This window comes from Lepidochelys olivacea (genome assembly GCF_965140295.1).
Source record: "Lepidochelys olivacea isolate rLepOli2 genome assembly, chromosome: 15".
Classification (NCBI taxonomy): domain Eukaryota; kingdom Metazoa; phylum Chordata; order Testudines; family Cheloniidae; genus Lepidochelys; species Lepidochelys olivacea.
In genome coordinates, this window is record NC_140425.1 from 31731123 (window position 1) to 31872389 (window position 141267).

General features: G+C 52.4%; 1 protein-coding gene across 5 annotated transcripts; it reads left to right on the plus strand.

Moving 5' to 3' along the window:
• Positions 1-14785: 14785 nt before the first annotated feature.
• Positions 14786-119374, plus strand: FAM222A (family with sequence similarity 222 member A). 5 transcript variants are annotated; one of them, XM_084649249.1, is made up of 5 exons: positions 14786-15126; positions 36290-36398; positions 37176-37391; positions 66282-66413; positions 116263-119374. In XM_084649249.1, exons 4-5 carry the CDS (start codon positions 66332-66334, stop codon positions 117504-117506), a joined length of 1326 nt encoding a protein of 441 aa, XP_084505375.1. In that variant the 5' UTR covers positions 14786-15126; positions 36290-36398; positions 37176-37391; positions 66282-66331; the 3' UTR covers positions 117507-119374. The 5 variants fall into 5 exon arrangements, with proteins under 5 accessions (XP_084505375.1, XP_084505374.1, XP_084505376.1 ...); XM_084649248.1 differs by lacking the exon at positions 37176-37391; XM_084649250.1 differs by lacking the exons at positions 36290-36398; positions 37176-37391.
• The last annotated feature ends 21893 nt before the right edge of the window (positions 119375-141267 follow it).

The following is a 141267-nucleotide window of genomic DNA, read 5'->3' on the forward strand; positions in this document are numbered from 1 at the left end:
TTATTAATTTTTTAAATTAAAAACACTGAGCAGAAAATGAAGCTCCTCACAGAAGAGGATGACAACCCAGGGATCTGGTCCGGTCTTCTCCAACTCCCATTGAGCTGAGTGCCTGGGGAGGTTAAGACATTGGTCTGGGACTCAGGGAATCTGGGTTCAATTTCCTGCTCTGCCACAGACTTGCATTGTGACCTTAGGCCAGTCACTTAGTCTCTCTGTGCCTCAGTTTCCCATCTGTAACATGGAGATAATAATCCTCCCTGTGTGGTGTCTGTTTAGAGTGTAAACTCTTTGGGGTGGGAAGTGCCTTATACTATGTGTCTGTGCAGCTCCCGGTGCACTGGGATCCCCGTCTCTGCTGCGGCCTGGAGGTACTGCTGAAATACAAATCAGTAATAATGGCTGGCTTGAAAAGGGGATGGAAATGTATTACAGCCTAAAGGCAAAATACGAATCACAGTCTAGAATGGCCCAGTCCATCCTCATGGCCTGGACCATTCTCCACTCTTGGGGCCCATGTGGGATTGTTCCCGAAGGCCTGCTCTCTACTGCCTTGGCCAAAGCAGTTTTAATGGTTCCCAACCATTCCCCTTGGAAGGCTAGTCCATCGAACTCCAGTGGGAGCTAGGCACCTAAATTCCTTTGAGGATCTGGGCCAGAGAGACTAAGTGACTTGCTCAAGCTCATCTAGGAAGTCTGTGGCAGAACAGAGAATTGAACTCAGGTCTCAAAAGGCCCGAGCTAGAGCCCTGACCATTAGCTTCCTGAAGCCCAACGAAGCATGTCCTGACTGTGCGGCCGTCTGTATGGGAGGCAACGAGAACCACGGCTCTGAAATGTTCTGATTTCTGGTGGTTTCCTCCGGCACCTTCTGTTGAGCTTTTGCAGACTGAATATTGCTGGGTTTCACCACACGGTCAAAATCCGCCGGAAGTGCCGCGCTGGGAGGAAAGAGTGGATGTGGGAGCTGCGCTGTCCCATCTCCAGGGGGTCTGTGGATTGTGTGTTCCACAGGTCTCTCGCTTTCAGCTCTCTAAAACCAGAGCCCTCTGCCACCTCGGTGGCTGCACGCATCCTGGGAGCTTGTAATTAATGCTCGGGGCCGTGCACAGCCTTTAAAGAGGCAGCACATGCAAAAAAAGTGGGTCTGAAACTTGCTGAAACAAGCAAATTACAACTATTTCCCTTTTCCAAATGTCAGCAGGTTTGGAGGGAAAAAAGCAAATAAGTTAAAGGTGAAAATCCCGTGGGACACACTCTCTTTCTCTCTCTCTCTCTCTCTCTCGCTCACACACCAATTCCGGGCCCAGATGCACAGAGCAACTCCCCAGTCAGGTTCCTCTCTGCACAGAGAGACCACCCACTAACCTACACTGCCAGCACATGCTAGCCCTGCTCCAGACAGACAGTTAAATTCAGTGTTGCCAAGTTTCGGGGGGGGGACTTAACTTCCTATCAACTGGAGGGGAAATTTTAAAAAAAATCCATGCAATGGACATTAGGAACCTTTTGCACCCATTTCTAACCCTGCAAACAGCGCCAGTCATCAATAAATTCTGCTGCCCAGAGATGTGTAGCTAGCTCAAATCCTGCCTGAACAAACACTCACCTAGATCTAGCTCTAAGCCTAACCTAGCGGACATTGTAGTGAACTGCAGACCCAGAAGGTTTAGATCTGGAGATGGGTGAACGTTGCAAGTTTTTTATCACTTTTAACCCAGATCCCTTTGTTCACAGCCCTTTTCGTGTTGGTTTCCGGAAGCAATTGGATTGGTGGGTTTGATTAGCACAAGCACTTAGAAAGGGGATGTTCAGCTTGCATGCCCCAATATTTGCAGCAGGTGAATTTTAAATTTGCTTCCCCTGAGCATTTTCACCAGCATTTCACTGATTACTGCCAGGGAGTAGGAGACACATACCCAATCGCAGCGATGTAACAAGCCACTGAGCAAAGGAAAGTCAAGCACTACTTCACGGATAGATTTGGAGTTCTGAACCTGAGAAAAATCTCAGCCTGTTTGCATGCACTCTGCGACAAGAACACGGAGGTGAAATTCACCAGAGAAAGGACACATGATTCACTGTCTGGTTGTATTTGGAAGCATTTGACTGTCAGGTGTGTTCTGCTCAAAGCTGAATGTATGGTTGGGAATGGCCACAAGTTGTTGCCATCTTGTTGGCATGGGATGCTGGAGCTTCTGGCAAAAATGCACAGTCCCAAACAGTGGGGGTTAAAATCAGCTCTAATTTATTAGCGATCAAAAGAAACAGAATGGGAAAAACCCCAACAAAAATCAAATGACAATCCATTGGCAGCATATTTGGTCTCCCAGCCAGGCCCTAGGTCCTTTCACTTCTTATAGGTCCTTCCGCTAGACTGAACTCCTAAAAGGCTGGCTTTCCCAGCATGCTCCACTCTTAAAGAGCACTCACTTCTGTGCCTAATGGGCATCCTAGTGAGAACAGGAAAATAATAGTTAATAAGAGGTTCTTCTGGCCAGCATTTCTGAAAGACAAGCAAAGGAGGAGTGTTTAAATACGTAACGATCCAGGGGGTAATAAGGCTAGATCTAACTCTCCACCGTCCTGTCCCTGATGAAGATTTTCACCCTAAGTCAGGAGGGAAAGATGTGCATTTCTAGTTCGCCGTATCACCACCCTGATGGCTGGCTGGTGACGTCCGCAAAATGAGTTTGGTGGATCTCAGTCCGTTTGCCACATCAGAAAGTGCCCATGCCACAAAAACTGCCATCCGCCTCAGTCTTAGATTTCCCCCTTGTTAGCAGTCTGAACAGAGGGGCAGAACCAGACTGGTCCTTGCAGACTGCCCTCTCCTCTCTAGCCTAGCTTGGGCTGGAGTATTTCTGGTGGGGGGCTCTGGGCGGGAGGGGACAGCGTGGCTGGAACTTGCGCGGCTACTACCCATGCCATGCCTATTCTTGGTCTAAAATAGAGGACTTCAGTCCTCAGGCCACGTTCCCAAGAACTGCACTTTGGTTGTATGCAAAAAAAGGACGAAATGTTGCAATCAGTGCCTGTCTCACCCAGGGACTAACCTCTCCTGGCTGCCTACCTGGGGCTGCTACTCGTCTCCATCCCCCAAGCCCCGTGGAGCTTTGTGTGCGTTATTGGCCTCTTTGTGGTACCACTGGCAGCATGGGAGGCTGCAAGCCCAGTCTTTGCATCCTCAGTTCCTTGCACCCATTGTGTTTCCTTCCAGTGGAACAGAATATTGCTCTGAGCACTCCTGGTACAGAGAGACCATATAATGGGCCTGTACAGGATATGAAATGTAGCCAAGTGAGATAAGACCAAATCATCTGTCATTCATCCTCCTATCTCCAGTGGCATCAGAGGCTCCGATGAACAGGCTTAGCAAATATATTACAGGGTTGTTTGTCTGTCCCCCCCGCCATGCTCTCCTCTCCTCTCGCAAGGATTTTGATCTAAGCTTTTTACAAATTAAAAAAGACGACACGGAAAGCTATGCAATTCAGCTTCTGCATGGGCAAAGAATGGGGAAACAGCAGCAAGGAAGGGTGCACAAAACATCCCCCCAGCTGGCTGCATAAAGATCAGATCTGAACAATGGGCCAGACCCACCCCTGGTGTAACTTCATTAGAGCCGATGAGAATTTGTCATAATAGAAGTAAGGGCCCAAATCTGTCCTTATGGATGTGCAACAAGGGTCTGACATGCACCGAGAGAGGAGTGGGAGGCCTTAGGCTGAGAGAGACCTCTTCCCATGCATGGAGCATGGCAGGCTGCCGGTGAGAGGCGACCATCGTCTGCACCCTCTTCTCTGAAGCAAGGTGGACAGGGCTGCTGGAAGTGCAGGCCCGACTGATGACACAGAGAGAGGAGAGGATGAGTGCTGGTGATTCCCTGAGACAGTGAAAACCAGGCCAGACAACGCTCTGCAGTATATTCTGCAGGGAGCAGCTGAGAGCTGTAGGGAAAGGGAACTAGATGACCAAGAGGTCGTGTCTGTCTTTAACTTCCATGACTCTCGGGGGAAATGTTACAGAATCAATGCTCAGCTGCAGCCTCTTCTGCACTGTAGCAATAGTTAAACTCAGCAGGATGGATGCGTGCAGCCGGGAGAGTGAAGTTTGCAGCATCGCTGTCATCTACACACATACACCCCTGATGAACGAGCTGCCTCAGGCTTGGACGAGCAGCCAGATATTCAGGTTCTTCTCCAATCTCTTTGGAGCTGCCAGGGGCTGAGACTCTCGGTGCTGCTTGGATTCAGTGCGGCTGGAGATGGCCTGAAGAGAAACACCTCTCTGGGGGCTTTTCAATAATTCCGAGATGGTTGCAGTCACAGATGAAAGCAGGAAGTTCCCAGGGCACGGAAGTCAATGATAAATAAAAACATAGTAACAGAACTTTTTCATACGCCTAAAATGTTCTGATGCGGTGTAAATCTTGGGGGGCTATTACAGGAGTGGGTGGGTGAGGTTCTGTGGCCTGCAGAGAGAAGGAGGCAGACCGTATGATCACGATGGTTCTTTCTGGCCTTAAACTCTGTGCGTCTACAGAAGTGCAGGTCAGTTCTTATTTCATCCAGACTGGTTCACCCATTTCTAACATGGGCATGACAGGCACATGCTCGATCTCACACACAAAACACTGACTTCCCCTAATCGCCATGCGCATGCTCACACACACACGCCATCTGTGAGCTGCTACGATATGCAAATAATGCAACGGACTTGTGTGAAAAGCCTGACTCATGCATCTCATTTGGCTGGCATAATATTTACTAGAAAACAACTGTGCAGCACTTGCTGCTGATTAAATTGGTGAGATCTGGGCTTTTCAGCTGTGTTTAGCCTGAAGTATCTTTGAATTTGCAGTCTGGATTGTCTTGGTAGCACCGTCCATATGCACAGAGCAGGAGTGAGGGGTTCAGAAAGATCCAAAGGTGCAAATGGCCCACACAGAATTTTTCCCTGGTTCTGTCTGATGTTTCAAAATGCGTGATTCCTCTGAAGGACAAAATAAAAGAGAAGAGACAATCTCTACCTGTCCAGCTGGGAGGCTTCTTGTTCCAACAAGTGCTGGTGACCTGGTCTGTGCTATTTTCAGCAGAGAACAAAGGTGGACTCAAGTCATAGAATCATAGAATATCAGGGTTGGAAGGGACCTCAGGAGGTCATCTAGTCCAACCCCCTGCTCAAAGCAGGACCAATCCTCAACTAAATCATCCCAGCCAGGGCTTTGTCAAGCCTGACCTTAAAAATATCTAAGGAAGGAGATTCCACCACCTCCCTAGGTAACGCGTTCCAGTGTTTCACCGCCCTCCTAGTGAAAAAGTTTTTCCTAATATCCAACCTAAACCTCCCCCACTGCAACTTGAGACCATTACTCCTCGTTCTGTCATCTGCTACCATTGAGAACAGTCTAGAGCCATCCTCTTTGGAACCCCCTTTCAGGTAGTTGAAAGCAGCGATCAAATCCCCCCTCATTCTTCTCTTCCGCAGACTAAACAATCCCAGTTCCCTCAGCCTCTCCTCATAAGTCATGTGTTCCAGTCCCCTCATCATTTTTGTTGCCCTCTGCTGGACTCTTTCCAATTTTTCCTCATCCTTCTTGTAGCATGGGGCCCAAAACTGGACACAGTACTCCAGATGAGGCCTCACCAGTGTCGAATAGAGGGGAACGATCACATCCCTCGATCTGCTGGCAATGCCCCTACTTATACATCCCAAAATGCCATTGGCCTTCTTGGCAACAAGGGCACGCTTTTGACTCATATCCAGCTTCTCGTCCACTGTCACCCCTAGGTCCTTTTCTGCAGAACTGCTGCCGAACCATTCAGTCCCTAGTCTGTAGCGGTGCATGGGATTCTTCCGTCCTAAGTGCAGGACTCTGGCACATCTTGTATTGCATTGAATTGCTAAGGGGAGGAAGTGTGGGCTGGCAGTTAAGAACGCAGGACTGGCTGCCAGGAGACATGGGCTTTTGTTTTCTGGGCTCGGCCACTGACTTGCTGTGTGACTATAGGCAAGTCACTAAACCCCTCTGTCCCTTGGGTCTGCCTCTGCTGTTGGTGGCTTTCCCCACTCCATCATACTCACTGTGCACATCCGCTGAATGCCAAATTCCACTCTTTGACCACGAACAACCACTTCCTGGGGAGCTCACTGCCAGCATGTGACTTCCATGACCATTGACGTCAGGCCAGAATGGGTCCCCTTGTGCCAGACAAAGGCCTTTCTTATAAAGCCCTGGACTGCTGGAAAGGGAAAGCTGGGATTATTTATGCTGGGCTTCAACCGTACCCAGAGATAATATGCCTCTCTAATGTACGCCTGTAATGTGGGCTGCCTTTGCCCCAGGACTTGACTGAAACAGAAATTTGTTTCAGCTGAATAACTCTTCAGAATCTATAAATAAACGGGGGGAAACATACAGAGCAGAGTCCTGCCCTCTTGAATGACTGAAGGGAATTGACCCCCAATTCTGTCCTTAGCCTGGCTGTTGGTCTCACAGCCTCCAAAGTCCTCCTCTCCTGTGTGGAGGGACAGCCAGACGTCGCTGCGCCATGGCAGTGAATAGCACACTGGGGAACGCGCCAGTCAACAGCAGGGACGGGAAAGCCACCGTGTGTAAAACGCAGCATGGGCCGCCATGCTGACCTCGAAATCCTGGCCCCATTGCCACCAGCTGGAGATTAACAAGAGTGGAGAAGCCCTTTGCCTTTGACACAGGCATGTATGTAGGCTTTTACCCACATCCATCCGTCAGCGCCCCCAGGCCTTGCTCTAGGCTCCACTTGCCAGGGCTCTGGGCGTCTGGGCCTCAGCCAGGACCAGGAGCAGAGTGACTGAAATGTCACACAGAGGAGCTGTTTTCATGCACCTCTGCCCCTTCCAAAGCCGGGGTGGGAACCCTCGCGGGAACGCCAGGAGCTCAGGTCGTCTGGGACGGCCTGTGCCTCCTGCCCACCCAAACAAAGGTTTCTGCAGACTCACTAGCGCAGGGTCACCTGGGTGTGCCGTCTTCCTGCTGCTGTATTATTGGCACAGCAGCACTTAGCCGGAAACCTGGGGAAAGGCACAGGGGAGAGGGGCAAGGGGAAGCCCCACAGCTACCTTGTCACGCAACTGCAAAGTGCTATGAGCATCCACCAATAACTACAGAGCTGCCGGTGCTGTTACAGAAGATTCACAGCGCCCAGAGGCCCCCGTCAGCATCGGATCTGGAATGGCTTGGGGCTTGTCCTCCTGCGATAATGCAGTTGTGTCAGCGATCAGTGTAGACAGGGAGTATCAGGGTTAACACTGTGTCAGCTGACCGAGGGTAAGCCCTCTTGGCATCCTGGGCCATGCCCGGCTCATAGGGTTAAGTTCAGCATGACTTGTCCCTGTCTACACGGACTGCAAAGTCATGTTTAACAGCTTGTTACTTAGCACGACTCCTCCAAGTCGTGTTCTAACACAACCCAATTTTCTAGTGAACACACAGCCTGTGAGGTAGAAGCAGACCCCGCCCCAAGGGCTTACCATCCACTCCATGGATCAGTCGTAACTTGGAGCCAGTGCTGGTGGCTACTATGGGAGGAAATACTTTTCTTTCAGTGACTGTAGCTGATACCTGGGGGTCAGGAGGTCCAGGTTCTGCCACCGACTCACTCTGTGGCCATAAATGAGTTACCTCCCTGCACCATGCCTCAGTTTCCCCCATGGGGTAACAGTACTGGCCTCCAACACAGGGTGTGATGGGCTTGGCTAACTAATCTGCAGCACGCTCTGAGATGAAGGGCAGAGGAGGAGCAGTATCTCTGCAGGGCCCTCAAGCTGGGGACTTCTGAGGCTTTCAAGAGAAGAATGGACCAAGCCTGACTCCTTGTTCCAATTACGTAGATCTGCAATGACCCCAGAGGGGTTACCCAGGGTTTCCTGTGGGGCTGATAAGAACTTAGCAACAGCAGCTTGTCTCTGGGTCAGTGTCTCTGTGATGCAGCAGCAGCAGCCGCAGAAGGGTCCCTGCTTCTCCTCCTCTCTTCACGCTCGATCGCTATGGTCATCTTGTTTCCTCGCCTAGCTCTCCGTTTGCTTTCGCAACAGATGTTGGTGTTTCTCCTCTAATGAGCATTTTAACACTGGAATCTCTCTCGCCCCCTCAACTGGCAAGCAAAAAGCTTGACATATACCATCAGCATCAAAGTCACATGCCAAAAAACCCCGAACCCCTTTGCCTTCTGTCAGCTGGCTGCTGCTGCTGGAGATCTGCTCCTCGTGGGTCTGGTAGTATCGGTGTTCTCTGGGGAGATGGGTGTTCTTGGAGTACTCAGGTTGCGCTGACTGGACGGACGTGAAGGCATTTGACTTTTGGGTGCAGTGTCCCCTGGAATATGCTTATTTTCACCTTGTGCCCGTTCTCCAGACAACTCTGAGGACTCAGGAGATCTGACACCGGACAGGAGCGCTCCCTCCACTACCAGGAGATTGTTTTAACCAATGAAGATGAAGGCCTCTCGGTTGTATCTTCACCTAAGCCCACCTCCAAAGACCATCCATCTCCAGCATGTCTCCTGCAGAAGCTGCCTTTGCAAGGGACTGGAAAGCTCTTTGCATGGAGATGTTTTACCTAGCGGATGGGTTGGAGAAGGAGTTCCATTCTAGGCGCAACAGGTCAGTGACAGAACCCTCCCGCTCATGGGTGAGCACTCGCACACCAAAGGGACCTCTCGCACGAGTCCCTGCTTGTAGCTCAGACAGGTTCCCCGGTCCAGCCCAGCACAGAGCTGCAGCATCACAATGAACATGGCTTCCCCCCTTCAGATGAAAGGTCCCACAGGGGGCAAGGGGACAGCTGAGAAAGGCAGCCTTCACATGCATATAAAAAGACTTTCATAAGTCAGGGCAGAGAAAGGGCCTCAAGATCCGTCCTGTTAATAATAAGGAGAAGGGAGACTGGATGGCTCAACGGGCTGGGAATAGGATACACAGCCTTCCATTTTTGGGTCAACAGGGTCAGTCAAGCCTGGACCATCCCAGGGGTTTTTGGTGTCTATGTGATGAGATGCTGGGCCTCAGCCCCAGTGCCCAGGGGGGCCAAGCGCCCACCACAATCAGCCCTTAGATTGGCAGAGAGGCCAAGGCCTGGATGGGCCATGGAAACTGGATTCCCCTGTCCCTGCTCCAGTGGGGTCCCTACGCATCAGGACAGAGCTCTGCAGGGAAGTTTGCCCAGCAGCCATCCGTGTCACTACTGTGTAGAGCATAACGAGAGGGCGTCACGCTCCAGGGCTATTCAAAGGGCACCCGCTGACAAGCACTACACACAGGAAGATGACAGATTTGCAATGGGACAGTGAGAGACTCCAGGCCCGATCCTGTGAGGAGCTGAGCACCTGCAAGGCCCATTGACTCCAAACCTTGCCGCCTGGGGCCTTCCAGCCTGTCCTGGTTTCCCCCGGGCTGGAAATGTCACAAGAGGAGCCATTCTCATGGTAGGTCACTAAAGCAAAGAGAGAAACTTTTTTAAGACCATTGATTGAACTTTCCCAGCCCTCTAGGATGGGCTGAGGGCATGGCAGGGTCTTATGTTCTCAGAACATTTTGCCCTTCACTATGGCACACACAGGTGTGTGCAAAATGGCTCTGTTTTCTGGGAAACTCCACAGGAAATGAGAGAGATCTCAAAAGGCTTTCCCCAGGGCCAGGGGTGCAACAAGGCAGGAGGGGGGCCAGGCACCCCCCTTGGCCCCTGCCCAGAAGATGGAGGAGCAGCCGGGGCAAATTTAAGTGAGTGCCATTGCCACCTGTCTCCCGGGGTCACAAGGCCACTCAAATACAGGGCAGCTGGGCAGGTACCCTGGGCCCCTCCTTAGCAAACTTCTGGTTGCACCCCGGCCTGGAGCTAGTGAAGCCTGCACTCCAGGAAATACCATAGCAAATCACACATGGTGTTACAAATCAATCTCTAATGCTACTCCTGCAGTTATCTCGAGGCCTCAACTGAGATCAGATCCCTGGGTGCTGGGCACTGCATAGACGCATAGTGAGCGGCAGTCCCTGCACCCTTCCATAGAAGAACCAACAAGCTAACTAGACAAGACAGATAAGGTGGGGAAAGAAGGATTACTATCGCTGCGAGGAACTGAGACCCAAAGAGATGCAGTGACTCACCCAAGGACTCTGTGGCAGAGCTGGAATTGACCCTGGATCTGTAGCCTCGTCTGGTGTTTTAGCCAAAGACTATCAATCCAACGTCTCTTGAGCCCCACTAGTGAGGTGCTGAGCCCTCCGCTCCCATTGACTTCTGTGGGAGCATAAAGTGCTCAGCACCTGGCAGGAGAAAACCCAGCCTTAGATCCCACAGCAGTGTAACGGGGTATTTACCAGCTTCACACGCAGCGCCTGTGAGGTTGACTTAGTGCCTGGAGGCACTTTGAGGCCCTCCAGCACGCAGAGCTGTAGCAGCACAAGGCATTATCGATAATAAATCGTCAGAGTAGAAGGTCTCTCTCCATTTCTTTAATGAAAGGATCAGTTTCTCACTGTGCCTGGCCTGCAGGAATCAGCAGCCCGGCTGGTAGCTCCTCATCTGTGACTACCGAAGACAATATTAATTAAAGAGAAGGAGATGGCTGATTGTGACGTGAAGGCACATTCTCTCCCAGCGGGTCCTTCAAGCTTTGTTTGGTGTCTATATTGCCAGTATGTGAGGATTTTGTACAGGGCAAGAAGCAGTGATCCCAAATATCGATGGTGGGACAAATCAATGCTATCTCCTTTTTCCATGCCTATGCGCTCATTGATTTTTGTTGTTGTTGTTACCTCTCTGTTTATGTAATGTCTGAACTTTGCACAACTGAACCATTTAATGTGCAGAAAAGAGCCCTGTTGCCATGAAAACGGACCTCCAAATGACAGCATGAATGCTGAGATATCCCTGTTTTATTGGACCGTACTGAATGTATTTTAACCTTGATAAGTCAATAACTTTTCATACAAAAGGAGCCAAAGCAGATAGGCTTTCAGAGGCTTGAATGCATTTAAACTGGAGAGTAATGGCCTGGTTTTAATCCCCTGGAAATCTCTCTCATTCCAGGGCCAGTCATTTTCAGAGCTGACTGACATTTTGGTCAAAGAATTACAGCACACATTTGTCACAATGAGCGATGAAAATGCTCAGCAGTTTGGATTTCCTGTGCCAGTCAAAAATAATTATATTAAATTTAAGGGATGTTGTCATCTTACATATTGCTGACCAGATTTTGCTCTCAGTTAAATCTAGAGTAACTCCCCTTCCCCAGTGGAATCAAGATCAGAATCTGACCACATGTGTTTAAAACCTTTGGGCTAGATTCCCAACTGGTATAAGGGGGTTTACGCCAGCAGGGGATCTGGCCCATACATTATTTGTGCTAAAGCTGAAGGACTTTTAAAAATCTTTATCTTTCACCATTGATGGAAGCTTTTTGCTTGTTTTTGCAATTTACTTAGCTTGAACATTGGAATTAAACTGGTCAGTTTCATTTAACATTTATAGTCAATTTCACTTTGTGGGTCTCATTCATTCCCAGGATAATGTGTGTGGGTTCCCAACATTGTTGGGAAATATTTATGTAAAAAAATAGTTCATTCATTTTTCTTTTTTAATCATGGAAACATTTCTATCCTGTAAAAGCATTTGTATTGCATATCTACATTTTAGGTTGAAACTGCTTGACAGACTAATACAGAGTTAAAATGTTCACCTGATTCAAAAGAGACTTCTTCCCCAGCAAACACACTGCAACGCTTCCAAGCGCCAATGAGTGACTCCAGGTAGTTAAGACATTTCTGTGGAAAAATGAGGTTTCCTTTTTTTGTACTGAATATAAAAAGCTCTTTCTATCTGACTTATTAATAGCCTTGATTAAATTATCTTTGAACAATCTATTTCCTATTCACAAACGTATAATAGTTTTTTTCTAATCTCTAGCCTAGACTACAACATAGAAAGGAGATAAATAAGCAATTGCAGATTTATAAAGTTGCACAAGAACCTAGTGAATATGCTAGCAAAAAGAAAGAAAGAAAGAAATGAAACAAATGAATAGTATGAATAGCCCTGCTCAAGATAATGTATTCAGTATAATGTATTTTCATAGGGAGGATAATATGTGTTATAATTACACAGAGAAATCACTCTCCTGAAAGCATATCTAGCTATTATTTTATTATAATTTCTCAACCTTAACGTTCCCTGGATGGGAACTAGTAAGAGGGAATCTCCAGGGGTTTGGAGATTTGGTTCCTTATAAAAATATGCCCAAAATTTCAGTACCTAAACTATCCTAACTCCCTGAAGTCTGCAAAGATGAATAGGGCTTCACTGAGAAAAAGGAGCTAGAAAGACTGAGAGGACAAGCCAAGGTATTTTGAAACTTCTGCTTCGTGTTCTGACCTATAACAGAAAACTCAGAGTTTCCGTGAAAACAAAAAATAATAGAAAAACTGAGAAAGTCACCTGAACTATTTAGCATCTCCATCAAGGTGCAGCATGAGTTTGGGTAACTGTCTGGGAGTGGGAAGATCTTACTGTATCTGGGTTTGTCTGCACCTGCTTAGAATGCCTTGAACTTATAAGGGATGTGCTAAATCCTCTGTCACTTATTGAAATCAATGACAGCTTGTCCACTGGCTTCAATGAGCCTTAGGATCAGGGCCTAAATCAAGACTGGATGTTTTTCTAAACGATACACTCTAGTTAGGCTGGATGCAGGAATTATTGGCAGAAATTCTTTCACACATGTTATGCATGATGATAAGAGTCCCTTTTGGTCTTAGGGTCTATTCAGTCTATGAAAACGCTGGCCACTTGAGGTGATTGTGCAGCTTCTCCGTGAAAATGTTGCTGGCAAACATCATGGAGCAATGAGTTGGCCCATTGTGAAATGATTAGCCCCATCAAGGCAGACAGCTGTCATTCATTTACTCCAGGCTCTTTGTGCCAGGTCTTTCTTGCTTCTAATATCTGGATTGTCTGTAAGATGAGAGCAGAAGATTTACAGCCTTAGTTCAGACCTTATGTGTTTTACCAGCAAGACGTCAGTGGCATGAAGTTGCATGGGAAAAAGTGTCAAGGGGAGACCCACGCAGATGAGACTATAACATCCTTCTGGGAAAATGGTTGGCTCTGGGGATTGGGAATGGGTTCTAGGGCCTTTTATCTCTATGTAATCAGTCTTACTTCACTGTGAAGAACTTTTTGAAACAATAATTACAGAGAAGAATTATAAAGCATCTAACTGGTCATGCTGTGATGGGGAAAACCAGCATGACATCTGTACAGGAAAATCATGCCTCTCCAATCTACTAGAGTTCTTTGGAATGTTAGCAAACTAGTGGATAATGGAGAGTCAATAGATATAATTTATGCAGACTGTCAAAAGCCTGTGAAGAAGTCCCTCACAAGAGTCTATTAAGGAAACTACGTCTCACCCCCTGACTATGTATTGTCATGGATTAGAAACTGGCTAAAGCACAGAAAACACAGAGTAGGAATAACTGGACAATGGGAGACTAAAGCTGATGGATGCTGGTTGGATGTGCTGCAGCCATCCCTGTGTTCCAGTTACAAAACCATCTGCTAGAATAGTATAGCAGCTGGCTTGCAACCCATTGAGCCTAAAGGATGTCCGGAATGGGACCCCCAAGATTCCTGGAGGAGCCCCACAAGTGATGCCTCAGCATCCCCTAAACGCCTTGCCCAGGAGCACCCCTCCCATAAATCCCCTTCCAGGTGATCCCCAGCGGGTCCCCCCTCAAGATCCCCCATGTGCCTCAGTGTCTCTCCCAGGAGCGTACCAACAGGGCCGTCCCACGGGACGCCCTGCCCAGCAGCCCCCGTCCCAGAGTGCTGTCAATACAATGGGCCCGGCCTGAAGGCAGGGGTTGCAGCCCCCCTGCGGACTACGACTCCCAGATTGCCCCGCGGCCCCCAGGCAGAGCCCGGGAGGGGGCTAATGGCGCGGTGCATGCCGGGGCCTGTAGTCCTGAAGGGGGCGGCCCGCGGCCTGGCGGCCTTTGAATTTTGCCGCGAAAAGAACGCGTGGCAGCAGCCCCGCCCCCGCAGGACGCTACAGGGCGTCACCCTGGTAACGGGCCGGGGAGGGGGCGGGGCCAGCCGCGTGCGGGTGCCGGGCCCCGGCTCCGCCGCTCAGTGTCGCCGGAGCCGCGCGCCGGGCAGGAGGGGGAGCCGCGAGCGGGGCCGCCGGGCCGGGGAGGGGGCGCAGCCGGGCCCGGAGCCGCCGCTGCAGCCGCCCGTGCGTGCGGGGCCCGCCCCGGTGCAGGCAGGAGCCGCCGGAGCAGGCTGGGCGAGCGGGGCCGGAGCTGGTGCATCCCCGCCGCCGCCCTCCTCCCTGCAGCCCGGGCGTCCCCGGGAAGGGCTGAGCGAGCCGGGGCTGCTCCCCTCCTCGGCGCCCGAGCGGGGCTGGAGCTGCCGCGACCCCTCCGGAGCGGGGGCGCGGGCCGGCGGCGCGTCCTCTCCGGCCTCGGCCGCCTGGCGATGAAGGGCTGACGGGGCGCGGAGGCGCCGGAGCTGCCGCTGCCTCCTGGCCGGCCGGTTTGCACCGAGGGCTGAAGGCACCGGGCGGAGCGGGCTGCGCAGAGGCGGGAGCCGCGCCGGATCCTCGGGCTCTCCCGGGCGGCACACAAAGAAACCCCCCTCCCTGCAGAGAGCGCGGGGACCCCCCCGGGACCAGCCGCCCCGCTGCTGCGGGGCCCCCAGGATGTAACCCCCCCGCCCCGCCCGCCGCCCGCCGCCGCCCTTCTTCTCTGCGCTGGAGGCTGCAGGCGAGGGGGGGACCCCGCTACACAACGCCCGTGCACCCGCCGGAGCCACTCGCCTCCGGCTCCCCCCTGCTCCAGCGCAGCCCGCGGTCCGCTGCCCCCGGAATAGCGACCTCCGCCCCGCCGCTGCCCCGGGATGGGCCTTTCGTAGCCGGCGTGACGCCCAGAGCCCGCCCGGGCCCCGGGCCAGGATTTGCCCTTTCCCCGGGCAGGATTTGGTCGCTGTTGTCAGGGATTTACCCCCCGCCCCCGCCGCCGGTTCATGGCCGCGGGGCTCGCTCCGGCCTGCAGCGTCCTGGAGAGGCGGCGCCCGGCGCAGCGCGGATGGTGAGTAGCCGGCTGGGCGGCGGGGGAAGGCGGCTCCCGCCGGGCTGTCTGCCCGCGGGCCGGGCGGGGATCCGCGCCCCTGCCCCGGTCGCCTCCGCCCGGCATCTCGCTCCTCTCGCCGTGCCCTGCCCCGGGCGCCAGGCGGAGCCGGGCCGGGCTGGCTCGGCGTCGGGGGCGGCCGTGTGGCCGCGGTCGGGCCGGCCGGCGCGGAGCTGGCCCCGGCTCCCCGGGGTGTGGGGCCAGCGGGCGGGGAAGGGGGGCCCAGCCCCTCCCGGGCAAGGGCGCCCCCGACCCCGCTGCCGGCCGCTGCGCGGGACCGGACTTCGGACAAGTGGGACCCCTGGCTGTGCCGAGCCCGGGCCGGGGGGGGCCACGCACGACTCCTCTCCATCGCGTGTAGCCTCGGGGCGCCAGCAGCTAGGGTGACCCGAGGTCCCGATTTTATAGGGCCGGTCCCTATATTGGGAGCTTGTTCTTATCTAGGCTCCTATTTCCTCCCCATCCTCTGTTCCGATTTTTCACGCTTGCTGTCAGGTCACCCTGCCCCCACCCAGAGGCCCCCAACGCCGCCACCTGCCCCAGCGCTGCTCCGGCTTCTTCCTCCCTGCGGGGTCCTCCCCCGGGCCCCAGGCCGCGGCCGGGTCAGTGAGTGCTAACTTGGCGAGTAACTCCCCCTGCTCCCGAGTTGAGGCACTGCCGGCCTCTTCGCACCCTGTGCTCCCAGGGCCATGCAGCTGGCACCTGCCCCGGCTTCTTCTCACCCGGCTGTGAACTGCCCCAGGGTGTCACCCAGCCCAGGAGCCCTGACTGGGTGCAGTGCCTGGAATGGAAGCCTGGAAACCCAACTAGGTGTTCTCTCTCTCTCTCAACCCCCCCCCCAAGAGTCATGGCTTCTCCTAAATACCTGCCACTGGCTCAAAGCATGGGACCGGCCTGGATCTGTGGTGGAAGACTCCCCCTGCCCCCCCCCCCCACACACACACACAAGGGGCACATGTGAACCCAGCAATGTCCTCTTCCTGCTACATTCTTTTGTGTGGTTGAGCCCAGCAGCTCTGACTCTGTTAACGCAGGCTGGGCCCCTCCTGTTGGGACCTGGGGGATGACCTTCTGGTATTTTTAGCTCTGAAAGGGGCTTCTCAGCTTAATGAGGAGCAGTTGAAAGGTTATGTCCAGTGCTAATAAACCCCAATGACATATTAGGCGACACAAACTGGGACAGCTCAGGCAGACCTGGCAGATTTACCTGCTTAGATTGTTTCAAGGAGAGCTCTGGTGTATTCAGGATTGCTTTCTTTCTCAACAAGCAGCGATTATGTATTTCTTTCCTCTTAATTTCATCTGTCAGTTCAGTGATGAAACCAGAATGTGTTTTTTTTTTTCTCCTTTTTCTGTTGGCTGAACTACTGGATATGTATTTGATGCAAACAACTCTCTCCTTAAAGGACCATGTCTCTTTAAGTTTTCCGCATGAGACAGAGATGGATAGTTTATTTCCATTTATATTTTATATATATTTCTAGTTTCATCACTGACCCTGATGGTGTGGAACTGGATTCTTACAGGAAAAATAACCCACCTGTTCTTGCTGCTGTTTTTCTGCCTAACATCCGGATCCCTTGGTAGCTGTGGAAACACTTAGGTTGTTGCAAACAGAATTCATGAGAAGGGAAAAAACGTGAAATATTTAATGCCAGCCCCTGTGTTTATATGAATATCACGAGTAACAAAGAAGGAGAACAAAACATTTGAGAAATCTTCCTCTTTAGAAGCCGTTCTCACACTTCTAGCTCTCTCCACTTGGTTATCGACAGACCTGTCTTCAAACCCAACAAATTTCCTGAAATGCATTCAAACTAGCTCTTGGGTAGAGAGAGAATCCCCCATAATATCTCCTATAACTTCAGCGTAGGGAAATTTGAACTGCCAGAAGCAAAGCAGAACAGCCTGCAAGAGTTAAATGGATAACACTGCTGGGCATTTTGTGGCTTCCCGCTGTTTAAGCTGAGGTCAGTTCCTTTCACATGACCAAGGATGATCAGAATATCTTTCCTATCTGGCTGAGCAGAGAACAGAAAGTTAGAGGTGTTCCTAGTGCCAGGTACAAAGAACCTGTAAGAGCATCTAAATCTAGCTTTGAGGAGAGCTGCCAAATCAAGACAATTAAAATGCTAAATATGCAATGTTTTAATATTGAGCAGTCCAAGTCAAAGGTCCGATGTCTGATGGCACTTGCTTATCGGGGAATGTTTAGGATGTCCAAAGCAAAATACCCAGGGTTTGCTTCATCACTGTAAATTTAGTTCCAGGGAAGAACAGGAGTGTAATTTTAAAATGGTATCTTGTGTTTGTACTGTGCCAAATGCCTGTAGGGGAGATGATCTGACTGGATCAAAGACTCAGGACATTACTGGCTCTTGATGCTTCAAGATACCGACAGTATTTGGTCTCTTACAGCACTGTGCATGCCTCATTCCCTTTGTGTGGCTTCTCTGACACTTAACCTGTGTGCCAGTTACCTCTCCTTGCGTGGTTGTCACGGCGGCATATTCCTAAGGGCAGAGCGCGCACAGCTATGACATGCTTTTGCCCAAGGTGGTGGCAGTGAAGGTTTAAAATTCCAAGGTTTGGTTCTGTTCTCTTTCAGCTCGGTAAGTGTCCCCGGTTACTGCAGTGGGACGAATGTTGAGCTTAGAGGAAGGATCTAGTGTTCATGGCTTTCCTTGGCTCTAGTGTAGCCTTTTTAACTATAGGGCTTGTGTTTTCATTTATTGATAAAAATGTGTGTGTGTGCTCACTCGGATTCTGACCAAATTAATCTCGTCACATTTTGAATGAAACCCAGTGAAAGGCATAGGTTAGAAAATGTATTTGTAAGTCACATGTCTTAGGCACCTCTCAGGTTCCCATTCTGAGCTTGCACTACTTCAGGTAGCGTGTAGTGCCTTCCTTAGTAAATGGCATGCATAAGTGATACACACAACAAAATTGCAAGTGACTGGTTTAATAGAGGGGAGTGTCTTTCTGTCCGCGCAGTGTCAACTCATAATATACATCTGACGTTCTTAAGTGAACTTCTTAAAAGTACATTGCTTGCTAGAAGAAAATGTAACCTGCCAATAGCTTTCACGTAACAGGTATGACTGCAAGGGAGAGAAGAGGAACTTGTAATGTTCCTAACAGACATGGCCAATTACTGGAGGAAAACAGGAAATGCAGCAGAAGTGTAACCCATTTATGCACAAGAGGACTTGTCAGATGTACTCGTTAAGGGGAAAGATTGGCTGGGGCATTTGAGTTTGATAAACAGCTTTCCAGTGTGTGGGTTCCCTCACTTAGCTTCTCAATTTAAGAAACTGCAAACATATAAAATAGAACTGATGTGTTAGGGAACGTTTGAATCTAGTCTGGGAAATCATTTGTTGACTCTTTTTGGAAGATTCTTATGTGCTGGGGGTGTGTGTGTGTGTCTGAATTAGGTAAGGGTGCTTTGATCCAATTAGCAGGAAAAGCCTTTCTTTTGTCTTTCTGAGTCCCTACTGGTTAAAAGGGGAGGAAGCCAATCTTGGTCTTTAGGAACTTGGCATTCCTTCCTGTCCTTGCATACTGCTTCCTTGCCAGTTTAACAGTTGAGTAAATACCAGTGCAAGTTCTTTTCTCCGTTCAAGCTGCAAGATATGTTCAGTAGAAATAAGACCAATCATTAAACATTTAAACATCTACATCTCTGAATATTTATCCCAAGGCCAGAATAAAGAAACCTATGGAATGATGTGATTGGTCAGTTATTCTGAATAGAAACTAGTGGTTTTTAATGGCTCGCTTTCTTAGCTAGGCGCTGATTTCTTTCCCCCTATCGACCTGCGGAGAACAAAAGGTCCCTGTTAGGAAGCCGTGGAACCCAATTTGTAGCTGCGCTGTGTACTTCGCTTTCTATGATGGTCTTCAGATATGCTAAAAGAAAAGGAGGACTCGTGGCACCTTAGAGACTAACAATTATTTGAGCATAAGCTTTCGTGAGCTACCATCGAATGCATCAGATTTGCTGTGGTTCTTTAGAGCTTTCGGAGGGAATCTCTGATTTGGGTGCTCTCTCGTCATGGCTTTCTATGGGTGGGTAAATATCACAATTTGCCGTCCGTTCTGAGGCTGGGGGTAGGAGTGAGCTATCCCAGGTGTTTGAGGGTGATCCCGAACACCAGGGGTGCTGGAACAGTTTGTCGTGGGGGTGCTTAGAGCCACTGAACCAAACTGTAAACCCTGGATATGACGGAAACCACTTCGAGCCGGGGCTGCGGCAGCCCCCCCAGTTCCCGCACCTCTGTCTGTGCCTCATGAATTAAGAACTTCTGCTTGCCCATGATGCTGCTCTTGTGGTATCCTTGAGTAAACGTAGCGTGTAGCCCTTGTGGGAGGTGCTGGTGCCTGGGGTTCCCCAGTGATCTTCAGCACAGGTGTGGCGTGGTCAGCAGCAGTGCTGGCTTCTCCCTGCACAGCCCGTCAACTTCAAGCCTGACCTGGAGCGGGTGTCCCTAGAGGGAGTTTACTGCTTGCCTTCTCTGCTGGAGAGATGATGTCCCCGGGCGCTGAGTGAGCCCCCAAATGCTTCTCTCACAAGCCACCAAACAGCCTGCCGGCAGCAATGGCACCTGATCTGAGCTGGCCCTGAACCTGTGGCTGATGGGTGCCCAGTGGCCATCTCTGCAGTCACCCTGTACTCTTCTGTTCCAAGCAGGGCCAATGTAGGGCGCTTTCTTCCCGGGCCTGATGCTCTGGGCCTTTCTGTTGCAGCAGCGGCTGGACTTTTACAGTTGGCTCGTCTTGGTGCAGCAAGCTGTGGCTGAACTCCTTTGTTAGCGGTGGGTGCCGTGCCAGGCCACCTCACCCTCGCACACCCTGACGCTCGCACGCCCTCTGCTAGTGAGTCCTAGCCAGAGGCACGGCAAACTTGGGTGATCTGACGGTCCGGATAAATGTCCAGTAGGGACCAGCACACACTTCCCCCATTCATTCTTTTCCCCCACCTGCTTGAACAGGTGTCTCGAGGGGTGGTTTGAGAGGGTCCCTAGAGCAAGGTGCACTGTCTGACTCACAGATCCCCGAGTAGGAGGCCGAAACACTGGAGCACCTCGGACGCAGAGGTAGCTGTATCTCACGCAGCTGTGAGTAAAACGCTGGCCTCTTCTAAAACCCTGTAACTGAACTCCGTGGCCAGATCTCCAAGATAATTCATCATAATACCCGGCTCTTACACCGCACCCTGTGGGAGCTGTGACTGAGCTGTAGTTGTAGGTTGGTGGGGGAGTGGGGGATTCGATTTTTATAAAGCCCAGTCTGAGGGAAAATGCAAGTCCCTGCATATTCCATTTCCTTGTTTCCCCAGTAATGTCAGATATTGCGGTTTGTTTGGCCAGTGCTTCCGTTAGTGGGTTTTCCCCTCCCTCATCTTAGTTAGAATTGGGTTTCTAAAAGCTTTGCCGGGCGGGCGAGAGTTGTTTACGGAGTACCAGTCTCACCAGCGCTTTACGGTGAGTAGAATGCATGTGCACTAGTAAAATACACATGCATTACAAGCATGAGAGATGTGTATCTACAGGGTTGATCTGCAGCTGGGTTGGGATCGGGCTGGCCTTTTTGCTTGTGCCACCCAATTGCCTGGTGGTGGGTATTTGGATTTGCAGCGGCAGAAAAAACGTCTTTCCGAGCAGAGACCATGCTCCCAAAGAGGGAGCCCGTCCTCCTGCAAGTGATTGTGGAAATTGATGTACTTCTGCAGCACGCATGCATGAGAAAATAAGACATTTCTCCTTTCTCTTGTGCCTGCACATTCCTCAAAACCCTAATATTCATGAAAGGTAATTCAATCAAACCGTGATTCCTATCAGCTAATGCAGCAAAGCTGGCACAGGGTGAGAATGGAAGCCAGGAACACAAAAGCCCTGTTTTATTACCTCCTGCTTGCCTCAGAATTGCTTTTCTCCCTCGAGTGAGCTGGCTAAAGCTGGCTTTATTATGTTAACCTATTTGCGTGTCAAGAGCTATTGTGCCTCTTTTTATCTGTGTTTGTATTTGCTCGGTGCAGGGAAGAAAAGGAGGAGGCGAAAATGGCTGGCTGGTCAGTGCTTTGCACTCTGAGGGCACTGATTGGTTGCTAAGTGATTTGCATCCCCGGTAATCACTTTTATCTCAGAAGGATGTCGTGGATAATTATAAGCCTACTGACATCTTTTGAAATCTGCCTAATGGGTGTTTTAATTTACATGGGGAGAAGGGGCTATTTGCGTTGCTCTGACTACAGGTTGCGTGGGTATATAGTTAAAAAAAATTATTTTCCATGTAAAGTGGAAATGGCTCCCTGGGAATTTAGGACTGGCAAAGCCCCACCCTGCAGAGAAACAGAATGAACCCAAAAGCTGTGGCCCTCTGGGCACATTGTGACTTCCATTTATAGTGAACCTCTGCCTGGAGTGAAAGCGTGGTTGATTCTGTTTCCCACTCAGGATTGTCTAGTACTGTATGTCCCAGTAACAGCTGACTGGCTTGGCGTGGCCTTGAATTCCCTATCTGATGATCATCACTTTCCATGGATTTTTTCCACTAGGGCTGGGGGAGTGCTTCTCCTTTCAAAAAAAGAAAAGGAGGACTTGTGGCACCTTAGAGACTAACCAATTTATTTGAGCATGAGCTTTCGTGAGCTACAGCTCACTTCATCGGATGCATGTTCACAAATTGAAGCTTTGTGTGTTAGGACCACTCCACTCCATGAATTTCTCTTAATAAATATACAGAGGCAGCAGGCTTGTAGCAGCGCCATTCTGAGAGATTGCTCGTCCTGAGCTGTGTGGATGCTACACTCCTTTTCTAACACCCCCCCACCCCGGGTATAGCTGCACTGGTGGGAAAGCGAGCGTAGATTGTTAGCCTGCTGAGCTGTTCCCTGTGCAGAGAACTTGGGTTTGGCTGGCTGCCGCTAAAACATGGAATGCAGCAAACCCATCGACATGAGGCAAACTCACATGGCTAATTGGTCACACATACAGCCTGGCTCCAGCCACCACTGGGTTAGCCAGATACTTCCTTGGAGCTCAGACTAATGGATGAACTGTTGCCTTGTGTAATATCCGCGGGGTGTTGGTTTAGGTAATACGTTCCTTGCATCTTACTCTTCCCCCTAGGCTCTCGCTCTCCCATGGCTGCAAGCGTTTGTGGTGATAATGTGTAGCTGCATTTTAGGGGTTCCCAGAGGGAAGCTGGAGACTTTGGAAGCTGAGTTGGAGACACTAGGGGCTTTTGGTACCCGGTGAGGTGCCTTGGGATTGTGGGATGAAAACACTTTGTGAGTGGAGCTCTAAAACAAGCCGGCTATGCAATAGTTAACAATGTTGACATTTACTTTCTCATTTTTAGGTTTCAGAGTCCATCTCCAATGAGATAAACGGGGCAGTCTGCAGCTCTCGGTTGTTGTTCCAGGCTGTCTGTAGGTTGGGGCAGAGATAGCTGCATCTCTTTACAGTTGGGCCACATTTAAGGGGCTTTCTTTACTGCCCTAAAGGCTGGAACCATCTTTTGGAGGAGGGGCGGTATCTGCTTCTGTCATGCAAAATACATGGGCCCTGGATAGCGACCTGAGATTTGCATGGCATGGCCTGCAGACCATGTACACATCGGTGTTCTGCAATTCAGCCTTGGCCACCTTCTCCCTTAATATGGACGTATGACCTGTAGAGAGTATAAGTCCGAGCATGCACAGGGAGCTGGCCGCTTGGCATTGAACTCCAGTCCTTCATATTACAGACTAGGTGAGTGCAGTCAGGTTACTTTATGAAGATCATGTGTGGACCCAGCGTTCTGGGCAGTTGTTAATGCAGTCTTCATTTGGAGAAAGTCTGGACATATCCCCTACTCAGCACATTGGAGAATGGAGGTCTTCACAGCCCACGTCTGCGCACGACAACCCTGCGCATCTGGAAAGGCTGTCTGTCTGCCTGGCCAGGCTTTCATCCTGAGTGCTTGGGTAGAAACGCAGGAATCCTGAAACCCAGAGATTCAGGAAAGCAGCCGCATGCTGCCCTTGGCAAAGGCTCTCCTGCCGATGCTGTTTGCAGTGGGACCCTTGTTGCATTCTTAGGAGTCCCACGCATTCCTGATGGTGGTCACATGTCTGGTGCCCTTTGGGCTCTGTGTATGTGTGGGGGCGAAGCCACAATTCCATGAACTGCATCAACTAAGCCCAACCCAACGTCTCAGTAAACGTGGGAGCTTTAGCCCTAACTTGACCACGGGTCTGAGAACCGTCCCCCGCGGCCTGCTGTTTATGAGCTGACCCTGTGGCCCTGCAGGCCTGACGTGGGTTCATGAAGGATGGCCTACAAAGACCGTTGTAATACCACTGGCTTGGCCAGCAGCGTGGGGGAGGAGGGAGTAGTGAACTTTCCTGAGGGTAATTCTTGAATTTGGCATTTGAAGAATGTGGCTGGCGCAGAGACCCGTGACCCAGTGCCTAGCCTGCTTCTGCCAACTCTATCTTGACACGTAGAGGTGGAAACAAAAATCCATGGAAAATGTGATGCACCTGTTTAATTTGGGTCCCTCAGAGCTAAGCAAGGGTAGATTGAGTTGAGGGGAGTAAGAAGCCAGTAGCGTCCCTGTAGGACAAGCTGGGGGACCGTGCACCAGCGCTCTCTCCCTGATCGCGCTTCTAAATTGTTGTGCAAGATGAGTAGGATATTAGTAATGTGGATTTCTTTCCGTCCCAGCCCCCCTTCCCACGTAGCCGTTTTCAGGGTCTGGGTGGGGTGGGGTTTTTGGTGTGTGTTTTTTGCTAGTGAGCAGTATCCGTTTATGGCTCACTGTAAACAAACTCCCAATGAAAGAAAGTTAATGACCTGAAACTGACAAGAGCCTGCTGGGAATTTTTATAGTCCCTGGAATTCCTTTTGCTAAAGAGAGAGTCGATCAGCATTTGTAACCCAAAATGGCAAGCCGCACACGCCCAAACCCCTCAGAACAAGCCGCTCCCGAGCAGGAGCTGAGAAGGCGCGAGGGCTTAGCGAAGAGCAGCCGCAGCAGAAAGGGGGATTTTAACCCGTTATTGATGGTCTGAATTGAGCTCTTGGCCCACTGATAGATGGAGTGTGGGTGCATGCATGCGTTTCCATGGGGTCCCCCCCTCTCCTGGAATCAAGGAATCTTCTATGCTTTTACATCTGCCAGTTGTAGGTCATTTTTGTCATGCTTCAGGCTAGAACTAAAGCTGGCTTATCATCAGTGGTAACCAAACACTAATAAAGCCTTAATACTCTGCAGTGGAGAGATTTAGCTGTCAGAGATAAATATTCATATTGCTTTCTAATTCAGCTTCAGCTCCGCAACAAGGGAGCGGTGGGGAGGAAAGATGCAAATACTGCTGGGTGTTTTTTAATGTTGGTGATGCTGCTAGCCACTGTAGGTCACTGCTTCTATAGGGCGAGGTCCTGCTCGGGTGTTTGGCCGTCAGTTTTAGACTGCACTGTTGCTAATTGCATGATGTAAATATTCCCGTTAATGCTATTGAATTACAAGACTGTTCGCATGATGCAGATTGTTCCGTGCATGTGCGCTTGTACTGTTGTTGATATAGCCGGAAGCAGGGCCACTGAGTCGGGTAATGTTTACTGACCTAGTCTCTTGCTCTGATATCCCCTTGCGACCCCCATACACACTGCCTGGATATACGTGCTTGGTTTGATTTCCTGGGTAGAGCTGGCAGTTAAAGCTGACAAATTGAAAGAGGCTTTAAGTGATTCAGGTTAATTATTAGTAGTCAGGGGAATATCAGTTTTTAAAGGGATGCTCTTGGCTAGTTTGGAGCATCGAAGCTTCGGTTTTTTCCTCAAGAGGTTTACAAAGCCTGATATAGACCAGGACAGTTTTCCCTTTTAAGAAGACGCTGGCTAAGTTTTAGATTCAGTGCATTGCTCTGCAGTTCAGAAGTGCAGCATCATATTAGTGCTCGAGAATCCGAAAACAAATATAAACAAAGCGAACTGAAACAGAGCTGCCTATTCCTCTGTCCAAGGTGAGTGAAATAAAATTAAGGAATGGCACGTCAGAAATCCTTCTGGCTTGTAGGGCCATCGTCCAAGTGCTGTGGGGTCAGTTCCAAAAATGAGTTGCCAACAACTTGAGGTTCAGGACCTTCCTGTGAGTCACCCGGAGAACATTCATGCTTTCGCCGTTGCATATTCCTAGCTTTTTAAAAAATGTTTCTCTTGGGAAACCCACAGAGAAGGGAAACTGATCGTAGAGGGGCAGTCGCAGGTTTGACTTGAAGCAAGGTACTGTCAGATGCCCAAAGTAGACTCAGATAGAGGGGCATTATTTTCTGCAGTCTTCGTGATCTTGGGGTTACTTGTAACAATAGAAGTGGGGGAGGAAATTAGAGAAGTGGGGTTTTTATTTTATTTTTTTTAACAATCCTGAATTGTTAAGACCAGGTCAAGGAATCATTTAAGTTGCTGACTTCCATGTAATATGGCATTTGAGTCTGTTTATGTATATTCTTCATTGGCTACCTTTTCTGTCTTTTGTTCTTGATGGTTCACTGCCTCCAGGGTTCTGCAGCCCCACTCTGGCTTCCGAAGTACTGAATCGGAGTGTGCGTGTAATAGAAATACTCCATTAATATCTGTTGTAGTTTTACAATCTTGGAGGGCTTATCTTTTCTTGTGTAATTCCCATTAATGTCAATGGGAATTAAACAGACCAGAATAGATGCATAATATCTAGACAGTCGGCAATGAGTTTCTGAGAGAATAAATCACTGGGGATAGAATGAATAAAGTATACTGGAAAAACACCCTAACCACCTCCCTGTATGTAGATCTGCAGCAATCCAGTAATAGCGTCTGGTCCCAGCCCTGGAAAGACATGTCTATATGTTAATGCTGTCTAATGAGCTGGGTATAAAAGCAACTGCTGAAGTTAATAAAGGAAAATGCTTGTTGAAAAAGTGACAGATCCCCAGCAGAACGCTGCTCTGGGGTCAGGATGTTTTCTTTCTGCCCCTGTTGAGGAGCTATTCTTCACCATAGTTTTGAAAAGAGGCTAAAACTCTGGTTTGGGGTGAATATGGGACTTTCCATATTGATCCTAGGTCTTTTCGAGTGCCCCGTGTGCGGTGGTGTACAAACCCAGTCCTTATGGATCTCAGCAAGGCTCTTGGGCTGCTATGTCCCAAGGGGAGAGACGGTTCTCATGGATTTTGTGTCCGCAGCTTTGTGGTTGTAGCTCTGTCAAAGCAAACAGCTCTGTGGCGGCGGGGGGAGCTCCAACCTTCCTGGGCACTCTGGAAAAGAGTGAAAGGGTCAGTCAGGTTTTTCTGGACAACAGCACAGCCAAGGTCAGTTGCCTCTGACCCCCGCGGCCTGGCACTCCAAGCACTGGCTGGGTCATGACGGCAGGGGTCACTCCCCTGATCCAGACCTCCTGTTGGACAGCCTTTTGCCCTGTGTGGCATTCAGAGAGCAGGGACTGAACCAGTAGCAATGTAACCCTTAGCGCAGCCTCTTCCCTGTGGATGCCCTACAGCAAAGGGGCCCTGCTCTGGGCTGGAAAGAGAACAGTGCCAAGGATGGCCTAAACGCTAGGTAAGAAGAGAGCCGGCGATCTGGCATCATGGCTGGGACCGCGTGTGCACTGCCTGCTCCATTCTTGACTCTCAGCCCCTGGGCACTTGGTAACGTCAGTCACCCCAGCTCAGGCCTGCCCTGCCACATGGCGAGGGTTCTTCCCGTGTCCCTCCCTGCACCTTGGTTGTACACATGCAGGCTGAAGCCCTGTTGTTACCTAAAGGGCGGGTACAATGTGCCATGACGATGCAAGCTTTCCCGTACCCCAGTGTCTTAGCTCTGAGCTGTTGACTTCCCTCCGCCTACCCCTGAAGGTGAGAGGTAGATCAGTGTCGGTGCTCCCCACGGCTGTGTCTACACTGCCACTTTCAGAGCGAGAACTTCAGTCGTTCAGGGGTGTGAAAAAACACCCCCCGAGCAACACAAGTTTGAGTGCTGAAAAGTGCCACTATGGACAGCGCTTCATCGCCAGGAGCTTCCAGCAATAAAGCGACCACCCCTCATTCGGGATGGGTTTTTTTTAATCGCTAGGAGAGCTCGCCCTGGCGATAAAGCGTGACCTCACTGCCCACGTCACAGGGGTGTAGACAAACCCTAATTGAGCCTGCACATTGCAATGGGCCCTGGGTCAGAGCTATAAGAGTTCCTGGTGGACAGGAGTTTTCAGCTAAGCTGGCGTGCCCCTCCTTCCTGGCAGCTGCCGTGTAGCAATGGAGGATGCTGCCGGCTGAATGCAAACAGGCAAAAGGCTTCTGCTCCCATTGCTGGTCACCTGGGCCAGTCTGCTCCTGCTTCCTCCGGGGCACAGCCAGGGCTGGAGACCTGCCGCCCCGAAACCTGTGCCCCTCCCAGCCATGGACTCTGTCTTTCTCAGCGTCTGCCAGGAACACAGATGGACGCAGTAGGTTTTCAACAGCCCTAATGCTGCGGGATATGAAAGATTAAGTTTGGTGACCATTTTTTAACTCAATAAAGGGAAAGACAAGCTGGAGTCTGCAGTCCAGAGATATAATTAGTTCGCAGCAGTGACGCTTTCTTGATTTAGCTTCAGAGAGCAGAACAAGACAAGGATGTTATACCCAATTAGCAATAACATACAGTCGGAGCTTGAATAGGTGAGATAACAAGCTATTTTTACGACTTTTCTTTACAGACTTTACAAAACAAGGGGGTATCAAGTCTTTATTTCTTTTCCCCAGGGAACAGTTATTAGTGATCTAGGAATTTCCAAAGCCAAATGATACATTTGTTAACAAAAACACTAAAAAGCCTAATGGTTAAAATACAGCCGTTGGCAGCCTGGGGATGGAGCGGCGGGTGGCTCCTGCTAACACAGGCCTTCCAGTTCCCGTCACAGGTGTCGCTCGGGGCTGCTCTCCGCACTGGCTTTTCCCCACAGGACACGTGAGCTCTGACCTGCTTGTTGGCTGGCTGCATATGGCCCTGTGTAGCTGGCGGCACTCTGCCATAGGAAGAGCCCTGGTTTCCTATTAGAATTGTCTGCCCCAGGGTTGTTCTCCACAGGCCCCGGGCGTTAGGCGGTCGACTGAACACCTGCAGGGAATAACGCGTAACCGCAGACAGTGCAGCGCGAGGCGCTAACTGGGGTATCAGTGCAATAGGAGAATTGTTGCTTTCTTCTTTGATCTTGAGTTCTGGCTCCCGCAGGAAGTGTTGGGCGTCCCACTGCTCGGTGTTAAGGTTGCAAACTCTGATGGGCCCTTGGGAAAGAATACAGGTGAACGGCACCGGAGTGTCTCTTGGTAACTAGATGCGCTTACTAGGTGGAGAGAAGCCATCCCAACTCGGCATTGTACAGCCACCATGGCAAGTAAGGTCAAACAGGTGTTCTTCAGATGGGGTCTTGCTAAGGCTAAGTAATAATGGTCCAGCATTTGTGGGAAAGGTGCCCCGGGATGTTTGAGATACTGGAACTTGATCAGAGGTTCCCTACTACCCCCAGAGCTCGGGATTGGTGGAACAGGCCAACTGCACTGCAACAGCTGGGCTTAGTAAGCTGGTAAGCAACTCATGAAAAAATGGAGATGTTAAACAAGCCTTTGTCTTGATGGCCACCAGGGGAAGGATAGCAATTGAGGCTGTGGCTGGAAGGGAGATGGGACTCTCAGAGCATGTATTCATTACCCAGTGACTAAAATAACTCCATGGGGCACCGTAACAGAGCAGTGGGTTAAGAAACTGGTATGGCATGTGCAAAAAGTACACAAGATGGTAGTGGGAAACCTGTGAAGGGCCTAGTCCTGGAGATGTGTGTAGCATGTCCCAGTGAGCTCCTCACAGGTAAGTCACCAAATCACTTCATGTGTTGCCTCACTAATAAAAATGTTACTCCAAGCGGCTGAGTAGTAAATCTCTGTCCAACAGGTGAGTCATGTGAGGCTGGGCTGGAGGGTAGGCTGTAGGAAAGGGCTCTAGGTCGAAAAGCCATGGCCAATGCGCCTGATGACGCATGTGCATGATCCTCTCCGTTCTATTGAGTTTTCCTGTTGGCTTCCATAACCAGAACAACGCTGTCCCCGCTGGCCTTTGGTGCCACCACAGAGCAGCCGATGCTCAGGGAATGACTCGCCCTATGCAGAGCTAGTGATGGTCAAGGATTTCAGCGGTGCTCCATCAATGCAGGTCTTTGGAAACAACCACCTGGCTTTCCCAGCACGGACAGGGGCGCAGATCCTGTCTGGGGGTTGTTCCGTTTCAGCTGATGCTGAGTAGATGCTCCCGGTGAGGCTGCTGCATATGAAGAGGTGGGAGGGGAGGGAAGGTAGGTGCTCTATGCTCTCAACTGCAGCAGACAGCCAGCCCTGTTCCTGAGCTTCTGCCTTTGCCTCAAGTTCCTGGTCAGTGACTTCTGTTGGGGTTCATCCAGGCCTTGACACTGGCTCTGCTTGTTCCCTTATCTGCGCCTTCACTGCTTCCTGTTGCCGCCGCTGCCCTTCCATGCAGCGTGGCTTCCTTGCTTGCCCAATTGCACAGGGTCCTCAATGCACAGGTGGGGCGATCTTGATGGGGAGGGGCATCTCTGCTGTCTTTCCCATCCACCCTTACATCCCTGCATGGACTTGCATACATCTGACTCCATGGCTCATGCCTATTCAGTCCCTCCCATCTTGGCGGGCGCTGTTCCGTCCCTATGCCTTGCACAGCAGGAATCTCTCACTCGTCTTCCTCTGGACTGCAGAGTCGCACGTTGTAAGCCCTCCCCTTGGCGTATGCTTGGCTTTCTGAAGCCCTTGTGCAATGCATGCTCTGAAGAGAGCTTGAAGACCTATGGCCCGCGCAGGTCCAGCAGCTGCACGGGGGTGTCTCTCAATAGAATAGCGGAGCCGCCTAGCTCTTCTGCAGGGCTTTTCATCAGCAGAGCTCACAGCACTTTACAGAGGAGATAAGTGTCATTATCCCTGTTTTACAGATGAAGAAATTGAGGCACAGAGAAGGGAGGTGACTTGCACAAGGCCAGTGGCCAAGCCGGGAATAGAACCTAGGCCTTGAAGACAAAGTCCAGTGCTTTATCCACTAGGAAATGCTGCCTCCCTATGTTTGTTTTAAATTATGGCCAGACTCTTGATACCTTACTGTGCTCTCCTGCTACTCAGCACCTTAAATAACATAGTGAACATCTGGCTTCAGTTGGAGCGGGGCGGTGGTCACTGTCCTCTGCTAGGCAGCCATGTTAGACTGGGCAAGGATGGATGTGTATAGGGAATTATAAGAGTTAGTAGGAGTGTAGCTAATGCAGATCCTCTTTTAGCTCCAGGGGAGCAGGCCAGGTCCTGGTCCACGGAACCAAAGGCCCAGTGGCTGTTTCCACGTGCTGGCTCGGTGCTCTAGCTGGCAACCATGGCCTGTTTGTTACAGAATGAGTTTTCCCCTCTCCAAAATGGTTATTCCTTTTTCAAAGCCGTGCCTTGGGCTTCTGGGTGTAAAATGGGATCTTCTCCCCCTCCGGGCTGTATTGGTAACCGGGACTCGGTCTCCCTCTGGATGTGGATGGAATCTGCCTTTGCTTTTTCGTCTTCCCTTGTCAGCAGCACGGGAACAGGACAATCTAATGTCAGATAACTGACAAATCAAGTCATGCAAAGTGGGAGTTTAATTGCAAACAGTTTTTATGGATTGTGCTCGCATCTGTGCTGCCATATGCAAAAAAACAAAACAAAATCACCCCTGATCTTTTCTCACCCTAACAAATCCACTTGGAAAGAAACACAGTTGGAGGCTTCAAATCAGGAGCTAGTGAGATCTCTTTTTACATATTTTTATCTGTCTTTGTAAACCACATCTCAGCTCTGGGCTGCAGATGCTCAGGGAGCAGGGGGTACGGAGCGGGCTCTGGCTCCATGGCCATGTCTGGCATTCCGTGCAGCTCCGTGCATTGTTTGGGCTGAGAGTGAAACGATTTGGTGGAAGGCAGCTTGTTGAGGCTTCATCTCCTGTTGTGTGTGTGTGTGTGTGTGTGTTTTTTTGTTGCAGTGCTATTAATGTTACATTAAAAACCGATTCTAGTTAGTCGTGTGGGCAATAAGTTTTATGAGATTGGCGGCCAATAAAACGAGGGGTGTGTGTGTGCAGTGAATATTTCTTATCTGCTAGGATAAGGATTTATGTCCCATTAACTGGCAAATTGCCCTGTGTCCTCAGCCGGAGGGTTCCCCGGTTCCGCTCTCTGCTGAATGTACTGCCTTGAGTTGCTCTAGGGACATGAGGGGTTTTTGACTCCTAAGCAAGCCCCCTTCCCCATTTGCATCCGAATCTAGGGAGCGGCTTTTGAGGCCTCATCTCTGACTGCCTGGCATGGAGGGCAGGATTCTGGAGTGCCTGTTTCAGGCTAGAGGCGTTAACGGTGCTGCTCTGATTCCAAGGCATGGCTCCTGTCTGTCTCCTCCCTAGGCCGAGGAGTTTGAGTGGGGTTGGTTGTGTTGGCAGAAGGAAAGCTCCAGGCCTCTGTGAGAGCAGCAGCATGTTGCTGGTACAGGGAAATCCGAACCCCGTGCAGAGCTGGGCTCGGAGGGAGGTCTGTGTCTGCCCACTCTTTTCCTTGCTTCCTGGAGAGGCAGCTCCTTTGCCTGTGAAGGGAGGCCCCCAGGGCCAGCGCTCTGTCCCAGGGATGGCAGGACACAGCTTTACATTCTACGGTATGCCAGCACCAGGAGCAAAATGCCATGGTGCCCTCATCCTTTCCGAGGGGCACAGGGCTGGGTTCCGCCAGTAGCCCCCGTGGCTTAATTGTAAGACCTGCTGCTTTTCTCCCTGACTCTTCCCTCTCTGGCTCTCTTGGGCTAGCGGTCTGCCTCTGAGAAGCAGCTTCCGCATCCAGGCAAGAGGCCCAGCTCGTGTTGGGGCTGGCACTGGCGGCTCCCCTGCCCTTGTTCTCTGGGGCACTGAGCAGTGCTCTGTTAGTCCCTCACCCAGGAGGCAGCTCCTGACCAGGAGGTGCCCTTTGGCTAAGGGGAGCAGTGCAGATGGATTTTGGTGCCCTCTCATCGCTGGGTATCCGGACACCAGTGGCCCCCGTGTTTGAAAATAGCCCTTGCCCTGTGGTGCCTTTCGAGTGCTGCTTGAAGCTGAAATGTGACCTTTCCCAGCCAGGCGTCCCAGGCTGGGTGTGAGCACCGGGACTGCGTGTGGCATGGGCCGAGCGGCCCGGTACCATTCTGGGCCCAAGTTACCTTTCTTGAGCTTGCCATAAGGAGCACTTCTAGGGGCATGGCTTCCACTCGTGGCACCCGTGGGCCCACGCTTCATGCCTGCTGCCACTGTACGGAGCCGTGGTGACCGTGAAAGCCCTCCGTGCTGGGGGCACGCAGGGCGTCGTGAGGAGCTGGTGCCGTGCAGGGGGCCGCAGGGTGGCCCTTGCTGCGCTCTCTGAGCGTGGTGCTCAGTAGCTGAGTGTGGGTTGAACGGGCGGCTGAGTTCCAGGGCTGTTCGCTTCTGTCCTGGGCTGTCACAGACATGGCATCCGTCACGGGAGCGCATGAGCCTGGGGGTCGTTGGACCCAGCCAGGCTGTTTGTTTTGGTTGGCTGGCACGTGGCCGTCGCTAATCTAAGCCGCTTTTTCCTTTTAAGGGAAAGGCAAATGGGTGTTTTGTAGCTTCTGTGAGACGCTGCTACTCTGTGACCTACAGTCTTGTCCCCTGCACAGTATCGGCTAGATAACCAGATGTCTGCCATCTCATAGCGCTGTGTTCCCGCTTGATATTGCTGATCGATGGCAATTGATTTGCCTCCTGTGTAACCCTGAAGCGGTCAGGACGGCTGAGGGCTTTTTCCGGGCACTGAGAGAGCTTGAGCTCTTCTCTCCTTTTGTTTTTCTTCTGAGGCCTGGTTTCTGGGTCCTCAGGCCCCTGTGCTTCTGCCTCTGCTTAGACTCTGCCCCCAAATGCAGGCTTCACCCGCAACATTTGGGACTGTCCTAAAAACTGGGGCTTTCACAGGTTACCCACAATACAAACTGCCTAGTAAAACCTCGGTGCTGAAAGCTTGGGTTTGAGGTAATTCAGCTGCGCTTTTAATAACTGACACCAATCCGCCAGCTGGTGATGGGACACTAGATAGTCACAGCTCCGAGTTACTCCAGAGAATCCTTGCTCAGGTGGCTGGCTGGTGGGTCTTGCCCACATGCGCAGGGTCTAACTGATGGCCACATTTGGGTCTGGAAGGAATTTTCCCCCATGTCAGATTGGCAGAGACCCTGTGAGGGAGGGAGTTCGCCTTCCTCTGCAGCATAGGGCACGGGTCGCTGGCAGGTTTGAACTAGTACAAATGGTGGATTCTCTGTAACTTGAAGTCTTTAAACCATGATTTGAGGATGTCAGTAGCTCAGCCAGAGGTCCGGGGTCTGTTACAGGAGTGGATGGGTGAGGTTCAGCGCGCTGTGATGTGCCGGAGCTCAGACCAGATGATCACGATGGTCCCTTCTGGCCTTGCAGTCTGAGTCTGTGTTCGTGTGGGGTATTTTCTTGTTGCTTTTCACTCCTCTTGCTTAACAAAATCGGAGGGGCTCGTCTGGGCATCTCCCCACAGTGTGCCAGCAGGGAGTTGTGTGCGTTTCCAGTTCAGCGCAGCGGGAGGGCTAAATCCACGCAGGCCCTGCTCCCCTTGAAATCCAGAGTGGCCCGTTTCTATTCCTGTCAGGCCGGGGCCAGTATTGTGCTGCTGGGGCTCTTGAAAGGAACTCCGAAATGCAGCTCCTTGGGCGTGACCAGGAATGGGCTGGGCTGGGGTAGAGGCGTTGAGCCTGAAGCTGGTGTTAGCTCGGAGAAGCGAAGGGCGGCTGATCCCTTGGAATGTTCCTGCTCGTCTGTTGCAGAAGAAACGAGCTGTTCACCCCCTAGCCCCGGACAGCTGGCACTAATTGCCGCCCTGTGGGCAGAGGAGGCACTGAGTGACTGAGCCATGGGGGCCGTTCCCTGCACCCCCAAGGCTGAGCGTGTTGGCAGGGCTGCTGCTGCCAGTGAGGAATGGGGGATGGTGGAGGCCAGCCTAGTCGGTTCCCCTCAGCCGGGGCAGCGTGGCTCCCTTCGCTGCGTTCTTCACCCGTCGCCCTTGCGCTCGGGGGAGAAGGAAGCTGCTGAGTCGACGGCCGGCCGTGTCCTTCTGTGCCTGCAGTGACAGTAGCTGTGCGAGCTGCGGGTACCCGAACGCGGCACCCCTCCTGCACGCCTCGCGGGCAGCGCTGCCCCGGCAAGCACAAACCCCTGCTGCTAGCCATCGCTCTAAACCCGCCCGAGCGGAGTTCAGTTGTTCGTTGGGGTCTGTAGCTTGGGCGGAGGGTAGCCATCTGCGGGAATAGGAACGATCGCTCCCTTGTCTGTCCCGTCCAGTGGGATCCGGTCAGGGCACGCCGTCCTAGAGCAGCACTCCCAAGGGTTGGGGGGCCGCCCAGCGCCTGGCCCGGAGAGCTCTAGGAGGGCTCCCGAGCACACGGTGTGGGATGTTGCTGATCTGTTGTACAGAGGAGCATGTGTGTCGGGGTGTTCTGAACTATGGGCTCTTGGCAAAGAGCTTCCACAGATGTCACTACCCGGTGGGGGCGCTAGCGTAGATCAGTGGCCGTCATGCCAGTCATGGCGCCCAGAGCACGGTGATGCGGTGGCTGGAATACCAGCGCCGGTCTCCACGTAGCACTCCGGCTGGAGCTGCCAGCAGTGGGTAACCCTGCGGCAGGAAAACACCATCGGAGGATGAGGACCAGGCCGCTGAGCGGCGTTGCCTCGCTCCCCGCCCTCCCTGTCTAGGTCTTGTGCTGCGCCCATCTCCATGGTGTCTGGGCTGACGTTAAGCTCGCTTGTCTGCTCGTGCAGAGTCCGCCAGGGAAGGCCCTCAAGCTCGCTTCCTGCCTGTCCTGAGCGTGGTGGCTGAGGCATTCGGGATGGAATATGCACCCGCAGCTGCAGGTCTCGTGCGGCCAAGGGCTCCAGTCACAAAGGGGCGGGGGGTGGGGGAGAACACCTGTTCCTGAAGCCAGAGGTGCTGGCCTGAATCGACACCCGCACCTTCTTCCCTTCTCTGCACCTCCATCATTGCAGGAAACAAAAATCCCGTGTTCCTCTCCCAGCCACAAGTGGGGGGACCCTGCTGAGGGCTTCACCCAGATCACCCTGCAGAACCCTGTCTCCATCCTTGGAGCTTTGCCTGCTGGGTCACAAGGGGCTGCTCCGCCGGAAAGGAGACCGGTGGGTGGGGCTGTGGGTTAGTGGAGCTGACTCCCCAGCGAAGGAAAACGGCAGCACAGCCGTGCTATTAACGCACCACAATGATCATCAGCTCGCATTGTAATCATTAAGACTATTAGAAGGAAATGTTCGCTTGAAGCTAATGTCAGACTTTGTGTTCTGCTTTGCAAACGCTCACAATTAATGCCAATCAGATTCAGGAATAAGCCAACTTGAAATCATGTCTGTTTCATCTCATTTGTCAGCTGTTGCCATTCTGTGTTGTACATTTTCATACAATTGCTATAAACATAAAAGGGAAACTCCACATTCTTCAGAGGGCTCTTGTATTGTTCTGTGTTCGTTTTAATTACTTTGCATTCAGAGGCTCATCTGGCCTCAAATAGCAAGAGAAAGTAGGTCTTTGTAAAACAAATATATAAATCTTGATAGATACCTTATTTTCACATTCAGCAGTTATGTTGGATTATCTACAGCTAAATAAGAAAAGCCTGTTAATTTTCCTTTTGCAGGGAGCTTTTTCGTCTCTCTGCTCAGAACTTGTGCTGTTTTCTGCGTGTGTTTCCTCTCGAAGGAAATCTCAAAGGGGAGAGAGCGCAGGGTGGGGAAAGCTGGAATTTGACCGGATGGTGGTATAATCCCCGGTACAAAAGTACACATCAATTATAAGAATTCCTACTGTAATCTTAAAAATCTATCTTTTCTGCTGAACCAGCTCATTAAAGAATACCATTCATTTCCATCTCCCCGGGTGAGAAGGGTTTAAATCTCCTGAGCTTTGTGCTACAAAATAGACTTAGGGTGATGGACTCTTTTTAAATATTAAAAGAGAGAGTTTATTTTTTTTATTTTTTTTGCAGACTTGCAGCACAGACGAAGCATAACCTAATTAGGCGAGGATGGTGGGGACGGGAGCCGCTGCAGCTTTAGGAGATCACCGCCTTGAATAGCTTCCCCATCTGTCGACTGGTAAATGTATCGCTTTCCTCAATGCACGTCTTTGATTACATACCGGGGCCCTGCCACCTCCCCTCGTGCTGTGAAAAGAGCCATCTCCCAGAGAGAATGAGGTTTCCTCGGGCCATCCTGGCAAGCCCAAGAGGAGTGAGCCGATGTGAGATAGGGCTTTTGTGTTTGTTCATTGGTCCCAGGGCAAAGGGGAAGGGGGTGGGCGGGAAAAGGGACATGGGGGAGTCGTGCTGCCCGTAAACTTACAGAGCGGGGTGAAAAATGGGCTTTCCGTTCGCCGAGAGCTCTATTGTATCCAGCAGCGTGGTAAGAAGAGGGTAAAGGGTGGGCGCCAACCTAGGGCTGTGGCGAACTCTCCTGTGGAACCGAAAAGACTAGAGAGTTTAGAGCAAAGAGGTGACGTGGAGGCAAGGGTCTGATGTCAGCCGCAGGCTCTGTGTAGGCTGGAGGAGGGTGCTCCCCAGCACAGGCTAGTTCTGATGAAGACGGTGCCAGCCGCTTACAGACGGAAGCGTGTAGGGCAAGGCAAGAGCAGTGAGTGCTCTGCCCGGAACGAGTAACCTAAGCGTGCTGTCTGCATTGCTACCGCGGTGTCGTGGTTCTGTGCAGGTGTGCGGGCCGGCTGGGGCACTTGCCAGGCTGGAGCGCAGGGGTGAATTTGTGGTCTGCGTTAACAAGGTCGGACGTGTGTAGGTTGTGCTCTGTGTGTGTGTGTGTGGCCCGCAAAGGCTCTATGCAAACATGTTAATTTGTTTTCTTTCTTCCCTTGCCTTTCAGGATAATTGGTTGCATTTGAAGTCTTTGTGAAAGCCTTTGATTATAGTAATTTCAGCAGTGTGATCTACCCTGGATTCCTTCCTTAGATTCTTTCACCGTTCAAGCCCTTGGGCCTGTAATTACATGAGCCAGTGCAGCTCTGCCTTGGTTTGCAGCGTAGCTGGGAAAGAGCTGGGCTAGTTGCCCCCTGGCTGCTGCCGCCCTGGGTCTGCGCAGGTGAGCGGCGTGTTCCTGGTGTGACGCTTCAGGAGCTCGTGAGATGTGTGGCGTGAGCAGCTCTTGGGCCAAATGCAGGGAGTGTAGATGTAGCAAAGCCAGTCCCGTCTAGGCCTCCCTGTAGAGACCCAGTGGATTAGCAGAGCAGCAGTTTGGCTGCCCTGCTCAAACGGCAGTCCGTGCCACCTCTGCGTTCCAGGAGCTTGTCTGAGCTCTGCCAAGCCCCCCTCACTCTTGGAGCCACCTTTAATGGTGGGAGCAGAGGGGCTAAGGGTATTCGTGCTACTGAAATGAAACTCAGCACGAAGTCCTGTGCAGAAGAGCCATGTAGGCTGAAATGCATGCAGGACAGCTGGGAGTGGGGATTACTGCACACACCGTGGAAAGGGAGGCAGTGTGCTCTATGTGTGTGTGTGTGTGTGTGTAACTGGGTTAGCGTCTTGCTCAGGGTGGGGGCATTCAGGACTGGAAGCCTGGCTGGAGCAGTTAGCATTTCCTATGGCTGTCTGAACAGCCGGGTTTTGTCTCTCCTGATGGCTGTGGCCTGAACCTGAGCTGCCAGTGCAGGCTGGCACTTGGAATCCCCGGTGCTGTGACCCTTCCCTGCTGCTTGGCAAAATGCCTCTGTGTTTGCCGGCTCCCCGCCCTGAGCCTTCGTCCCAGTGCGGCCGTGTCAGGGTCCCAGTGCAGCGGGGAAAACCCACCTCCCCAGGGGAGAGCAGGAGCAGCAGCAGTGCAGGGGCAGGCAGGTCCTTGGGGAAGCGGTTGAGATTTCAGGCTGCCTGGCTGGTCCTCGAGAAGCGAAGCCCCCAGGGGCGCGGTGCCACCTTGAAAACTCTTCCCCTTGATCTCCTATGAACATGCGGCAGCCAGAGCCGCGCGCGGGATTGAAGCACAGCGTAATTGTGTCCGACAAGCGTGATTTCTTTTCAAAGTGATGGCGGTGCAGCTCTTTGAAAGGCGGCATTCCTCCCGCGCGCCCTGATCCTACGCAACTTAGCGAGTGTAAAAGCGAGGGGAAATCTGTCGATTTTAAACACTGCATGGTCGGAGCCTGCGCCGTCAGGAGCCTCTGCTACCGACGCGCGCTGGCCCTGTGCGTCCGTTGGCTCTTTCCTGTTCCTGCCCCAAAATGAAACCACCCAAGTCGGCGCTTGACCTTTTGCTAGCGTGTTTGCTGCCTTGGCTGGGGTCTGACATTTTGTTTCTGGTCCCACCTAATGACCTTCTGCTCGGAGATGTGTACGCATGCTCCACTTCCAATTACAGACACCCCAGTCAGCTTCTTTCAGCTGCTTTTCACCTAGCTCTGTCTCGCGGCGAGCTGCACCCTCCTCCTCTTCCCTCGAGGATGACTTTGTAAATCGAAGCAGACAGCATCCAGGCAGTGTTTGTGTCTCTTTATGAGCTGGCAAGAGATAAGCCCTCCTAATCTAGCCCCCGGCAGCACGTGGCTGCTCTCGGTGTCACCTTGGGCCTCATGTTAATTTTAAGTGGAGAGCCACTAACGAACTGCCCCCAGACCTGTCTACGCCAGGCAGCCGCTTCCGAATCGGGCACTGAAGAGGCAGCTAGGCTGGCCAGGAGTTGGTGCTGCAATGACTCGTCCTGCCGGGGGAGGGTTACATGGCAGCTCCGCTGCATGTTAGCTCTTCCCTCCTGGTGATCACTGGGCAAGGAGAGCCGCATCTGGGGGCTGTGGTGCCAGGAGCTGGATTGAAGCAGGCACCCAACTCCTGAGGCCTCCTGCTCACGTTGGGAATGGATATCACACAATCCTTGGATTTATGTCAAGATCGGTTGGGGGTAAGGGGAAGCAAACCCCTGAAGTGTAGGGGCCTGCATGAAATGGTTTGCTCAGGGTTTTATGCTATGCCCATCCCCGTATCTGAGCCCCGATAGCTATTCTAAGGTAGGCATGGCTGTACTGGATCAGACCAGGGCCCACCTACTCCAATATCTGGTCTCTGACAGTGGCCAGTGCAGGCTGATAGCGTCATGGGCTCAGCTCCCCCATTTAAAATGTCAAGATTCTCTGGAGCCACCAGTTCCAATCAAGGCAGGTGTGACATGTCCCTTCCAGCTTCCAACCACTCTGTCATGCCACTCTGCCTTTGGGCTCAGACCTTCTCACATTAAACACAATTCGCCCACTCTGCTTTACTCCAGCTCCACCCCAACAATGGCAGAAAGTCCCGTCTACACCGCATGCCCTTTAAAGAGCCCTTATCCCTGTTTGATGAGTGAATGTTGGCCCCAGCGTCCTTTCTCCTCTGTCTCCTGTGTGCTGATTGGCTGTTGCTTTTCTCCCCAGAGGTGGCTGCATTTCACTGGTGCTGTTTGTGATGCACTTTGTGGATCCTTCAGCCTGGGTTGTCCTATATAAATGCAAGATGGTGATTGTTAGATACATTCAGCTTGTGTTAAACAAGACGCCTCTCTCAACAAACGTTTCCCTGATCAATAGGCTGCGGAGGGGCTTAATTTATAATTCCACTTGTAATTTTTCCTTCAGATGTCTGTCTCTCTCTTGTGAGAAGTCAGCGTGTCATTGCACAGTTATACCAACGGGCTCTATTCCATCAGAATGGCAGCACGTTTCCCTCTGCTAGGTATTTATAGAGGGTCATTCAACAGAGCGTCTAGGGTGTGTGCCCCATACCCAGTTGCTAATTCAGGTCTGTGAATCTGCCTTGATTGTTTTCCTGGTGATCTTGCTTTATATCAGTTTGGGTGTTTGAGGCTGGGGGATGGGAGTGACATTCCAGGAATCTGAGGTTACTGTAGGAGCAAAAATCTTCTACCTGCCTACCTGAAATCAACGTCTCATGTTAAGAATATCTCCTCTTGTAATTTCCAGGCTGGGGGGGAGGGGCTGCCAAGGGGAGTAGAGCTGTGCCCTTCCCCTGTGAGTGACGTGGGACTAAAGAAATATGGGCATGCTATTTCCTGCCCATTCTACTGGACATCGGTGGTGCATTTTTGCCTGTAATGAAGTAGTAATTGTAGCTCATCAGTACAGCGAGGCCTGGAGGCATTGTTATTGGATTCAGTGCAGTGCGCTGATTTCTCAAGTCTCAGAAGTAATGTTACCTCTATTTTTCATGTTGCACTTTTCTCTGATAAATGCCTGGCCATTCCACCTGGGGGTTGCATCTGCATACCCTGCTCCGGCTGCCAAAGTGAAGGCGGTGACCCTGTTCCATGAGCTTACAGCAAATCCGCCAAAGCAATGGAAATGGCCCCGTAAAATGGCTCTGAAGTAAAGGACAACGTGTAGTCACTTTTAAAAAGGGGTTTTACCAACTCCAGAAATTGCTAGATCTGTGTTCTTGCAGTGGCTTTAAAACAAAAAAGTATCTTCCTTGAGCATTTTGCAATAAAAAGAAACCAGAATGTGGCTCTTGGATTTAAAGATTCCACTAGTGTTGTAAACGCACCGTACGTGAGTGTGTGGCTTTTTTGTTTAGCTAATACCCCTTTCCAAAGCAACATAAATTAAACCCAAAAGCCACTCTTATTCCAGGAGAAAAGTCAACCTAGGGAGTTATATACCAGTCTAACTATAGCGATAGGATTCACACTTCCGCTTACACCAATATAACTTGCCAGTGTGACAAGCCCTGAGGGAAGTACAAAAATCCAGGTTTTTCAGTGATGAAAAGTTTGGCTCCAAACCCCAGTGCCCAGCGTGGGCCTGCGGGGTGACTCAAATCGGACTCAACAGCCAGTTTTCTGTGGAGCCACGAGAGCGCTGCGCTCCTGTGCCTCATCGTACATTGCAGAACTGGGGTCTTCGATGGACAAGATCCTCCTCCTAGTCAAAGGTGTCGCTAGTAACCGAGCTAAGGAATTTTCTTCCAGATTTTCTTTTAGTCTCTCTCTCGACCTGGTTATTCAGCTCTGGTTCTTTTGCCGTCCAAGTCGGCAGCCATTACAAAGGCATCCAAGGCATGTTGGTTTCGAGGATCATTATTAACCTGTTAGAGCGCTCTTCTTGCTCACAGCTAAAATAGATCTTTAATCTCTGTCCAAAATAGCTCATTTGATGGGAGGCCTCCTTAAAGCTGACACACACATTTCACCAGGCTGCCCCAGCCCCCACCTCGGTGCCTGCAAATGCTCAGTAGCACTTGGGTTGTTTTTTTTAATTCTGTTATGTACACATCAGATACCTTATTTCTTCCATCAGATCATTTGTAACAGTCACTAGGCAATTTACTCCCATTCTCTGATTCAATTTACTCTTTGTGCTGTCACAGCCATTTTTCTATGCAGGGCGAATTTTTAAAGTCCTCGTCCCTTCTTTTGTGGCCTCATTGAGAAGCAAAAGAGTTTGGGTTTGTTTTTAAAACAGGCACTTTTCGAAGCAGAGTTGGAAGGGAAAACATTTGGTCGGAAGCCGAGGATCAGGACAGAATCAGTGGTGTGGTGATTGCTGAGCAGTGCCTTAAAGGGATGCTCTTGGGAGATTTAAAAAAGAAATGGCTCAAATCCTGGAAAATTTTCTGTAGAAATTCCCACGGGTGTCGGTTTGTTTTAGCAAAGCCCTTATCGTTTGTGGGTGAGTGGGAAACCCGAGCCTGGTACTAACAGCCCTGCAGCTTTCTTGGAATTGAAAGAATATCTAACGTTGACTCCATCCCTTTTATTGCTGATGCTGCTTGTTTTACTTCCTTTGTCCCTCTCAGGTTGGACTGCAAAATTAGACTGGTGAGTTTCACTTCCTAGACTTCACTCCCCCTCTTGATCCTCTTGCCTTTATTTGTAGCTGATGAGTGGAGAATGGTGAAGAAATAGCAAGCCTGGGCTTTGATGGCTTCCCTGCCAGGTGGTTTGGTTCTGATGGGGATGTGCAAAGTTCAGCAGCTTCTTTAACTATCTGCTGACAGTTGTTAGAAGAACTTCAAAACCTGGCCCCCAAACGAGGCGAGTAGGGTCTGTGCAGCCAGCACGACTAGGCACTGGCTCAACACTTCAGCTTTTGCTGCAAACTGGCTTGTTTGTGTCTGGTATTGGCCCAAACCAGGGGATGCCGTATGGCAGGCTGCGTTTCAGAACAAGGTTGTTAAATGGCGTTTGAATGTAAGACCCCCCGAGGCAGGAAATAGGTAATAACCAGGCTTTGAAGATCACAGGGGCTGAAGCTGTCGCATTGGCCTTTTCAGCCGGTGTATTGTGGTGCTAAAGCTAGTCTGGCTTTTCTCTCGCGGGGCTGTCCGGGAGGCGGCTGTTCTTAGGTGGGGAGTGCTGGTGAGAGCTAACAAGCTGATACGGCGCATGTATTCCCACCACTCCTCTCCCCAGCTGCCAAGCTCCATGCACTGCAGGTTGCCAAAGGCCTTTCTGTGGGCTGAGTACAGGCAACAGGCATTCCTGGGGCTAGGCCCTTTGGGGTCTCGTTCTGGGAATCCCAGTCGGACTTGCGGTATCCTCCACATTCTGGGGCGCAGGCTCTGGTGCCGACACTGAGCGCTTGCAGCTCCGACACCACCCGACTTGGCACGATGCAGTGTAGCGGGCTCTCTTCTGGAGCACGCCTGGGCCAAAATAGCAGTTTGGGCTTGAGGTGCTTTGAGAGGGGCATGGGGAGCTCGCTGGGTGCGACAGGCCCGGGTCGGGGTCCATTGGCAGAAGCACGGGCCAAGCCTGAGGTGCCACGACAGGTGTGTGGGGAGCCAACGTCAGGACAACTGGCCCAGGGTCGGGGGAAAGTGGGGGGCGTGAGCGCCCACCCTGGTCACTAGCGATTCTCTTTGTGCCCCTATCTGTGAGCTGTTCTCCTAATCTGTCGTTCTTCAAGGGCCCATGCTCTTGGAAGGCTGTACGCATGTGACACGACTGCATCATCCCGGGCGGGGTACCAGCCCAGGGTGACATCTCCTTGGGTTCTGCTCCTTCTCTTCCACACACAGGGCAGACGACCTGCAGGTGCTGGCATCCTGGGTGGTATCCCGTTTGCCTGGGCGTGGGTCTGGGGAATGAGGCTGCGCTGAGAAACCTGCAAGGCCCAGCACTGGGGGAGGCGGGCAGGAGAGTGTAGCTTTTGCAATTACCCTGGACTCTTCTGCCTTTTAAGTTGAGTTGACTTATGAATAGTTTCAAAGTCAGCCCAAGGCCGTGTTAAGGAGGTCATGGCGGAGCCGAACTTCCACTTTATTGCTATCTTAATTAAAAGAACCATTCCAGAAGGACAAAGGATAAGCCACCAAGCTGTGCTCATTGCTTTGCTGCTCTTTTAATTGAAGAATCGGTCCAGCAGGGACCTGCTTTGGGGTTTTTCAGGTTTTTTTTAGACGGGTGTTTTGCATAAAATAACATCCCCTAGCTCCCTGGGTTTTAGAGCTGTGAAACTCCTGGCTTGCGTGGCAACCTTGGGCAGTTTGTCTTATTGCCATGGTGTTAAAAGGCAACGGAAAGAGGAGTGGGGAGATGGCAGCCAAATGTTACCTCGCTATATAAAGGCCCGCTGGGAACGCCATAAGAGGGAGTGGGTTTGATGCCCATTGGGGGCCTGCCTTGCAGGAGGTGACGTTCCCCCTGCGAGAGGGAGAAGGACCCAGCGCTTATAGCACGCCCATACGTACACTTCTTCCTGAGCACCAAGGCAGAGCTTGGTGACCACCGGTTCCTTCTACTGCAGCCAAACCTCGGCCAGCTGGGTGAATGAACACAGTGTTAGCTCCCTGTCCCCACCTGCAGCAGGGAGGAGGGAAGAGCCCCAGGCTGGCTCTCCCCGGAGATGACGTGAGTGCTGACCCATGGGAGAACTAGTGATGGAAGTATCAGGCTTCCATGCCAAGCATTGCTTTGCATTCGGTCTCTGCTAGGAAACGGGCCCGTCGCCCTGCACCGTGGTAGCAGCAGAGACTAGTGCAGATGGGCCCTTGCGTCTTGCTGTCTGTACTGCAGCTCCCCATGCTGCTCTCACTGGCTTCTCCGTTCCTGGGGTTGCCTCGCCAAGGCCCCCCAGCCGGAGTGGGGACTGCCGGCACGCTGGCCGCAGGGACCGCTCCCCGCAGAACAGATGTGCCATTGCGGCCCGGGCGGGGCGTGGGGTTAGGCAGCACCATCTTGGTGCAGTGGTTGCGCCCTGCTGGCATTGCCTTGAGCTGTCGAGATTGTGGGACCAGGGCCTTAGGTACGAACAGGTGTGCATTAAAGGGCTGTCCTGTGTTCGCCTCTCCCCCCAGGAGTCACTGGTGTCTCTTCATAGACTAGTTTCCAGTTGGCTGGGGGCAGGGCTGTTTGCTCCCCCATCTTCCCTGGGGTATTTGGGATTGAACACTGTCTGCCCGCTGAGCAATTCCCTGGCAGTATGCGGGGCAGGTCAGTCACCCGCTCTATGGGGCGGATGTTTTTTTCCTCTGGCCAGTGGGTCTGCAGTGGTGGTGGGTGTGGCAGTGGGGAGGATCAGCTGGTTCCCTTCTAAGGAACAACGCTTTGGTTTCCATCCAAACCTCCCCAGCTGTAATAAAAGGAGGAGCAGTATGGGCCAGGGATTGAGCTGGGGTCCTTCAGGAGAGGCAGCCCAAGCTGGTCTTATTTTTAGCTGGCATGAACCTGGGAAAATGACTGTCCTTGCAATGCACTTGCTGCCTTTTCCTGGGGACCTTTAACCAGGTTATCCGGGCCGCTGGGCCTCCAGTTGACTAGTTGAGCCTGCTTCTGTTATGCAAATCGTCCTTTAAAGACCAAGCAAGAGAGGAGCTGGGGCAGAATCTGGCAGTATGCAAATCCATCTAGCCATTACCAGGCACTTTCATTTCTTATTCCTGTCTCTGTCATGGTGCGGGGGACGGGGTGGGGGGGCTGGGAGCTGGGTGAAGGGCAGGAGAACTCCTCACCAGCTGGCCCAAAAATGTAAAGAAACCAGCTAAATAATAAGCAGGAAAATAATCACTTTTAGCATCATTCTCCATTACAACCTCCAGTTTTAATCAGAGGCGTCTGTGTTGCTTTAAGAGCTATGGGTTTTAAAGATCACAAGAGGGGTTAGAGAAAATTACCCTTGACTCTTACATGCTAATGTAATCTCTAACCAGATCTTCAGTACTGCAGCTAAAATTGCTTTTTAGATTAACATTTAATTATTAACAGGGCTCTCTGGAAGGCCTGGGGCTTGTGTGCGCGAGAGGGGGGGAGAGCAGGGAGCTGGCGGCTCTGAATGTATTAGACAGGCCTGATGGAGACATTTGCAAGCCGAGAGGGGAAGGTCGCCGCGTGGCCGATGGTAACGCGCCGTGCTTTATTGCAGCCCTCGGCAAGGTGTCGTCAAACTTTCTTTTTGATTTTATCTTATATTTCCCATAATTTACCGAGGGGTGACCTTTCCCATGTTAACTCGTTCCGGGACCAAACTGTCAGCTTTGCTAATTGACTAGCCTGCCCTTCTTTCGCTCCCCTCCCTCCCCTTCCCTGCCGAGGTTGAGCATAAATTACCTGGTAACTTCCAGCACAGAATATTTCTGAGAGATGCTGCTCGGGAAGCCAGGCTTTCTCCACCGCCATCCTCAGCACTGCCAGCGTGTCTGTTCGTAGAGCGGGGCTGCGCTGAGTTAGAGATAAGAGAGGGGTCTGCGTGCAGGCCTGGGAGCCTGGACACGCAGTGACTCTTGAAGAGGGCTTTCAGTCACTCGCTCAACCGCTCTGTGACTCGGTTTTCCCTTCTGTAGAATGGCGATAACGCGTTACTTTGTATCGCAGTAAAGCCCAGAGACCCCATTGTGCGAGGTGCAGCACAAAAGCAATTTGCCCGTGCCGCCTAGGGAGGGGATTTGGAGGCGGTTAGAAGGAGCTCTGTTCCGACGTGGTGTATCTGGGGAATGCCACCTTTCAGTTCCTCTCAAAGTGGTTCTTCTACCTGATAGAACTGAGCTCTCTGGGCCCAAACCCCTGGCGTCCCCTCTCTGATCCGTTGTCTGGAGCATGGCTACCTCCGTAATATCCTTGCCTTTCAGCAGTGCCTTTCATTGCCCCAGGGCTGCTTGGGGCAAGGCGGAGCGTTGCTCTGGAGCCTGCCGTCCCCGGCTGTAGGCCACCCTGTGTGCGCACAGAGAGGGTGCAGACTGCAGGGTCTGGGCTCAGATGTCATGCCCATGGTCCCCTGCTGGCTTCTGGGCCACCGGGATGAGATCCGGCCACCGGACTCTGCCGCTGCTTTGGTACAGAGTCAGGCACCGTAATGCCCGCGGGGCGCGCTCAGCTTGGGGAGCGGCTGGTGGGCAGGAAGTGCTGGTGTGGCGACGGAGGTGGCTGTACGTGCCAGAACGTTGGTTTTCCCCGCTGGGCTCATTACGGGGACGACAAATGGAGTTTGGCCGGCTCAGCCTTCGCTAGGGGAGCGCAGCTCTGCCTGCCAGCCAGCCGCAATTGCTGCCCTGACGTTTGGCCGCAGGAGGAGCCTCTGCAAGCCAAAAGCGCGGCTCTGGCCTCCCCCGGCTGCCTTTCGCCTGCTGGGGATGCCCCATCCACCAGCTGGCAGAGTGGCCGGAGACCAGTTGTGGGGGTCTCCCACCTTCCCCCTTCTCGGATCATTGTAACAGTGCGGTAAGGGTCATGCTGGCCCCTCTCCGTGGGACTGGGCTAGGCGGCCGCCTCCGGCGAAGCACAGACGTGGCCTCCTGGAGCGTCTGAGCCTGCTGCTGGGAACGTGGCTCTTGGGGCCGAGCTTTGGAGCCAGGCAGGCTCCGCCCTGGCGTACAGCCAGTGGCTTGGCACTGAGGTCCTGCCAGCGGGCAGGCTCCCTGCCTTCCATTGGGCAGGGGGGGGATGGCTGGGAGGAAGGCCAGGGCAAGCGACAGCTGGCTGGGTAGAACGTCCCCGCTCTCTGTGGCTGCAACCGCTGGTTTCTGCCACTGGGGCCGCAGCTACCGGCCTGATTAAAGTGCTCGAAGATGTACATTAATTATGGAAAAGCAATTAGAGGAACGAACACGGCTTTGAGGAGGTGGCTTGGGCATGGCACCTTTCCTGATGCTGGCCCACGTGTGAAGGGGGCGGCACCAAACAGGGCAAGGCCATGAGGCAATGTCACTGCTGCTGGCTGCTTCAGCGCCATCGCCACGGTGGGGTAAGCTGGACCGTCCCCAGGCTGCCGTGGGCACTGCCCACTGGAGCTCGAGTGGCCGCTGGGACTGGCAAACTGACTGCACATTTCCCTCCCCTGTTCGAAACCCAGACCTTGGAACTCTGGTTATTCTCCGTATTGCCCTCGCCCCGAAAGGTCTCCGTTGAGAGCCAGGCCCCACTGTGCCAGGCACTGCACCCGGAAGAGGTTGGCAAGGGAAACCGAGCCCCAGAGAGTGCTGCCCCTGAGCCACCCGTCGAGCGTGCAGGTGAACCGGACGGTAAGTAGCAGTGAATCGGAGGGCTCGGATTTCGTTATCCAAGCTGGGACCAACGCAGGAAAGAAATCACTAAAACTCCCCCCCGTGGCGAAAAGTGACCTGAGGTACGGCCGTTCTTGCCGCTCTGCCAACCTAGGGAAGGAGTCACGCTTGCGTAAAACACAGTCTCTGAACTGAACGTGTCTCTTGAACGTTCTGGGCCTGGCTTGAATCAGCCAGAGCCGGCTGGTCGATGGGGGAGGCTTTGGTGCAGCGCCTCGCTGTCGGGATAGTCGAGGCCTGTCTGTATCTTTACAAGCACCCTCCTGCAGTTTCACAGGTTGCTGCCAAGAGCTCTCGGGTTTCATTTCCTCACCTTGCTAGGACTCGGTTTCACTTTCGCATTCTTGCAGGTGAGCCCGATACTGTTGTGCTTACGGGTTCGTAATAATGCAGGGCCAAGCTTGGGAGTTATTTAAAACAGATATTTTTCCATCCATTCCTGAAAATATTTCCTTTCCTCTCGGTTTTGTAACCGCTCCTTTGGTCTCTCCCAGTTCCAAGAATTCCCTTCTTTTCTGGTTCTTATCCCACCCCATCCCTGTGTTACTGGAACCCCTTCGCTGATCTTGGCCACAATGCCTTCCACTCACCGACACTGTACTAGACCCCTGCCAGCCCCATGCCCCTGTTAGACACCGGTGGTCTGGATGGCGTGCCAGGCGAACTCCAGCTGGGGCTGCCCCAGGGGTGACGCTGCTCATGTGGCAGGAGGGGACAGTGCCATTGGTAGGTCCTTTCTGTACTGCAAAGCCGAGTCATCCGAGTGCTGTTCCACGCCCGTCACTGTGCTGGGCAGCAGCTGGAGCGTTCGCTGAAATCGGGGAGGGGGGCGAGGTTGGGGGAACATGCTTGTTCTCACCTATAGCCTCCTCCAGAATGGGCCACCTTGGAACGATCCGTGCTTCCCTCCCCTCCCCCCCAGCTTTATTAGCGTCTCAGCACGGATGGCACAAATGACAAATGGGAGCCGGCCTTGCTGCAAAGATCCTCCATTCTCTTTGGAACAAGAGGCCTGCTTCTAAAATCCCATTTAGTCATTGTGCTCCCGAGGGGAGCGGCACAAACTCAATTCAGCCTTAGACTTTGAAAGTTCCTATTTTCTCCCCCTTGTCACATTTTCTTTTATCTAAATCCTTGCCTATGAAAGCCTCTATCGACAGCTGCGCTGGCCTTATCTCGCAGAAGGGACCTTCGCTGAGGCTCTTGGAGGAGATAAGAAGGTCTTATCAGCCTCTGATGTCAGAGAAGGTGCCAAAGCGTTCTGTCATTGGAGCTTTAGACATAGGGTATTTTTTTTATTAAAGTCACAAAGACCTTGGGCTTATAAATAGTCTGATTTAGAGATAGGGCTTCAAAATTAGCAGGCCCTGGAAAAAGTCTGTGGAATGGAGTTAATAAAGGAGGGGAGTGCCCCAGCCAAACATCCAGGGCAGCTTTCCAGAGCAGTCAATATAGAACGGAGACCCTGCTTTTAGCTGAGGACGCTGTGTTTGCCTCTGGCAGCCTGGGCTCAGGAGGAAGATCCAGGCTCTCCTGGGTTCGGGAGGAGGACGTTTAAAGACCCAGCTTGCCATTTGCTTTCTGCTGCACCCGTCCTGAACAGAATCCGCCAGCAGCTCAGATCCACTCTCGCCGTTTCTTCCTGGTGCGACTCCTGGAGAGTGATGTGGAGAGAAACGTGAATTGTCTCGATTCCTGGGCCAGTTCTGGCGCTGGAGCAGCCTTGCTGCATCGCGGAGATACACTGTGAAATGCCCAGGTCAGGAGGGCGCTGTTGCCTGCTGCCTAGCCAGGAGGGGCCCAGCCTGGGCTTGGGAATGAAGGGGCACTTTAGGAGCTCCTCAGTCACAAGATGTGTTACAGCTGGGAAGAGCCAGGCTACTGTTAGGGGAATCCAGACTGAGCTGTGCCGTGCTTTCGTCCCCACTCCTCATCCCATCCGTCTCTTCTTCCTTCCTTCCTTCCTTCCTTCTTTCCTCACATGTTCTCCCTCATTTACTCCAAAGCAGGCTGGTCCTGGGAGGGAAGTGATCAAACCTCATGCTCCAGGGTTTTGGCTAATTGCTGCAGGGGTCAGGAAGGGACACGTGCACACAGGTAGCCAGGCGGAGGGCCTCTGCTTTCTGCTGAAGTGTTGGGTATTGTCCTCCATCAGAGGCAGGATAGCAGTAGCGATTGATCCCTGTTCCCAAGGGGAATGGCTGTGCCTGTGCTCTTTAAGCTTTATCCGTGATGGGCGAGGATCATTCAAGGCCCTGGCCTAAATGAAGCCCAGCAGGAGTGGTTCGAGTCAAACGGGGAAAGGGCCCACTTCTTTGGTTCTCCCAGAGCAGCCACCTGCAGTAGCAGGAAGCCAGACGGTCTCCAAGACAGCTTATCCCCCCAGAAACCCTGCAGCTCCCAACATCTGTGAGCCTGTGCTGAGTGCTGCATGCTGATTTCCCCCCCCCCCTCCCCCCGGTCATCCGCACGGGGCCCCTTAGGCCTTGTCTCTACAAGGGATTTGCCCCTGTTACCACCAGCTGCAGCTCCATCCATGCAAACCCCTCGTGTGCACAGGGCTCTTTGCACCTGCTTGGAAGCAGCCCCAGCGCAGATCCCAGCTTGCGGGAGCCGTGTTGGTGTGCACGAAGGGCTGAAAGCAGTAGTGTAGACCAGGCCTTTGTCTTGCATTGGTCCTTCCCCACCAGCCTGTCCCCTCCCCAGAACTAGGGGATGGTTGGGCTCCCAGTGCGGAGAGGGTTAAAATCTCCAGGTCCCCCGCCCCTGCCAGCCTCCCCCTGGGTAGGGATGGGGAAGGAGCCCTTTTGTCAGTAATGAAGAGTGACGTGACCTTTCCCAGTGCAACTTGTCAGAGTGATTCCCGGTACGGGGGCGGGGATCTGCACTGACAGCACCTGCTAATGCAGCCTCTGCTCTTCATGCTCTTCTTTGCCGGGGAAACCCCCTTCCTCCGGATGGGTGGGGCTTGTGACTCCAAACAGGGTGAGAAGAGCAGCCTTGTGGGCCCTGCTGTGGGAAGGAGACGGTCTTCCCCTCCGGAGAGTGCAGTAGAGGAGAATGGCAGTCCCCTCCCAGGGAACGGTAGGTGCCTCACTCAGCCCAGAGGGGGATGCTGCTCAGACGCGCCGTGGGCTTTCATTCCTGCCCTGCGGAACATCTAGGCAAGAGCAGACACCTGCTATCGGGAGGGCTATGCCTGCCTCTCCGGCTGTAAGGTTAATACAAAAGACCAGGGAAGGTCCCTCTGTGAGGTCTAGGAGCAGCTATGCGAGAACCTCCCTCCGCAGCTGCTCAGAGCTTTCTGAAGCAGCAGCAGGGTAATCCTGCCAGGATTGCTCAGCTTTGAATACTGGGGTGGAGCTGACCGGCGTCTGGCCAGTTTCACGCTGCTGCTGGCTAAACCTGTGAGTTCTGGAGCAGACCGTGTGCAGGCTAGAGGACCGGCACTGAAAGGAGTCCCACTGGAAAGTTGTCTCGGCAGTGGTAAGGACTAGATCATTTAGTGATAGCTTAAATGAAGGGGTTTGATCCCATCCCTCGCCAGGGAAAGGTTCCCCTCTGTCAGTGGCCGGTAGCCAAGTGGCTGTTTCAAGCACTGAGAACACATTTCTGTGCATCCATGCCTCCCAGTTTGCAGCACGCACGAAACCCCTACCCATTGCACAGGCTGTGGAAGGGGATCTAAACCTGCAGATCTCCCACTCACACCCCAGCTCCTCGGAGCATGCTCAGCAGAGGCCTTCCAAATTCGGGGCAGGTTAGCAAAAGTGCAGAGTGTCATCTTTCTTGTGGCGAAAGAGCCAGAACAGCTTGAACTAAATCGGATCCTGCTGACTGGAATTAGTTCAAATGCATATGGAGCTAACTAAGCTAGTGGTAAGCATTGGAACAGCCCAGTGTCCAATTCCTGTCAGCTGATGCAAAGGCTTTTCTGAAAAGCATTAACGAAATGCCACCGAGTGGACAGATGCCTATTGTGCGGTGGGGCCATCTCCGCCCTCTCACATACAGGGTGCATTATCTGGGCCTGGCTCCCAGCACAATTATTATGCAGGGCTCTACAAATCTGCAGGATCCGTGTCCTGCCGGGTGAGGCCATGGCAGCCCTTTCAGCCCGCAGGGCACGAGCTGTGGGGGAAGGGAGAAGGTCCAGCCCTCCGACCTTGCTGCACGTTTGAACCAATGGCCAAGCGGTGCACGAGTCTCTATTACCCGGTATTGACGCCCAAGCCGCCAGCCCTCTGCTCCTCTGTGCCCAGGTCATGGCCAGGCCTTACCCCAGTGAGGGTTGCTCCGAGCATAGGTGCTGATTCTGGGTGCTCTGCACCCACCGGAAGCTTCCCTCCCCACCCTCCCCAGCTCACCTCCGCTCCTCCTCTGAGCGGGCCACGTCCCCACTAGCTCCCAGCGCTTGCTGCTGTGAAACAGCTGTTCTGTGGCGGCAAGCACTGGGAGGGAGTGGGGAGGAGGGCGACCACGGCACGCTCCGGGAAGAGGCAGGGATTTGGGGAAGGAGTCCAATAGGGGCAGGAGGGGGCAGAGTTGGGGGCGGGGACTTTGCGGGAAGGAGTTGGAATGGGGGTGAGGTGAAGGCGTGGGCTGGCCGACACTTGCTTGTGTTAGCCTCCCCCCCCCCATCCTGGCGCAGCCCCGCTGCCTTCAGAGCCATTCTCCTGCCGCGTCCTCAGGCAGCTCTCCAGGGTGCAGAGCGCCCACAGTGACGGTGTCGTGTTTGGTCTCCATCCCAGCAGCCTCCAGGGGCCATGCTGCCCTGCTCTGCGGGCCCCGCGCTGGCTGACGCATTGCTGTGGTGATGGCCTTTACCTGGGCGGCGGCCCTGGGGCATGAGTTCTCGCGGGGCACTGCACTGATGCAGGTCTGGAGAGCAGCAGGGCCAGCTGGTTCCTGGTCGCTATAACCTGCTGCGGGGCTGAGTTCTCCCAGCCGACAGGCTGCATGGGAGAGGCCTGAGGCTGGGCTGAGGCCGGTGCTGTCTGGACCGGGTGTCCAGTCCTAATAAAGCCCAGGCTCTGCCCTAGGCCTGGGCTGAAACTGACCTTTGAAGTCACTGGAGTGCTTCGTTTCTTGAGCTTCCTGTAGGTCACCCGTTGCAATGCAGCCCCTGTCGCTGGTGTGACACATGGGGGTAGAGACACTGTTTTCCCTCTGTTAGACTCTGGGCTGGTGAGTAGAGACGTGGGGTGATGAGGTCTCGTGTGTGCAGTAGCAGAGTTGTCCGGCCTCTGGACAGTTCTGTTCTTCTAGGCTCTAAGAACTGGCCCCTTCCATTCAGTGGGAATCCAGAGAAGCTGCCTGTGGCATAAAGCCCTCGAAACAGAGATTTAGGTGGGAGGAAACGGGAGGAGCTCAGCCCTCAGTGGAAAGGCTCAAATGCCAATCCTGGGATCAGACCTCTTGAGGGTTGAGTCCTGAGGTCTGTGTGCATTTGCTTGTCCACAGTGTGTGTCCAAGACCAAGAACTGCATGCTCAAGAAAGTGTCTGGGCCTCTGGCTTCACTTCCTGAAGAATCAGCAGCTTGGCCTCTAGATTTTAGTCCTGCTTCAGGATGCACTGCGAGGGGCGAGGTCCCCAGGGGGTGGGGGGAGGCGTCTCTCTCCTTGGTAAGCAAATCCCCCAGTCAAACACTGGGGCAACTTGGGGTTCCACGAAGTTCCAAATGTGCTGCTTATAGGGACGCGAAGGCGCCTGATCTCCGCTGCCAGAGTCTTCAGTCTTCCTCCAGCAGGTTCACCCCCCACTCCTGTGCTAGATACCCCAGGCCTGCTGTGAGCGGGGGGAGGTGTCGGGGCTGGCTCCCCCAGCTGCGTTAGTATGCGCAGGGAACTGTAGCAGAAAATCTAATTTGATAATTAGCGTAGCTGCCGGGGCTGCTTTATGTCAAAAGCCGCAGCTTTTTTGCCTTAAAAAAGAGAGCGCGAGAGATAAATCCCTTTCATTTCAGCAGATGCAGTTAACTTGCCCCCTTAAGGCTGATTGCAGCAGTGCTCATCAATACTGCATTAAAGGGGATGGCACTGATTGATGGCCCGTCACAAACTGTGTGAGGCTTTGCCCAAGCCAGGGCACCGGATGGGAGAGGCCTCACCCCAGGGGCCAGGGTACGTTCACCAGGTCGTAGGTTAAATTGCAGCACGGGCAGGGTGTGATCCGCAGGAAGGATGGCCAAGCCACTGGTCTGGGACCCAGGTGACCGGGGTGTGATTCCACATGCTCTGTGAGACCTTGAGCGTGTCACTGAATCTCTCTCTACCGTGGGGTAGTGACAGCTCACAGTGGGGGGAGAGGTTAGCTCTTTGTGAAGGGCTGTGGTACTGGGGCCCAAACCCGGGATCACAGACGCCCTAGGGGAGAGGGAACAAGGAGATGGAAGGAGACAAGGTGACATTGGGCTGGTGGCCAAGACGTTGTCCTTAGCAGTGAGATCTATTGGCCTGGCACAGCTCCCGGAGAAGGGGGAGATGTCCCATCCCTTGGGGCACTCGCCATTCAGCTGACCTGGAGAGTAGACGGCAGGGGTCTGATCTCGATGTGCCTTTCCAGGGAGCTGGTCTGGGGAATGTGGCCAGCACCGCCGGACTGGTGGAGGCCAGTGCAGCTTTGAGAAGCCCTCGGGGAATAATCTGGAGTGTGGGTGGGGGTTTCCCTTCGCCGATTTGCCTCCCCGTTGGAAGTGTGAGGTCCTGTGCAAGAGCGGCCACGTCCCAGCAGGAGGCCCCAATGGGACTTCTTTCCAAATAAACAGCGGGAAACTGGTCTGGCCAAGGAGGTGCAGGGTGGCAGCCGGTGCTGCCCGGGAAGGAGAGCTGTCAAGGAGATGCATGAGCCCCAAGTGCTGCTGGGCTGGGAAGGGTTAAAGGGTGACAAGACAAAGACACTTAAGGACAGAAGGGCTGGTGGAATCATTAGCACTTGGGGATGAGCATCTCAAGCTGGGAGCCTCAGACGTTATTAGATGTGCCCATTAATATGGGGCGAAGCTTAGCTTAGCTGTCTAAAAATTGTCTCTGCTAAGAGCTGTGTGACACTGGGTGACTGGGGCAAAATTGTGATCTGAATTAATCGGTGGCTTTATTTAGTCTGGCATGTGGCTTCTTCGTCTCTCCAGGCCCTGCCACGCTGCTGCTCCGGCTGTGCCAGGGCTGCCATTGTTGCTGTACAGTCAGGTTGCTTTGGCCCTTCGAGGTCTAGGGTGGGCATGTCACTGGCTGAGAAGGGAATGGCCGCGCTCGCAGGCAGGTAGCACGCAGCCGAGTTCAGATTGCTGCAGGCCCAGCCTGAAGAGATTTAGGGGGAGACCTTGCAAGTTTCCAGGGGAGAGGCTGCTTTGCATCCTGGCTTGGAAAGTGCCTTAATCATTTGTTATGGTGCCTTTTGAGTAGGACCAAGGGATGCCCCTTCTGAGGTTTGCTCTCAGCCCTTGTGTGAGCAACAATCAGGCCATGCTGGTCACCTGGACTGGGAGCCTGCAGGGAGAATGCTGCTTGCTTGCAGCTAATTACAGAAGTAGCAATTAGCTGCTTCCTGTAGGTCCCAGGGAAGGACAGCAAGTGTCTCGTCTCAGCCCCATGTGCTACAGCAAAATAGGTGGTCAGCATTATCACACGTGGGCCAGGACCCAGTGGAGAGCAAGGATGCGATTCAAATGTCCCGGCTTTGTCGGCAGCCTTTCCGGGAAAATCCCTGGGTGCTACTCCAGCCAGTCCTGGTAGCTCCATGTTGCATGGTGGTCCCTCTGGACGTGACGCCCTAAGAGCAACTGTGCGGCCACTCAGATGAGACCTAAAACCCAGGCTCTGACCCACTCAGTCATTTATGATCATGTGTCTGCTTCACCAGAGGCAGGGTATCAGTCCAGGTGTCCAGCCCAAATCTCCATCATTACATTTTTGCCTCCCTAAATTCCCACCTGGCAGTTTCACTTGGAGACAGGATTCTTCCTCACTTCCTGATTTCAACTGTGTGTTGTGCTGCTGTGAAACAGCTGCTCTGTTCCACTCCAGAGGTGGCTGCATTCCACTGGTGGGTGAAATTATTTCTGCTTGTAAAGTGCTTTGGGATGCAAGGGCCAATATGAATGTAAAGCATCGTTATTGCTTACAAACTTTAGGGCTGCTTCACTTGTCCTTTTTTTACTTACAGTAGCTCCTGCTCATGTTAACATGATCTGGTAGTGACGATCCACTGCTCCCCATATGCCAGTGTCACCGAGGTGTGCACATCCCCTTCAGACCGCCCCCTTGACCCATTCTCCTAAAGGGGCAGCGTCCAACAAGAACATTCTGCTCTGTCCAGGCCCTCATCACTGCAGCATCCAGTCATGCATTAAATGATGTGACCAGCATCCGTCGCGTGTGGTTCGTCCTTTCTCCTTCCCTCTCCCCAAGGAGAAGTGGAGTGGGAGTTGCCCTGTGATTTCATGTTGGATATGCGTTGGGCTCGGTGTCTGCATTAGCCAAGCCAGGCAGAAGACATGCCCCTTGCACTTGGAGTAGAAGGTGGGGAGGCTTGTGCTGATGCTTAGATCTGGGGGCATTTGGTTCAGTCTCGGGCCGGCTCTGGAGAAAGCTCTCGCTCCTGCCCAGACAAGCTGTACCCTTGCGGTGGGTGGCTGCATTCGGCCTGAGGAGCAGAGCTTTCCTTCTCGCTCTTGGCCAGAAGCTTTAGGTACCTTTTAGGTGTCCTGAGCCCAACCTCTTGAGCGCCTCGAAGATCCAAGTCAAAGCCTTGAGCTTCCCATTGTATTCCATGGGGTCAAACTTTGTTACTCGGAGCATGGCAGACGGCTAGCATGGGAAGATGGCTTCCCCTCTGCTTTTGTTTCCTTTGTGCATCTGACAGCATTTTTTGCTCTTTCTCCTGCGTTGCATCGGGCCTGGCGCCAGCCGGCTCCCCTCTGCCGACTTCTCCCCTCAACCCTGGAGCATCAAGAGCCTGCTGCTAAGACATGGTCCCTGATCAGCAGGGAGTCTCCAAGGACAGCTGTGCTCGGGTGCCTTTGCAAAGGTGCAAGCACAGGGTACGTGGGGAGGAAGGGAGCCAGCTCCCCCACCCCCACTGGCTCCCTTGGGTGAATTGTGGGGGAAGGACAAGGAGAGAATTACAATAGGTGATGCCAGGCCAGCAGAGGTGTGGGGATTAGCGCAGCGCCGTGGGGGGGAGAGGGCCCTTTGTGTGGGGGAGGAGGTGATATGCTTTTGCTAATCAGCCAGATGGTGGCTTCTTTGCGGCAGCCCTGAAGGCTCAGCGGAGACCCGGATAGATGGGGTTTGCAGTTAGGGTTAGCTGTCAGTCAGCGTGGGCCAGACCCAGGTAAGCTGGATACCTACACTAAACCAGGCAGGGTCCATGCCTTCCTCTTACCGCTGGCTCGGTGCGTCCGTCCCTGCAGGGGCAGTCGCTTCACTCTGCCCATCTCTGCAGCAAACCCCACGCTCCCCCAGTCGAGTCACCACCTGCCCTGCATTGCTCAGCGTCTGATGGGCTCCTGCAGGCCGGGAATGCGCGTGGCACTTGGGCTGGGCCTCTGGTGCGTGCGCTCACGCTGGAGGCGCTGTGAACATTTCAAGGATGGGGAGATGGGCAGGTCTCCAGGAGGGAGTGGTGCTGAGCGTGGCCTGCCATGATCTCGGGCTAGGGTCCTTGCACAGTGAGCGTTGCAGCTCAGACACCTCTGCCTGCACAGAGGTCTTCTGCTGGATGGCTGGGGCTGTTCTAATCTGCTTAAAGCTCTCCCTTTGGTACCTGTCTGTTTTACCTGTCCAAGGCTCATAGTCCTCCCCTTAACCTCTGCTCACCTACATGCACGCACAACACTTAACGGTGGCGGTTTATCACGCTGCCCTTCTGGCTCCCACTGCAGAGGCACGGCCTGTTGCCGTTGTCAGGCGCTTTCCTTTACCAACAAAGCAGGATCCTTCCTGGGGGGGACACCCCGGTGCTGTGGTTTACTGGGATGCCCAGGGCAGTTAGCCGGGAAGCTCCTGCTTTGATCGATCCTCCTCCCGGCTTTTACCAAACTTGAGGGTGGTGGGGCAGTTCGCACGCGCGGGAGCGAGCGATCTGAAACCTTGCTCCTAGCAGGGCTGTGTAATGAACCCCCAGTCCCGGCGGAGATGTGCGAACTAGCGAACAGTCAAGTGCATTCAGTCTGAACACGAAGCACTTCATTCTCTTTTCAAACTGTATAATTTCTGCCTGATTGTAATGGCATATTTTAAAATTACCAGAAATCAAAGCCAGAAAATGGATACTGCTGCTTTTACTGTGAGCTGCATTAACAAGGGATACGTAATGTATGAAATAAAAACACTCCCTTTTTTTTTTTTTAAGACAGTAATAGGAGAAAATTGGTTTTGAAACTGAATAAAAGTCCCTTTCAGAGGAAATCATTTCTTTTAGGGTACCTTTGCTGAAAGGAAAATAGTGAATAATGAAAGGTGGTTACATGATTGTCTTTCATTTAAAGAGCGGCTAGGACAGATGGAATCTCAGCAAAATACAAGATTGGAATAATTGCGTGGTAACAAGGCGCTTGTTGTGAAATTAGTATCTTAAGAAAGTCGTGAAAAGGCTTTTACTCATGAATACTTCATTATTAGTAGAAAACAGCCCAATTTGGGTTCTCCAGACACCTGTTCAGCATGAAATAACTTCTTCCCATTCTCCCACCCCACCTGTCTCTGAAAAGAGTATCGCGTGTGCTGAACTTTTCAGCCCAACCAGTTCTGGGGGAGGGAGACTGGGAAGCTGAAATTGGCTCTAGAGTCTTGGAGGGCTGTTCTCAAAGGCAGATCAATGCCATCTCTGAAATACTGGCTCGCTCTAACCAACCTGCTGGGCTTTCTGAAGCGCCTGCGGGATTGACTTTCCCTCCAGGCACCGGGTTGAGCCTGGAGGCTCCTAATGACAAGCACTGGATTATGCATAAATAGCAACAGAGGGAAGTTGCTGCTGCTGAGCTCCTCATCCATCATCGCTGGACGGTCCGTCCCCGCGGGTCGCCTTTCACCGTAGGGAGAGATCCCGTTTATTGCCCCCTCCTTTGTGCAGACTTCTGGGACTGCACATCATGAGGGCAGCTAAGTGCAAGGAGGGCCCCAGGCTGACTCCCCGGGGAAGCGTGAGCTGCATTTGGGCTGGCAACCTGGATGGGGTTAGAGTGTGATCTGTGATCTCTGTTAGGGTCAATAGCAATCCCCCCCCTGCTCCAATCTGCCTCCATCCTGCTGCTGCTGGAGAGGAGGGCAGTGAGTTTTCCCATCTGGGGAGGTAGCGGGTTGAAAGAAGGCTGGGCACGTGGGATTTTGGCAGCCGGTTTCCTTGCCTGCCAGTTTTGCATTTTTAGCTCTCCGTCATCTCTGGCGCTTCCAGGGGGCACCAAGCTTGGTTGTGATGAGCTGTTCGGGCTTAGAATCATAGAATCACAGAGTTGGAAGGGACCTCTGGAGGCCATCTAGTCCAACCCCCTGCCCAGAGCAGGACCAATCCCAACTAAATCAAGGCTTCAGCGTAAGGCACCCAGTTCAGCCTTGCTAAGGACGGGCTGACCAAGCAGCTGGCAAAACAGTGCTGTCCTCTGTGCACAAGTGGGAACCTGGGGCAGCAGTGCTGAACATCCCTTCCCAGCCTGCAGGACTAGCCAACCAGCCCCTTGGCCTGGGCCGTCTGACTGTCCCTGAGGGGAGCTGGAACTGGCTGGATTAGCTGGCCGTAGGCCAGAGCATGGCTGCACTTGAAGGTTTTGCTTCAGTGATGCAACAGGTGGTGTTTTCCCTTCTCCATGTCGTTGCCTGGCTCCGGAGGTGGGGCCGGTTCTGAAGGACGAATCTGAGGGCGCATGTCCCCGAGAACCAGCTCCCACCTTATCAGCCCCGTCTGCACCTGCCCTCTGCTGGGAGTTACACAGGGTACTCTGCAGCCTGCTTTCCCACAGGGGGAGAGACCGCTCCTGGGAGGTGGAGGGGGAGACAGGGAGCGAGCAATCCCCGTGTGTTCAAGATCGTTCGTCAGTTCAGAGACGAAAGCAAGCGGTTTCCAAGACCGTCTGTCCAGTGTGCTCAGGAAAAAGCTATTTGTATAATTGCTCAGACACAACCGTTAGCCAGTGCACTGCAGTTAAAGCAGAGTGAGCGGCTATTCCAACTTTAGCCGCCGCGAGGGGGAAAGTGTCTACGTGGGGGGTGGGGAGTGGGAGGAGGGAAATCCTTGGTGCAGTGGGAACTGCATGGACAGAGGGTGCAGGTCTGGTCCCAGCAGAGGAAGGTCTGCCCTTTGTATCCCAGCTGGATGGGTGCTTCCCTCGATAGGTTGGTTGGGGCTTGCCTAGCTGGCCTGGGAGCCCCCTCAGCGCAGGCAGCTCCAGGAGTGACCTGGGAGACATCAATGTACAATAGCGGGTATTTAGGAGCCATTTCCTGGGTCAGCAAACTCCCTGTTCAGCCAGGGCACGCTCCATGTTGTCTGTGCTGGGTCCTTGGGTATCTTTGTGAGCAGACGCCCCAGGAATAAAATGGACAGGTTGGAAAAGCCCTGAGGGCAGTTCAGGGGTGGTGTTAGTTATTACTCGGGAGTGAGTTCGGTGAGTGCAGCCTGCTCTGTGGATCCTTCGAGCATCTCCAGGCAAGCATCCCCACACGCTGTCTTTCCGGATAGGTCTCAGCTCCAGCCCCTCTGGGGGAATGGGGAGTTGAGTATCTCTGGGCCATTCACTCCTGGCCATCTCCACTGTTGCCACTAGCCAAGGGGGGCCAGCTGTGGTGATGGTCCAAGGCACGTCCATAGCTGTCTGCTGGGAAATGTGAAATGAGCTGCAGGGTCCATCGGCCTTCAAGCAGCCATCAAAGGGCGATGCATTTCTGGCACTGCTAGTCCGGGCTGCCCTAGGAGCAGTGACCCACCATTTAAAGGCTCCAATCCCCTGAGCCTCGTGCTGTGTCCTCGCGAGAAGTACATTCACGTAAGCAGGTGCGTCGTTGCTAGCATGTCCGGCCTGCAGGCCAGTCGTGTCTGGTGTGATGTGCGTGCAGCCAGGTCACAGAACCAGGGTCGTGGCCTGAGGTGGTGTTGTCACGACAAGACACTGGCCTGACTGTTCTGTGGTGTGGCAGGGCACAGGGGCAGGCCTGCTAAATTGGACAGCCTGTAATTCTGCAGGCTATGTGTATGGACAACTGTGGATAGCAGGGCATGTGCAATACAAATAACATGTATGTGGCATGTATGTAACTCCCGTGTGTTCAGTCTATTTGTTCCTCACGCTGCAGCAGAATCCAAGAGCCAAAGACGAAATAATAGGAACAAATGCTGTGAAAATGAGAGCAACTTGCCGATCTGCCCTAATTTGCTCCTGCCTGTTCTGTTAGGTAGGGGAGATCTGCCAGGTTGTCAGGCATTTCTTTCCCCTTGCTCTCAGGCAACTCAGTGGGTCAGGCTGTGCCTGGAATATTTTACTGAGCTTCGCTCTGACTGCTGCTAACTTCATTCCCGGCAGCTGAATGCAATCCTGGATCCAGGCCGCGAAGAGAAATCCGTTCTTTGGCTGCTCCATCCTGAGTTGGGGGAGAGTTGAGAAGCTTGTGACAGCGTTGCATCTGAATGCATGGTGCCCTCTGTGTCACGTCAAACCCCAGCCCGGATGACTCTGCCGCCTTAACCAAAAGGCATTTTTGCAGCTGAGAAAAGTCAGTGTGACTCTGCTGGGTGTCTCCATTTTTGGGGGCCCAGCCTCAGAAACGTGGGCCCTGATTTTCCATAGGTGCTAATGAGACCTGGGAATCCAGGACCTGAGCTTGGAACCTGGCCAGATGTCTGTGGCTTGCATTGGAAGGAACCAACACCCTAGATGTTCAGAAACTGCAGATCATGTCCGCTAATAGGATCTGGGTGATGGAGCAGATTTCCCCTAGGGGCACCGGTGGAGCCCTCCATCTGCAGGTCCCATGTATGTGCTGTGCTTGGGAGCAGCATGGGTTTGGGCTTCCTGCTTGAACAGCTGGCAGGTCTCCCTGAGTGGCGCTCGGGTCTGAGCACTGGACGGGTAGAAGGTTCTGGGCAGGATCTGTCCTGGAGTCCTTTGTGTGCTCTGAGCCGTACAGAAAAGGAGCACAGAGGAACTTGCCATAAAACTAACCTGGGCCAAGCTTCGAGAACGTAGTGAAGAGACCAGTTTGTACTAGTCAGGTGTGGGGGCGGGGGGAGCGGGAGGGATGAGACCGCAATTCCCTCTCTGATATTGGTCATTAACAAATTTGTAGCGCTCAGTCCCTCGGAAAAGGAACTCTACTGGACGGACAGACGTGATGTGGGCAGAGGGTTAACTTTATTGCAGACCACTGGGGGATTTGGGGTGAGGTTATTTATGTGGGTGTCTATCTCAGATCTTTCTCGGGTGCCTGCCCCTGGGGTCTGAGCCCTGCGCTCAAATGGCAGGGAGCGGCTGAGGTCTGTGGTTCGGGGTTCGCTCGCTTGCTAAGTGCACATTGCAGGAGGCCCAGGCTAGGATTTGTGGACGCCTCTCGCCTTGTCTCAGGCACCCTCCTACTTGGCTGCCGTCTGTTCTGGAGGCCCGTAGGGAGGTAGCGGGAAGTCACGGACAGCAGCAGTGTTCTTACCCGTTCTGATCTCGCTAATGGCGTGTCATTCTCCTTCATCTCAGCTTGGCTCGCACATCCTGCTGGCGTGTGATGAAGTGACCAAGCCCTGATGAGCCTTCCCCTCCCCCTTTGTGATTATTGGCTGCTTTGGAAATAATGAAAAGGGGACTTGTTCTTCCGTGTCCATCCCTGGGGTTCCCCAGCATTAGAACTATGTAGAGTGAGTTACAGGCCATTTTGTGTCTGTCGGCAAAGCCGGCCGGGGGGCAGAGTCGTGAGCTCTCCCCCCCACAAGGTGGCGAGTGGGGGCCGTGTGTGCAGGAGTTTCCGGTGCCGCATCCCGTTGTTAGCACTGTCGACCTGGCTGGTCAGACTGAGCATCTGCTTCCCACTCAGACACCATGGGATTCCTCTGGGGACACATGTTCTGAGCCTGCAGCGAGGGTCTCTGGCAGCAGCCCTGGCATTAAACACCATTGCTCAGGTGAGCATCGGGGCCTGGGCCATGGAAACCCACCACAGGCTGGTCCGTGAGCGGTTTCCCCTGGCATGCGCAGACCAAGGATCTCTGTGGCTCGGGGACAGAATTCTCTAGTAGCTTCGTCAGGAGACAGTGATTGGGGTCTACTTGCTGTATGTCCACTTCCCCCTCTCTGCACCCCACATTCCTTATCTGTAAATTGCACCCTATTGCACTCTCCTTCCCCCCGGGGCCCTTGGTAGGGTGGCCAACTTTGCAGAAAACTGAACACCCTTGCCCTGCCCCTTCTCTGAGACCCTGCCCCCGCTCACTCCACCACCCCCCCCACCTTCGCTCATTTGCTCATTTTCACCATGCTGGGGCAGGGGATTGGGGTGCAAGAGGGGGTGAGGGCTCTGGCTGGGTGTGCGGGCTCCAGGGTAGGGCTAGAAATAAGGGATTCAGGGTATGGGAGGGGGCTCGGGCAAGGGGTAAGGGCTGCGGCTGGGGGTGCAGGGTCTGGAGTGGGAGTGGGGATGTGGGGTTTGGGGTGCAGGTGGGGGCTCAGGGTTGGGGCAGGGAGTTCGGGGTGCAGGAGGGGGCTTATGGCTGGGGCAAGGGGTTGGGGCACAGGAGGTGGTGCGGGCTCCAGGCGGCGCTTATCTCAGGAGGCTCCCGGAAGTGGCTGGCGTGTCCGGGACCTGTGCGAAGCCAGGGCACGCAGGGAGCCTGCCTTAGCCCCGCTGCACCACTGACCGGACCTTTAACAGCTCAGTCAGTGGTGCTGACCGGAGCTGCCAGGGTCCCTTTTCGACCAGGCATTCCGGTCAAAAACCGGACCCCTGGCAAACCCTAGCACTGTGACTTGTGTGGGTGGGAGGGACTAGAGACCAGCAGAGTGGGGCGGGGATTGTTAATCATTTTTATTTTATTACAAGTTACCTCGTAAGCACATCAGGGTGTAGATGGTATTTGTCTGTACAGCAGCTGCATGCTTTGGATGCTGTCTGAATGAGTCTTTGGAGCAATGGGCTGGAATAGCTTGCACTGACCAGTTGGTGTTCTGTGCTGACCTGCAGGGAGAGCTGGTTTAGGTCCTGGTTCTGGATCCTTGCTCTGTGTAAACAGGAAATGCCATGAACAGGATTCATACTTAGAAGAGTGAGAGTGAAACTGGGAAAACAGAAAGCATGCACTCCATGACCCTCTTGAAGAAGACATTGCATACGGGGGTAGGGGATTTGCGTGCACACCACTCCCACCTGTTGGAGGGGAAAGTAGTGATCTGCTCTGGGGGTATCTGTACGTGCACAATATACAAAATAACCCAATGCACGTAAAGCCGGTTGAATCTTCTTCCCTGTAGCCTGGCCTGCCTCTTTCCTGGCCAGTGGCGCTCCCTGCCTGCCGAGAGCACCCTCCGTGAGGTCTGGGTTGGGGCGGGTAAGAACTGTCCCCTCTCTGCCTGGAACTTAGCTGAGATAGGGCAGACTTTCTGTGACAAAGCGTTGGGCCATGTGATGTCTCGGCTGTGACATCCAGCCATCCGTCAGTTTCAGGCAGCGAGAGCAATGGATCAGAACTTGTGGCTCTGAAGGTCAGAGACTGCAGCCTGCTTTTCTTATGCTTCAAGTCAACCTCTACTTACCCCGTCTGTGAAGGAAAGCTCAGACCAGGAGTCACTCGAGGCAGTGACATCATCAGGAGGAATTAGTTCTAATTTATGCCTTCCATCTAGGCTCCTGAAGGATATACAGTTAGCTCCAAATGTGCAAATTGTTGTTGGGGATGACTTTGGCCTGACCTCTCTGACTCTAGTCAACTAGCTTTTGAGGCCAGCCTGAGCTCTGGTGGCAGACGCCAGGACTCGAGTGGTTCTTAAGAGGGGCTTTTCCCAATATCCCCTGGAAATGGAGGGTTTGATCTCGGTTGGGATCTTAATGGCCAGCTGGCAGGGGAAGTAATCGAATGCTTTATGATTTGCTGCGAGGAGATGGTGTCCATCAGTCCAGTGAACAATCAAGCGGCCTGTCTCCTGCTGTCTGACATTGGCATCGGCACGTTGCAGTGGGCTGTTCTGGGTATGTAGGCTGCATCCTCTGAGGCAGAATAGGAACAAACTGAAACCCTTTTCTCTTTGGGGTCCCTCCTTGGGACCCACTTCGGCCAGGCCACCTGGGAGGAACTGGCTCGCTAATCATGGTTAGATTGAGGGGCAGGTGGGAGTGGCTCATTGATTTATACTTAAGAATCTCTGTATGTATCGCTCCCCTCCCTTCGCCCTTTATCTGGGATAGCAAGTTCTTTGGGAGAGGAGCTCTCGCTGCCTTTCTGGGTGGAGAGCATGGTCATAATAGCTAGATGCTGATAACTGAACTGCACTGCACTGCCCTGCGTGACCCTGGCTCCTGGAATGAATGGGCAGGACGGGTTAGAGGTGTTAGTGAGTGGTCTGGGGCGCGCACACGTTGCCCTTCGCCCCCTCTGTGTGATGTCAGCATGTCTCTCAGCAGACTGGGGGCTCCCTCGCTGATGGGGTTTGGTCTGTTCACCTGGAGTCTGTCCTAAGGCTGCTAAAGGAACTCCGAACACACAGCCCCGCCTCAGCCAGCCTCGGGTGTCGCTGCAAAGGAGACGTGTGCTAACATCAAGGTAGTTTGCTCAGAGTAACCACCAGGCTGTAAAGACCTAGCGCAGGCAGCTTTCTACCTCCATGTAGCTAGCCAAGCCAACACTATGTCCCCCCCAACTCACCTATCTACATCAAGATAAAAACTGCAGAGCTTTGTCTCCACTAGGGCTTTGCATGTAGCTAGTTACCTCGCGCTAGATAGAATCACACCTGGTTTGCAGTGAAGACAGCCCAGGACTGTTGTAACCTGCAGAGCCTTCTGGAGCTGCCCTTGCAAATGCCCCGCTTTACACTGGTCTTAAACTCTACAAGCGTGAAAGTCACGTGGCTGTGTCTTGTGCTGCCCTGCTGTGGGGGTGTCACCTGTGGAGCTGGAGTGGAAACAGTTGGAAAGAAGCCAACATTTTTGGGAGTAGAGAGGATTTTGGGGCAACAGAGGGTATGAAAAACAAATTTTTTCAGTCTTAAAATACAAATTTTTCGGGTTTTGATTTTCTGTTGGAGAAAACTTAGACTGGGATAAATTTCCGCGGTGTGTAAGAAAGGTAGTCTCCCATCCCGCGTTAACAGGAAATGTTTAAACCAGCCATAGCCACTGGGCTCATGACAAACATTGCTTCTAATGCACGTAGACCCAGCATTGCCCACCCATCACGCTCTCTCTAACTCACAGGCTGGCTTTCCTGGCCACATGCAGCGTTCACGGGGGGGTGGGGGGGGGCGCGAGACGTTCAACTGCCAGGGCCGATCCCGTTTGCTTATTGACGCCTTCCCTTTCTGTCCGTTTGCAGCGTGAGGGTCTCCAGGCGTGACTCCAGCAGCGCCCTCCAACGCTTGGACCATGTTGGCCTGTCTCCAGAGAACCCAGAACCCGCCAGCCCAGCACCTCGCGTGTCCAAACAAGACCCTGGAGCCGCGGAAGTGTAAGTGCCTGTCGGGAGTTTGCGAGGGAGACAGCGTACGCTGTGCACTGAGAGGGAGCTTCCTGTACTGATCTCCCCAGTTCATTTCCTGACATCAGGTTATTCATTGACCTTCAAACCTCCCTTGGCTCTGTCGGGCTCATGCTTGGAAAGCAAGAACCGGTTGTCCCTTGAGCTGTCTTTTCCAAGCGCCCTGTCGCATGGTGCGCCCTGTCGCGGGTTAGCCCTGAGCTCTGCCTTGCGCCTCTCCTGTTATGGGAGACTGAAGACAGCCCGTGTCCAGCTCCCTTCCTCCCTGATAGAAAGCATTTGCCTTCTTGCTGCTTTGACGCTTCTTGTCTCATTGAAAAAGACATTTCTTTAATGGATAATTAACAAGAACAGGAAAAGCCAGAGAGGAGAGAGGGGAAAGGAAGGAGACACGATCAGCGAATTAAATTGGGTTGCTTTGGCTGATCAAACTTCAGAAAATTTTGCAGCCCCATCTCCAAAGCGCCATGGCAAACACCTGCTCTGAAGCCTCCTTAAAATATCTCTAACCCTCCCTTCCCCCTCCCTCTCCTATAATGACTTTTCCCAGGTTTGCTGTAGCTCGGCTGTTCCTGATGAGCTGGCCTTTCAGATACGCTGTAAACTAGTTACATTAAAATGGGTTCCAAAAGGTCACTCCGGTAAAGCACCTGTCTCGAGCAGCCTTTGTCTCTCAATCCAAACCATGATTAAATGTATATTTAATGAGCCTGCTTTAGGCAGGCAGGTTTGACCTCTCCGGCTGGGAAAGACACATTAAGATTCTCAAGTGATGAATGTGTGTTTTAAAGAGGGGAGTGGATGTTTTTCTACTGGTCTCGGTTGGATTTTTAAGCGTTCCGGGCTGAAGACAAATCAACTACTAAAGCTCCACTTTTTACCGTGTGACAGCCCCAAGGTATTTGGTTAATGATCTGTATTTACCTGGAGACGTATTTTCCCCTACCTGTGCACCCCAGCACAATCAAACCAGTCTGCTGAGTTTTTCTTTTTAAGTAGAGGAGGACAGGGTCTGAAGTGATCAGATGTTATTTCTAAAAGATACAGTCAAGTTCAACAACCGCTATTGGACTTGAAGCAGGAATTAGTTCAGGGAAACGCCTATGTTAAGGCTAGATGATACACTGGGCCCACGTGGCCTTCAAAATCTACAAACTTGTTTGTGTTTTCTGAAGGCACCTTTCCTTTCAGTTCATGTTGGTCTCTGAGTTCTCTTGTGCCCCAGGGGAAGAACCCGCCCAGTGTTTCCATTAGAGTCCAGTGGAGAAAGACGCAAGGGACTCTCACCACTGAGCACTCAGCTGCTCCCTCTGCCAAAACGGGAAGGTTGCCACCCCTGAAACATGGGAGCCTCTCCTCTCTCGCAGGGCTTTGTCTTGCAGTCCACTGTTGATCAGTGTGCGGAGCGAACTGAGCGTGTGGTTGTGTGTGTAGACGCTTGCTCAGAGCTTATAGTGTTGCTCAAGTCTTTTTCTTACTAGCCTCTGGAAAGAAATTGAGTGTTGCTGTTGTAAAATTATTCCTCTTTGCCTGGATAACGAGCTACCTTTCTTCTGGGCCAGCCGAGCCCTGAGCCAGGCTCAGGGAAATGTGCGCGCAGGGCTTCGGGGAAGGGAACCTCTGACTGCCGTGGGAATCAGCGCTGGGGGCGGGCCCAGGGAGCTGAGGATGGCTTGTCATTCTCCAATATTAATTGGCAACAGGTGCGCTGCAAGCTGTCTTGTTTGTGAGGGATTCTGAACCATAGAGGCTGATCCTGGGAAACACACCAGCCCTGCCAAGTGCTGCACTCAGTAAAAGGAGGAGGAAAGTTTGGAAAGACCATCACCTTCCTCCTCCTCCCATTCAGGACAGAGTGGGCGCAAGGAATCCCGAGCCTCTTCAATGGATCAATTAGTGCACAATCTACTTCGGGTGCTGGCAGGTTCACGAGCAAGGGGTGGGTTCTTACTGTGTTCTGCCTTATGGATGCTCAGCCTGCGGGAGGAGTCCTTGTCTGAAATGTGTCTAAATTACCAAGGAGCTTTGGAAGTGGGGGAGTTAATAGGCCTTTGTGCACCCAGTCCTGTGTGAGATGTTACCAGTGTTGTGGAATGAGTGAAGTCCTGTAGTGTCTGAAACCAGCTGCCCTGCTGTTAGTGCGCTGAGTGGCAAGGGTTTTCCATGTAGCCAGTGGAATAACAGAGCGAGCTAAGCGTTCGTGTCGGAGAGAGAGCGGGACCAGGTGAATTGGTGCAGTGGCTGGCTGCCCAACTTCCGATCCATGCCGCAGCTGAATGGGACCTTCCCTGGCTCCCAGGGTTGTGATTGGGCCTGATGCTCTGTGAGCCTAAGCCTCCCTTGAGCATGTGCAGCGCCAATGTGAGCGCTGTGAGGGAGACCTGGAGCGATGGCTCCAAGGGGTCCTGCCCTCCTGTAGAACAGGTGCAGGCATCCCCAGTGTGCGGACGGGAGAGACCCTCGGCAGGACAGAGTGGCGTGCAGCCTCCGTGCACATCCAGTCCTTGGCTGCCCTTGGGGGCCAGTAGCTCCGGCACCTGAGAAGTCTATACAGCAACCAATTGCCATGCGGCCGATCCTGGCCGATTGGCTCCAAGGCAACCAACAGGATTTTGCAAATTCAATGGGAGAGGGACCGTTCTGTGTGTCTTTTGACAGCCGTGGTTTCGTTTGAATTATTTAAGGCATTTCCTACCGGGCTGGTAACCGTCGGTGTGATGCCCAGTGTGAGCAGAGGAGCAGCAGCAGGGTACATTGCCGTTCCCAGATGTGAGGATCCCAGCACTCTCTGGACGCTAGGGCTAGCTTGGGCTGCTGAGCCGCCGGGCCGTGTGCAGGTTCAGCTCTGGCCTCTCCGGGGGAAATCTGGGAGGGGTTGCATGCCACCTGCACCAGCCCAGGCAGAGGGTGCCGCATGCTCTGCTGGCCGACGCCCCGGTGCCCCAGGGTGCTAGGAGGGAGAGTCAGTGCAGGGACAGCGTTTGTGCCTGATAACGGCATGGTGGGAGGCTCTTGGCAGCCTCTGCTCTGCTGGGGCAGCCAGGCCCGGCGCACCCGTTTGTCTCTTGGCTTGTAGCATTTTTTTTGTGGGAGAGGCCCCTTTCTCTCACTGCCGCTATCTTTATTCAGCCGGGTTCTCCTCCTCCTGCCCCCTAGTGCCCCCCCCTAGTAAGTGGGTAAGAAGAGATCCATGGGCCACTCATTCACTTATGCCACTTTGGAGCGACTTTGTCCTCTCTCGGCAACAGTCTCCTGCTAGCCCGCTACCCCACAGTGCATTTGCTGCCTCCGCCCACCTGCCAGCCAGGTCACCGTAATCAAAGTGTAGCTGACCGTATGTTTCCGCTCATTATGGGAAAATGCTGCATGCCTCTCTTTCTCTCAGCCGCCTGTTCATTCCGATTAAATTGTAGGTGACATCCGGGGCCAGGCATCTGGTTTTGAGTATAATTTTCCCCTCCTTAGTTATTACACCTGTGGCAAGCGGGGAGGGGAAGCCGCCATACGCCCTGTGATGCAGAATGAAAGGCGAGCCCGGACCCTGTGCAGTGTGGGGCAGATGAGCCTCCTGCTAAACGCCTGCTTAGGTAATCGAAAAAGATAGCATTCTCTTCCAACAAGCCACAATTTAGAAGTGCCTCTGATTGCTTAATTTGCTCCTGAGTATCCCAGTAATTATCTTTATGGGTCTTATTTCTGTCCTCTGGCACTGTTTCTGTCGATATTAAATGAGTCTGGCGCTCGGCATGGTGGCCGCCTGGCCTGGCACCACTGTGAAATCCTATTCTCCTGCCTGCGCCTCTGATTAATGTTTGTATTAATTTCACGTAAAAGGTGAGCTGCCTAATTTCCCCGCCTGCGCCGGGAGCTGCATGAGTCGCTGCCGTTTCTGGACCCGGTGCCCTGGCCTCCCAGGTGTGGCCCCGCCCTAGGATTTCCCTTCCTCTCTCTCGCTAGTTAATTGCTTTTCCTCCCTTTACACCTTTTCCCCATGGCGTCTGGAAAGCGACCTTTGCACCCGCGCTCTGTGAGTTGCTTAGTTGGTATGGGAGGGCGGTGGGGGGCCGCAGTGGGGTCCCCACTGCTGGGGCTGCTCTGAAAAGCTATACCTCAGCAGCGCTGTCGTGTGCGGAGGTGAGCCCGTCGGGGGGGTGGGATTGGGGTGGAAGGGAGAACCACATTCCCCCAAAGTGCTCTTTAGGTCTCTCTACCTCTTCCCTCTCGTGGGGATGGCAGTGCCAGAGGGACTGTGCTGGGCACCCTCGGCCGCAGGGCAGCCCACCCTGACCCAGCTGGCGTCCGTCTGGGGCGGCGGCTCCGCTGTGCTGGTGGGGAGGTTCTTTGGTTCAGCTGTCTGCCTGCTTGTCCCCTGTGTGCCTCGGAGCTGAGGGCCCTTGAAGAGAAGCTCCGTGGCCTGCTTCCCAAAGCGTCCTCGGGGGGATAGCATGGTTGGGTTGGGGGCTGGGGACTCTCTACCCCGGTGTGAATGTCTGAAAAGAAGAGAATTGCTGTGGGGGGAAATCCACTTCCGGTTTCCCCAGGACCAGAATAAGCCGGAAGTGTCTGCTTGGAAGGGTTCTGCTTCCCAGTGCCTTAAGGGCAGCGGGCGAAGGGATCGTGGGGCCTCGCGGGGCTCCCTGGAGCTGGACTGGAGCATCTCGTGTGAGGCTTTCTGGCCTTTTGTTTCACCCACTGGGTGGCCTGTGTGGGTGCCACCTCAGGGCCCCATACTTCCCCAGGGAGGGGTGCTGTTTAGTTTGGCCAAGCCAGCCTGCTGCTGGTGACGTTGGGTGTAAATCTGCCCAGACCGCATGCAGGGTCTTACTGGAGCGGGTGGCTCTGAGTGTTGAGGTACGGTTGGGCTGAGGTGAAGCCGGAGAGGCTGGGGCTGGGGAACCGAGCAGGGCTTCTCCAGCCAGAGGGGTCCTTTCCTACAGAGGAGAGAAGAGTGTCTTCTCCAGACCCACGCCACATCCACTGCGAGATCCTTCATGGAACTTTTTGGGCCTTTGGCCTGATTCTCATCTGAATCCCCAAGACCCAGCAATGCCTGCTCTTGCACCCCTCCGGGAGAGAGCCGGAGCTGGATAAGGGGCCCTAGCCCGTGCCAGGAGCAGGGCAGGGCCCGTAGCGGGGAAGGCTGCTGGCTAGTTGAAGGCATCTGTGCTCTATTTTGCCGTCCCAAGTCCGGACTGGACAGTTTCAGACTCTCCACTGCACCGAGGCTGCTACCAGGAGGCCAAACCATTTTTCTCAATCTTGGAAAAGCCCCCCAGAGATTCTGGAAAAACAAACAATCCAGCAAGTTCTGAAACCTCTTGTACCACCACTACCCAGACATGTTGGAGGTTACCAGGGCACCTGAGCCACATTTGCCTAGACAGCCTTTGTTCCCGCATTCAAGGTAGCCAGAGCATCATGAAGCTAAAGTTACCTGGGAATCTGCTTCATGGAAGCCTTCAAAAATGCCCACCTGCTATTTCTGTTGCAGTAGCACCTACTGGCCCTGACCGATATCTGGGCCACATTGGGCTAGGTGCTGTACAAACACACGGTGAGAGGCAGTCCCTGCTCCCAAGAGCCAGCAGTCCGCAGAAAGAGGGCACGCTAAACAAAGGTCACCCAAGTCTCTTGAGTCCTAGGCCAGAGTCCTATCCACTAGGCCATGCTGCCTCTTGTTACACATCTGTCGTCTGCTCCTTAGAATCCCCCAGCCTAGGGGCTTCAAGTCCTGGTGCCACAAGTTTAAAGTCTTTGTTCCACCAGTAATCACAAACTTCACTGAGCTGTAAATAAGGATCTTGTCTGTGGCTGGAGTTCCTCCCTTTCTGAAGATAAGAGCATTCCACTCAACCACGTTCGTTGCGATGTCCCTCCAGGACGCTATCGAATTTGTTGGCAAACAGCTCCAGTGTGCCTCCCCCGCAGAGACCTATCCCTGGTGGGTCGTTCTAGGCCTTGTGTCTGCTGTGTGTGTCTGTGTTCCCGAGGCAAGAAGATGTTGCTGTTTGCAGTTTAACTCTGACAGATATCCCCTGCCCTCCATGTGCTATCCCAGTGCTGGCTTGGAGAATTGAATGGACCCTCACTACAGTCAGCTCCTGTAAGGAGTGCCTTGTCTGTATGGATCGGACCCACGTTCCAGCCCTGTGCTCCTGGAAGCGTTTGATCTCCTCCTTACCAATGGGCACTTGGTTCCCAGAGAGGGGAAGGCAAGGTACCCTTGTGGGGACAGCACAGGCCATCTCTGCTGTGTGAAGAGATGCGTTTCATTACAGCTTCTTCATTGCTAGGGCTCCCCAGCAAGGCTGTCATGCATGCCCCAGAGCACTGCGGGACGTCCTGCAGCCTTGTGGGATGTCGGCTCTGATGCAGCTGCCACAGGCATCATTCTCCAGCTAGGCTTTAAACCAGTAATAGCTCTTAAAGCCAGCGTGTTGGGCTGTCGCCCGCCCATCCCTGCCTCCCTTTGTACCCACTTATTGCCATCTCTAAGTGTTTCCTGTCCGATTTATCGAGCTGCTCGGCTAGGCCCTTGGTGTTGTGGTTTCAAGCTCCGCTCCCTGGGTGAGCGAGGAGGAGGAGGCTGTTTGCTTTCGGCTGAGGAAAATTCCTGCATGGACACCCAGCTTTTGGGCAGATGGTCAAGAGGGAAGGGAGGGGTCCAGCACAGTGAGCCAATGCCCTGGCCGTCCATACCTTCCCCCTCTCCCTTTCCGGGCCTTCTCGCAGAGGAGTAGGGATGCGCTGCAAAAGGCGGCATCCTCGGGAAAAATATCACATCCAATTAACTTCAGCACGCTGGGCCCCTTTGATTTTACTCTCCTTGCATTACAGGAACTCTGAGCTTTATTTAAATTATAAATCAAATAATACCCCTCTCAGCTTGGCCAAGCCCTGTGCTTCTCTTGCTCTCTGCACTGATGTAGCAATGGCTTATATTTAATTAAATGTCACTTGATATGTGCCTTCCGTTAGACACGGGTGCATCTGCTGCTAGGCCGGGGCTGTTAGTGCATCTGCGGTGGTGTGAGCAGGAAGCGCACATCTGTAATTGGTTGGGATCGATATTTAGCTCAGCGTTATGGAGCGCTTCCTGAGCCAGGCGCTCGCTTTCTATTTAAAAAAAATAATTAAAAACCGATTCTCAGGGGCGCCTGAACTGTAGCAAGTGGTGGGGCTGGACAGCTCAGGAGGCTGGTATATAGTACCAGAGTCTCCGATTTCTAGGTTGCTGGTTCAGTTCCGGCCCGGGTCAATAAGGATTGCCTGTTGTTCGTATCGGACGGCTGTCTCTTGGGCTGTGGGAAATGAGCTTGTGGTCTCAGTCCATTACTTAGTAAACAGATCACAAAAGCCAGCAAGAAGTGAGAGGCTCCCACATCCTATTGAGGCTGCCTGAGTAATTTTACAAAAAGAAAAGGAGGACTTGTGGCACCTTAGAGACTAACCAATTTATTTGAGCATGAGCTTTCGTGAGCTACAGCCCACTTCATCGGATGCATCGGAGTAATTTTAGGTTTCAGAGTAGCAGCCGTGTTAGTCTGTATCCGCAAAAAGAAAATGAGGACTTGTGATGCATCCGATGAAGTGAGCTGTAGCTCGCGAAAGCTTATGCTTAGATAAATTTGTTAGTCTCTAAGGTGCCACAAGTCCTCCTTTTCTTTTTGAGTAATTTTAGAAGCGGCTGAATGCAGTTTCCAAACTGGAGCTGGGCCAGGATGTTGGGGCAACAGCTCTGCTCCTGGACAGCGCGCCAGGTCAGAAAGACAGTAACGCTATCAACAGGGAGCCTCTTCCCAGCGCGGCTGGGGCCCTCATCCAGCACTAATGCAACAGGCAGAGCCCCCAACGCAGCTCCCTGCAGCAGGGGACTCCGAGGAGAGGCCTCTGCCTGCCATCAACATTTTAGGGAGCACAGGTCATCCTCTGCCGCGGCGTCCCCGCCCGCCCCCTTTGGAAGCCACTCTTGGTCGGTTGCTCGGATTGACTATTGCATTTGTGGTTTTTCTGAGGGTATGCAGCCTGTGGCCATAGCCCGGACACTAGCTTCCATCGGGAGTGGGTGACTGTGAAAGTAATTAGTCAAGCAACAGGTTTGACAAGGGGGAATTTACAGTTGTCGCTCTCCAAATGCTGTGGCCGGAGGAGAGTGGCCAACCTGAAGAAGGAGGAACTGAGGCTATATGATAGATAACCTGGCCTTTGGTAGCTTAGACCATTTATCAAATGTCTTTAGGTGCCTAAAGATGCAGAACGGCACTAGGGGCCTATGATGCTTTTGAAAATGCCACTAGGTACTTATCTGCATCGTTTGGCACCTGAAGATCTTTGCAAACCTGGCCCCAGAGACCATTTAGGGCTTTATAGGCCACGTGTGTAGCTGCGGTATGTATTGCAGTGCAGAGAGCGTCTGGGCACTGGGCTAGTTTCTCCCCCACCACTGGTTCCTGTGCACTGATGGTGTGTTACTCCCTCCGACCGCCCTGGGCACCGGTGGGCTTGATCACATAAGGGGCTGGCTGGGGAGAATTGGCATCTCCGTGCTGAGAGGAGACAAATCACAGCCCTGCTAAAATACGTTACGAGGAATAAACCTAAATGAGGGGCCCAACTGCCTCCTTGCTCTGGGCTCCGCATGCAGCTGGCTTGCTGGGGCAAGCGTCATGCTCTTGGATCTCTGCGCCCATTGCCTCCCTGGATTTGTGTCTTGAGCGGAGCAAGCCCTTGGCTCTGAACGGGCCATACGGGAAATCTCAACAGTGGACACCGCTGAGGAGTCCTGCGCGGGCTGCTCCGGATCCGAGGAGTGCTCCAGGCAACTCCTGTCCAACGGGAGCCTCAAATCTCCCTGCCCTCACCCAGGGGGTGCTGTTCACGTAATACATCACAGCAGCCCCGGGTGGAGCTGATCACAGAGCAGCTCTGGCGGCCCAGGAAAGGAGCCTTCCTCTTTGCCTGTGCAGTCCAACTCCGTTTCGGATTCCAGCTGCCTGCGTCAGACTGGGCTTCACCTTGTAGCTGGGGCACTTACCTCGCTTTCAAGGTGACTTTAACCTTTGCACAGAGGAAGAGCAAAGAAGAGTTTCCACCTGCTTGTCCACTGGCCTCCGTTCTGGCTCACTAGGTGCAGTTGCTGGTCCAGGGCCTCACAGAGGTTTCCGTTTGTCTCCCCGTTGTCTCGGCGCGGGCGTCTGGGCCCCGCTCTGTGTGCACACCAGCAGGTAGAGCTGCGGCAGGCGTTTGGCTTTGAGAGATCGTTTGGCCGCTCCATGAAGCCACATCTTTCACAGCCAACGTTTTCTCAACAGAGCAAGTTTCATTCCCGCCCCCACACCCCGCCCGCCCTGTCGTGGTCTCGTCTCTCGTTCTTTTGGTGGCTGCTTCATGCCAGGGCTCGGTGCAGGCTGGGGGCGGCCGGCGGAGCACTCTGTGCTGACAGAGGTGCTGTACCCGGGGAGAGAGTGCCGGCATCGATAAGGCTGTTCAGACATTTCAGTGCATGCCTGTTTCTGACACTACTTCCTTTGTATAGCTACTCAAGCCTTTTGGTTGCTTATCAGACCCAGGTTTTCAGTCTGCCTTCTGAAGTCCTTAGCTCGGCTTTTGATGCCACTTCCGAAGTCTTTGTTGTTCCTGCCCATGGTATGAAGCCAAGAACCCCAGCGTTTGGAGCGCTTGCTGTCCTGGCATCAGCCCAAAGAGCAGAACCGCCAGCCCCGAAGGCAGGCAGGCAGGCGAAGGACATGTGTTCAAAGTGGACATGGGGATCTTCGGGTGGGCGTTTTAGGGAACGCTGACTTAAAAGAGAAGTTGAGTGAAGGAATTAAAGAACCTGTTTCTGCCAGGATTTGTTCCACTAGTGCTTTTCTCGATCAGCTTATTTGCGGGGGCTGTGACAGCTGCTGAAGCCTTAGCTAGTAATTCCCACTTGCACTATTACTGCAGGGGAGGTGAAGGTCTGGGTGACATTGGTCAGAAAGGTCATTTTCATCAGTGGCAGCAGATTGTGCACTCCAGATTAGGTACATATTGGAAGGGCTGGGGGGAGGGTCCATTCTGTTGGCTGGGTTTTTTTTGTTTGTTTTTTTGTTTTTTGGTTCTGTGCTGCATGTTTCATGCGTAAAATACAGCCTTGACCAGTCCCCTGTGGAGAGAGACTCCTCAGATTGCCAGAGATTTAGTGCCACTCTGGGGGAGTAATTACTGCGCCTATTTGAATTGCTCCTTTTATTGGCTGATAAATATTTTTTAATTTACACACTGCTGTCTAAAATTAAAGCTGCACCATGGAAAATATTGATTATGGATTAACCAGATGAGCCCCTTTGCCAGGTCACTTTTTGCTGCCGAGCATATTAGCTGTATTCAAACCTGAGGGCTTTCAGTTTGGGAAGATGCTGACTGCTAATTTGGAGAGAGAGAACCAACCTGGAGAACCTGCTGTATTGTTACCCATAGGTAATATGGGGCCCACATGCACCTCCAAGGACAGAATGGGGCCCACAGCTCCCCTGACATTGAGAATGTTAATGCTAAATAGGCTTTTTCAAAGTGTGAGCACTTTACAGTGGTTCCCAGCTTTGCTTTTTTTTTTTTAATTAAATGAAAACTCTCTTTGCTTGCTTGCTTGCCAGCCCAGTAGAACCTCTGATCATGTCCTATTTTTAATCACACGGCCTCTCCGCAGTGATTGAACTGCAGCTGGTTTGACCGCTGAACTGGGAGCCAGGAGATCTAATAGGGGAAGACCCTTTGGGCAGCTCATTTAACTCTTGGCCTCTGTTTCCCCCAGTCTGTAAAATGAGGATATAAAATGCTCCCCTCCCAGAGGTGCTATGTGGGTTAATGAGTTAATGGTGTGCAAAGTGTTCTGAAGATGTAAAGCACTAGATAAGTGCGAAGTCTTGTCAGGTTCGTGGCTAGCAGGTTCCCCTGCGTGTGCTGCTGGGTGGAAGGGGTGGAGGAAGAGTGAGCTAGGCAGAAACTAAAACAAATGAGTAGCTCCAAGCATTGGCGGCAGAGAAGTCTTCAGAGTGTGATGCTCCGTGTCCTTGCTTTGAACAAACTGCATCAAAGGTTTGTGGAATAAACCCACCTGTTCCCAGCACATCAAGTGCTTTGCTGAGCTGTGTTTTACTTTTTTCACAGGTGCTTGTTAGGAAGATGAGATAACAAGTGCTGTTTGTTTACCAAAGCCTGCCAAGGAACAAAGGGGTTTGGCTGCTAACATAAAACGCCGCCTTTTACAGTAAACACTGTTTTAGCATGATTGGATTTCACGCCTGGCCCAGTAGATCCTGCGCACCTCTTCTAGCAGGCTGGGGGCCTGTGTATCATTACTCCCCTGGGGCGAGCCGGGGGGGGGGGGGGGATCTTGCATTTCGTTACCTTCTGAAGGATGCTGTGCGTTAGTTTGCTGTGGAGGGCGCAAGAGCTGGGTTTTAAAAGGTTACACCACCCTGTACAGAGCTCTGAATGCAGCTCTGAGTGTGTTATTAAAACGCTAAGGAGAGCCATCATCTTGGGCTCTGTTAAAGGATCCTGGCAGTTTACGCTTATTTTAATTTGCAGAATTAGCATTTTGGAGGGGAAGGGGACTACATGTGAAACCCCCAAAACAGTAACACAATGAGGCAGAGGATCATACTGGTCGGCCAGTGTGTGTTTTAAAATGAAGACAGAAGGTGCTTTGCCCCTGCGTGCATGTCTGTCTCCCACCAGAGCTACACTCCGCTTTACTCAGTAGGGGAATGTGTCCTAGTGGAGAGAGCATGCAGAGCTCTCAGTTTAAGGTGTGCATAGGCTCTTACACAGGGTGGGTTTCAACCTGCAGATTCGCAGCTTCCCTGTCAAACTTTCTACTAAGTGCAGTACAAGATAAGGACCTTGAAAGTGAGTGCATTGCAGGTTAAAGGATGGCGGGTTGGAGGGGGTGGTGCGGATTGAACCAGGAGGATACAGCTGCTGCTTTACTTCCTGTCCCAAGCTATTGCAGTATTGGCATCCCCAAACAGTCAAAAACCCTGATTCAGAGCCCAAAAAACATGAGACTTAATACAAACCCCACTTATTTTATTTGCTTTTTGGTTTTTGAGCCTTTGGGGCCATGTTCCCAGCTTTCAGAGCCAGTTTTACAAAGCTGAAAACAATTCCGAGCCAAATCACCTAGAAGAAAGAATTTAATCTGGAAAATGTGGATGCTAATTAGGAACTTTGTAGGGGCATTTTACTGGATGCCCACAAAGCCACACCTGAGAGAAAGGACTGCACTGGTTTAAAAAACAAACAAGCCTGGGTTAGAGAGGCGGTGAAAGCAGCTATAATTTTTTTAAAATAAATAAATTAGAAATGGAAAAAAGGAAGCTGATCGTGATAAATATAAAATTAAAAGCTAGAAATTGTAGAAATTGATACGGGAAGCAAAAGAACACAAGGAGAACTCTATGGCAGAGTTGAGGGCAATAAAAAGGGATTCTATCAGTAACTCAGCCAGAGGTTAGGGGTCTATTACAGGAGTGGGTGGGTGAGGTTCTGTGGCTTGCAATGTGCAACAGGTCAGACCCGATGATCATGATGGTCCCTTCTGGCCTTAAAATTTATGAGTAAATTCTAACAATGGTATTAGTCCATTATTAAATGGAAATGGTAGAATTGTCAATAATAATGCAGAAGCGTTAGAGTACTAGAGGGTCAATAAATATTTCTGTTCTGTGTTTGCGAGACAGCCAGGATCGTATGATGATGAAGAAATACTTACTATTCCTAAAGTAACTAAGGAGGATGTTAAACAGCAGCTCCTAAACTTGTACAGCTTTAAATCAGCAGGTCCAGAAAACTTGCATCTAGGAGTTTTAAAAGAGCTGGCCAAGTAGTTCCTTGACCATTAATGTTGATTTTTAACAAGTATTGGAACACTGAGGAAGTTCCAGAGGCCTGGAAGAAAGCTATTGTTCCAGTATTTTAAAAAGGGTAAATGGAATGACCCTGATAATTATAGGCCTGTAAGCCTGCCATCAAACTCAGGCCAAATAATGGAATGGCTGAGAAGGGACTCAATTAACAAAGAATTAAGTTAGTTAATGCCAATCAGCATGCGTTTATGGAAAATATATATCTAACTAGATATCATTTTTGGACGAGATTAGAAGTTTGGTTGGTAAAGGTAATAATGTCCAGGTAATAGACTTCTCTAAGGCATGTATTTTGGCACAGCACATTTTGATTAAGAAAGAACAATAAAAAATCACATTAAAAACTGGCTGACTGAAAGGTCTCAAAATGTAACTGTAAACAAGAAATCGTCTTCAAGCAGCTGCGTTTCTCGGGGGGTCCAGCAGGGATCGGTTCCTGGCCCTATGCTGTTTAACATTTTTGTCAATGCCCTGGAAGAAAATCTAGTTATCCCTGCTGACATTTATGGATGATACAAAGATTGGGGGAGTGGTGAATAATGCAGGGGACAGGTCACAGATACAGAGCGATTTGGATTGCTTGGAAAGCTGGACGCGAGCTAACAGTATGTATTTTAATACAGCCAAATGTAAATATATACATCTAGGAATAAAGAACGCTGGCCATGCTTACAGGATGGGGGACTCTATCCTGGGAAGCAGTGACTCTGAAAAAGACTTGGGGGTTGTGGTGGATAACCAGCTGAATGTGAGCTCCGAGTACGAGTTGGTGACCAAAAAGGCTAGTGCGAACCTTGGATGTATAAACAAGGGAATCTGAAGTAGGAAGGTTATCTGGTGTGACTGCAACTGGAAGTCTATGTCCAGTTCTGGGGTCTACAATTCAAGAAGCATGCTGAAAACTTGGAGAGGGTTCAGTAAAGAACGATTGATGGAGAAGAACGATTGATGGAGATCAGTCTACTTAGTTAACAAAGAGAAGGTGAATGGGTGACTTGATTACCGGCTGTATTTACCTGTATGGGGAACAGAAAATTGATGTGACAGAGCTCTTTAATCTATTGGACTGAGGTCTGGCAAGATCCAATGATTGGAAGTTGAAGCTGGACAAATGCAGACGAGAAATATGGTGCAAATTTTTAACGGTTGGAGCAATTTGCCTAGGACTCTGGTGGATTTTCCATTACTGAACATTTTAAAATCAGGATGGACGTTTTTCTAAAAGATATGCCCTAGTTCAAATCACAGCTATTGGGCATGAAGCAGGAATTCATTTAGAGAAGTCTTATGGCCTGTGCTATACAGGAAGGCAAACTAGATGATCACAGTGGTTCCTGCTGATCTTAAAATCTCTGAATTTTTTTTTCTCCACAGCTAGGAGGGTTAAAGTGACTTTCTTAAAAACAAAAGCTGAAATTCTCAAATAATCACAAGGCTCCAGGAGCTGGTGCCTTAAGAAAAACCATTAAATAAAACCATGAGCAATGATAACTGCAACTGTGTAGCATTGTTGTGGGTGTGGGGTGTTAAGTACTTGCAGCTGGAGCAATGGTGGTTTCTAGTTCAGAGAGAACTTTGGGATCCTTGCTAGAGAAAAGGCTCTGTGTAAGGGAGAGAAAAGGAGGAGAGCACTTGTATTACTAGTTATCCTGTCTTCTAGCTTCAGTTTCCTAATTCACCATTTGTGATGCCAGTAACTTCCGGTAAGAGCAGAGAGCTCTGTGAGCATGAGACGGAGGAAGTCTAGAAGTCAGCGGGAAGAGGATAGCCTAGGGCTTCATACAGGAGTAATTAAAGCATGAAAATTCAGTAGAACCTAGAAATTTAGACTGTGTTCTCTTCTCATCCCCTGGATGCTGCAGTGTTTGCTCTGACACTCACCAGTGGAAACTCTCCTACGAGTGATAAAACTGTTTAATTGCATATGGGATAAAAACACATTTAATGGCTTCTCATTACACACTTCTTCTTATTCCAAGGGCATTTTCATTAAAGGAGCTGCAGCAAAGCTCCGCTTTTGTACACCCAAATAAAATATCATTTTAATTTCATGAAGGGTTACACAAGAGTGAAATAAGATTAATTCTTTCATTTTCGGCTTCTGCAAGGGATCAGTTAGTGCTACCTCTATATATTTATATACGTGCCGTAAAGAGGAGTCAATTAACTGCCTTGCCCAAAATGTTGGGGCATGCCCAAAATGTTGACATGCTCGCTCTTTGCCAGGAAATGCTGCAAAAACACTATTTGATTGGTCACGTGTGCCTGTGTGAGATGAATGGATAAGGGACACCAGCACAGCACATCGAGCTAGGCCCTACGGTGCATGAGGCCCATTCGGCTGGTGGGGATGGACCCTCAGAGTCCACTTAGCTCAAACCGTCCAAGTTGGGTGAAGTTTGCTTCTGGATCCAAACTTTGCAGCTCAGGTCCTTGCTTGATATGTCCCTGATGTAGGGCCCAGGCATCAGGCCTTGCTTACTCCCCGGCTGGAGATTTAGGCAGAAAGGGCCGAGGCCGGTGCTGCCAGGGCCTGGGCTTCCCTCTCTGCAGGTCCCGCAGCCCTGACAGTCGCTCGAGGGGCAAAGGCAGATGTGTCTGAGTCCCTCGAGTGAGCATCCGGGCCATGCACAGAGGGAAACACAGGTATGGGGCCAGCCGGCTGCCCAACACAGTAGGTTCTGCTTTTGAAGCATGGGCCTGGCCGGCCATGGAAGTAGAGGAGAGGGGGTTTTATGGCGTTCTCACCCCCCATTGGCAGCCTGCCCTGGTTCTGTGTCAGCGTCTGTCTGGATTTCTGGAGCTGCCCTGTATTTGCGGGAGGGGAACCCGCTGGAGCCCCAGCATGGTCGTTGGGTGTTGAAGGCCAACCTCGCTGCTCCGCTGGGGCTTTTCACAGCAGTTACACTCCCCGGGGGGTTGTGGGAGCTGGTGGGTCGGGCTGCACAGTGTGCAGGTAGTGGGCAGCCAGCCCCCACCAGCCCGGGCTGCAGCCACAGGGCCAGCGGGAGCAGGCCAATAAAATCTCCTTTTATGTGGCTGCTGAACAAGGTGCCTGACCCCATTTGCCTCCCTGGTTACATGCCTGTGGTCTCTGTAAAGCAGCCCATTATCCCTGCCCCTCTCTGCCTTGCTTTCTAATTACCTCGAGCAGCCCGCTCCAGACACCGCTCTGGTGCACTTTGCTGGACGGACAGAGAGCGGCGGCCGGCAGCCACTATTCTACAGGGGGCTGGGTGCTGAGGCCAGAGCGGGTGCTTGGAGCAGGGAGCTGAGGGATATTTGGGTGAAATCCAGGCCCTGTTGCCAACAGTGGCAAAACTGCCATGGACCTCAATGGAGCCAGGATTCCACCCTTTGCATTTAATGCCCAACCCAGCTAGAGGCTTGGCCCCGCGGGGTGGGGCTCACCACACTGACCTTTCCTTCTTGGTTGTCTGTCTTGGGGAGGGAGCTTTTTGGCTGGCCCTGTGACCTCTCCCTCGCCCCAGGGAGGGGCCCTTGCTAACGGCAACGCCCACCCGGCTGCGGGGGAGGACGTCCTGCCAGATGGGATCTGGGAACCTGAGCGGATGGCTGCCCTGAGCAAGCGCCAGGCTCTTCCCCGCCCAGTGCAAGTGCCACTGTCCCTGGGCAGAGCCCGGGGAGAGGCGCCTCCCCCCCCCACCTCAGCAGCTCCAGGGCCCGGGGAGAGGGGCCTCCCCCCACCGCAGCCCTGGGCAGCCCTTGATAGGCGTCTGCGCGGCTTAGAGGGAACTTAGGGCCCCCCGAGTTGGGGTGCAGACAGCAGCCCTCTCTACCGAGGCCGGCAGCTTCCTCTATCCAACAGGAGAGACCTGAAGGGACCCTCGGCAGGAGTTGGTGCGGGGGGGTTAGTTCTCCAGGCGTAACAAGTCTTTGGCCGACACGAAGGCCAGTCCGTGCTGGCGGATGTGGATGCCTGTCAGCTAGACAGTGACCTGCGGCCCATAGTACCCTGGACGATCTCACCTCTCCACCCAGTGCCCTGGCTTCGCAGCGCCCAGGCCCATCGGCGAAGGGGCTCAGAGTTGAAACTGCTACGGTTCAACCCCCAGTTTTTGCTCCTTACGGAACGGGGGCGGATGTTACTCTGGGGCCAGCCCAGAGGCTCCCGGGAGCGCTGCAGAGGGAGGTGAAGCCGGGGGGGGGCAAGGGTCAGAGTCCACAGGCCTGCTGGTCTCTCACCGACGCTGGGGGAAATCAGACCCCCCCATGGAAGGGGATGCAGACTGGTCTGAAATGGGTGTGAGTGCGGAAGCGGGGCCTGGTTTAGCGCTGTCCCCCTCTCTTTGAGGGGAAAGGCCCTGAGACTCCATGCAGCCTGTGTACCAGCCCTGGCCTCCCCCCACGCCCTGGGACTCGAGCGGGCTGGGGGGAGTAGGGGGCTGGTATCCCATCTGGCAGCCTGCTCCTCTGCCTGGAGCTCCCGTCGCTCTTGTTGATCTTAACACTCCAGACGCGCTGTGAAGTTAATTTGTGTAAATCTCCGAGCGAGCGAAATCCCCCTCGTGGCGCTGGGCACTTTGTTCTCCGCCCAGGCATCCTAATGAGTTTTGACAACGTTTGCTGGTGTGCCAGTCGTGTTTCCCGTTTGTGCTGAGCCCGGGCCTTGGGGGAGGGGTGTGTGGGGGGGGGGGCGGGTGTATACTGGGTGCTGCTCTGCTCCCTGCACCGGGGCGTCTCTTCTGGCCCCAGCTCTGCCTGTGCTTGTGCCCTGCCCTGGGACAGCTGAGGGGCTACTCCTCTCCTCTCCCTCCCCATTGCTTTTCTGCTCCTCTTGCTTTGAAATAGACCTGGGGGTGACCCAGCCCTAACGAGAGGGAGCAGAGCAGGCAAGGGGAGGGAGCCCTGCAGACATGAGGGAGTGTGAGCGTCTCTTAGCACAGATTAAATATTTAAAACCAGGAGCAGATTGGCGAGCCGGGTGTGGTGCTGAAGCCTGAATGCTCACAGTGATCTGATGTCTCCCTCATCTCAGCACAGCAGGGGCGTCCGCCCTGCCACGCTCCTCTCCCGTGGACTTCTTGGAGGACTAAGGAGACAAATTTGTCAGGCCAGGCCGGTTGGCCCCAGAGTTTGGGTGGAAGGGCTCTCAGGGTGATGGTCTGCTCATCTCCTAAACTCCCCCCGCACGAGGGACAGCAAACCAATTCTCTGAAATCCTGGTGCGCGTAACTAAAAAATACATGGAAAATCTTTAATGCTGTAAATTTCCAGTCTTTGCACTGCACCCTGCTGAACTGTGCATTTGTCTTCTGTGTGTCCAGGTAGTTGTACGGTGTATGATTATTTAGATAGCATTGTAACTGCGTGTGAGGATTGCTATTGTGCAGAACGGGCTGCAAAGGAGACACAATCCGTGCCCTTAAGATCATAAAATCTAAAGGTGTGACAGGGAATTCTACAACCCTGGATAGGCGTGTTTGCTTGTTCAGTGCCCTAAATGTGCATCTGGTCATTGTAAGCATGGGATTTTGGCCCAGCTCGGAGAGGTCCCATTAGTTTATTCTTCTTTATACTATGGCAGCACCTAGAGACCCCAGTTGAATTTAGGGCCCCCTCCAGAGAGTTTGAGAGGCACAGTCAATGATGCTGTGCTGACTTTCCACCAGCATAGAATCTGGCCCCAGATTTCTATTTGAACTGAGTGAATGCCACATAAAACTTGGGGCAAGTAATCATGCCAGTTTAAAACTCTGCTCCACCCCCCGGGACAGTGCCTGGTGGAAGGGTGTGGTCCAGAAGGACAGGGTTTGAATATTTCTGCACTTCCCGAAATGTGATTACCTATTCCCTCTCTTTGAGAGATTCAAACCCTTAGGAGCAGGGCTTGAAGAAGCTCCTGATCTGTATGAATTCTGCTCATGCAGGCAGGGGTCGTGAGGCATTGACAAATCACAACTAGCCAGGACAGCTTGAATTGTGAACAGCAAGTACTGAATATGCACAGTGATTAAAAAAACAAAACAAAATCATGTCAGTGTGACTAGGGAGTATGTTGCGGAGAGATGGCGAACAGCTGTCTGTGTGCAGGATTGAACCCAGAAACATTATATGCACTTTATAATGGAGTAATAGCATCAGTGCACAATAGCTAAAGTGTAAATATACCAGGAACAAAGAGCAAAGGCTACATATTCCAGGCATCATTACATGGATACAGTATTGTTTAGTATTTAGAGCAGGAAACTGTCAGTCTGGATCCTGGGATCTGTTCCCAACTGTGCCGTTGACTTGCTGTGTGAACTTCATTTGGAAAGTCCTACCCCCTTTTGTAATCAATGGGAGATTGGCCATTGACTTTGGCGGGGCCAGGATTTCATCCTAAAACTCGTAACCTCCGTCACGCACATCCGTTGTCCTTATTTAGCAGCAAACGCTCGCTCCTGTATATTAACAAAAAACTTGGTCTCTTTTTGAGTGCTGCTCTCAAAATTGATCTCCGAGTTCAGAAGCCTCTCCCTGGTTTTCTCACCAAACCTCCCTTGCTACGGATTCCAAACACTGATGAGCCTGCCCCATTCCTTTCTTTCCTCCTCTTTCCTGTGCTGAACTCAAGGAGCCAGGAGGCTCAACAAATGTGCACAAAACCCTTTGAGATCCTCCGAGGCTCCTTTCTATTATTACGATTTAGCACACGCCAAACCCCCTGCATTCAATGAACATTATTTCAGTTGCAAAGTCAAACCCTCAAGTCAGAAAATGCAGAAAGTTTCCCCGTGTAACCTTGATTCAGCCCCTTGTGCCTGTACCTTACAGTAGACTATTTAATTGAACCACATGAGTCGACAGCATGGTGTGACCTTTAGATCTACAGCCCAGACATTGTATTACTTGAGCTAATGGAGTAACTACAGCAGTAGTAGGCTGTTATCCTCTTTTGTGAGCCAGCCGCTAAAGCGGGCTGAGATGTGCACTTTGGGTTCTATGGCATTTGCTGACAGCAGAGGAATGCTGGGACTCAGGAATGCTGGGTTCACTTCCAGGTTCGGAAGGGGAGTGTTTTCTAGCGGTTACAGATCGGGCCCTACCAAATTCTCGGCCATGAAAAACAGGTCGCGGACCATGAAATCTGGGCTTTTGGGGGCTTTTACCTTATGCTATACAGACTTCACAGGGGAGACCAGCGTTTCTCAGACAGAGGGTTCTGACCCGAAAGGGCGTTGCAGGAGAGTTGCAAGGTTTTTTAGGGGGGTTGCCGTAGTGCCCCCCTTACTTCTGCGCTGCCTTCAGAGCTGGGCGGCCGGAGAGCGGCGGCTGCTGGCCAGGCACCCAGCTGCGAAGGCAGCGCCCCGCCTGCAGCAGCACAGACGTAAGGGTAGCAGTGCCACAACCCCCACGCCCCCGCCACAAAAACTGGTGACCCACCCCCACCCCCGATTAATTACAACACGGTGAAATTTCAGATTTAAGTAGCTGAAATAATGAAATTTACGATTTTTAAAAGTGACCAAAATGGACCATGAATTTGGTAGGGCCCTAGTTATAGACCCTTGTGCCACCAGTTCCCGTCTTTGCCTGTCTACCCTGCTTTTTTCCCCTCTTGCTAACTGCCCACTCTACCTGAGCCTGTCCCTGATTCCCCTTCCCCTGTCCTGTACCCCTTGCCCCCCTGCATTCCAGCCAGGTGGCTGCCTCCTTATCCACCTCTAAAACACAGGCAGCGAGGAGGGAAGGTGTTGTGAGTACATGTGACAGTCTCCCTGTTCTCCACTCTGGTGCCTTGAACCCCCAGCAGCCTGCCCCTGCAGCAGGGAGGAGCAGTTTCAGGGAAAGGCCTGTTCAGTGCACTCTGTGTGGGTTGAGCATGCTCCGTGCAGATGGGATCTTCGGATAATTTAGGTGCCAGCATCTCACAAATCTTTACTGAGCATTTGCAAACAACAATGTTCAGAAGCCTATATAATTCAGCCAAATTTGTGTAGCTTTTCGCGGGGAGAGCAAAAGGCACACTCGTGATGTCAGGGGAGCTCCCCTGGCAAATTTGAAGTCCCTGTTCCAAAAGTGTGGAAGCGATAGAGCTTCTCAGTGAAACAGTTGTAGGAAGTTTTTGACATGGACAAATCAATATAGGTTTCCTTAATCTTGATCTTGGAAATGGCTGAACCATTTTTCCTTAAACTTTCCAGAAAAATTGAGCTGGAGGCAGGCTCCTGGCATGGAAGATTTCAGCCCAAACAGTTAAAGTTTAGCAAAGTCACAGGCGCCAACTTCTGGTGCTCAGCACCCCCTGGCGGCCCCAACAATCAGCTCCTCCTGCTTCCTCCCAGGGCCTTCTGCCTGCCACGGATCAGCTGTTCAACGGATCAGCTGTTCAACAGTTTGCCGGAGGCACTAGTGGGGAGGAGAGGAGTGAGGGCAGGGTGCGCTCGGGGACAGGAAGAGGCGGAGTGGGGGTGGGAAGAGATGGGGTGGGGTGTGGCCTTGGAGAAAGGGGTGGGGGTGTGGCCTGGGGCAGAGCAAGATTGAGCAGACCCCAGGGAAATTAGAAAGTCGATGCCTGAGGGCCAAGTTATAAGCAACTGAAAACAGGGTCTTGTAAAGGGAAGTGTCAGGCAACCTTAACTATTGATGTCACTGCCAGCCTGTGATTATTTTGATTGTACAGTAATATTAAGAGGCCAACTTTTTAAAGTCAGGTGCATTCTTTGGAAGGTGTAAGTATTTTTAGAGTCGCGTACCTTGGAGAACATATTGCATAAACCAGCTAGAATTTCCCGGGGTGCCTGGAATATGGCTGGCTGTGGTTGGTCTCTCCGGAGCCAAACCCAGCCCCAGGAGCAGAGGAGATGGCTGTGCTGTGTTTCTTTGAGGATAAATAGTTTTCTGCTTGCAAGGCCGTGAAGGGAAAGTGCCTCCCCCATGCTCCTCTCCCAGCCTCGCCCCCCCCCCCATCCTGCAGTGTTTATTTTTCATTTACTCTCTGTAAGTGGTGCTGTGCGCAGAGCGGAGACAAATAGAAAGTGACACTTGTGTGTGTGTAGAATGGTATTTGTGGTGACGCTTTGACTGCAGATAATAAAGTGCTCGCCCTGGGGTGATCCAATCCAGCAAACGTCTCAGAAAAGCCTCTCGCTTCTTCAGTGCAGAGAATAAAGGGGAGAAAAAGGCCCGTCTGAAATGACATGTCAGCCTAAAAAGAGAATGTGTTAATGGATGAGTATGTTGGGATGGTAAACCCTCTGCTCTTCTCTTTGTGCTTTGTCATGAAGGTTGTTGTCTTTGCACATTAAGGATGCTGGGTTTTCACTGTCCGAGGCTTTCCACCTGGGTTTGTTCTGATGGATTTCTCCGGCTGTTATGGTTGGTTGAATTCAAGACCTTGAAGTGAATGTGCATTTTTCCCTGACTCCTCGAGCCGACCTGCACTGAGAGATGTTTTTGTTCTAGTTCGCTTCATCATTTTTTGTGGCCTGGGGGATGGTGTTTAATTTCCTTGCTGATCTGAAAGTTGGGGACCACCAATAATCCGTTGCAGTAACGTGTGGTACTTGTAGTAAGTCAGCTAAGTAGTTTTCCTCTTTGCTGCAGACACTCCTCAGAGCTGGTCATTTTGAACCCGCTCTGAGGGAGTCACAACCATGCGTGGTCAGTTCGTTGTTTCAAGGCCATTTTGCTGAGCTCCACCACAGAGGGGTCCGGGAAAGGGTCCAACATTACGGGATTTCAGCTAGATTTTGTGACTGCGGCAGCAACAATTCAAAAACCACTTTTCAGTGTCACGGTTTTCTAAAATATTGTGTTGTAAATCGGCTGTAGACCCCCCTCTCCCTGCCACCCCCGAGATACAACAAATCCCAGTAATCCTTGATAAAAACTGAATATGAAATGTTACGAACTAGAGTGGGTTGTGGGTATCTATATTGTATATAGCAACCTGCCGGTGATAGTGTGGTACGACTCCCCCTCTGTGCCAATCCACAGATGATACCAGTTGTTACATCCCTCAGCTACACAGACTTTGAGCTCACGCTGTAGTAGCTCATGCTTTAGGTCTGGAGGTCCCTGGTTCAATCCCTGGTGTGTCAGCCAAGATGGCAGCCGTCACAGAGGCACATACAGACGCACTGCGTCTGTTTGCGTGATACCCAGGGCATAAAGCGCTGCAGTTATTAAAGCAGCGTATTCACTGCAACCCATTTTATGAAGTGACTTTCACGGTGCTTGTGACCTATGCTCCACTCATCCCAGTGACGCCGCTTCCTTAGTAACACAGGTACTTCAAAGGGGCTGGAAAGAAGAGTGAACCCGGCAGAAAACGAGTATAGGTGGCATACAACAACCTGTCTATCGAGGAAGTGGTGAGGTAGTGAGTGCCCGAGGGCTGGCAGCCAGGGCTCTTGGGTTCTGTTCCTGGCTCTTCCACTGGTTTGCTGCGTGACATCGAGCAAGTCACTTCCCATCTCCAGGCCAGTTTCCTCCTCTGTAAAAGGAGCTTACTGGCATTTACTCACCATTGTAAAGCGCTTGGAGGCCCTTGTGTGGAAGGAGCTGTACAAGTGCAATGTATTCACTGAATACTCTTTGCTCCTTTCGGGAAGGGGGGGAGGGGGCTTCGTGTGCCGCATCGCTCCTATGCCATTAATGTGACCATCCGAAGCTCATGACCATGAATGCTTCTATAGCAATGCAGCAGGGAGCTGGTGTATCTCCGGGTGAAAGTACTGCTGCATCCTAATCCCCTCCTGACCCACCCACCTTTCCTCCCCCGGCATTCGCATGTTGTCTGCCTGGATTCAATGTCCCTCTGCGCGGGGAGTAGGGCTGAGATTTTCAAAGCCTCCTGCACAAATGGGGAAGCCAGTTCCCATTAATTGTAGTGGGACTTGGGCATGCCGATCTCTCAGGCAGCTTTCGAACTCTCAGCCCATATATGTTCTGTGCTGTTCCTAGCTCTCGCTGGGCGCGGTACTGAAAGGGGAATAATAGAAGAGAATACCATAGGTCAATTTTTCCCATCTCTCTTTATGGGCCCAATACAGTTTGCTATTACTTTAATAGGAGCTATTGGTTGCTCATCACTTTTCAAAAATTAAGCCACTTACTGGTCTATGCTAGAAAAGCTACAGCAGTCTAACTATGCTGGTCAGGGCATCATTTTTTTACCAATATAGTTATATCAGTATAAACTTTAACGTTGACTCAGATATACGGACATTAGCTTATTTTGTTTCCTGAATCAGATTAAGCTATACCAGTATAAGCACTTTTATCCCAGTATAATTGTTCCCTCACGGTTGGTTGGATTGCTGGGGGTATTTTTCTTGTGTTTTGGCCACTATCATAATGCCACTATAGTTAAAGGCAAAGCTTTCTAATATAGACAAGCCCTTAGGTGCCTATATATGGAATTTGGAACCTAACTTCAGGGACCCTTTTAAAAAAGGGGGGGGGGGTTTGCCCATCTTTATTTATTTATTTATTTTAAAGGTTTCTGCAAGTAAGTATTCCAAATCTGTTCCTTATATGTAGGGCACAGAAATGGGGATTGTTGATTGGATTGTTCTAATAGATTGACAATGAAAATCCACTCCTTACTGGTGAATACAGAACTTTCTCTGGCCAGGGGAGGGGCTGGATCCATCCGTTTTTGCAAGATTTAAAATTTCAATTTAAAAAAAAAACGTTTCTAGTTATGATAGGAAGGAAGGAAACCTTCCCAGTATCCCTCTGTGCGGGACTAGCTGCCTGAGTCTGCAGACAAACACCTCAAGCACCTTCCCTGCTGTCCAGGGCTCTCCCATAGTGATGTTAACTGGACTCTGGTCCATTTCATGACCTAACCTATGCAGGGTTGTGCACTGCCCATCGCTAGAGGACCTGTGGGCCTCTTTCTGACCGCTGCTATTCCAAGCCTGTGGGCATCAGCGAAACAGCTACACATCTGGTCAGTTTCTCAGTTCTGCCCCTTGGGAGGCAGCCAGCAATAGCAGAGGCAGGCAGTGGAGTGAGATAAGAGGGTGACCCAGAAAACAATACCAGCAAATTGTTTCCTCTCTGTATCAGGAAGCTCTGGGATGGGGGGCAGAGAAAGGGCCTTCTCCTTTCATCAGACTGGGGCATCCTGTTTATCAGGCCCTCGTCAGCCAGAGGCTGATGCTGATGACAGGGTCCCCAAGGAAGATTCAGGGACATCACCCTGGCAGGAAGCAGCACCGTGCCCCTTAACAGACCGGCCTCAGGCTTGTAAGTGTCTGATTCAAAGGTCCCAAGTCATGCAGCTAGCGTTACCACTAGAGCCTGGACAGGCCAGTGTTTGGCGCTGTACCTCGGGGCTGGTCCTCGGCCCCCCTGCCTGAGATGCCCTTAGCAACAGGATGATACGTGCTTGGAGACCGCCACAATGACTTTGGTCTGTGCTACAGATCAGAGAGATAGTAGCCAGGCAATGGGAGCCTGCTCGCTCTATCAGATCTGCTTTGGAGGAGTGAGCTGGTGGGGGGAGGGGAGAATGGGGGGAGGCAACTGGGTTGCTATTATCCCTTAATAACCACCATTGGCATACTGATCACTGCGGTATTGATCAGCTGCGGGTTCTCAATTCCTGCTGTTTTTAATATCTGCCTCCATCCTATATAAAGGCCTCTTATAAACCCTTCCCTCCTCCTCAAATTAAAATCCTCCTTAATTACTGCCCTCTTGCCCCTGCATCTTCCTGAGGCCTAGTGCATCCTGCGGGGGGATGGAGTGAAGCCCAGCGCTGGACACACGATAGCTTTATTGTAACATTTGCTGGATGGAAAGCAGAGGATAGTGGGCACCCTGATCAGATGCCTTCCTCTGATGCTGGATGACTGGTGATTCCCCACTGCAGCTTTCATGCTCCTGCTCAGCCAGAGCAATAAAACGTGGGAGTAGGCAACATGCGCACGGTCTGCTGGAAGGGCCTGTTCCCCAAAGGGGGTTATTGACCATATTGGCTGCTTCTGCAGATCTGGATGCACAAGAGGAATCTGCTCAAACCACCTCCCCAAACGTACTTTTTTGAGATTTGGGGAAAAAAATATTTTTTGCATTTCCTGCTTTTGCCTAGGTGCACTGAACCCCTGCACCAGCACGGGGCATGCTGGCCCACTGCTGACTGTCCCACTGTACCAGCACATCTCAGCTGGAAGCAGCTGTCCCTGCAGAATCTGAGCTTCTGTTTAAAATAAACACACAAATTAAACGTCTCTGTCCCTATGGCTGCGAATGAAGCTTTCTGAGTTGCAGCCAGGTGCAGAACGGTCTGCAGACAGCCTGAAACCAGGGCTTATTTCAGTAGGCCGTTGACTCTGAACCCTAGTGATGATCCCATTGTTAACTAATTCTCTACTGACGGTTTCAGCAGAAAGAGGGATTGGTATGACCTGGGTCAGAGCAGCGTCTGGCTCATCAAGGGACTGCTCCAGGAACAGAGTAAAGCATGGAGGTTATGGCAGAGTTGAGTAGTACCATGCTCTGCGAGTGGTACCAGTGAGTAAGGGTCATAGACCTGGGTGAGTGGCCTGATCCAGAGGGCAGGCTGTAGCAGCTGGGGGCACTTGGCCCCCCTCAGGACCGAGCTCAGAGTTATTCTCTCTTTGTGCAGAGAGAGTGTGTGATGCTATCTTTGCAGCATCCCCCTGTTTCTTTCTGAGCTGGCTCCTCTCCTCTTAACCCCTTGCTCAAACTCCACTTAAAAAGGAAAGTGGGACAATTGGTAAGTGGGCTGGGCTTCAGAAAGCTGCCGGTGGCCTGTCTGTACAGAGAGAGGAGGGAAAGCATGCACTCGGCACCTGCCAGCCGCACAGGCTCGGGAAGCAGAGTGGGGGATGTTTGGAAAAAGGAACCTGCCCCCCTGACCCAGAAGAGACAGGAACCCACGACTGTGGGCTCCCCAGACGCTCCATCCTGCCGTCTCTCGGTGCCTCGCTCATGCCCTGGGAGGTGGTTACCAGCAAGTTGACAGTGCACTACTTTGTGCCACTCACGCCGAGCTCAAGCCGGGAGGCGAAGGGACGATATGCAGAGCGGAAATGAACAGTTTGTTGCTCCTGCCTGAGCAAAGAGGGTGGGTTAGATACCGCACAGTGTTGTCGGCAGGAAGAGATGCAGAGCAGAGGAGCTGAAAAATCTATCCTAGGAAAGATTGGTCCTGCTTCGAGCAGGGGGTTGGACTAGATGACCTTCAGGGGTCCCTTCCAACCCTGATATTCTATGATTCTATGATTGTCCTGGGGTTAGGGCAGTGGACTCGCACTCCAGAGTTCTGGGTTCAGTCCTTGGCTCTGCCATAGATTCCCCGTGTGACCTTGGCAAGCCCCTTAATTCGTCAGAGCTTCAGTTCCCCTTTGTCCAGCATCTTTCTCGAGAGTATAAACTCTCCAAAGCAGGGTCTGCCTCTGCCTGTGTGTTGTCTCAGCCCCCAGCACAGTGGGGCCTGGGCTGGGTTGGGACTTCTAGGAAACGACCATAATGCAACTGGCAACTGATAGGCGTGAATGGGCAGCATGTGTCGTACTGATCCCCTGCTGCCACCCGGCACGAGGATCAGTTGCGTTTAGGGTTTTAGACTGCAGCCCGTCACCATGGTATCGGAGCTCCTTCCATGCAGAATCCATAGCAACAATGTAGTCTCCAGTGGGCTTCCCGGAGGGTGACTCTCCCTATCTCAGAGTCAGAACTCTGGTTTTGTGCTTGTTTGGGCTGGTTTCAGTGAACGAGGGTGCTGGGAGGGCCTGGGAAAACCAATGGGGTTTCGCCAAGGCGGGTGTTTAGGTAGACGAGGGTGTTCATATTGGAGGAGGGGGTTGTTCTTGCAATAGTGGAAAAGCTTTTCCAAAGTGGCTAAAGACCAACAGACGCTGGGTCTGCCCAGTCTCCTCTGGGCGTTTGTTCTGTAGCTGGATCCCTTCGATACAAATTACCTTGGCCTCAGCCCTCATACACTTCGTTGTGTGCTTGGTGAGCTGGTCACGTTGGTTACTTCTTTTCTTTCTAAAATAAATAAATTAAATAGAGCCGCGTTTATAGATGCAGAAAGCTGGGACTGATTCAGGGCCCAGGTAGCGTATAACTATCTCCAGCTTTGCCTTCTGGAGTATTATCAAGGTTCACCCCAAAGATTATGATTTCATTTGTCGCAAAATATTTTCACCTGTTAGATGTATGAAAATAAGATTTGTCCCATTTTATTTGCAGAGGAGTGAAGAAATCGGGGGAGGGACACGTCTTTTCATAGGCCGGGAGCTAATCTCGCCGTCGCCCAGCAGGCAGCGCGCCCAGGGTTAACTGGTTTGAATGCTGGAGGTTCCAGGTGTGTCCCGGTAGAACGCATCTGTTGTGCTGCTGGTCCCTTTGGGTCTGCCTAGAGCACATCTGCTGTGCTGCTGAAAGTTCGGGTCCCCCCAGGCAGAGAGTACCTGTTGGATGTGCCCCGAATATTCGGCAGCCCGCTAGACAAGTGCTGGAACGCTTACCTGAATGTTCAGGTGTGTTCTTCTGATGTTCCACTGAAATCCGTGCCCCCCCCCATCCCTGGTGATGGGGAAAGGGGGCTCTGAGAGGGATGTTCCTGGGGAGCCCATGAGTATCACCACTCTGGGCTATGGAGTGCAGAGAGAATGATGAGACCTTTGATTTTCAGCTACACACATGCTCCCCATATGTACTCCGGTTGGATTCTGGATGGTCAGTGCCGTTAGTTGTATGTATTCTCTGGACGCTTGTGCCCTGCAGAGCCATCCACCTGCTCTGGCCCTTGGCTCATTCTTGCCACAGTTGACTGGCACATCAGGCTGAGTGCTCTCTCTCCTGCATAGGTTCCCACTCAGGCCTAGGCCTGTCCCTGACCGGATTTCAACTCCGCAGCAACCCCCTGAAGCAGGAGCCTTTCCCGAGTTCCAGGCTATCCCTGGAGAGCTGAGCCAAACAGCTGCAAATGGAAGTAACCGGAGACCAGACAAAAGCAACGTCTAGGACTTGGGGCCATTTTCTAGCCAAGCTGCTATTTAAATTTACTACCCCCATCCCGTAAAGTTCCAGCTCAAACGCTGACGTCTTCCCCTGAGCGCAGAAGCCCCTGATTCCTGGCATGCAGCGGCCAGGACCCTCCAGGTTACGATTTCCTCCCTTTGTTCTATAGGCGATGCTCCCAGGGCAACGCCGACACCCACACATGCCTGCCTGAGCTCCCCAGCAGCCCAACCTGGGGAGCGGAGGCGTGAACTAGCCCAGCCCCAGAGCGGCTGTGTTATCTCTTCCATCTCGCTCAGCCGAGGACAGGAACCAGCTCTCGGAGGCTTGTGGCTTGTCGTATCCTTTCTATGTATCCGTGCCAGTGAGCCCAGCGTCCACGGCATACAGCACCTGTGACTTCGTGGCCCACATTTAAAGCCATACGCTGGCTCTGTGCTCGCCCTCTCCCTCGCCTGGATGCTGGGGGGTCCGAGGCCCTCGGGACGCGCTCCCCTTTTCTGGGAGGCAAACGGAGACGATCCCAGGCTGGGTCGGGGCGGCTGGAGCCTGCTGCCGTCTCACTTCATTACAAATGCTAGTTTGATCCTGCAGCTGTTTGAAATGAGCAGAGACCGATTGTCAGAGCCCAGATGCTGCTGTTCCTTTGCTGTCACTAAGCTCCTGGGTGTTGAATTGTTTGACTGACTGACAGCTGAGCAGCCTGGACAGGTCTGTTATTTCAATTGAGGCCTAGGCCCTGTGGGCCTGCAATTTAGGTCTCTGTTATTAACCCTGCCTTGTTCTCCACTTTGTAACTGCCTTCCTGCATTTCAAAGTGTACAGTGAAAATCAGGGTTAATTAGGGGCCTGGCAGCTGGGCTTTTCCAGGGTCTATTGTGTCTCTGAGCATAACCGGAACTGTGTTTGCAGTGCTGCCGGGTTTAATTGGTAACTGTTGTGAGTTTGGGCTGGCTGGCTCCTGCATTATACAAGCTCAGGTATTGTCCGCCTTCCAATTAGTGCTGGGTTCTTCTTCCCCCTCAATAAGGGTGTTTTTGTTTAGCACATCACGCTCCCCCCACCCCCCATGCAATAGATTATTACAAACCTCTCTGCTTAGGGCTGGGAACCGTGGGGCTCAAATGCACCTCTCGTCCGGGAGCATGCGGCTCATCTGGGTTAGCGTCACAGCCAGAATTTGGTAATTCTGGCCGCAGAATGAGCGTGTTAATTATTCCCTTTGGTCATCCCTCAGATCTGAGGGTTTGCCCTCAGGGGAAGGTGGTGGTGTGTTTTGGGGAGGGGTGGTTGCCCCAATGCTCCTTATAGTTTCTTAATGAACTAAACCTCCCCCCGCAGTGCCTACCCCTAAAGGGTGGTAATGCTTCACCCCTCATGTTTGTATTGCAGTGGCGGAGACCCCTGCTGTGCTAGGCACTGTTTGTACATACAGCGGAAGCCAGTCCCAGCCCCGAAGAGCTTACAGTCTAACTAGACAAGGTGCACAGAGGGCAGGAGGAAGGACTATAATCATGCGTTGCTATATTTGATGTTTTCTTTAAAGCCCTAGCTCCTGGAGTCATGTTGTTCCTTACGTGTGTAGCTCTCATGGCTGCGGAGAAAAGTTTGAAAACGTGACCCCCGAGGCTCAGAACCAAAAGACCCCACCTTGATTTTAAAATCTCTTGATTTTTAAGCCAGTATCATGCTTTTTTCTGGCTTGGCTTGCGATTTTTGAATGCTCGGGATTGGCAGCACTGCAGGGTGCAAGCGTAAGGTGGGGACCTGAGGCACAAAGCGTTAAAGTAATTTGCCCAGCGTTAACTTGTGTAATTTCTATTTAAAGGTTTGCACACGTACCAGCTCAGTGCACTTCCAGAATTCTGCCAATAAGAGAACCTGTCCCAGGGCAGGGCCTGGGGGAGAACACTGGGTGGTTACTGGTAACTTTAAACATTATTTAATCGTTTTGGGAGGCTTTCACAGCTTGCAAACCATCTGGGCTTTTTAAGGAAGCTTTTGCTGATTGCCGACTCAGATTAAAGAGCCAGGTCCTGTCTCCTGTCCCCTGGTCCGACTGTATGTTTGCGGCCTCTTTGTCACCTCAGATCCGTGCCCTTTCTCTGTAGGGATCCAGCCTTCAGCAGGGGGCCAGAATAGCTCTGCGCTCTAGGGGATCTTGGCTGAAAAGCCCTCATTGCATTTCTGGGCTCGGTATCTGCCTGTGGCTACCAAATGTTACTTGCCGTCAGAGCCAGACATTTTGAAATGACTGCACTTCTCAGAACAGAATTAGGCTGAAGTGCCCCCAATCCATAAACTAAGATTTATTTTATATTGCAATATTCTTGGGTCGAGAGTTAAATCTGTATCTTGAACTGTTTGGTGGCCAATTTGCTAAAGTAAAAAGTTGTTTAGCTGGAGGCATAATCTTATAAGCCTATGCTGCCCATTATAATGGCTTCTCATTTCTGCCTAGCTTTCCAATAATGCTTTGAGCAGAAGCTTGCAGTAATATAAAAAGCCATAGGATTATTACTGCGGGCAATGCATTTTCCATTTACAGTAATAAAATACTGAAGAAACAAAACAATTTAAAATTCCAATAAAATTCAAAACAAATCTTTGGCTGCTGAGCAGATTCAATTATTTAGCTGATATTGAGTGCGGCCTAGAAAAATAGAACAGGTCAGGGGAGGAGGGGAGAAATCCAAAGCTGATTCTTCAGCATTGTTATCCACTCAAAAACAAGCCGGGGGGGAGAGATTACCCACAGAGAGCCAGAGTTTTGTAAGGGGGAAGCCATTGTTGATGTGTGCTAAGGGAGGCCGGGAAGTGCGTTTTATAGGGTTGCCAACCCTCCGGGATTGGCTGGGAGTCTCCTGGAATCAGCCTTGATCTCTGAGGCTACTGAAACCAGTCTGGGATATTTCAGATGAAGATAGCGGATACTTGTGCAATGAACTGACCCCAGTTTAGGGGATAAATGGGAAGAAAAAGAAGACTGGAGTCTGTTCTACCCCAGAAACTTTGATTTTTCTCTCTTCTTATGAACGCTGGTTTATTGTTGCAGAGTCGTTCATGAGCACTGGGACAGTCCCCAGAGTTTGTTCTGTACAGTCATTAAACTTAAGATTGTATTGTATTTGCAAACTATTCCAATGCCAAGGAAAGATGGGAAGAATAGATAGAGGCCAGTATGGCTCCATCAGGAGCTCTTTAATGACCTCAAAACCACAAAGGAATCTTACAGAGGTGGAAACGTGGACAGATTGCTGAAAGGAGCACAAAAGAACAACACAAGCATGTAGGGACAAAACCAGAAAGGCTAAGGCACAAAATGAGTTATGCCTAGCAAGGGACATAAAAGTGAGAAGAGGTTCTTTAAATGCCAGAGAAAGACCAAGATAAATGTAGAACCTCTACTTACCAGGGAAGGAGACCTAATGAGTAGTGACATCAAGGAAGCTGAGGTGTCTAATGCCTGTTTTGCTTCAGTCTTCATTTAAAAAGTTAAATGGTGACCAGATACTCAACACAATTAATATTAACAACAAAGGGAAAGGAACACAAGCCAAAATAGGGAAAGAGCAGGTTAAAGAATATTTAGATACGTTAGGACTATTCAAGTCTCCAGGGCCTGATGAAATTCGTCTTAGGATGTTTAAGGACCAACTGAAGCTATCTCGGAACCTTTAGCAATTATTACTGAGAACTCCTGGAGGGTGGGTGAGGTCCCAGAGGACGGGAGTGGGGCAAACATGTCTTTGAAAAGAGAATCAAAAAGGACCCAGGGAATGATGGACTGGTCAGCTTAACTTCCATACCTGCCACGATACTGAAACAAATTATTAAACAATCAATTTGTAAGCACCTAGAGGATAATGGGGTTATAAGGAATAGCCAGCAAGGATTTGTCAAGAACAAACCACACCAAACCTACCTAATTTCTTTCTTTGACAGGGTTACTGGCCTAGCGGATGGGGGGAATCAGTAGGCATGCTGTACCTTGATTTTAGTAAGGCTTTTGACATTCTCATAAGCAAACTAGGGAAATGTGCTCTAGGTGAAGTTACTGTAAGGTGGGTGCACAACTACCTGAAAGACCATACCCAAAGAGTAATTATCAGTGGTTTACTGTCAAAACGGGAAGGCATATCTAATGGGGTCCCGCAGGGGTCAGTCCTTGTTCCTGTACTAGTCAATAGTTTCGTTAATGACCTGGGTAATAGAATGCAGAATATGCTTATAAAATTTGCAGATGACACCAAGGTGGGAGGGGCTGCAAGCACTTGGAGGACAGGGTGAAAACTCAAAATGACCTCAACAAATTGGAGAATTGGTCTGAATTTAACAAGATGAAATTCAGTAAATACAAGGGTAAAGTGCTTCATTTAGGAAGGAAAAACCAAGTGCACCATGGGGATTAACTAACTGGCTCGGTGGTAATACTGCTGAAAAAGATGTGGAGGTTATAGTGGATCACAAATTGAAAGAGTCAATGTGATGCAGTTGCAAAAAAGGCTAATATTCTGGGGAGTGTTAACAGGAGTGTCGTATGTAAGCCCTGGGAGGTCATTGTCCCGCTCTCCTTGGCACTGGTGAGGCCTAGCTGGAGCACTGTGTCCAGTTCTGGGGACCGCACTTAAAAAAGATCTGGACAAAGTGGAGAGAGTCCAGAGGGGAGCAACAAAAATGATCAAAGGTTTAGAAACCCTGACCTGTGAGGGAAGGTTACGCAAACTGGGCCTGGTTAGTCTTGAGAAAAGAAGATGGGACGGGGACCTGAGAATAGTCTTCAAATATGTTCAGGGCTGTTATAAAGAGGTCTGTGATCAGTTGTTTTCCATGTCCACTGAAGGGAGGACAAGACATAATGAGCTTAATCTGCAGCAAGGGATTGAGATTAGATGATAGGTAAAATTTTCTAACTATAAGGTTTGTTAACCTCTGGAATCCCCATCACTGGAGGTTTTTAAAAACATGTCCAGCAAACACCTGTCAGGCTTGCTTTAGGTTTTCTTGATCCTGCCTCAGCACAGGCAGCTGGATTTGATGACCTCTCAAGGTCCCTTCCAGCCCTACATTTCTATGATTAATGAGAACTGGGAGTGCATCCACTGGTTTGTTGTTGTAGGGTTGCTGTTGGGAGTTGGATTGCTGGCATTGTTTTGTTCGAGGAGAGAGAGCTTTAAGTGATTTGTTTTGCAGAGCAAGCCTTGCCCACAGACGCATTCACACACCCTCACACACACAGGTGCGTGTGCACGCACACATGGAATTACATGGGTTCACTCACACACACAAACACAGCCAGAATTACATGGGTTCTGCAGACTGATATAAGAAGGGAGGTCCGATTTGGGGCTTTTCCAGTGCTGATAGCGATCTGGGACAGAGACATTTACTGCCATTTGATTGTGTATTTCAAGAAATTTGCAGTATCTTCTCTTCCCCCTACGAGTGCCGATGTCAGAATATGACATAAGACACGGACAGATACTGGGCCAAGCTTGTACCCAGGCTTGTTTGACTTTTCCTGCGCTAACTTTCTGTGTGTGTGTGAATTTCGTGCTGGTGAAAGCCAGGGGCTGCTGGGGCTGTCTGCAGGCAGGCCCAGGACACGGAGGTTGAGCTTTCATGACACTGCTGTAGCTCCAGGATGCCCTCCTTGCAGTCAGTGGAGTTACTCTGGATTGACAGCGTTTAGCTGACTGAGGATCTAGCCCTGCGGTGCATTGTTCCGTGACAGATTAACTTTTGAACAGAACAGATTCTCTGTCTTCCCTGCTGACCTGGCCCCATAAGGAAACCTAGTTTGCGGCATATTCTGTGAGCTGAGATGGGGGCTTACTGTAATGTCTTTGACAGTTCAAGTTTCAGAGGAGGGGAAGAAATGCCGGCGACCGGCTGAGTGTCAGGCAAGCTGTCTGTACGTGACGGGTGATGGCGGTGATTTGGGAGAGTTTGCATCTCACAGTAATTACAGCCCGTTAGAAAGCAGTAATTATTCCAGAGAGGGGGAGCCGCTTACCAGTGGAGCGCAAGAACACGCCAGGAACCTCTTGGAAATTGGTAGCTCTGTAATTTTCCCAGTGGGGGTTTGGTGCGTCACCCTGACATGTGACAACACACTGAATTTGTGACTTGTCATAGCCAACCCAGCTGGTGTGTAGAAGGGCGACAAAGTGGGGCTCTTTCTTCTCTCCATAAATGAACTTTTAGTGAAGCCTTTTTGTGCCTTCCAGGACACCATCCTTATGTGCCTTGAAAGCCTTTCCTTGTTCCCTCTGTATATTGTGTCGTCCTTATTCTTTTTACTTTTCTATGAAGTGCTTCCGGGGGGGGGGCAGCTGCAGGTGCCGGGGAGCAGAGAGAAGCCCATGCCATGCTGGTGCCAGGAGCCTGCTGTAATCTCCCCGCCCTGCGTGGGACCTGCAGCCCCTCCTCTCGGGGCTCCTGGAGATGAGCGCACCAAGGATGTTCATGCCCAATGCCTCTTTGTGCTTCCTGGCACCGTGAGGAAGGCCCTGCCTTCGCATCCTTGTGAGCGCTGTGCAGGGCTGATCCCTGATGGGACGCCCTGGCCAAACCTCGCACAGAGAGCCTCCGGCAATGCTCACGTGCTCGTTTCCTCTGTATCCCTCGAGCCCAGGTGTGTCACTGAGCCCATGCAGAGCCGCACAGCGATGCCTGCAGCTGGGCTATACAGCATCCACATGCTGCATGACAGCTCCCCCGTCATCCTTTGCCCCTGAGAACTGCTGTTCCCTGGCTGCATGCTCTGCCGCCTTTGTGGGGAGAGACTTGGGGCTTGTCTGCGTGGGGAAATGCACCGGTATAATCGACCATAGGGGTTCTGCCGGCAGAATGCCCACGTGGACGCTGTTGTCCAGAGAGCCACACAGGATTTGTGCCGCTATAACGAGAGCGGTATAGCTGCGCTGGTAAATTTGCCTGCTTTGACTCTGTGTGAGGCAGGGACAGCAGCAAACTTCAGCTGCCCCACCTGTCCAGGCTGAGATCCAAAGGGATCTTCCTCCACCGAGTCTGTCTGCTGCCTGGCAGCCCACCCAAGGAAGCGCTTCTCTCAGAGCCGATCCCTGCAGGGCGGCCCCTGTTCTGAGAGCTCCGCTGTGGACCTGTGCTGCAAACACTGTCGTGCTTTTGCTCCTGCCTGCTTTAAATTAGCAAATGCCCATTGGCTCAGGGGTCCGTCCACCGAGCACCACGGCAGAGTCGTGTGGCCGGGGAAAACCCACTCTCTTACAACTGGCCTCGGTGCCGGGTCGCCAGGAGCATGGAGTATGCCTGGGCCTGTGGCAAGCCTAGCCTCTGCTTAGCGCCGTCGGTGCATCACTCAGAGGCACCGTCTCCATCCTTCCTCCCGTGAGATGGATGGCGCTTTCTCCCTTGCTGCATGGAACGCTTTCATTAGGGATTCTGCAAGTGTCACCAGCTAATTAGTGGCATGTTAATTGAGTATTCACAATGCTGCCACCTCCAAGGACAGCGGTGCCGTCTTGAAGGGGAATGCAGATGTGTGTCTTTCATCCCGCCTGTCTGTCGGGAGGATTACAGCAGCTACACGATGCACGGCTCAGATTGGCGGTGGCTTGGCAGGGGATTTAGGCCACCCGAGAGACCCCTGCATTCAAGTTGGCCAGTTGGAAAGTTCTTCGCAATTGGCCTGGCCTGGACATTGGTCACTGGTGGGCCCAGCTCTGTGCTTGTTCCGAGGGCACTGCCCACCCATCCTGGCATGAGCTGAACTGCAATAATGGACATTGCAGGGGTGCCTGCAGGCATACGCACACAGCGATTGGGCCCACGCACTGCCATGCCAGGCCTGTGATAGCCAGATATATGGCATTGCCCATCTGCACCAGTGGGAGCATGGATAGGCAAATTCAGTGCATCGTCCTTTGAAAGCGAGGCTCTTTGCGTCATGACCCCATGTTGGGAATCGAGCCCCAAGCAGCTGTTGAGTTAGTGCCCAGAATGTCATCTCCGCTCTTGGAAGAGGCACGTGGGTCTTGGCTCTGTTGTCTTCGTGCTCTGGTTGCCGTCCAAGGCTAGCAGCATGGCACAGCTGCCTACGCTCCGTGAGGAGAAGCTGGTGTGGGGAATATTGACTGAGCCAGACCCTCAAGCAAATCATGCAGGGCCCCCAGACTGGATGAAATGCATCCAGCGCTTCTCCCAGGCCAGGTGCAGTCTTTAGAACTGGATTAAAGTGCTTGGGGGTTTGTGGACTCCTCATCTGCAGCCGGGAGGCTGTATTCTCGGTCACATCCTCTCTTGAAATCCGCACTGATAACCAAGTGGCCCCTGGTGGGTTACCGACCTCGTCCCCAGGCACACATCCTTTCCTTATGTCTGTGAGAGTGAGCTAAGGACCCAGTCCCCTGCCCTGGATGTGATGTGGGATGCTGCGTGACAGAGCTGCAAACAAGATGCTCTGAGCCACACCCCAGCCATCAGCCGCCTCTGCTGTAAAGCCTCCAGCCTGAGGGCAGTGGGGGCAGAGAGCTCCCCTCCCAGCCGCAGCCTAGAGCCATGGCGCTGGATGGATGGCACGCTCGCATTCGGCGTGCTCAAGCAGTGCCTGATCTCAGCTTCCAGCTTTATTTAATGGTGATTTCAAACGAAACACTCCCGAAAGCCCGGGGACCTGAGTCAGCGGCTGGGGAATTGTGCAAGTCTAGACCCTGCACACAGAACCAGCTCCTCCTGAGCCCTGGAACCATTCTATTCTTTAAACACAGTAATAATAATGAGTCCTCTTTCTAAAGTCTAGGTGTAAAGAACTGAGGCGGGGGGAGACTGATAAGTTTGGGGGGCGAGGGGGGCTCATTAGAACTGGCTCTAGTTAAAGCTCCTGCTCTTCCTGTCCTGGAGATTGCAGCCTGACAGCCTTGGCACCTTCTGTAAAGTGGAGATCCGGCTCCCTCTGGCCTGCACTGCTCTTCAGCTCCCCTGGCCTAGCAAAGCAGCTTCTTGCCAGAGCAGACTGGTCTCCCTGCGGCCCGCAGAGTGCTGGAGCTGGCTGGGTGCAGGAGCATTGGAATTCGCCAGTTTCTTGCTGGAGCGTGGCTGGAAAGGCCGATGGAGTGTGGCTTTTCTCAGGCAGATCCAGAGCAGAGGCTGCCATGCATTGTCTGTGTCACATGGCTTTGAATCCATTACTGTGGCACTGGAGACAGCCCTTCCCTGGCTGGCACTCCCCCTGCCGTGCCGCACCGGGAGGGCAGATCTCACAGGGCCATGCCAAGACAGTGTGGAGTGGGAGGTGCCTGGTAGCAGCATTCTCCTGAAGGTTGCCTTCTAAAATGGGATCGAAGCAGAGCGTATGTTCCTGTCGGGACGCGGAGGATGCGGAAATTTCACGTAGGGTTATTATTTGTTTGTTACAATAATCGCTTGAGACCAACTCAGAACAGGGTGCCATTGTGGTGGGCGCTTTGCGTACAAAGTGCACATGGTCTAAATGGACTGGACAGGCCAGGGGGAGAGGAGCATGGTGGAACATGCAAACAGAGGGACCAGTGTGAGGGCAGCAGATGGCAGGTTGTAGCCACCAATTTTTACTTCTTGGGTGGGGTTTTTTTTGTGATGGAGACACATGGGGGGTGCAGGGCAGGGGGAAAGGTTAGGTTTTAGGCCTTTGAATTTTCCGCATGGTTTTACTTTGATTTCTCTTTGTACACTTTTAATAGGAAGTCTTCGGAATTGGAGCCCTGGCTAAAACATGTCCATGGCTGCCTGGATTGTCACTATCAGCAGATAGCTTTAAACAAACATTGTCTATATACACAAAACTTGGGGTGGCAAGGTGGAAGTGTGTGTGTATATGTTAAGCATATATATAATATACATTTGTATGTAAATGTATTACATATTTCTCTGTGTGTATAATATATGTATAATATACACACACACACACACAAGATATGTTGTTGTATATGCGTGTGTGTGTGTGCATATATATGTGATATACTTCTGTGTGTATATGGGTGCATATACATATTATATATAATATTGCATGCACAAAGAACTATGTTAAAAATGAAGGTTGCAAAGTGAAGCACTCAGAAGCTAAGGAATGCCATAGTTAAGGTTGCCTTTGTCCCCTTAATTTAGTCCTCTAGTGCATACGTGTTATGATACAGTCTTTAATTACATGATCACATACTATTTTTCCACATGACCCCGACTCATTCAGTGCACAGGATGGCCAGTACACACTTAATTCATTATTTTGATTTCTCCTCATTGTTCTTATAATAGGAATTGCCAGGCTACCTTACTAGGCAGTACTACCAGCCCTGCTACAATAGAGAGAGAGAATCATAGAATCATAGAATATCAGGGTTGGAAGGGACCCCAGGAGGTCATCTAGTCCAACCCCCTGCTCGAAGCAGGACCAATTCCCAGTTAAATCATCCCAGCCAGGGCTTTGTCAAGCCTGACCTTAAAAACCTCTAAGGAAGGAGATTCTACCACCTCCCTAGGTAACGCATTCCAGTGTTTCACCACCCTCTTAGTGAAAAAGTTTTTCCTAATATCCAATCTAAACCTCCCCCACTGCAACTTGAGTGTGTGTGTGTGTTTTCTCCTCTCCTGTGCTAGTACTGAAGGCCTTTTACTTTTCCTAGTACTGAAGGACATTTAAAAAATCACCCCTTTTGCTATACATTGTTTTCCTTTGCAATTCCTTTCCCTTAGCCACAGAGACCAGATTGGCCTCTCCCACAGGTGGCATGCTGTGTTGCATTCGTGGCACTGCAGGGATGTTTCAATGTAAAGGAAGAAACCCGCTCCCACCAACAATCTTACGCAGCCTTGTGAAAACTTCCCCATCCCTGTCCAGTGAAATTCACCCTTGGGCAGAAGACCAATGCGAGGCCTCTGGGGCAAGTAGAACTTAAGTGATGCCTCAGCCTCATGCCGATCCTCAGCACAGGGGTGAATTTCACCCATTCAGCTTTGTTAGAACCTTCTGTCTTGAGAGGGGACGTGCCGGCCTGGCTCCCTGGCTTGGTGTGTTCGGCAAGTAAAGCCCTCTGCAAGTGGTCATTTTCCCAAGCAAGGGCGCTGGCAGGAAGGCTAGATTCCTTCTTTCTCTTGAGCACTGAGCAGGGCTAGGATCGGGTGCATTGAATCTATAGGGGCAGGGGCAGAATGCGTCCATTCTTGTTGTCTGAATACGAACCACTGGTGTTTGGAGCTTACATCTCCGATGGAGAGATGTCAAACTGTTGGTAATATTCATCCCACATAGGAGTAGCAGGGAAGTGGACTGGGCAAGCCCTTGGTTCTCCCCAGCCCCAATCCCGGTTTATCTAAGCTCCCTCACTCTCTTGATTTGGAACCGGGTTGCTGCACACGTTCTGCAGGAAGGCATCCACTGATCCGGAGTGTCTTTCTCAGATCTCCCAGCAGCTTCATTTAATCCTGCTCGAAGGGCCTGATTTTAATTGCCTTAATAGATTTGTTAATAACAATGTCTATTTAAGACACCTGTAAAAAGCCCATAACATTAACTTAATGGGAGAAATGTCCGGTGATCTCTCCATTCTGCCTTTTGAATTACTGATACAGAGGCTTAATGGAAGAACAATGAACAGGCAAGGAAATCGGTGTGTGCATGTGGGTCTGCACGCAGCTGGCTTTACACTATGGGTCTAGGGATCTGAATGCCACAAATTCATCTTCAACACCAGCTCAGGTTATTGTCTCTCACACGCAGCAGGAGCCAGAGGAGCTGAAGCTAAACCAAGAGGCCAGTTTCTGGCTCTTTGTAGGTGCTGGCTGAGATGGGCCCTTTTGGAAAAACTCATGCAGCTTTAAAAAACGAAAACCTCCCAGCCCTCATTGCTGCTGTAAGAGACAGAAAAACCCCATGTCACAATCTCCGAGGCAGCAGGGCATGTGCCCTCCACGTGTGACATAGACCGAGCGTCTAATGGCACCAAGAGCAGAGGACCCACTGCTGCCCTCCCTCTGCACATGGAACTTGCTTCCCCACGGAGGTGCCGAGGGAATTCCAGAACAGCATAGGGCCCAACCGCTCATCATATTGTTGACTTCAAGAGCAGGATTTGTCTTTTGCAAGCAAGCGATAAGCCAAGGGAGGCCAAACTGCAGCCTGTCCAATGTAGCAGACACCAGATAGTCAGCAGCACGTGGCCCCTTGACAGCACCTGCAATCCCAGGGGCTGCAGTGAGGTCGCACAGCATGGGAGATGGTGCAGAGTGCAGGCCAGGGTGCATACATTGGAGCAAACGGCAGCTGTCTTCCTCTTACGCACAAAGGAGCATTTTGCAGACTATCTCAGCCTGCCCTGCCATGCCATGCAGTCATCGGGCCTGAGCCGGACCCTGTTGATGTCAGTGGTAATAATCCAAGCAATTTGAATATGAATCCAAGCAATCTCAGTATTCTGGGACCTGTAGTCTCTGTAGGACCTATCACCTTCCGCTCCACCAGCTAAGATGGACTCTTTGCACGGGAATATTTTTCGCTACAAGGCAGCTAGAGCAGAAACCCCATGTCTTTGTAGGGGGACCCAGATGCTGATTAGGTGGCCACAGAGTTGTATGTGTTTCTCAGCAATGAGATGCCAGTTGCAGGATTTTAGCTGACTTGAAGGGTTCATTTAAGCAGGGGTCAGCCAGTGCGTGGAGTCCAGCATTCCTTCAACTCTCTCATGCCAGGGAGCTCTCCATTTCAGAGAGTCATCGGGTTAGAAGGGTCTGCAAAGGTCATCCAGTCTAAACCATCCCCGCTGCCAATATGCAGGATTTGTTGGGCCTAAACCATCCAAAACAGATGGCTCCAGCCTCCTTTTGAAAACTTCCAGTGAAGAAACTTCAGCCTCCCAAGGCAGGCTGTTCCATTGGCCTACTGTTCTGACCGTAGGAAGTTTTTCCTGAAATTTAATCTCAATTTGCTGTGCTGTCATTTGAAGACATTGGGGGCAATGGAGCAACTCCACCAGCTGAACAGTGTGTGAGATTCCACTGCTTGTTACCCACAGTCTCTTCCTAGCACCAGGCTCTCTGCGGGTTCTGATCAATATAAAAGGGGGTTTCGCCAGTCGCTGGAATACGAATTGTCTGTCATTTCCGCCTGGCAGAGGGATGGCTGACCACAGAATTTCAGATGGTCTAGATAGGCGCTAATTAGCTAAAATTAAAGGTGATGTTTACTACAATGGCGAATTCTGAACAGTTTACAATTAACTTGGGTTTTGCACAGTGAGCTTATTCGGTGGTAATTGTTCTCACGCAAGCAGGGAGCGGGTGGCTGGAGGGTTGGTTTAGATGCTGGGTGGTATTTATGTGGCGTGTGTAATTCATACTCACTCCCTGCAGCTTGCTCAGCGGCACATCGCTTGGTCCGATCTCTTGTTCCATCAGTTCTGCTGTACCAGCTCCATTTGGAGCTTCTCCTCCATCACTCACGGACTCTTGCACAAAGATTGAAGCCTTCCACGCACAGCTTAACAGCCTGCCCCCCGAGGATATGGGGTACTCCTCTACGTGCCCTGGACTGGCTGGTGTTAACAAGATAAATCAGCTCTGTTTTATTTGGGGAGGCAGGGGGGCTGGGCATCAGGCAGCCTTTGGGAACAAACTTGATCAATCCCAGGACCTGTGGCAGGAATCTAGGTATCCAGGCCTTGCCCTCTGACCTCAGTGATTGACCTTCCCCAAGGCAGCAATCTGTATATCACGACAGTAGCTCTCTAAGAGCCATAGCGCTGCAGAGATGGGCTCACAAGCGGAGAGCTTAGACCGCTGTCCTAATTCTGCTCCCAATGCTGTCAGCCTCTCCGTTCCCCACCGTGTCCTTCGGCCACACAGCAGCAGGGGCCGCTCCTCTGTCCTGCGTTGCTGGGCATGCCTTGTGGCACAGGGAGAGTTCTTGCATGAAGGGCCTGTTTATGTCCCCACCTCCATTATCCGCCTCGGGAGGTGAGGGTGCACCCGTCCCAGCCCCGAATGAAGGTTGGGACAGTCGTGTACTTCCCTGCCTTGTCCACTGGGTTAAAGGGAAAGGGGCCTTCCCTCTCGTTAGCCAGCTCACTTTTCCCATACCTGCCGGAGCAGCCCTTCCGTTTTGGGAACGGAGCTGCAAGGACACTTCCCAGTCATGTAGAACGATTTCCCCATCTTCATAAAGTATGAGTGAAATGCTTATACGCTGTCTTTTTCCATGCCATTGCTTCTACTGGAATTGAGTGTGTGCAATTGCATTTTGAGCCCAATGCATCCTCCGCTCTGCCTGCCCCACACAGCCAGAACCCCAGGGGCTGGACTATCTCCTACGATTTGGATAGTCCAGGGGAGACATTACAGTGCTGCACAGGGACCGCTTTTCTAGTGCCTTCATTATATGGTGGTGTGCGCATTCCAAAAAAGACTCCCCGTGGCTTTAAAAAAAAAAGGGTTTCTCAGCATGCTCAGAAAACAGATTTTGTGAAACCATGTCCTCCTGGCTAATGTCTCTATTACGTGGGATTGCTGTTCCACTTCCACCAAACTGCTCAGCCTCATTTTTAAGAGTATTTTAATAGTCCTTTGCTCTGCGGTTTGTACAATTACCAGCGACAGTTAAAGGAAAACCATGTCCTGGAGCAGGTGACGTGGCCCAGTGCCCTGCGTGCCGGGACGGGATGAAATGTGGACAACGTGTGTGTTTGTCATTGAAAAGCAAGGTCCTGTCTTGGCCATGCTGTTAGTGACATCCGAGCAGTGATGGCTGACCCGCTCAGAACCTCGGCACTGGCCGTGGACCCACCTCTGTACCTCTTGCATCTGCAAAAGCGTGTTGGACATCTCACCAGAGCCATGTTTCCTGAGACATTTTGGCCCTTCCGGTTCAGAAGAGAAACTCAGAATTTTGGGGGAGAGTTTTGTGTTTTGAGGCTTTCAGAAAGGTCCACTTTGAGTTTGACTTCAAGGTTTCCTGGAGGGCTGGGTCCATGGCCCCTACTAACCCTGTGTCCAGCCTGCTTCCCACCAGACCCAGACCCTGGTCTGATCGCTGTGGAATGCTGGGACAGTGAGATGGGACATCTGCAACTCTTAGTCCGGGCTTTGAACTCAGTCTCTCATTTCTATTCTTAACCCACCACTGCAGCAGGTGGGAAGCTGGCAATGAGTCCCCTGGGCTCCTGGGGTGTGTCACACCCTCCCCCAGCAACTGCAGCCACTTTGAAACGTCTAAATAACAGACGTGTTGTGTCTGCTACATCTCCTGGTTAATTCCTGGGGAGAAGAGGCCATGGGATCTTTCAGACTGCTGGTGAGCTGAGCCATGTGCATTAGGTGTGGGGTCCCTGGAAGGCTTGCATTGCCCATGTGACGTGTTGGAGATCTCGCAGCTCAGAGTTTAGCTCCGGTGTCTTCCTCTTTCACCCACTGACGGTGCTGTCACTCCTCTGGCTGGTCTCTGCGCCCCACCTGGAGTCATTGGAACACGATAGTTAAGCTGCTGGTAATGGAGATTTGATTCTTCTGGCAACCCCCAGGGAACCTCCTGCTGGCTTGTAAATCTGCCTTTGCTTGTGGAAGACTGGTAGAAGGCTGCCCTGCTCTAGGCGGGCCCCAGAAGATTCTCCGTGCAGCGAGAATCGAGTGGTCCTGCAGGGCAATGTGTTTTGCTTCTACCTGAATCTCATGGGAACCGCGGTGAGGCTGAGGGTCAAATTCAGGCTTGGTGCAAGCTAGTGCTGCTGAGGTGTGAATATGGTCCCTGGGTCTCCAGGATACGAGTATTGTGTATTTATATTAGAGTAGCACCTCGGGGCCCCGTTGCACTGGGCTCTATATGTGCACACAGTAAGAGCCAGCCTTGCCCCTGAGAGCTTGCCAGCCTGAGTAGACAATACAGACGGGAGGGGAGGGAAAAGAGAGGCGCTTTGTCTGACTTGCTCAAGGTCACCCGGCAGATCAGTGGCAGAGCCAGGTCTCCATACTCCCAGCCCAGTACCCTCTCCTCTAGGCCACACTGCCTCTCCTAAAACGAACCCTGCTTTCCCTGTGGAATCGAAGAGCTCCACATGTGGCTGAAACAGCCTTTGTGCCTCATGCCGGCACTGAAAGACCTAGTGTAAACGTGCTAATGGTGAAGGGGAGCAGGTGGACGTCCCTGCGGGGCCAGCCGCCTCGCGTATACCACCCAGCATACCGCCCCCTGAACTGAGGGTGACTACAAGGGAGTTCCGTCTCCAGGGCCCATTAGGTCCTTGACCCCTCTGCTGAAATAGACCAAAAACCTCTCCAATACCACAGTGGTTTGTGTGACATTGACACCGGTTCCTCTAGGGGCGGGTCTAACTGAGACCCCCTCCCCGTCGCCACCTGGCCATCACATGGTAGTGAGTTGGGGTCTCATTCAGCCACTACCAACCTGGGTCAGCTTCAAGGGGAGTAGAGACCCGGCATGCCTCAGCATGTACCCTGTAGAGCATGGTGCGTCCTGTCAGGAGTCGGGTATCTGCTCCAGAGCCTGGTAATTCTCACCTGTCTCAGCCCAGTGCCCGAGAGGAAACTTCCCTTTCGCAATATAATGATGGAAAAAGCTTGCCCCAAGGCCGGAGGTTGCTGTTTTGTGTAACTCACTCAGAGGTCAGAGCTGTGGTTGGATGACCCTTGTGTCTCACAGGAGAAGGCCGGCAGCTACCTAAGCCTGAAAGGGTTTAGTTTATGAATGACTCAGTAGCAACCATCATTTTCTGCCTTCTTGTGTGTGTGGAGATTTTAAACACCTAATTTATTCCATCTATTAGATAGATTTTGTAGATTTAATCATTTTCACAGTTGGTGGCTCATTGGATACTCAAGATAAACTCCAAATGAAAGTATAATGGGTACGACAAATGAGTTTTCACACCAGAATGGCAGAAACTTGCTTGGGAAAGAGTTTGAGAGGAACAAAAATATATACATATATAATTTTTTTTCCTGCAGTGGCTTTTGCTGACTATAGTAGGTTACCACAGTTAATTTCACCAGTTTTGTTCATCTGTAAAATTGCATAAAAGTGACATTTTTGTGCTCATTATAGGAAGTGCTGATTTATAGCTAGTAAATGGAATGCTTTTCCATTTTTGGTGAGGTTCTCGTAGCAGCGCAAAGCACCCATGAAATTGCTTGTATAATGTAGTTTAAATCCAATCTCAGAGAAAGATCCCCCCGTTGGGTAAAGTGACATTTCCATTCTCCACACTGAGTTTATTTTAGGCCACTTAGAAGTGACTTTGTAAGAGAAAGGGGGCAGGTTTGCGCTGTGACCTCATTTCTGCCAGGCTGAGGTACAAAGAGCACTCAATGGGGATTGCTTGCGAGAAGCTCCCTGAAGCCTGCTGCTGGGTGTTGGGTTTGTGCAAGTTGTTTCTAAAATTGACCCAGAAGAACTTTCAAGTGAGGAGCCTCAAACTGTCCAAGAAGAAGAGATGATTGACTGTGAAATGATCAGGCAGTAAGATGAGCAGAAGCGAGAGCAATGCGTTCCAGAAAAACTGAATAATACCTCACTAGTCAGGTGCAGTGGGGGACTGCCAGAGGACAGGAGAGAGAGGCACAGGCATGAATATGTGCAGTTAACATGCAGGGGTGGAAACAGCTTTTCTCCCAGGTCCAGTGGAACCTTGTTTATCTGCCTGTCATGGGCAGTTCTGCTACACCTGGCACGCTGGGCTCTAGATGCCAGATGCAACTGGGGCATGTTCCCCCAATACACTATCATTTACTGCCCCCCTTATCCAACCTCCATGTTTCCTGGTTACGTCCCCATGGGCCACTTGTATTTCCTCTGGAGTCCACATTCTGCCCTGGTACAGGGGGCTGCAGCTCTACCCAAGCCAATTCAGGGCTATGAAGATGGCTGTAGGGAAGTACAGGGCAAAGTCCCCAGCTGCTGGGGTGGGAAATACAGGCTGTGCGTGTCTTCTCCCTTCGGAGGCAGGAGCCTTTGCTACTGGGGTGCTGCTATTGGCAGGAGCCATCAGACCCCCCCAGAACACAAGGCCCTGAATGGTTGGTTGGTTGGGGAGGGGATCAGGCACCCTGTTAATCTGAGATCTCTGTCCTTGGCAGCCTCATTGGGTCGGCCTTGTGAGATGTTGGGCAGCTCCTGGGTCTAGTGCGGCCCTGGGGGTCACAGTGCATTCTCCTTCCCATGCGGGGAGCAACAAGGGTCTCTGCTGTGGGCCCAAGGCCTGTTCATCGCCCCGCTCTCCGTTCAGATGCAGCTTGTCCCTGTGGAGTGCACCATCGTGTTTCCAGCTGCTGGTGGCTTGGAAGCTGCCAGACTGGCTGATGGCACACCTGCGGCTGGGTCACCCATGCCAAAGAGGTGCTCCTGGCTGAGGGCTGCACGGGCAGCTTGCCAGCTGCCTGAACAAGGCCCCAGTGCAGTGGAAAGGCTGCAGGTAGCCATGGCCCCCAACCTGCAGCGCAGAGGAATGACCGCTCCCAGCAGTGCCCCATTTATATGCCTCAGTGCACTGAGGAATGCAGTGCCCCATTTATATCTGGTGGCTGCATGGCCTGTCACAAGATGATGGCATCTGATGGGCTGCGTTAGGCCACTCCAGGTAGGGTACGGCAAGAAGCCTAGTGAATGCAGCTGAGTCTGGGGCGAGGGGGCTTGTCATGGAGGCGCCCGCCTTTACTTCCCCTCTTGCTGACTAAGCAGCAGGCTCTGCCCTTCCAGCGCTTTCTGTTATCGCCCCACTTCCTCACCTCCCCTTAGCCTCCTCCCAGCCCAGCCGCCCGAGAGGGACACGGCTTCCTTTGAGGTTTCACTCAATCAAGAGCCTGATGAGCCCCCAGCACGGTCTCCACTCCCAAAGCTCCTCGGAAATGGATTCGGCTCCAAGATTGAGAGAATTTCTTTTTGTTTCTCTCCAGAGCAGCTTCCCCTTACTGCTCGCGGGAACGGAGCCGGCCCCAGAGAGCCAGTTCAGAAGGGCCAGCAGTGCCCCGTCAGCCTAGAGCTGCTCACACGTCTTCAGCCTATTTGCCCCATGGCTAGCTTAATGGCTGTAATCTTGTCTTCCCCAGCTGTATGGCCCTAGCCCAAGTGGATGGCAGATAACAGATACCCGATCAAATTGCAGCTTTGCCTTTTTAACTTACTTTGAAAATGTCCATTTTTCCATTTGGATTCATCTCTTCCGTGCTGGGAAGGAGAACGGAGGAGCTGCTGGCTCTGGGGGCTGCATAGTGCCTGGCCGGGCTGATTCTGGGTCCCCAGGCCGTCCCCCTGCTGTGGGGGGGAGGGGATTTCTGCACTCTCATACTCTGCACCTGCATTTCTGGGCTGGCAGGACCGAAGCCCAGCTCGGGATGGCTCCATGACCAAGGCATCGCCCCTGGGCGGGAACTGGGCACATGAATCTGCTCTCGCAGCTCCTGCCTGAGTGAACCATGCTGTAGAGATGCTGTTGGGGGAAGCTACTGGTGCAGGAGGGTCTCTGGGGTATGTGGGTGGGGAGAAGGGGGGTGAGACATTGGGGGACATTTGGGGAAGAAGGTGAGTGTATATAAAGGGTGGGATTGTGGGGAATGACATGGGGCTGTTAAAGTATGAACGCGTGTGTCTGTGTGGCGAGGAGTCTGCGCTGTGTGCGAGGATTCGTGTGTGTGTGTCAGGAAGTGTAGGTGTGGCTGTTGGTGTGTGCGTGCCTGGGCAACGGTTACTGTGCACACATGGCAGAGGGGATGTGTGAGCACGCACATGGTGGGGTGTGTGTGTTTGACAGTGTGTGCACCTTGTGGGGGCAGTTCGTGTGTGCGCATCTATGTGGCGGGAGTGCGCATTGCGGGGGGCTAGGGGTGCATGTGGAGGGGTGTCATGCATGTGGCGGGGGGGGAGTTGTGCGTGCCGATGTGGCCGGGTGTGTGTCCACACGTTGTGGGGGGGAGGTTGTGTGGGGGCGTGTATGTGATGGTGTGTGCATGCACGTGGCGGGGGCGTGCGCGGAGAGGCGAGGGCTCTCTCTGAGGTGCCCTGGGCTCAGTGCTGATGCTCCCTCGAGCAGCTTGGACAGATTGGGTGCCCCGGAAATTATTCTGTGCTCCCCATTCCGGACGGTGCAGAGTGAGCAGTTCCCATGGCAGCAGTGGCGCGGTCGAACTCCAGTCCTGAGCGTGAGCCTGGCTGGCTCCCGGGCCTGGTGCAGGGGCTGGGCACGGTCTGGCAGCTCCTCCGGATTTCATTCGTAATGCCGTGCTCTGTAAAGGAGTAACAGCACCGTACTTCTCATAACGTACTCTGCGGGGATCCGGCAGCCGCGCCAGGCCAGCCGCATTAAACGAGTGACGTGCCGCTCACCCGTGCACCAGGAGTGTGGTAAACGGGGTGGGTGGCTGCTCTCCAGCCGCGCTTGTTGGCGTGACGGGGAGAAACTGCAGGGGGCTGGATGGTCCAGCCGGTGCCAGCAGCCGACACTTACAAGGTGTGGGGAGGAGGCTAGCTGGCTGTTGGGGCAGGCTGCATTGCCAACAGTTGTGCCCGTAGGAGGCTGGCATGGCGTTTTGCCATGGGTACCGATGGCCCCGTCAGTGTCAGCAGGATGCCGAAATGAAGGATTCCCTTGTAAGTACTTCTGCGTGCTCTCTAGCTCCCAAACCGTTTTCCAAACAGCAACTAACGAGGCACCTCGCAGCCCTTGTGAGACCTGGCGGCAGGTCCTCGTTTCACCGGGGGCTCGCTGATAGGAGGGGTGACTTGCCCAGGGAGCCAACATTAGGAGCAGGATGAGTCTGAGCGTCTGGTCCCTGGCTCTAACCACTAGTCGTGCCCTGTCCCTGAGCTGGGAATGGAACCCAGGAGTTGGAGCTGCCAGGGCCTTGTGCCAGCTATTGCTGCCGGGGCCTCTCGCCACATGCATTTTAGTGCCGTTCCTGGCCGAGTCTAATGCTCTGCCCTCGTTTGTGTCTCGCAGGTGAAACGGCGGCCTCCATGCATTCCCCACGCTACCCCAGCCCAGCTGAACTGGACGCCTATGCACAGAAAGTCGCCAACAACCCCCTAACGATCAAGATCTTTCCCACCAACATCAGGGTCCCCCAGCACAAGCACCTTAACCGGACGGTCAATGGGTACGACACGACAGGGCAGCGCTATAGTCCCTACCCCGTGCATTCCAGCGGCTACCAGGGCCTCCTGGCCATCGTAAAGGCCTCCAGCAAAAGCATCGTGAAGAACTCGGAGGGCAAGCGGACTAAGATGTCTCCAGCGCAGGTGGCCATTGCCCCCTACCCAGTGTCAAGCACTTTAGCGCCAGGCCTCTCGTGCGCCGGGCACTTGAATTATCACAGTACTCAGAAGCAGCTTGATGCTCCGGTCCCCCCAAACGTGACCGTAGCTACGTCCGTCATCCCGCTCGCAGGCCGGAACCTGACCCTGCAGCAGTCCAACTTGCCCTCTATCCAGAGCATCATCTACCAGATCAATCAGCAGTGCCAGGCCCAGGGCTCCCAGCAGGCCTGCCAAGGGGTAGTGGTGACCAACCCCAGCCCCGCCAAGCACGGCGCGGCCAGTGGCTTCGCTAGCATGGCGACGGCGGGTGCTGCCGTGGCCTATGCCGGTGCCGTCCTGCCCGACTGCCGCAAAGGGGCAGAACTCGCCATAAGCTCCAACCCGGCCATGACCGTCGGCCCCAAGGCCGGCCTCTACCCGGATGGCATGGATTACCTTCTCTGGCAGCAGAAACAGCAGCAGCTCCGAATGTACAGCGGGGGCAGCGGAGGGGGGGGCGCCGTCAGCAAGTCCCCGGAGACATGTGCGGGGGTCTCACGCCCCTACACCCTGGCGGGCGCGGTGGAGAAGGTCAGCTCCTCCCCTTTGAACTGTGTGGGCATGCATGGCAACTTCTCGGTGGGCCAGTATTTTGCCCCCCCTTGGAACAGCATCTTGGTCACCCCCAACAGCGACTGTTACAACCCCCAGGAGCTCGCCAACGGGCACCGCGAGCTCGGAGTGCCCCCCTCCGATGGCCTGTCCAGCAAAACGCTCTGCAATACCTCCATCCTTAGCAGCAGCCTCCAGTCGCTGGAGTATCTCATCAACGACATCCACCCGCCGTGCATCAAAGAGCAGATGCTGGGCAAGGGCTACGAGACAGTGTCTGTGCCAAGACTCCTGGACCATCAACACGCCCACATTCGCCTGCCCGTCTACAGATAAGAGCCTGACGCTGCTTTCCAAACAAAGGGCCACGGTGGGAACTTGACTGGTACCCGTTCTCCTCTCCGGTACCGCCAGGGTCTGTGGCGAAACAAAGCGAGGGCTGGGGAGGGAGGGGTTGGTTAACGAAAGGGGCTGGGGGCCCCAAAGACGCTGGAATTAATTGGGGTCGTTGAACTGGATACACCTGAAACCCGCTGGAAGCCACGGACGAAGGACTGCTTGTTTCTAGAGCTCTGAAATGGTCGTTTCATTTCCACGAATGTGAACAGGGAATCGCCACAAGTTGCTGCTATCCAGGGAGAGACGGTTTCGCTCTGTGCGCGTGTGTGTGTGCGTGTGTGCGAGTGCGAGTCTGTGTGCGTGCGCCAGGCGGATCTGCATGTGGGAGACCCCCCAATTCTGTCCTGCGCTGAGTCCCCAGGAAAGTCTGACGTAAAAGAAGAGCTCCAATCCCCGAGAATTCTATGCCATTGCAGCTTGGTCATGACCAGAAAGAGCTAATGCCTAATTTCTAGTTTAAGTCCATAACTTGCACTGCTTTGAGTAAAGCTAATAATTGGGGACAGTCTGGAGGCTATTTAAGAAAAAGAAAAACACTTGAAAACTTGAACAGATTTTTTTTTTTTTAGTTAAATATACTGTACATTTATGTGTTGGCTGCTACAGAGTCTCTTCCTCCGCTCCCTCCCCCGCCCGCCCCCATTGCTTGGGCCTAGTCTGTTACTTTCATTAAACCATACGTTTTTGATGCTTTCTCAGTGGAAAGGTTTTATTGCCCAGTTGCCCACGCGGTGGGGGGGAGAGCCGCATTAAGCTAAGGAGCCAGGGACCTGGGTGAGCAAAAAGGGCACGAAGTTAAGGATATTTTACCCTCCTCGTTGTTCTTGCGGTTTTCCAAGTGTTTCCCTCGCCCCCGTGGTAACAAGAGAGTCTGAGAGGGCAGAAGCAAAATGTGACTTACCTCGGACCGATCCGAGCCAGGGCCCCTGTTCTAATTTGTAAAAGAATCCACACCCGCTTAACAAACCCACCCTCACCCCATCCCCAAATACAAGAGCTTGTGATCTCCCTCCATCGCTCTCAAAGCAGCTAAGCAGTCACGAATCCGCCTGGGCACAAATGTAAAGCTAGCTGAGCACCCACAAGCAATTTCTTCTTTATTATCAGGAGATGAATGGGGAGCCATTATGGTGTCTTCAGGCTCTGTGCAGTCTGCTCAGAGGAATGGTCTGTCCCGTCCCACCCACCCCCCATCCTCACCCCACCCTCTGCCCAGGTCCCATCACAGGAACATTCTGAATTCTAAGATTTCCAAGGTTGTGGTTTTTTTGGTTTGGTTTTTTTTTTTTTTTTTTTTTTTTTTACTGTCAATTATACCTTTGTTCTGTTGTAGAGGCAACTTGCAGGTGAAGAGAAGTAGAATCACATTTAATGCATCTAGCCATTGTACCAGGTTGTAATTTGCATACTTTTTCTTTTTTAAACAGTTCAAAAATGTTCATTATGGTCTGTTATTCAGTATGTGTAATTATGTGTTTAATAGATTTATTCATTTTTAAAAAAGCGGTTCTACATTACAGAAAATACAAAGTTTTTTGATGTTTAAAGGAAAAAAAAACCCCACCCCAACGAAACCCAATGTGATTGTGCTCAGAAAAGAGGTACTGTATCCTTAAAAGGCCTGTTCAAGCACTAAGTGCATTTACAAATCTCTGAGAATGTTTTTTTATACTAAAATTGACCATTATATTCTACTGTGAGAAGTGCTGTCTGCACTATATTGTTTTAAAAATGAGAGAAAACGGAAAAAAAAACAAAACAAAACCCACAAGCTGTGTGTCCGAATGTTGTTTTCCCAAAGTAAAACCAGGATATCATCGGCTGTGTGCTCTGGATTTTGTTCGCTGGCTGCGGCTTCTCCTGGATCATGTCAGCCCATCTGCAGGGGTGGGGGCAGGAATGGCGAAGGCGGAGAGCGTCAACGAAGGTTCCCGGGCACCCACCCCACTGCGTGCTCAGGATTTTGGCACTTGCGGCAAGTAAGACAAGGAATTTCCTGACTCTTGGCGGGGGCGGGCATGAGAACAATCTGCAGCCAGCAGGGTGGGTCTTGGGCAGCGTGAAACTAGCCTTTTACTGATTATTACCTGACCCTTCAGCCTTGACCGGACGGTTGCATTGGGTCCAGTTACTGCCCAGCTGTGTCCTAACCAGCTGATAACACTGTTTGGTTAGGCCTGTGCTGACCGGCCTCATGCCTAAGGGAGTCATACTGAGTCTGGGTCTTTCCAAAGTTAGGACAACTGGCTGGAACTGTAGGGATGTCAGCTCCCAGGTCCATTCGCATATTCCCTCTGGCGCGTTGTCTGTTTGGTGACCTGCTTCCCCTCCCAGTGCCAGTGAGTGTTTGGACTGTTATATCTTTAATTCACACCCCGCTCCATTCCCCTCTCACAGGGCAGCATGTGCGTTACTGACAGGACTTTACACAATGCAAGAACATAGAAAGACAGGCTCCTGGGCCACTATGCTTAGGGCCAATTCTCCTGTTGGGTCAGCAGAATCAATCCCTCCCTTTGTGCATGTCTGTGCCCCTAAAAGATGGAAGGTACCTGCTCCTGCCGTCCGCTCCCCCAGCTTTAAGCAGAGCAGGTGCTCGCTCTCGATTTTCTGTATTGGAATTTTCAGGCCAAGATGTATCTTGCTCATAACCGCCGTCACCCTGCAGAATTCCAAATTAGATGCAGTGCCACCTGGATAACTATCAATCATTTTGACTTGCCCTAGGAATTCCCCTGGAACCGAGACATAAAAACTGTCACAGCCAGGATGGTGGTGCTGGGAACTGCGGCTTTTAGAAGAAAAGGCAAAGAGAAACAAAGAGAAGGGGCAAGGAGGTGCCAGGATACATGGCCTGTTGTCATTCGCCTGCGTCTCAAGTGGTGGGTTGCAGGCTTAGCTGGAGGAGCTGAACAGGCTGGTGGCTGGGGGTTTTCAGCTATGGGACAGAGCCAGGTTCAGAGAGCTTGTCCTTGGTGCTGCCCAGGCACCAGGGTGGGAGAACAGTGCCCACTGCAGCTTGTCCTTGGGACGTATTCGCTCTGGGCTGTCCCCACAAAGGGAAGCACTGCATTGTACCCTTTCGTGGGTGTGGAGGCGATGGTCCAAGAGGTCTTTTCTATGTAGGCTGCTCAGATTTTTAGGGTGCTTGGGCACCAAAGAAATGTCTGTAAATAAATGTCTAATGCTGGTGAGCCATTAGTTCAGCCTCGGTTCCAGCATCTGTGTCTCACCCAAACCAGTGCATTAAACCAAACCGGGATACACCCCCCACGCTCACATACGTATATTGCACTTAATGTTTTTACCACCGCTTGCTGCCAGACACCTGGCTCTCTTGCAAAGCACGTGCGCCTAGCAAGATGCTGAAACATGGCACTCTCTGAGCCCAGCTAACAGGGGCAGTGTGGAAGGGAGAGCTGTGCTGGACAGCTCAGACTACGGGGGAGGGAGGGAAGAAGGGAGCACAACCTGGACTATGGTTTATCAAAAACAAATCGCTCTCCCGGAGGCTTGGATTTCTTGCGCAAGTTCTGTGGCCAAAGCTGCCTTTGGCTTCCCCAGCAGCGTGCCTGGGTTGTTGGAGCTGATGGGGTGGGGACGGGTTTGGCAAAGGCGGGTTAGGGTGAACACAGCCTGAGCAGTGAGGTTTGCAGGCCCCTGTGCGGCTCCTGGCATGTGGTTAATGGGGGGAATGGCTGGGAGGGCGGGGACCAGCTGCCTGGGCTGGTCTGAAATGGAAATCTCCCTGGGGTTCTGTTCAAGGCCCCTGCATGGCATCTAGCTGCAGAGGCAGCCGGGCTGGGGCAATCCTCGCTTGCCCTGCAGACCTCAACTGGCTCCATGGGGGCCCTGGGCCCTGACAAGGCTCTGAAGGCTACAAACTGTCCTGCGCAGCGTGCCATGTGCTCTCCCCACCCTGCCCGGGAGCAGTAGTATATTCAAACTGCCCCAGCTGAGAAATCAGCCCTGCGTTTTTCCTCCCCTTTTCCAGGCAAAGCCCCCTGGTTTTCCCGTCTCAGGGGAATGTTCTCACCTCTTTAGGGGGCTGTGGGGGGCAAGGGGCTTTGTGTGAAAGGAAGGCAGGCTCCACTCTATTTGTGAATCCACTGTCTCTGCTAACTCCACTCAGTTCCACCTAGGGTGACCCTCTCCACTCTGGCAGCGGCAGCAGATTCCTGGCCCAAACAATGAGCCGCTTGCATTAGGATAATAGTATTAAATTCCAAATAGATTTCAACTCCGGGCTGCTATCACTCGGCCCCTTGTCTCCCTCAGCTGTGGAGACAGTGCGACATATGGTGTTCCATTATCTGAGCCTACGGCCTAGCAAAAAGGCTTTAATGCTTAAACAAACAGGGAGGCGGCCTTCGAAGGCTCTGCGTGTTCACTTGAGGATAGCATTTGATCACAAATCTGAAAGGAATTTTGTTTTCACTTGCTCACCCCGCAGTGCTCAGCACCGCAGAAAGAGGTGGCTTTGTTCTTCCTGTCGCCCAATAACGGGAAAGAAATAGCCTAATAACAATGCTGATTGTGCCAAATGGATGTTTATGCATTGAGCCCGGCTCCCATTCAAGGGCAAAAATTCAGCACGGAGGCCTAGGAAGGATTTGTTTGTAATTCTGCACAATACACAGAGGAAATCCTGGAAAAATATGGGTTGGTTCCATATTTCACATCTTGTTACTGCTGTTTTGTTAACCAAATGAGATTTGGCCTAGCGGAGAGGGGGCTTAGCAAACAGGGCTGCTGTGTATTTGAGGATACAGTTCGGTCGGGGAGGGGGAGCTGTGTTTTCATCGCAGAGCATGAGATAATTTCCAGCGCCGTGAGCTCAGCCCTTGTGACTCCAGTGCTGCCTTCGCTTGATCTAGGAGAAAATGGTTCTTGCCTGAGCCCTACTTTGCATTTTGCCAAACTGCCTCCATTTGTTTCTCCCTGGCGCATGCAGCAGGGAGGAGGGAGCCTCAGGACACACGGTTTGATTCCCTCTGCTGGTGGAAAGCTGCTTCTAAAACCAACTAATAACAACCCCCCTGGCCTAGCAGGTTCCTCGAAAGCAGCTGGGTGTAACCTGGGAGGAGAGCAGCAGCAAGGAGCTGAGCAGGAGTTTAAATCACATCTGCCCAACCACAGATGCAATAACCAGTAACGGGTGGACTATTGCAGTGCTCAGCCTGGTCCTAGTGCTCTTGAGAGCATTGAATGCTGTCACCTTTCAATAGCTGCGTGCATGGGGGGGTTTGGAAGCTTCCCCCAGATTCCAGGGCTGTTTGCAGTGAGGTTTGATGGCCCCAGCCAGCGGCCACCTGGGACAGACTGAGAGCAGGAGACCTGCCGAAGCCGCCTGGGGACGGTCAATGGAAATAAGACCCTGGCCTCAGGGAACCTCCAGCTTCCTCTCATGGGCTGGGGGCAAGCTCCTGTCAAACCAGGAAGCACCTGAGAAGGCATCCAAGGCCTCCCTTGCTTAGCGAGGCCTCTGGCTGTTCGGAATAGCGCCCCCAGACCCCTATGGGTCCCTGCCCGCAGCACCAGCCAGCTGCTCTCCCAGGGCTGCCCATTCTTGTCTTGATATCACCGTTTCAAGGGCATCCTGGAGAGCGGCTAATCCTTGAGGGGCGGAGCCAGCAGGCCGGATTCGTTCCTCTCTCCAGCACTGCTGGGGGGCATCAGGAGATCGGCTTCTTCCTATCGGCTTCCATCTGCTGATTTTGACTGGCAAAACGCTCCCATCCCGCTGCACCCAGGGAACGCTGTGATGCTGAGGAGCTTCCTGCCCGCCACATAAGCCAGTCACGCTGCAGTCCTTTGCCCTGTGGCGTTTGCTGATCTCCCTGGCCCCAGTTCTAGCCTGGCTGTACATAAGAACGGCCACACTGGGTCAGACCAAAGGTCCATCTAGCCCGGTATCCTGTCTTCCCACAGTGGCCAAGGCCAGGTGCCCCAGAAGGAATGAACAGAACAGGGAATCATTGAGTGATCCATCCCCTGTCGTCCATGCCCAGCATCTGGCAAACAGAGGTGAGGGACACTCAGCATGATGTTTCATCCCTGCCCAATCCTCTAGCAAAGGAAATCAGCAGGACTACTCACATGAGTAAAGTTACACAGGTATGTCAGCCTCGACAGGGTTTGCAGCCTCCCAGCATTCGAGAAAGTTGATCTAGCTTTTGCCTCTCAGGGTTACATGATCAGCGGCAAATGTGATCTATGTATGAAGCATGCATAGATGATGAATGCATTTCTGTAACACACTCATCAGAGCTGGATGGAAAGCAGAACAGCGGAGAGCAACGCGCTTGTGTTCCAGTCTGGTATTGATTTATTCAGAACACGTGGAGAGCGATATTGCACCACAGTTCTGCTTTGCTGGTTTGTCTCAAGGAAACCTCTCTGTGTTTGATTCCAGCCGCTGACGAACTGGAATTCACACGCTCCTAAACCAGCAAACACCCACCCCTCCCTCCTGAAACGCCCCAGCCGAGTTAGATCCGGGGTGGCTGGGTTCCTGGCGGCCAGTGAGTACAGCAGGTTGGGAAAAAGCTGATCAGTTTCAGTTCAGTCAAATGAAATTAAAAAATTGCACGAGCCTTTTAAGAATATGGCTCTTTCTGCCATGTCAAACGTTAATAGCCCGCGAGGCCAGTGTCACGTGCTCGCTTTCTCTTTGGGTAGCGCCAGGTAATTGAATTAGTCTAACAGGAGCTAGTGGGGGTAGCTGTGACGTGATCATAGCGGAAATACTGCTGCTGTGAGACCCAATCCTGTACCGGAATCAATTCAGCCTTCTCTGTGCTAGGGACTTTTTGCAAGAAGTCTCCCGCTGTTTCTAGCACCCGTTCACCTCCATTAGTGACCCCAGGAGTTGCAGCTTAGACAGGCTGCTCTTGTGTCCTCTCACCCTCCTCTGAGCAGGTCTAATCAATCCAGTGCTTAAAACAGCAGCTGCAGCCTGCCCACACTGGGACCCATGACATCGCTTAGCCTGGTGGAGCTCAATAACTGTTGTAGAGGAGGCTCTGTGGAATGCATTGATAACTGAGCACGTTCAGTATCGTGCTGGATCCAGGTTCCAGTGATGAGCACAGCACAGGGATTTAGTGCTGAGATAAATCCACCCATTTGCATTAATTTCCCACCTTGAGTTTGTTTTTAAAAGCCTGTTTCCTGTCTTATTGTAGGGGTTGGGTTTGGTTGTTTTTAAGGAAGCTCCAAGAACTCCAGAGCCTGATTATTTTTTGTTTTCACTGAAATTGCTGCAGCCTTTGGACTAACTCTTCTCAAACCTTCCTACAATTCCTTCTTCCCATTTGACTGCTCTTATCTCGGAGTCTGAAATACGTGCATCTCTGCTGCTGCCGTTGTTGTAAACGGGTCTGAAGCAGAGCAGCCCTTTGCATGTTGTCAGTCTTGATGTTGTGTAGCTCTTTAATTTAGCCTTCCATAATTGTTCGACTTGTAACAAATAACAATAATAAAGTGACCCCCTCTCTCAGGCCACGTCTACGCTTACGAGCTTCCAGGGGCACTGCTGCGTCGATAGGACGCTCGTGGAGCCGCGCTGTGCCGACGGGAGACCGCTCTGCTGTCAACATAATAAAGCAAGCTCACCGAGCGGTGGGAGAGCGTCTCCCAGCGACACAGCACTGTGCACACGCTCTCTTATGCCGGCAAAGCTTTTGTCGCTCAGAAGTGTGGAAAAACCACCCTCCTGCGTGACATACGTTTTGCTGACATAAGTGCTAGTGTAGCCAAGGCCTGAGTCTGCATCTTTGCATCTGTCTCCTTCCTTTCACCCAGACAAGAGGCTGTTCTGAGTTGTATCACCTGTGTCCCTTTGACACTCCCAGAGAACTTTCCATCAGAGCATCGCTAGACACTTCACTCGGAAGTTCCCCAGTTAAAACCCTCAAAGGGAAACCGTGAAATCAGAATCCTACATAGAAAAATATTCTTTGCCTGTGTTGTTAACCCTTTGCACAATCGATGCTATTTGATTGCATTTCCCCTTCGACTGGTCAGTTTCGTTATAGAACCGTAGCATCTAGCCACCCCAGTCATGGATCAGGACCCCAGCTTGCTAGGCGCAGTGTGTAAACGTAGAACAATGGCCTGGCCTCAGGCACTAATGCCAGGTTTCCAGCAGTGTGGGGAGATAGTCAAATGATGAAAGAGGTGCCTTGTCTGCCCCTTTTGCAGGCACTCTGATGTCTCCCGGTTGCCTGAAGGGATTGGAGAACGTTCCTTCCAGAATGGTAAACCAGTGACATTTGTCTTATTTGTTCCCTTACCATAACTGCGAACATGTTTCTCCTGATATTTATTGCATGCTAGGAGGGGAGCTCTCTGTCACATGCAGTGTAACTAGCAGGACAGCCAATCAAGGGAACAAAGAGAAATTGGGACACAGAGGTTAATGCTACTTGGGGAAAGGGACTGAAATTGCCTGCCTGGCACGTTAAAATTAAACTGTCGGCAGGAAAATCTTTGCTTAGATCTTTGCTATTAAAAAATGCCACGTTAAAAGAAATGTGACGATGCAGCACATTCGTGCCTTCGAAAGGGACTCTGGAAAGTTGTGCCTGTTCTGTTAAAGCGTGTGAGAGAGCGCGAGCGTGTGAGAGAGAGCGTGAGTGTGAGAGCGAGCACTCTGGCTGCTGGAATAGGGTTGTTAGCTTGGAGCTGAACATCTCACACCCTGGTGACATGGGTTTCCACGGCAATGCCATTTGTGTGCCTGGCCGGATACCGTTAGCACAGTGGAGCAATCGTTCTCCTTTCAGGGCATATTGCTTTTATCCTGCTGCCTGATCCGCGTCACTAGAACGATGCTGAAATGAACATGGCTCAGCCTTACGAGCGTGTTGCTGCCTACGGAGAGGGAAATGGGAATCTCTCAGCCTGTGGACAGATTAAAACCTAAGGGTGTACAATACAGCCTGGGCCATGATTTACCACACACCAGAGTGAGCAAATCTCACCTTCCCTCTGCTAAAGGGACTGACTGGTCCGCTCAGGGAAGTAAGGAGCACACGCTATAGTGAGAGAGATTTTGGTTTCATTTTGTATGCTTCATTTTCCTCTTGATGAATTATGTGAGATTTGCCGGGGACTGGGGAGAATGGTTTTCACACAATGCAGAGCACATAGGTGTCGTCACACCTCTTTTGGCCTCCTGGGCGAGTTACTTGCTGTTCAGTAGACACGACGCACTGTCATGAAACCAAATGTCCCCCGCTTCCCAGAGAGTGATTCAGATTTTAACCAAAAGAAAAAAAAAAGATTTGCATTATGCAAGTAATGCAACTGTGCATTGGAGAGCCAGGCTTCTCTGGAACCAGCTCCCTGCCCCAACACACCACATGGTGGGTGGGTTGTGCTTGCAAAGCATGCAGTTAACATGGACCCATTTCACACTGTGCTATGTTCAAGTGCATTAGAGAATGTTTTGTACTTGCCAGGAGAGGCCATGTGAAGCAGTTAGTCCCCAACACACTGGTGCACGCTAGCATTTACACGCCTTTTATCCAAACAAAAGTGTCATGGAGAGAAGCCCCAGGTGAGCCTCAGACCCCAGAGTCCTGCTCCTAGTTCTTCCCTGCTCAAACCACTAGATTAGGTCCCCATATTTTAAAAAAAGTAAACACACCATGTAGTGAGCACCAGGAGAATCTCACTGTTTCAGATTAGTAATAGAGGTCACTCAACATGTGCCAAAAGGTTACAAATATTCTTATCAAAACTGAAATGAGCGATCAGGCTTTATCTTCTGCCCAGCAAGCTTTAGGCTGCCTGATCTCCCAAGCATGGCTGGAATGGACAGAAAACAATTTTCTACAAGTCCTCTGAAATATTATTGCCAGGTGACACCTGATTTACTGTTAATCTCGTAAGAACAGCATCTGACCCTGGTTGCCTCTTTCCTTTTCTTGGGTCTCATTTCTGAAGGACATAGCAGGGAGAGGTGGATGTGGGAGTAATGAATACAATTGAAAGAGGCAAATTGGTGATCCATGTATGATAAAGCTATCCACTGACCCCATAAATCAAGCCGGGCCTATATTTCATTCCTCAGAGACAGAACTGAGGGACTTAAGAAACCAGAGCCTTCCCAGCTTCTCTCAACCCTGATGACTCAGGAGAGTGCACCATGTCCCCAGAGAAATCGAAGACCAGTGCTGCAATCCAGCAGCTTCTGTGAGTTGGACCAAATGGGCGACGTTGCATCAAGTGCTTGATTATCGGTGATTCAAGGTGGCCGGGCAGCGCGCACTGACCTCTGGGTAGGATCCAGCCTGGTGAGAGCTCAGTGAGACACATCAACTGAAGTTTAGACAAGTGAGCAGGGAGACAATCTTGGCCACTGATTGGGTGAGACCTGCCAGAGGTGAAAATCTACCTCCCACCAGTGCTAAAACCTGGAGTTAATTTCTCTGGCAAAAATGCCCTTGGACTTGCCTGCAGGACAATATGAATGAGAGGGTCCAAGCTGCTGAATTTGAGACAATACTGTGAGTGTTCGGATAGCATGGTGATGGGCTCCAAGGACCCGGAGAGAGGAGTGAGTAGTGAACAGTGTCAGAGCAAAGAACACAGGAGCTAACCTCTGCTCCCATTACCAGTGGGCATTGCTTAGAGATTGCCCCACACCTGCGCATTGCCTCTCAAATACTCGGCTCCCCAGGAGCAGGGGAGAGGCTGCAGTCGGGGCTCATCTGCTCATTGGCAAAGCCAAGAGATGGACTTGGAAGAAACTCTGGAGAGGAGGCTGTTTCTCTGCTCTGGTTGGCCTCCTGCACCCTGGCAGAGGAGACGCAGAAGGAAGCAGGAATGGATGGCAGCAGCGCTGCTGTGACGGTTCTCACCGATGCAGGGGGAGCAGCTGTATTGCTGAGACTCTGTGATTTGGTGCCTCTCCACGTCCGACAGAAGGCCCTGAAGAAAGGTGGGGGTGCAGGCAGCCAGGGCAGAGTTGCTGCAGGAAGGTGAGGGTGCAGGTGTGTAAGGGGGGCTGGCATTTGATGGTGTAATGATGGCAGTGTAATGCTATGCACAGCTTGGGGAAGGCAGCTAGGCTGGATGGAGTCGAGCAGGGAGGGGGAAGCTAGACTGGGCTACTTTACCTGTGTTTATAGTCCCTGTTACTTGGTTCCCCCGGGCCAGTGCTGGGCTGGGCTGGGCTCTGGAACCACCAGCCCGGAGGGGTTAGATCACATGACTGGGGGGAGCCAGGCACTGGGTTTCCGGATCTTGGGACCAGTGGCGCTTTCTTTGAAAGAGTGAAACCATTTCAGCACCTCCCCCTGAGCCCTGGGGGCCAGCCCCAGGCCAAGCTCAGTGACCAGCCACGGGCTGAACTCAGGGCGAGATCGGAGGCTCCAAAGGCCTGAGCCGTGGCCTGGCGGAAAGGCCCCCATTTACTCAGCTGGCATGGGATCAGCCCCCAGGGCTTCATTATGCGGGCTTGGTTTGTAACGAGCCCTTTGAGAAGGGCTGCCACGACCCCTTCCCGAGACGCCATCTGCACGAGATGGGCAGCAGCAGCCTCTGGAGACGCTAGCAGAGGAGAGGCCCAGTCAGGCGTGGGGAGCCATACCCGAGGGAAGTGTACCAGTGCCCGGCAGACACGGGCCCACTAGGAAAGCGCGTGCTGGGCCGCCCAGCCTGAATTCCCTCGCTGCGCTCCATCCCCTCCAGATTTCCGTGGGGCGACTCGGTGCTGGAACAGGGCCGGGAACGAGCAGGGTTCCCTCGGCCACCAGCTCTGCCACAATAGGTGCCGCTCTGAACAAAGGTCTCCCAGCCGGGCCCGTTCCTCACACCACCCCTCATTCCGGGATTAGCCTTCCACTGCCCTGCCTGTGACACTCCTGCGACGACCACTCAGCTAGAGAGACTCCTTTCCCTCCGCGGGGCAGCTGTGCTGCTTGAGCCCCCCCTCCCAGACCCCCAGGAGGCTCCAGGTGCATTCACCGGCTTCCTCAGTGGGCAAATCTCCACTGGCATGGACAGCTGGTAAAGCACCATGGGGCGCTGGCTCCTAAGGCCTGTCAGGGGAGCAGCTTGTGAGGCAGGAAAGCTGGGTGCTGCCAGCTTCCCATGCTGGCTGGAGGATGCGGTTGTCGTCCCCCAGTCTCCTGACCCCTTGTTTGCCTGCAGGATGAGAAGAAATGTCGGCCTGCTCGGACCTGGCCTTGGCAGCGCCCGACGCTTTGTTTCTTTTCTCCCTGGAGTTCTGCTCCTCTTCCACCACCCTGGCCGTTAATGAGCCGTATTAAACCACAGCGGCTGACGGGGAGCAGCCGGCCCAGCAAAATGGATAGCAGCCACTGCCCTTCATGGGGATTAGAGCAGCGAGCGTGCAGAGAGATCCAGCCTCCGTTCTGTTAAAGGGAAGTGGAGGAGCCAGGCACTGTGCCGGTGAAAGGAACCAAGGCTAGAACAGTGGAGTCTTCAGCTGATCTGGGCAACTTCTCATTTGAAAATTCTCCTGGCAAAGCAAGCCAAACGGCGAACCCAGCTCTACATGCTGCTAGCAGGACTCAGGTTTGAGTCACGTGGGAATCAGTAATGCGACCTGCCTATCTAGGTGACTGCTTTGAACCGAACGTGGGTCAGTCTCCAGGGCGCTCGGTCCAGCCCCTCACGTCAATAGTAAATTCACATCGAATGGGCTAGAGCCGCAACTAGTGTGAATCAGTGTTACCCCATTGACTCCAGTACAGTTACGCCTGATTGACACCAGCTGGGGATCTGGCCCTTTTGACTCCAACGACCAGTTTGCACCACCTCAGGGTTTCCCTCATTGACACCAGGGGAGCTATGGATGATATACTCCTGCTGGGATCCTGTCTCCTAGGCAGCCTGGGCTGGTGCAAGGACCAGGCTTTGCTGCAGAACTACGGCCTGATGGTCTCATTCCTCACCAGCATCCAGCTGGAGCGCAGCTTCTCAGTGGTGCATGCAGGATTCGCATGAATGACAGGTCGTAGCGATCGCAATGCGATTTATTGGCATACATGGGCACTAAAGCCCTTTCTGGCTGCCCTGCGGAGAAATTTTCATTAGGCTTTCATTTGATCTCTAAGGCCAAACATGAAGAGAATGAAGCTTCCTCCCTCGGAGAATGGAAATCCCCTGTGCGTGGGAAGAAGACCTGGATTCCAGTGGCTCAGTTCAGATCGCAGGGGAACTCCACTGCATGGTGTCATCTTTGACTGGGGATGTGAGCCAGTTATCCCGTGTTGCAGTGTTACTCCAGCCCAGTCCAATTTTCCAGTCCCTGCTTTGTATGTGCTGGCGTTAAATAGCTGCACGGTCTCAGCATGGTTCAGCTTTTAAACTAAAGGGTGTTAGTAACACGGGGGAGGAGACAACTTAAGAATATAGGAGTCTTCAAAACAATGTCCCTTGAGATGGTTCTTGGGCAGGCTCTCTCCCAGCAGGGTTCTGACAAGAGTGCATGTGTGCACACCCGCATATCCACACGCTCTGGGTCTCTATCCCCAGCTTCGTGTGTCCCCCTTTCCACCCAATCCACAGAGGCTAGTATGGATCCATTACAAGCCCTAGTTACCGAGCCTGCTCTTCAGCTTAAGCTGTAGAGATTGTTTCCCGCTGTAGACGTTGCAATTGCAATCACTGATGGCAGCTGTACCCTTATAGCCTGTGTTGTCATTTCCACCTGTGCAGATGCAAATGGCTACCCATGTCCACGGCAATGGAGAATCCGCCGTCTCCCCAGAACACAAACTTTCCCTTCCTCAGCAGCTCGCTGTTGCCTGGCACCTGGTCACTGCCTGACAGACAGCTCCAGCTTCGTGCCATTTCTAAATACTTCACATATTTCAAGTTGACAAGGCAGAAGGACAATGAAATCAAACTGCACTTGTGGCCACGGAGTGTCCGATCTTGTTTGCGGGTATGTAAATCTCTGGCTCTCTTCCCCTTGGTGCTAACGGCGGGTGCTGTTCTTAGTGGCTGGGCTGACGCGATGCCGTCCGGCTCAGAGATGCCTGCGTGGAAGGCTCTCGAAGAACCGCTTACGTTATTCTGTCCTGAACTAACCACACGGGCCTCTCGCAATCTGTCCAGCTGCCACGTGGGCAGGAAAAGGACCATGTGATTTCTGGAGCTCTCGTTGGAAGCCTGCGCGCTAAAGGGAGAACGCGAGGCCACAAGGCAGGTAAGAGTGAGAAGAAGACACGCATGAGAGTCTTTCGTTCAGCCGGCAGAGAGATGATATCCATGCATCTCCCCAGCCTGGCCGCTGCAGGGGAGCATATGGTTGCAGAAGAGCAAGGAAGCCCCATCCCACTTCGCGTCGGCACCGTGCTGTCTGAGCGTTAGAGAAAGAGCATGGGAGGATGGTGAGTACTAACCTCCTTTCACAGATGGGAAAACTGAAACCCAGGGAGGTTAAGCAACTTCACCAAGGCACAGTGGACAGTGTCAGAGCCAGGAGAAGAGCCCAGGGGTTCCTGGCTCCCAGCCCCCTGCTAAAACACTGTGCAGGGAGGTGCATTCCCTGCCCATCCATAGTGATAGCATGCCCAGTGCAGAGTGGTGAGGAGAGGTTGGCAGCGCATGTTGCTGACCCTGGATCCCAGGAGGTGTCTACACCAGCCTTTTGTCCCTCACACCCCCTCCCACTGCTGGTGCAGCCCTGTTGTGACAGCAGCGGGGAGAGCACTAGTGTAGACAGGGCACCAGCAAGCACCGTTTTCTGAAGACCTGCTCTGGGCGCGGGGTAGGGCACCAGTAGCTGCCTGGGTCCTGTCTGTGCTGTTGCTACCCCAGGTGGAGTTGCACCGAGGCTGGAGGATTTTAGAGGGCGAAGGCTAGCACCAACCCAGGCTAGGAGTTTGAGCCCCAGGAGCCTGGCACTTCGCGGACTGGGAAGGAATGAGGTTAGCCCCTGGAGCTGCTCTCTCACTCCCACTCACTGCCCACTCCAGGGGACATTCTTCCCAGCTCTTCAATTTCCCATTTTCTCCAGCCCCTCCAGGAAATCTGCAACCCAGCCGGGGTTGACAGATCTCAGGCCTCCAGCTGCTCAGGATCCTGCCTGCCAGACTGGGGAGATGTGCTCACAGAATCTCTCTGCAGTGTGCTCCTGCCCCTCGTTGGAGCAGATCCTGGGGAAAGCAAATGTTGGCTTCCTTTGTCACTTTTCTGGAAAGCTCTGTCATTCTGAATGGCCGTGCAGGCCCCATCCCGCTCTCCTGATCTCCGCCGCTTGGCAGCAGACAGAAAAGGCTGCATCTCTGTTTGGTCTCTCTCCGGCTGTGCTCTCCGAAGGGGTGTCAGTTACAGGAAGTGGGATCAGCGGCTGCTCTCAGAAACACGGCACCATACACCGATCTGGACACCAGCTGCTCCGCGTTCAGAGGGCAGCCTCAGCGCGGGAGGAGTTGCTTTGAGTCCAATACAGACTGAGCTTTATCTGCTGTCGCTGCGAACTGGCTCTGAGGGCACCTTGGTTACCCTGCCCATTCCCAGATGTTACCAGCGTCCATGACCACGGTGACTGGTCCAGGTCGGAGCACGCTAGGCGGGCACTCTCCAGAGCAGTTTTGTTTCTGGGATTATGGTTTTTTAATGCTGAGCACTCTCCGATAGGCACTTGGGACAGAGAGAGCAGGGAAGGAGGGAAAAGCAGTGAAAGAAGAAGAGCCAGTAAATTATTTGAAGGGAACTTGCTGATCAAAAGCTGGCCTGATAATTAGCACATTTTCACGGTACTTATGAAGGGTGTTTTTTTTTTTTTTTTTTTAGTATTATGCAAAGCATTAATCAAAGATTGTACATTAATAACCAGCCTGTATACACACTGTATCTCATCTGCTTAATGATCCACATGGATCATATGCAAAGGGGCTGGCCATGCTCCGTTTCCTCTCCACTACAAACTGACTGAGGTCAGGGCATTTTGTCGTGTGAACGAGCACACACGTGTGGCACTGCCCACAACTTCTGCTAAGGAACCTGGCCTGGTTTCCACCCTGCCGTACGCCCGGGCCTTGCCTACTGACTTCCCGGGAGTCAGACCTGCTTTGGCCGGGGCTGACTTTGGACACCCAGTTCCAAACTGATCGCAGCTTGAAGTGTCCTGACCAGGACTTTGGAGAGACCAGGCCCCAGGGAATCCACCCCAGGATGTACAGAGCCCCATGTATCGGGGAGCAGGACTGGGGCGCTGTTGGCGCTGTGTGAATGCCCACGCAGCACAGACCTGATCAATAGGGCTGGTGGCGAAGTGCCGCGTGATGGAGGTTCAGAGTGCCCCGCTGGACGGAGCTCCTTGGAACTGGGACCCAACGTGGCGGAGTGATGTGGGATGAAAGAGACCGGTTCCCCTGCCATGTTCCAAAGAGCGAGGGACACCCGCACTGCATCCTCGCACACAAGGACTGTCAACCACTCGTGTGATTTCCTGCTAGCCAGGAAGCACAGGGCAGCTACGACCCAGTCAGCACAGAAAGCCTTGCAAGCGCCAGCAGGAAGACATGCGCTTCGTGTTCCTAAAGCGAGGTGCTGGGTGAGCTTTGTCCTGCGGCGTTGGGTCTGGTGACAGCAGAGCCAGCATGCAGGGAGCAAGCCAGGAGCGAGCGGAAAAGCTACACCCTGTTTAGACTCCAGCAGGGAAAGGGGTCAGAATGGGGCTCAACTTTGGCACTGTGCTGGCCTCAGCAGCAGCTTTCAGGGGCCTGCAGGACATGGAGAGACCCTGGGGTTCTCCCTGCCTCGTTAGCTAAATGCAGCCCACTGACGACATGTCTAGGTTCTCTTCCTGTCTCTGCCACTTGCTGGCTCTGTGGCCTTGAACAAGTCAGTTACCTTCTCTGTGCCTCAGTTTCCCCATCTCTGAAAAGGGGATCATTACACTTCCCCACCTTTGAGATAGAGGGGTGGCGATAACTGTGCTGGGGAAGCTGTTCTGCTTGGCTACCTACCTTCCACTGACCCTCCCTGCGTAAGGTCCCCGATGGAGCAGCTGGCTCCCCGTGCTGCAGGGTGCCGGGGCTGCTCTGTCTGACGCTGCCCTGCATAATCTCTGTGCACAGAGAGGATTGAAAGAAGACAAAAAAAATTGACTTTCAGTCAAAAGAGAGATCTGAGCTCCTCCTGAGCCAGCCTGAACACTGCAGCAAGCACCACGGCGAGGCAGATCTATCTGTATGAACAGGCTGCGTTGACTGCAGACTTTCACCTCCACCAAAGAGTCCCTAAATTCTACATCCCTGCGTCCTGGCGTTTCATTCCTTGAGTGGGGTCCTTCTCCCCGCTGGAGCAGACTTTGCAGCGAGCCACTCTCTGCAGAGAGGAATCCCTTTGGCCAGGATTGGAGGATGATTACAATTAATATTGCTAGCTTGCATCTGGCATCTGCATAGCGCCATTCATCCCAAAGGATTACAGGGTGCTTTCCATAGAGCAATCATGTCACCCACCACTGAAATGCAGCCATCTATGGAGTGGAGCATGGCAGCTCTCCTAGAGCTTAGGGGTAGGAAAGCTCCCATTCCCGTCTCCCAGCAGCTAGCACTGGATTTTCTCTAGTCTCCTCTAGGGCTTCATCCAGTTTCAGTAGAGAGAGGCGTGAACCAACCCCCTTCTGTCCCCCCAACTTCGGCTAAGTTTCTATCTAGATGCAGACCCATGTGGGTCTAGATGCTGTTGCAGCCAGCCATCCTCTAAAGCCTGGCTCTGACCCCAGACCTGAGCTCTGCAGCTTGGGCCTGTCGCGAGCTGTAAATCTCCCATGTGATGCAGCTGCTGCTCTTTCCTTTGGGAGGATGAGATTAACGCAGCTTTCGCTGGCAGGTGGTGACTGTGGTGTCCCCCTGGCCAGCCCCAGGGCTTGGTTTCTGGAAGGGGAGGAGGAGGAGGTGATCTGGATTGGGAGGGCAAAGCTCCGGCTTCAGAGGAAACAGCGGTGAAGAGAGAGAGGGTTGAAGAGAAATGCGAGTAGCTCTTGAAGATGTGTGGGGTGAAGACTTCAGGCTCCCCGTTCGAAAGTGGCTGTGATGGGGAAGGTCTCTACCTGGTGTTGCCGTTGCTGCTGGCTCTAGGGGATGGAGGGATCGCTTGATGCTTTGCGCACCAACCCAGAGCTTTCTGCTCGTCCCCACTAAGAGTCTTTCGAGTCTCTGCTACCCTTTTGCAAATATTTCCTTCAGGGAACTGAGGGCTTGTGCCAAGTTCTGGGCGCTGGACTGCTCTGCTCAGCCACAGGATGGAGAGGAGCCATGTAAGCTCTGGAGGACGCCCCCTGAAGATACGAATTCCTCCTTCTCCTACCCCATCCTCTCCTTGGCCTTTCTGCTGCAGGGCCCGCCGGCAAGGGGTTGCGTTGGTGGCGCTGGGCCTTCCAGACACAGACACCTATCTGCTTCCAACTCCTTTCACAAGGGATCGGCATGACTTTGGGTGGCTAGTGTCCCTGGCAGAATTAGAACCAGTGGAGACACAGAGCTGTCTGCTGTCCTCTTCTCCTCCCCAGGAAGCCACCAAGCACCTGGCTGCCATGGCACAGATGGGTTAGCGAGCGGAAAGATGTCCCTGTAAAAAGCTGCTCCCCAGCTGCAGTCACCGGACACTGGTGCCCGAGATGCTACGATTTCCACCCCTCCTCGAAGGGGAAGCGAATGCGGCCTCTCAGCGCTAGAGTGTGGCCAGTGGCATCTCACGGGGGCCATGTTGTGGGGGAAGGTGGGTTATATACCTACAAGGATTGATTTGCTTTTATGGGGGCCTGGGCCTTCCCCCTGGAAGCCATCCCCCTGGAAGCCTCGGCTGCCCTAGTGACAGCATCACGGAGCGGCTGGGGCGTGGGGCTCGGGTGTGTTGCTCTTTCGCCGGTTCAGACTGAAACAGGCACTGCCTGGCTGGCGGGATTGAGGATCACATGGCCTATGCATCTGCCACTGTCTCTGGCTCCCAGCCTTTGCCCGGGTGATTGATTTCCATGGAGCCGAGCGCTGCCTGGCCGCTCTCTAACCGCGCAACCTGCCCAGGAATGCCCGTGGCGGAGCTGGCTTGGAGCAGGATGGCGTGGCTGGCGCGGGCATGCGGTTATGGGGGGATCTGGTTAGCAGCACAGGAGTGGCCAGCCTGGGGCAGAGCCAAGGCCTGTCTAGGGGTCCCCCTGTGACATGCTCGCATGCTTCGCTCGGCATCAAGCTCAGGGAGCTGGTCCATAAGCCACAGGGCGCTCAACCCACTGCTTGGCTTCCTTCCACGCCCGGAAATCTGATTAGTGGCGTTCGAGGGGTTAGTAGCAGGAGGGCTAAAAACAGGCAGCCCGTCCTGACACCTGTGGACCCCAGCGCAGTCGCTGTCCTACATTACAGCCTGCAGGCGGCAAGGTGTCGGCCCCAGCTAACGCGCAGGGATTACCAGCTTCGCTTGAGCCCAGCAAAGCCGCTTACCTCCCCGAGGAGGTGGAGACAGAAGGGCAGGTGCCCTTCGCGCTGTAATACCCTGAAACCCAGCTCCAGCTGCAGAGAGAAACCGAAGCCGCTTGGCTTGTGCCAACCCTTGTGACTATTGGGAGGGCTGGGTGTTTATATTGACATCAGGGCAAAGCCATTAGGCTCTGACTCCCCATGCCAAGTGGCCAGGAGGAGTTTACTGAGCCTCAGAAAGGGCTTCCCCTGGCCCAGAAACCATTCCCACCGCCTCTCGTGCTCTGCCTGGGCCCCCCGCAGGCTGCCACTTTGGTTTGCTTCAGATGAGAAGATGGGTCCAGCAACCAGAGGGGGGCGGGAAGCAGCTCCAAACTCTGTTCCATCTGGGCCATTATGGGGATTTGTGTATCTACTATGTGGGTTTTAAATAGATCTGTAATGTGTGTGTGGGGGGGCGGGGGTGAGATAAAATGCAGGTGTGTGTGTATTTTCTATTAACCCCCCCCCCCCGCTCTCAAATTGGCACACACCAAGGGTGAAGTAGCCTGGGGCCCCTTAACTCTGCCCCTTGCATCGCTATGACTCAGTGCACAGGGAACGTCTCAGTGCTGGGAGCCTTGACTCTCTAGGCAATACCTGTGCTTACTCAGCATCTCTCAGCACCGTGTGCAGGGAGCCCTGGAAAGGCTCTCATCCGGCCAGCACCCAAGCAGCCAGTGCGGCACGGCAGACCACAGTACGGAACAGCGCCGCCCACGTGGCCTGTGCAGGGGCTGAGATGCTCAGCCGGCTGCCAGGGAATTGTGCTCATGCCCCATGAGCCCCCAGGATGCCCTGATTTGTGCAATGCCCTGCGACTAGCTCTCGGTGGCTGGCGCAGGTATTTCGGCAGGCAGAGGCTGATGGCTCGGCCACACTGGTATCAGGAGCCTGGAGAAAAGGAATCAGTGTTTGCCATTTGGGGAGTCATGTGGAGGTTTCTAAGAGGGTCTTACAAACATGAGACAGAGCAGGGGCTCTGGGAGCTGACCAAGCCATCCCACTGGGGCACCCATGGGGCACATTTTTGCCCCTTTCAGCCAGCTGAGCTTCCTCGGAAGGTCTTGGCGTCCCCTTTGGGTGCCAATCTTTGGAAACAAAGCTGTGTGTCCAGAATAGGAGGCCAGTTTTTCAGTCTCCATCTCGGCAGCGCCTGTCCTGCGGGGTCCTGAGCTCTGACGCGGCTCCGTCTGTGCAAACCGGCATCGGTTTCGACTCCTTGCACAACAATCTCTGGGGTCAAGTCCGAGAGGAGTCAAAGTAGAGCCAGAGATGTGGGCCGGGGCTGGGGTAGTAATTGGGATGGAATAGGTGGGCGAAAGGCATTAACAGAACCCTGTCACTGTCCATCGTTAAACAGTGTTACCCAAGGTCTAGGGTGTGGCTTGCAGAGACCGCAGCCTGCTTTGTACCACGGCAAACACCCCATTAAAAGCCCTTTTAATCTTTTATTAAACACAGAAAAGAAGGGGGAATGCTGAAAGCATTTGAAATGTCAGGTATTAAATACACCTTTCATTCAAACAGCGTCAGTGGATCCCTGTCCCTTTAGCTGGAGGCAGTTTTTAGTAGGAAAAAGATCTCTCTGACAGGCTTTTCGATGGTATCAAAGCTGGCAACAACTGTCATCCCCGGTGGCGTCTGGGATTCAGATGGAGCTGGTAGGGTGGCGATGTCATCTGAGTCCCTCTCTCTGGCCCGTTCTGGTCAGGAGCCCTCTGAGGCCTGTGGTCCCAGGAGCCTCTTGGAGTGGCAGACGCTTACTCCAGTTGCCTGAGTCTGTTCTTTCCCTCTGTTCTTCTTTTGTTCCCCACAAAAATCTCTCAGACGTGAAGGCCAGAAGGGACCATCATGATCCTCTAGTCTGAGCTCCAGCACATCGCAGCCCGCCGAACCTTACCCGCCCGCTCCTGTAACAGACCCCGGACCTCTGGCTGAGCTGCTGACATCTCATGTCTAAGGGCCCAGAAGGGCAGGACCGGGGGGAAATAGCCCATCCCCTCATTATTTTGTCCACCAATTCAGCCAAATATCCAACATGCCAAATTTGGCTCATTAACTTCTGGCTCCACATCTCCTGTTTTTAACCAGCCTGATTTCAACATAGCCCTGGAATTGTGTCTCGGGGCCTTTTTGTCTACGCTGACCGGGTTAGTCCCTCTCCCTTGGCTACCTGTCCCCATCAGCACTTGTCCTTGTAGGTGACTGGAACGGCTTGGGAGCGTGGACATGCTTTCCCCAGCTGCGCTCACGAGTCGGGTGACTCCCTAGGCCCAGCGCTCACAACAGGCCTCGGGCCGGGTCTGGGCCTGAGCGAACAGTGCTCCCAAGCAGGGCTGCCTTGGCGCCCCTGCTTCATCCCTAGCCCCTGCCCAGATCCGCCGCTGCCAGCTGCACGTGGGGCTCCTGCACTGCAGCCCCCAGAGAATCTGCTCCCAGTGACCCCCGAGGGGGGACAGAGATAGGCGAGAGCATGCAGAACAGGACACCCTCCTCCCCCAGTCATGCTCCTCGCCTTCGGCCTCCCCCGGGATCTGCCCTGCTCTCCCTTCCTCTTCAGTGGCTCCATTACCCCCGGGAGAGGTGGTGAGATGCTGGCAGGGCAGCCCCTGGCAGCACACAGATGACGCCCAGCTGTACAGCTCCTTTGATGCAGACCCACCGCGCACCCTCGCCAGGAGAGCAGCGTGTGGCTCAAGTGGAACGTGGGCATGCTCAATGGGGTGCTAGCCAGGAGGGGAAAGGTTTCAAAGGGCTCGGTGGGGCACTGACCTCCTCTCCCAGCAAAGGCATCTGCTCTGCGCCCTAATCCTGGCAAAGTGATGTGATGCATCAGGGGCTTGCTGGCCTGCTCATTAAGCCTGCATGTCCCAGGAGGGTCAGCATTTCCAGCCGAAACTAACAACACAACTTCTCTCCTGCCCCGGACTAACTCCCTCCTCCAGTGGGGCAGGACCCAGGTACGTCAGTGGCTGCACCCTTCCAGGCCAGTGAAACTGGTGGGACTGGCCCTCTGGGAGCAGGAGAGAGTCTTTTCCCATGGGGAAAGGCCATAAAGGGTGAAGAATGGATTCTTTGGCTTGTTTCTCACGGAGGACTGGGGCTGGGGCTCACGGTGCCAGGATCAGCAGCGTGCCGTCTGCGTATGCAAGGCATACATTTCATGCTCCAGGACTGACTAGGCCCCCGGGACCATTCCATCCAGCCCCCAAATGCACACGGAGGGCGGCAGTTTTGTAGAACAAACTGGCATCCTCCACACAGTGTGACCTCACACGCACAATACATACGAGGTCACGCCACATGGAGGGCACCACTTTGCATGAAGGTGTACAATTGCATGCCTGACTAAAATGTCCCAGCATGCTACTGGTCAGGATTCAGTGTAATAAAAGTCTCCATCCTGCAGGGACCCCGTGGGAAGGGTGGGCACAGCGGGAACTTTACTTTGGTATCAGTTTCCCTCGATAAAAGGAATTCAGTGAAGAGGCCTCTACCATATTTACCACCACACGATAAATCAGGGGCTAGCAGCTCTAAGGAGCAGCATGATTCATCTTGCAGGTCTAAAAGTCATTACATTTCATTATGAGGTGCACTGGGTTTTTATTATTTAGCAGTTTAATTCTCCCCTCAGATATATCCATCTTGGCAGATTTCACTGTACATGGGAAGATTTCAAATGTATAATGCACAATGGCCGTGTTCCTCTTTAACAGGTGCCTGCCTCTATCAAGTATTCATTTAACACAAGCTCCGGCAGATATCTGAGAATCAGACTGCGCCAAATCAGGTAAGTAAGTCGACACTCACAATGAATACAGACCTCTCAGCTAGGAAACAGCAGCTGGCAATGCAAAAAGAAACACTCTTCAGAGAGCCCAATGCAGGCATGTTCTGAGTACCAGGGCGGTGTGTCTGTGTGTGCCTGGAGTCCTTGTACTGACTCATAAATCCCAGTCATCACCAGATGGCACTTTTGTGGCCATCAGTAACTCATGGTATGTGTCTGAACTCTTATCAGAAGCAGTTGCTAGGAGGCTTCCTATGGGCTCATTTTAATCTCTTTGACCTGATCCTTCTTCCAGGAAGAGCTGAAAGCACTTTGTAAATGTCACATTACCCATCACTGAAAGGCAGCCACCACTGGCATGGGAGGCCGTAGCTTTCTGACAGCTCACATCCAAGGCTCTGTGACAGCTTAGAAGAAGAGGTGGCTAAGGATTTGATACCATATTGAA

Excerpts from the sequence above, each read along its gene's own strand:
- FAM222A (XM_084649249.1), top strand. The coding sequence starts at position 66,332 with ATGTTGGCCTGTCTCCAGAGAACCCAGAACCCGCCAGCCCAGCACCTC. Across the intron at positions 66,414-116,262 it reads GACCCTGGAGCCGCGGAAGT|GTGAAACGGCGGCCTCCATG; the intron begins GTAAGTGCCTGT and ends TGTGTCTCGCAG.